Source organism: Arachis stenosperma, chromosome 6 (assembly GCF_014773155.1).
Source record: "Arachis stenosperma cultivar V10309 chromosome 6, arast.V10309.gnm1.PFL2, whole genome shotgun sequence".
NCBI classification, from domain to species: Eukaryota; Viridiplantae; Streptophyta; class Magnoliopsida; order Fabales; family Fabaceae; genus Arachis; species Arachis stenosperma.
This window is the reverse complement of record NC_080382.1, coordinates 19,319,477-19,426,711: the sequence shown is the minus strand read 5'-3', so window position 1 is coordinate 19,426,711 and position 107,235 is coordinate 19,319,477. Positions and strand designations below refer to the sequence as shown.

Genomic DNA, 107,235 nt, shown 5'->3' with positions numbered 1-107,235 from the left:
TAATAATGAGGGTTAGAATGAGGGTTAGAAAGAAAGTATGATTGCTCAAATGCCCATATTGATTCCCTTGCGGTTCACATGGTTTGTATAAGAAACAACAAAATTGGAATAGGCTTTGCATGGAGCCATTGCAATCCAAAATGATCATTGTGTTGTGCTTTTAGACAATCTTGTTATAAAACAAAAAGAAACCCGAGTTTTAATGAATGATCATATCTTTCAAATTTCAATCAAGGATTGATTCTCAAATTAGGAATTTTTCCCTTTAACCTACAAAAGTTGCTACCATGAAACGATATCATTGTTGTCAGCATTCATTATTATCAAAGTTTCAAACACAAAAAGGGTCCTTTAATAGCTCTTAGAAAACTTGATCCTTAAAGTGTGGTCAACAAAGAATAATATTTACCATTTTCAAAGACAATTCAATCATTCATTTCTATCCAAAAAAAAAAGCATTCATTAAAAAATAAAAAACGCTTACATGTTCATAACATGCTCAAGAAAGTCGATAGTTCTTAAGAATTGACAATGCCAATTTTACAGACGACTTTAAATTTCATCATTGACCCTCATTCTCATTCTAACTAAACGGCTAATTAACCAACTATCCCAAAGTTGGAGAAAGAAAAAAAGAAGAAAAATCCCTGCTTATCCCCACTTAAGATATGTACATTACAGCAGAATCTAAAATCAATAATAGGTTTTGATAAATTGAATTATAGAGTTCATGCGTTTGCAGATTGTGTTGATAATTTAGGGTGGTTGTGCTCCCCTTCATAGGTAACTATTAGCATTGAAGGCTCTTCCAAGCACCTCTCAACATGCTTCCTAGCAGGGCACCCTCTCATGCTGCTGCACTTATAATACCCCCTGAAATAAACATAAATTACAATCAATTTCCTGTAACATAACAACTTTCATTTCACAGGAAGGAGTTTGTGTTGCACTTTCGAAAAAGTTCACGAGGGTAATCTATGTATTGTGAGTAACCAGATACAAGAATGGTTCAAAAAAGTTGACAGTAAAGAACACCAGGACTATTTCAATTGTGAGTAACCAGATACAAGAATGGTTCAAAAAAGTTGACAGTAAAGAACACCAGGACTATTTGAATCACTCAAGTCTGTAATATTCTGATTTACCTGTCCTGAGTAGTTCTAAGAACAAATTACAAAAGGTAGAGGTAAGCAGGGCCCAATCGAATTGAAGTATAACTAACACTTAATATTCAAAAACACTATAGGCCGGTATGTCACACTAATTGGTACTTAACTAGTAGCATAGAATGCAAATCAAATTTCACAAGAATAATTAAGACTACTTAAAGATTGCAGAAAGTTTCAATATTTGAATCAATCAAATGAATAAAATATTTGAAGAAACCTGGGGTGTGGAGATCCCTTGATGGGCTTCTGCCCGTACTTCCTCCACGAATAATCATCAGGAGGGATATCTGCAAGTTTGTTGCTGATGGCAGGCACCTTGATTGATCTCTTCACTCTATGTTTCCTGTGGAGAATGATGCAAATGGTAATGTCAAAATGAAACTTAAATCTTTGGAGGGACATATTCAAAAATGCTGAATAAGGGAATCTAAACCTCTTCTTTGAGCAATGGCATTTGCCACCGCTTGCCTCGTCGCCTCTAGCAGAACATTTTCTCTTGTGCTGTTGGGAATTCTGATCAGAAGAGCGCGCAGCTCCGATTAGATGGAAGGCGCTTCCTTCCATGTTCGCCACGCTCCCATCTATGCTAAGGGAAGAAATAAAAGACCTAGTAGACGACATTGTTGGTGTGCAGCTAGAGCTATTATCAAAATTCAGATTTATGACACTGTTGTTGTTGCTGCTGCAGTTATTGCTATTGTTAATGTTGTTCCTTCTGTACATAATTTCGGCTTGATGTTTCATTTGTTGCTGCTGCTGCTGATGATGCAGCAGCAATGCCCTTTGTTGTTGCTGCTGCTGCTGAAGAATATGATAGTGTGTTGATGAGAGTTGTTGAGCAAGTTGAAGAGGACTCTTCCCATTCCCATTGCCATTGGAGCTCAATTCCAAGGCCGGTTTCGCAGCCAGGCTTAGCGATTTCCCTACTGTTAAACCCAGTTCCTGAGCTGAATTATCATGAAAATCAGCCTGAGGAAATTTCAAGTACTTAGATTGATGCTTTTTTCTTATGCAAATTGGGCTATCCAAGAGGATGCTTTGAGAAAATGGTACTTGAAGCTTCTTATGCTTCCTAACTCTTGCATGACCCAAACTACTAGTAAGCAAGGAAACAACTTTCTTGAACTTCACCACAGCTTCACCAGTTTCTACCATTAAATTCCTATAATGAACTTGATCCTGAGGCTGAGACAACACTGTTAAAACTCTATGGCAGCTCTCAACAGCAGCTCTGTTAGCTTCTTCAACTTCCTCCATATTTAGCCTCTATCTAAAAGGTGAACAACAACACCAACAGAAGAAGAAGACCTAACCTAACCCCTCAAAGTTCCTCTGAGGGGCAGAAAAACTAAGGCAAGACACAGCAGAATACTAAAACAGCCTCATTTATCTACACACTTGGTCACATGTGGCAGATTAAGATTGAGGTAACTCATTCGAGAAGAGGCTACTCATGATTAAAGTTTCAAAATTTCAGAATCAAAAGGGACCTTGAGTCAGAGTGAGAGCCAATATGGATAAAAGGAAAAAAAGACTTTACTGGGAAGAGAAAATGAGCAGCCCAATTTTCCAGAGACTGAAGAGGAGAAAAAGGGCCACAAAGCACGGACCTTGATGGACTTGGTGCTGTCAAACCCTAGATTCCTCTACCATGAAGTGAAGGGGTTTCTGTTCTGAGATTGAAAGGTGTGAAAGAAAGAAAGGACTTTGGCTCATTTCTGAGAATTCACCGTAAGAGAACAAAGCTTCCAACTTCAAAAACTATTATTAAACTACTTAGCAACAAGGAACATAAAATATTATTTATTATCGAGTTCTAGAAAAAAAAATGTAAAAAAACAGTATTTTGAGAAAGAGGGGAAAGAGGAATTTAAATAAGCAAAGAAAGATAGAAGAGGAGGGGAAGGAGGAGAGGGAGAAGGAGCAGTGCAATGGTTGAGAAATGAAAGTGCAGTCTCTATCACAGATTTCAAGTGTGGGACCCACAGGAAGACCTTTGTTAGCAGTATTCTTTTTTTTTTTTTCTTTTGCTTCTCCCAATTAATTTCAGCTTTAATAATGTTTTTTTCTTTCTTTTTCTTATGAGTCGCCGTTAATACTAGCATGCCAAATAGTATTATTTGGAGCTTCAGTTTTACTCTTGTTCCACTTAGACTAAAGAGTGTCCCCACATGACATCTCAAATCTCAATTTGCTTATAATGCCTTTTTGTTGTTTTTGTAATTATAGTTTTCAGTTTTGGACTTATCTTCTATGCCAACTTGCTCAGTTGCTCCTCACTGCCATTTACCCTCATATTCACTCCTCACTCCAAACCCAAAAATAGTATTAATTATTTAGAATTGTGTAGACTAAGGTTAGATATGTATCTAATTATATAATATTATACTAATAAAAATAAATAATTTTTATATTAATTACGAAAATAATTATTTAAAAAAATAGATATAATTATATAATTAAACTCAGTTATTTAATTATTTAGCTTAGCTAATTATTTAGTCTTGTACAACCCTTTTTTATACAATCATTATACAATGAGTTAATGACCCAAATGTATATCTATTATATAAATAAGATCTCTCAAAACTTTCACTATTGTACAATGATGATATAAAATGTATTATTATTATCATCATCATTGTAATTTTACTAATTAATTTATAAACATGTATTTTTTAAGTTTGGAGAAAAAAATGACATACACATAGACATTTTAATTTCTTTTTTAATAGAGAAGTAAGATACAACTAGAGTAAAAATTGAATATTAAAACAATCTTTTTGCCTCTATTAACTTATAATAAAAGAGAATGGTGTTTGCAAAATCTCAATATCTAAGATTATTATTAAGGTTGGTGATTTAATGGGCTCTTTTTTAAGAGAAAAAAGTTCAAGAGTTAATAATTTTAATTTACATTAGTATTTTCAGTTATTAGTCTAATACTATATTTTTAGTCAATATTTTAAATATTGTAACTTAATTGCAAGTCAAGAGAATAATTGTGTTGATTTTGTAGTATCGCTATTTTTAAAATATCTTATACTAATTCATCATTTTCATATTATGTGAGATATTTTAATTGCATAATTAATTAGGAATAAATATTTTTAGTAGGATTACGGTATAGGCTTAATTCCTGGCTAAGAGGATAAAATACATGTCATTAATATACAATGATCAAGTTAATGAAACTCCCGTCCTTTTATTTTTTTTCTTTAATTTGAGGTTGAAATTCTTATGAGGTTTGAGTCTTAATTTTCTGCATGTACTAGACAGACATTTTATTTTGTCATTGTCATTAATTGTAGTGTATGGGTCACCCTTTTGGTTTGGCTTATTACTTATAATGTCTCGCTAATTGATAGAGTTTGATAGTTGATGATAATTTCCTTACCAAATTAAGTCTCGCACCACTCCTATATATCATTAAGGCTTTTGCTTACTTTCTTGGGAACTAGCTACTTACATTACTCATCATCATACACATGTACTTAGACCTATCATTTTCTTTCTTAAGTAAAACTTTGGACATTATCTTGTGTTTAAGAATAATGGAACAGTCAAATCGCAATTAGAATCCATCTTATTAGTTTCATACCCATTCTCACGAGAAGAATATATACAAGACAAGTAATTTTTCAAAAAAAAAAAAACATTATTCAACCGTACGTTGATGAAGTGAGTCACATAATGTTAATTTCTTTTCCATTATATTAACACCTTTGTTATTAGCAATAATGTATTATGATTATGTAAGTCTATAATATATTAACGGATGCAATTGATGGTATATACAATTAGGTGAATTCTATGGTGTAGAAAGGAAATTGTTTCTACATGTGTAGAATGATAGGTGTCAATGCATTAGTAGTTTATGTTGATGGTTTTTGGATGGGAAAGAATTAATTAGAGTACACAATTATTGATTCATTGGACCCAAAAAAAAAAGAGAGTGTGTGACATTATATCTATGTCATAGAGACAACTTATTAGGTTTTTTTATTTTAATAAATTAAATAAAAATTTTATTTATTAAAATAAATAATTTAAAAAATTATTACCATGTAGACGAGATATATGTATTTATAAATATAAAAATATATTTTATAAAAATAATAAAAATATTAATAATTTAAATTAGACAAAACTTTTAAAAATATAACATTTCAATTAATATGGAAGGTGGACGATCTTAACCATACTACTTCCATTCACCGGCGTTTTTTATTAGAATTTACACTAAATCAATTCAAATATTAACAAGGCGGGATTCGAATCCCCAACACTTGCTTAAACAAACTAGTGAGCTAACCACTAGACAAAGTTTATTAATTAGTTAGTTAAAACCGCCTATTTCTTCTATTATTTTGAAACTGCTCATCTTTTCTATTATTTGAAACTGCTTATCTTTCTTATTATTTGAAATATTCTATTTTTAAGAGTTTGATTTAATTTAAATTATTAATATTTTTTATTATTTTCAAAAATTATATTTTTATATTTACAAATACATATATCTCGTTTACAGTAAGGAGATATATGAAAATTGAAAAAATACACATATCTCGATACGGATAAAATTATCTCGTTTACAGTATAAAAAATATAAGAGATGCTGATGTATTTTCCTAATAATTTTTAAAATTATTTATTTCAGAAAATAAAATATTTATTTAATTTATTAAAATAAAAATTTCCACATATTATTTGATTTATTGTTAATAAATATGTATATCACTAATCAAATTAGAATTAAGTCCATTAGATGAAAAAAATTTTGAAAAAAAAATAATATTTTTTAATATTAACCAAATATTTTTCATAGAATTTAAAAAAGAAAAAGATTTGGAGACTAACTTACTTTCACTCTTAAAATTATTATTATTAAAAACGAAAGAATGTATAATTTAAGTAATAGGTAATTACTATTCATTTACTGTGGTTAACAAATTTAATTTGTTTTTATAATTATATGTCCTAATATATTACTAATTATTTTATATTTTTAATATTTTACATGTTTTAATTTATAAATTGAATTGATAATTTACTATTATTAAAGGTATCCCATTTTTTTAGAAGAAAATATTTAACTTTGAACAAAAGATTAAATTAGAACGATATAAAATGTTTTAGACAAAAATAAAATATTTTAAACATTAAGGATAAAATTAGAATTTAGTTCAAATATTATGGACCAAACAATATTTTTTCAATTGTAAATTGTTATTTATTTTCAAATATTTAATAATAGGGTAAAATATACTTTTGTCCTTAATGTTTTCAATTCATTCAATTACAATTGAAAAAATATTTTACTTTTGTCTAAAATATTTTATATCGTTCTAATTTAGTCTTTTGTTCAAAGTTAAATATTTTCTTCTAAAAAAATGGGATACCTTTAATTATAGTAAATTATCAATTCAATTTATAAATTAAAACATGTAAAATATTAAAAATAAAAAAATAATTAGTAATATATTTAGGACATATAATTATAAAAACAAATTAAATTTGTTAACCACGGTAAATGAATAGTAATTACCTATTACTTAAATTATACATTCTTTCGTTTTTAATAGTAATAATTGTAAGAGTGAAAGTAAGTTAGTTTCCAGATCTTTTTCTTTTTTAAATTCTATAAAAAATATTTTGGTTAATATTAAAAAATATTTTTTTTTCAAAATTTTTTTCATCTAATGGACTTAATTCTAATTTGATTAGTGATACACATATTTATTAACAATAAATCAAATAATATGTGGGAATTTTTTTATTTTAATAAATTAAATAAATGTTTTATTTTTTGAAATAAATAATTTTAAAATTATTAGGAAAATACATCAGCATCTCTTATCTTATTTATACTGTAAACGAGATAATTTTATCCGTATCGAGATATGTATATTTTTAATTTTCATATATCTCTTTATCGTAAATATATCCTTATTGTAAACGAGATATGTATATTTGTAAATATAAAAATATTTTTTGAAAATAATAAAAAATATTAATAATTTAAATTAAATCAAACTCTTAAAAATAGAATATTTCAAATAATAAGAAAGATAAGCAGTTTCAAATAATAGAAAAGATGAGCAGTTTCAAAATAATAGAAGAAATAGGCGGTTTTAACTAACTAATTAATAAACTTTGTCTAGTGGTTAGCTCACTAGTTTGTTTAAGCAAGTGTTGGGGATTCGAATCCCGCCTTGTTAATATTTGAATTGATTTAGTGTAAATTCTAATAAAAAACGCCGGTGAATGGAAGTAGTATGGTTAAGATCGTCCACCTTCCATATTAATTGAAATGTTATATTTTTAAAAGTTTTGTCTAATTTAAATTATTAATATTTTTATTATTTTTATAAAATATATTTTTATATTTATAAATACATATATCTCGTCTACATGGTAATAATTTTTTAAATTATTTATTTTAATAAATAAAATATTTATTTAATTTATTAAAATAAAAAAATCTAATAAATTGTCTCTATGACACATATATAATGTCACACACTCTCTTTTTTTTGTGGGTCCAATGAATCAACAATTGTGTGCTCTAATTAATTCTTTCCCATCCAAGAGCCATCAACATAAACTACTAATGCATTGACACCTATCATTCTACACATGTAGAAACAATTTCCTTTCTACACCATAGAATCCACCATACAATTATGATTATGAAGCATCTTTTAGGGTTGTGAATCGTCCCTGCATGTTCACTCCAATCCAATAGCATAGCTTTGTAGCTGCCATCTATCCTTTCACTCTGCCAACACAAGGGACTACTCTAAAATTTGGTTCATTGGAAATGAAGTTAACGTAATTGACATCGACATTGATGTGAATGTACTATCATTGCGCGCATATACATGGCAATGGCAATGGCAATGGCAAATGTATTATTAGCACTGATATTATATTTATAATTTAGTTAAAATGTAATAATGATAAAGATTTTCAAAAAATTTCATATGTCTAATTTATTAAATGATTTGAGTATATTGCAGTAAATAATAGGTGGATTGGGATGGAAATAGTGCAAGAAGACGTTGGATCCTATATAAGAAGTGGTAGTAAGTAGTGTTGTGTAATAAGTGAGACCAAAAGGTAGCCGTTGAATGAAGGATCATGAAATGCGTTGGCGCCACGTGTAATAACCAAATCTGATGGATGGATGGATCAATTAATGCGCTATCTTGCGCCACAGGGACCACTCGCGGGCCCCACATCGTTGACTTCATTCTGCAATGGAATCCACTCTTCATTAAAAAATCTCCATGTAATTCACAAGTGTCAAGTCTATAAAATTCAGGTAACTAAATGGATCCGATAACTCATCACTTATAACAAGTTTAAATTCTACTTGGATATGAAAAATATTTAAAAACTGTAACAAAGGATTAATCACTATATTGATGACTGAGATACGGAATAGATCCGGTAGTTCATCAAACTCGTAAAATCTCCATGCAATTCTCAAGTGCCAAGTCTTCAAAATTGAAATAACTAAATGGATCTGGTGACTTGTCACTTAAAAGTTTGAATTTTACTTGGATATGAAAAATATTTAAACCAAAGGTTAATTTTTAAGTGAATGATCCGTGACAAAGAAATTAATCACTATATTATTATCACTTTCAAGCCAGGATAATTACACTGGAATAATAGCATAGTCCAAGATTCAATAAGATTGACTTTAGTATAAGGGAAAATTTATTGAAAAATAGTAGTATAATCAAAATTTTATTTAGAGTAAATTACACTTAATTATATTATTTTTATTTTAAATAAATTATTTTTTTATAATTTTATTTTTAAAAATTTTTAGTTATCATTAAATATTTGTAGAATGACTAGTATATAAATTTGTGAAAAAGAAAAATATATATATACAATAAAATATAAATTATACTTTTTGTCTCTAATGTATCAAAATTCTTTAAAATTATAAAAAAATAAATTTATTTAAAATGAAAGTAATGTAATTAAGTATAATTTATTTAAATGTAATTAAAAAATAATTGAATACTATGTACAATAAAAAATTGATATTATTGAAAGATAAACTTAAATTAAAATTTATTTTTATGTATTAATTTTGTCTCCAACGTTTTTGTTCTATTTAAGTTCCTAACGTTTCAAAATCATCTCAATCTTGTCCTGTCGTCAATTCTATTAACGGATCTCTAACGGCAGGACAACATTGAGTCAATTTTGAAACGTTAGGGACAACTTTAAAACTTACCCCAAACGTTGGGAACAAAAATGATACGTTACTCTAAAAATTAATGCAGTAAATGTCCTAGTTAAATTTAAAAATTATTATTATGATAAGAATCATATTATTGAAAAATATTTTTTTATAATTTAATAAAATTATTCTTAATCACAAAATTATTAAAAATAACATTAATAATTCAGATAAAGCGATATATATGATCATTTTTATTGGATAAAAATTAATAGGTTTTATTTATTAAATAAAATATAGAAAATATAATTACTGAACTAACTAATAATAAAAACACTTAATAATTATAATTGTTATGTATTTGTCAAACTAGTTTTTTCACAAGAAATATAATATTAGAATTTCGTACTAATGCTCAATACATGCATTGTTTCTGTTTTGTTGGTCTAGCTAGCACGTAAGTAGAATCCAAATATTATTGATTTATTTCTCAAATTGTAATATATATAGAAAAGTAATATTCTGACTCACAATTCATTTGATGCTTTACTCACTTTCAAGTTTCAAACACTTGTTTGTAACAATAACTAATAAATGGGGTCAAATAATTGCATAAATAAATAAAATAAATTTTAAAATTATCTAATTTATAATATATTTTGATCCTAGTTTTATTCTATATAAATCTAACAAAAATACATAGTTAAAGTCAACTAATTACCTATATGGTTGTTTATAATTTTGTGTATGGTTGTAATAAGAAAGGAGGTTGATTAGGAGGAAGATGGGGTTATTATTAGGATTACTATGTAGTGTTATGGTGTTCGAAATAAGTATGATCTATGTCTCTAGGTTAGTTTCCAACGCTTTATAGAATGAAAATATGAAATAATGAATGTGAATAAATTCATTAAATGTGACACCTTTCAACGTTTTTTGTTTTTGTTTTCTTTTTTTCATGTAAATCTTTTCAGCTTTTATTGGTTTATTCACAATTCAATTTAAGTATAAATCGCGATATTCTGTAACCATTTATGTATAAAGTTTAAAATCTCTACATCCTATTTAATTTTATAACAGTTTATATAGATTACGTTCAGTACTAAAATGTAACTATTATCTAAATGTTGTAATTGGATCATTTTAAACTTTATTTATTTGTATAATTTGCCCTAATAAATAACAAGTTCCTTAGTCACGTGTAAGTGGATGAGACTGTTGGTTAAAAAATTTAGATATAATAGTGATATGAATAATATACTTTAATATAATAATTTTTAGATAACACTCACATGTATAAAGATGTTTAAAACATTTTTTTTAAAGACATTTTTTTAATAATTAAAATTTAACCTATATAATCAATCAAACTGTGTTATTTTTGTCAAAATTAGACCAAACAAACTGATTTGACCGAAAAATTGATAAATCAAATCTTAAATCGATTTATTTTAATTTTTTTTATAGAAAATGACTATAATATCCCTATTATGAAAAATGACTTAAAATATTTCTATTATATATTTTTAAAACTCTAAATCCTAATCTTTTTCTTCTCTCTATGCCATTATTGAATTAGAATTTAAGATTTTTAAAATTAATATATATAATAAAAATATTTTAGTCATTTTTTTATAATAAGAGTATTATAGTCATTTTCTATAAAAAAGAATATTAATTTAGATCGATTCAAGATTTGATTTATCGATTTTTTAGTCAAATCAGTTTATTTAGTCTAATTTTGACAAAAATAACACAGTTTGATCGATTATATAGGTTAAATTTTAATTATTGAAAAACGTCTTTAAAAAAGACGTTTTAAGCACTCCTATAATTTTTAGTATTTTTTAAAATTGTGAGAGATATACAAATCAAAGGATTTCTACTTTTTTAATTAAATTATTTACATTTGAAAATAATATTTCAAACAGCCTAAAAAATAGTACTCATATTCCAATATCAAAAACAAAAAAGTAGAAATTGTTTACTCAGAGTGAAATTCAGTTAAAAAAACAAATCAAACCCTTTGGAATTAGAAAGAAGCAAAATAGTACAGCCTAGTGTTCGTTGGAGAAGAGTCAGATACAAACAAACCAAATTAGATTAAAGCCAAACAACACAGTGCACATTGTCATGCACGACCACATTACCAGCTAAAAAGAACATTGTGGGAGAGGGGAAAAGGGTGCAACACAAGTTCACAAATCACAAATTTTTTTGTTCATGTTAATGCCACATGCCACGTGGATGGATAGCGCCTTTTAACTTTTGAAATGGGCCAATCAACAAGACAAAAGTAAATAGGTAGGTCACCTCTCACCTGGGGATTATTAAACTTTTTTAAAATTAAAAAATATATAAAAATATAATTACTTTTAAATCAAAATAATAAAATTTATATGGAGTTAATTTTAATATACTTTCAATCTAAAACGTTTTTATACGTGTATCTAATTATGTAATATTATATTAACAAAAATAATTATTTTTAATATTAATCAATATCTTATTTTTATTTTATTTTATCAATTTCCTTATTTTAGATGTTTTTTATATATAAAATAATGTCATCATTAAATATTGAAATTGTGGCTAAAAAATTTTGATATGGTAGTAAAATGGGTGTTATACTTTAACATGGTGATTTTTTGTGTTTTTCAAAACTATGAGAGTACACAAATCGAACCCACCGATTTGTGTTGAAAAAATTTTAAAAAATTGGAGTACACAAATCGGACCCACCAATTTGTGTACTCCAAATTTTTTTAATTTTTTCAACACAAATCGGACGACCCGAGTACAGAAATCGGACGGTCCGATTTCTGTACCTCTTAAAAATCGGACGATCTGATTTGTACTCCGTACATTAAATTATCCCACATTTTAGAAAAATACCACATTAGATTACATTTTAGAAAAACACCATTGTTAATCCAATATTAAAAATAAAAAAATGTGAAATTGTAGCAACAGATATAAATATTTGTAATGTTCTAACTGTTCCGGCGACCGTGGACTAATCCCATGAGTTCAGTTACATGGGATGGTCCCTCTTTCTCTGATTCGCGCCCTTCTGAAGAGTTTACCTTCGGGTTTTTTACTCCGGAGGTACCTTCCCTGTGTTGATTATCAATTTCCTGGTGGAGGGTGAAGTCTGCATCGTTATTGCCTGTGTCCAGATTCTCTTGCTCAGAATCTGTCTCCACATGACCTTCTTCGTGGGATCTGTCCGCCATCAGTGGTTGATCTCTCGGGTCCCCAGCAATGGCGCCAATGTTACGATGGGTAACCGGAGATTGATGGGCTGGATGGAGTTGGTTGGCCCAAATGTGTGAAGGAGGAGGATTCCGAATGGATCTGCAACTCGGGAGGCTCCGTCCGACTTGTTTGTGCGAGGAGATGGGGGTGGTACCTGCAAAGACACTCCGATGCCTAAGTTAGCAAGAGTGTGAGCAGGTCTAGAGAGTATTGGACTTAGAGATACCTGAGGGGTGTCAGTGTATTTATAGTGGTGAACCAATAACCACCGTTGGAGTAGTGCCATATTTTTAGGGTGTTAACCGTCCCATTATCTTAGGGAGGTTAAGATATGGCTCGTGGAAGTGGTTAGAGAGATTCTAGGGGCAGTTACTCATTTGAATGAGTGTTTATCCGCCAGCTAATCTCGTGCCCGACTTCTTTAGAACAGGTCATGGTGAGTATCGACTTCATAGGATGAAGATTGGTACTGGTGAGGCCCAACCCTTTGGATTAGGTCTTTTGCTTGATCCTGGGCCTTCATTATTGGGCCAGGGTATGAACAGTGCCCCTACTCGAGCCTAATTTTTTCAAAATTTGGGTTCGAGTATTCTGCTCGGGGTCGTAGCCGACTTGTTGGAGAACCGATGTGATTTTCTAAAACCGACGTGACTTTCCGTGTCCTTTTGGTTCTGACAGTTACGTCTAATCAAGCGTCGTGTCCGTTAGTGATGTGCGTAGGTCTTGGTAACGGTGCATTCTCATTAATGACTGCCCCGCTTTTACCCTTATGTCCCTTAGCATGTTTATAAATACTTTCCCTCTCTTTCATTTTTTCGTTTCTGCAATTTTTCAAATTTCTTCTTTCTTCGTTCGTGCTGCGTTCTTGTGTTTGGAGACTTCTGCTTCTTCCAACCTTCACTCTTGGATAAAGGTTAGCTTTTCTTCTTTCGTGACATGCTTTGTGTTTGCATGCTTTTATTTTGTAGGTAGATAGGTTGGTTTGTAGATTTTGGCTCCGTATCTCCTCCCTTTAGAGACCGTGTTTTTGATTTTCCTTTTCTTTTTCTTTTGTAGGTTTTTGTCACCCTTTATAAGAAAAAGAAATGGTTTCCGTAGATGTTCTTTCTCAATGGGTTGATGTCACGGTCCTAGGGGAGGAACCCTTGGTCGATGCTGAGTTTATTACCCATCTTCGTACTCACTACAGGATTTGTACTTCTGAGGAGGACGAGCCAAAGTATGAGTTGGTAGTCCCGGGTCCAGAAGACCGGGTTTGTTTTGGGAGGGCCAATGAGGCGGGCCCTCATTTTTTCTTTATGTATGAATGTATGATCACCCGTTTGGGTGTTTTTCTTCCATTTTCGAATTTTGAGATGTCTGTTTTGCACCACTGTCGAGTTGCCCCTACCCAACTTCACCCCAATTTTTGGGGTTTTCTGAAAATTTACCAATTTATTAGTCACGCTTTGGACTTTCCGACCTCTTTGAGGATTTTCTTCTATCTTTTCCACAGGACTAAGCCCTTTAGTGGGCTAAATAACAAGCAGCAATGGGTGTCTTTCCGGGCCATACAAGGTCGGAGAATTTTCACCCTTTTTGACGAATCCTTCCACGACTTCAAAAATTATTTTTTCAAAGTGCAAGCTGTAGAAGGTCACCACCCCTTTTTCTTGGATGAGAATTCTTCCCCTCGCTTTCCCCTTTATTGGTTGGAGGCCTCCCCCTGTGAGAAGTACGGTCTGGACGACCTGGATGAGGTGGAGGCGGCCATTGTGGGGTTTTTCCGAGAAGTGTGGGGGAGGGCCCCATACTTGGATACTAGGAAATTCCTCCAGGGATCGCCGACCTTTGTTCGGTCGCAACTAGGTAGTTTTTATATATGTATATACATTTCTTATTTTCAACTTGTATCTGCCGACTTGAGGTTTGCCGACTTGTAATTTTTGCTAATTGTTTCTTTTGCAGATATGGCAAGGAAGAATGCTCAAGAATCTTACCAGAGAGTTCAGGAGGCTAAAGCAAAGTCCCGGGCCAGGGCTGGTGGCACCAGGGCAATCATCTCTCCTCCTCCTCCTCCTCCTCCTCCTCCTCAGAAAGTGGGGACTCCCTCTCAGCCCATTGTGATTTCTTCTTCAGCTTTATCTCGGCCGCTCCCCTCCGCCCGACTTCTTTCTGAGCCAGAGAAGAAAAAGCGCAAGACTTTAGAGTCTGGCTCTTCTTTTGATGGTGGGGTTAAGGCGGATGCTCTTACATTCGTCCGAAAGAACATCTATCCTCATATAAGTATGAATGATGTTTTTGTTCGAAACCACCTCACCACTCTGGCTGAGGAGAGTTTTAGGGCGGCAGGTGTTTGTGGCAAGCTTTTGGATATTTTTTAGAAGACTCCTCTCAACTCTTTGGGGTTAACCTCGAAGGTTGAGGAGCTGGAGGGGAGGCTTCTTTCTTATCAGGAGCATGAGAGGGAGTTGAAGGAGGATGTCGCCAAGCTGAGGGCGGAGAGAGATAGCCTTCGGGAGAAGGAGAGTAAGTTGCGAGCCCAATGCAACATGGAGGCGAGTTTGAGGAAGACAGTACAGGAGAGTTATCAGAGTTTATTTCAAGATCTTGTGTCTGTGAAGAAGGATTTGCTGAACTCTCGAAATGCGTATGCCGAGTTGGAGGACTCTGTCGCTGATGGTGCCGAGGAGGCTTGGAGGATTTTCAAGGAGCAGGTCGGAGTTATTGCTCCTGACTTGGATCTTTCTCCTTTAGATCCAGACAAGGTCGTCATTGATGGTGCTATTGTAGATCCTCCTGCCCCTGTAATCATTTCCGAGTCAGAATTGAAGACTCGGGGGCAGAGGATTATTGAGTCCCCTCCTCGTTCCAAGGACGCTTCGAGTTCTTCTGTTGTTCCTCTGACTTCCTCTTCATCTCCCGTGGTTGCCTCTCTTCCTGATCCTGGTGGCGCTCTTCCTGACTCTGGTGGTGGTGATTCGTCTACTCCTCTGCAGAAATAACTTTTTTATGGCTATATGGGGGCTCGGCCTGTGAGCCCCCCCTTTTTAAACTCTTTGTTTGTTGGTGGTGTTTGGACAATTTCTTTTGGCCTTTTGAGGCCGTAAACAAAATATTTTAAAAGTACCCTTTTTAATAAGGGTTTTAACTTAACAAAATAAATACCCTTTTTTGGATAAGGGTTTAAGTTACCTTATGCGTGTATGCTTTTCTGATTTTGATTTTTCGAAGTCCCCTTGATCTTTTTCTGAAAACCTTTCTCTTTGGCTTGTCTGTTTTTCTGAGCCCTTTTGTTTAAGGACTTTTTGACAGCCTTTAATCTCTTTTTTGTTATCCCTTATACTCAACTTTGTTTTATTGAGTTCTTATGACTTAGGTTATTTTTGCGATTCGTTTCCTTTTGTACTCGGTATTTTCCTTTCGACTTATGAGTCGGGATGTTTCCGAGTTTTTATTTTACGATCAACTTTTATAACCTCATTACACCGACTTGTACCTCGTCATTTTATCCTGACGACCATCTAGGTCGGTTCATGGGATTTTCACGTTTTGTCGAGCTTAAGTCGGCGCGTTTCGTAGAAAGACTTAGAAAATAGAAAGGAGTTTATAAGAGATATTGTAAATGAAAAAGATCTTTATTGATTGGGGAGGTACCTTCTTGCTGCTAAGGGTTTTTAATAGCCTTTTTTCCCTTAGCCTCTACTATGATGCCTCGTTAAAAACCCTTCTCCAGAAAAAACCCTTTGATTTTGGGAAAAAATCATGAAGTTGGGAAAAGAGTACATCAGGGAGTAGAGTTCGCTTTTAACTGTAGTACCTTTTCATATTACAAGCATGCCACGACCTTGGGAACTCAGTGCCGTTCAGGTCGGTTACTTTATAATAACCTTTTCCTAAAACTTCATTGACTTTGTATGGTCCCTTCCAATTAGCAGCGAGTTTTCCTTCCCCTGATTTGTTGACTCCAATGTCGTTTCTGATTAAGACCAAGTCATTCGGGGCAAAGTTCTTCAAATGACTTTTTGTTGTACCTTGTAGTCATCCTTTGCTTCAATGCTGCTTCTCTTATCTGGGCATCTTCTCGGACTTCGGGGAGCAAGTCGAGCTCCTCTTTGTGCCCCTGTATGTTTCCGATCTCGTCATGGAGAATTACCCTTGGGCTTTGTTCATTGATTTCTATTGGTATCATTGCTTCTACGCCATAGACTAGTCGGAAGGGCGTTTCTCCAGTGGCGGATTGGGGCGTTGTCCTGTAAGCCCATAGCACTTGGGGGAGCTCTTCAGCCCAAGCTCCTTTTGCTTCTTGTAATCTTTTCTTTAGCCTTGCCAGTATGACTTTGTTGGCTGCTTCGCCTTGCCCATTGGCTTGCGGGTGCTCCACCGAGGTGAACTGGTGTTTGATTTTCATACTGGCTACTAAGCTTCTGAAGGTAGAATTGGTGAATTGGGTTCCATTATCTGTAGTAATGGAATAAGGTATCCCATATCTTGTGATGATATTTTTTGTAGAGGAACCTCCGACTTCTTTGAGCGGTGATGGTGGCCAATGGTTCTGCTTCTATCCACTTTGTGAAGTAATCTATTCCCACGATCAGGTATTTGACTTGTCCTGGCGCTTGGGGAAAAGGACCTAACAAATCCATTCCCCATTTTGCAAAGGGCCATGGAGAAGTGATACTGATGAGCTCTTCTGGTGGAGCCACGTGGAAATTTGCATGCATCTGCATGGTTGACACTTCTTCACAAATTCTGTGGCATCTTTCTGCAAGGTCGGCCAGTAGAATCCAGCTCGGATTACTTTCCTGGCTAGTGACCTTGCTCTGAGATGGTTTCCGCAGATCCCACTATGTACTTCCTCCAATACCTCGGCAGTGCTTGAGGTCGTTACACACTTTAATAATGGTATTGATATCCCCCTTCTGTAGAGAATATTTCTCACCAAGGTGTAGTGTTGTGCTTCCCTTCGGATCTTTTTAGCCCCTTTCTCCTCTTTAGGGAGGATGTCGAATTTCATGTATTCAACCAAGGGGTTCATCCATCCGAGGTTTAAACCGACTACCTCAAGTACTTCTTGTTTGTCTTCTATTTTTACTACTGAGGGTTCCTGGAGGGTTTCTTGGATCAGGCTTCTGTTGTTCCCTCCCGGCTTGGTACTTGCTAACTTGGATAGGGCGTCCGCTCTGCTGTTCAGATCCCAAGTTATATGTTTAACCTCGGTTTCTGCAAAGCGCCCAGGGTGCTCCAGAGTTTTCTCCAAGTACCGCCGCTTCCTGTTTTGTTGGAGGATCCGTCTACATAGAGTTTCCATGTAGTTGGTTTTTCCTCCTGATCCCCTGCGTATTCTGCAACGAAGTCGGCAAGGCATTGGGCTTTGATCGCCGTCCGAGTTTCATATCTTAAGTCGAACTCGGAGAGCTCTATTGCCCACTGAACCATTCTCCCTGCAACATCCGTCTTTTGGAGGATTTGCTTCATGGGTTGGTTCGTATGGACTCTTATTGTGTGAGCCTGAAAGTAAGGTTGTAGCCTTCGTGAGGCTATTACTAAGGAGTAGGCAAACTTCTCTAGTTTATGGTATCTTAGCTCAGGGCCTTGTAGAACTTTACTGATGAAATAAACTGGATGTTGTCCGACCTCATCTTCTCTTATCAGGGCTGATGAGACAGCCTTGTTCGCTACGGATAAGTACAGGACGAGGTCTTTTCCAGATACTGGTCGGGTCAGAATAGGAGGTTGGCTCAAAAACTTTTTGAACTCCTGGAACGCCTCCTCGCATTCAGGAGTCCATTCAAACTGACATCCCTTTCTCAATAGGGAGAACAGTGGAAGGGATTTTAGTGCCGATCCTGCCAAAAATCTGGAGAGGGCTGCAAGTCGGCCATTTAGCTGCTGGACTTCTCTCAAACAAGTCGGGCTTTTCATCTCTAGGATGGCTATACACTTATCAGGATTGGCTTCGATCCCTCTTTGTGTTAGCATAAATCCTAGAAATTTCCCTGCCTCCACCGCGAAGGCGCACTTTGCGGGATTTAGTCTCATCCCGTGCAGCCTGATGGTGTCAAAAACTTGTGAGAGGTCTGACAGGAGGTCGACTTCTTTCTTGGTCTTTACCAGCATGTCGTCGACGTATACTTTCATTAGACTCCCAAGGTGAGAGGAAAACACTTTATTCATTAACCTTTGATATGTGGTTCCTGCATTCTTCAATCCGAATGGCATGACCACGTAGCAGAAATTAGCTCTGGGTGTGATGAATGATGTTTTCTCCTGGTCTGGCTCATACATTGGGATTTGATTATATCCCGAGTAGGCGTCCATAAATGATAAGTATTGATACCCCGAGCTGGAGTCCACTAGGGTATCAATACTTGGCAGTGGATAAGGGTCCTTGGGACATGCCTTATTTAAGTCGGTATAGTCGACACACATTCTCCATTTGCCATTTTGTTTTTTGACTAGCACTACATTGGCTAGCCATGTTGGGTACTTGACTTCTCTGATGAAGCCAGCTTCCAGGAGCGCCTGCACTTGTTCTTCTACTATTAGGGCTCGTTCTGGGCCGAGCTTGCGTCTTCTTTGTTTACAGGTCGGGATCCCGGATAAACCGAGAGCTTGTGGGACATGAGCTCGGGTCTATCCCAGGCATGTCAGAGGCCTTCCAGGCGAAGAGGTCGGAGTTATCTCTTAGGAGCTTAGTCAATCCTTGTTTTAGAGTTTCCCTAGGTTGGCTCCATATGAGTATTTTCCCTTCCTCTTTACCGACCTGTATCTCCTCGGTTTTTCCTCCCGGTTGTGGTTGCAGCTCTTCTCTGGCCCTTGCACCGCCGAGCTCTATTGTGTGAACTTCTCTGCCCTTTCCTCTCAGATTTAGGCTTTCTTGTAGCATTTCCTTGCAACTTTTGGTCTCCCCTTACCGTTGCTATCCCGCTGAAGTCGGGAATTTCATGCAAAGGTGGGGAGTGGATACCCTGCTCCGAGTCGATTAAGGTAGCTCTAGAGTCTTGATTTTTCCCCTTTTCCAAAGGTGGTGTGGAGGGGCAAAAATCCCAGTGGTTTTATTGGCGTGTCACCTAATCCATACAAGGTGTCGGAGTAGGCTCTTAATTCTTTCTCATCCAACCCTAGTTTGTCAAAAGCGGGCTTAAAAAGGATGTCTGCCGAGCTTCCTTGGTCTACTAGGGTTCTGTGGAGATGGGCATTCGCCAGGATCATAGTTATTACTACTGGATCATCGTGTCCAGGGATTATTCCTTGCCCATCTTCTTTTGTGAATGAAATGGTAGGGAGGTCGGATGACTCATCTCCGACCTGGTAGACTCTTTTGAGATGTCTTTTGCGAGAGGATTTGTGAGTCCCCCTCCCGCGAACCCTCCTGAGATCATATGGATATGTCTCTTGGAGTCTGTGGCGGTGGGTCTCTTCTATCCATATCGTCTCGCTTTCCTGGTAGACTCTTTTGAGATGTCTTTTGCGAGAGGATTTGGTGAGTCCCCCTCCCGCGAACCCTCCTGAGATCATATGGATATGTCTCTCTGGAGTCTGTGGCGGTGGGTCTCTTCTATCCATATCGTCTCGCTTTCTCTTTCCATGACCGTCCGACCTTTCTATGAGATATCTATCAAGCCGACCTTCTCTAGCCAGCTTTTCTATCACATTTTTAAGGTCGTAACAGTCGTTTGTGGAGTGACCATATCTTTTATGGTACTCACAGTAATCGCTGCGGCTCCCTCCTTTTTTATTTTTAATGGGTCTAGGGGTGGCAGTCTTTCAGTGTTACAAATCTCTCTGTATACATCCACTATAGAAACTTTCAGAGGAGTATAAGAGTGATATTTTCTTGGTCTCTCGAGACCGAGTTCTTCCTTTTTCTTGGTTTCCCTTTCCCTCTCTTTCGTTGAGGGAGGGGGCCCAGGTCGCCAACTCAGGTCTCTCAACTTAGCGTTTTCCTCCATATTGATGTACTTTTCAGCTCTTTCCTGTACATCACTTAGAGAAACGGGGTGTCTTTTAGATATGGATTGTGAGAAGGGACCTTCTCTGAGTCCATTGACTAACCCCATTATGACTGCCTCTGTGGGCAGGTCTTGAATCTCTAAACATGCTTTATTGAACCTTTCCATATAGGCTCGTAAGGATTCTCCGACCTCCTGTTTTATTCCCAGAAGGCTCGGTGCATGTTTCACTTTGTCTTTCTGGATAGAAAACCTCATCAAAAACTTCCTTGAGAGGTCTTCAAAGCTAGTAACCGACCTCGGGGGGAGGCTATCGAACCACTTCATCGCTGCTTTCGATAGAGTGGTCGGGAAAGCTTTGCATCGCATAGCGTCGGAAGCATTTGAAGTTCCTCGAAACTTTGCCCTCATTATGTCCTCGCTGAAAGGATCCTCCCCACCTAAGGGCGGCTCTTCTTGTTCGTCACGGGAGTTGCGACCTTTGAGGGAGGATTCTAACTTTAAGAGTTTTCTTTCTAACTCTTTTCCTCATTCCATCTCCTCTTTTAGGTTCTTTTCAGTTTCCTTTTGTCGCTCCCGTTCTTGTTCTAACTGTTCCAGGCGACTGTGGACTAATCCCATGAGTTCAGTTACATGGGATGGTCCCTCTTTCTTTGATTCGCGCCCTTCTGAAGAGTTTACCTTCGGGTTTTTTACTCCGGAGGTACCTTCCCTGTGTTGATTATCAATTTCCTGGTGGAGGTTGAAGTTCGCATCGTTATTGCCTGTGTCCAGATTCTCTTGCTCAGAATCTGTCTCCACATGACCTTCTTCGTGGGATCTGTCCGCCATCAGTGGTTGATCTCTCGGGTCCCCGGCAACGGCGCCAATGTTACGGTGGGTAACCGAAGATTGATGGGCTGGATGGAGTTGGTTGGCCCAAATGTGTGAAGGAGGAGGATTCCAAATGGATCTGCAACTCGGGAGGCTCCGTCCGACTTGTTTGTGCGAGGAGATGGGGGTGGTACCTGTAAAGACACTCCGATGCCTAAGTTAGCAAGAGTGTGTGAGCAAGTCTAGAGAGTATTGGACTTAGAGATACCTGAGGGGTGTCAGTGTATTTATAGTGGTGAACCAATAACCACCGTTGGAGTAGTGCCATATTTTTAGGGTGTGTTAACCGTCCCATTATCTTAGGGAGGTTAAGATATGGCTCGTGAAAGTGGTTAGAGAGATTCTAGGGGCAGTTACTCATTTGAATGAGTGTTTATCCGCTAGCTAATCTCGTGCCCGACTTCTTTAGAACAGGTCATGGTGAGTACCGACTTCATAGATGAAGATTGGTACTGGTGAGGCCCAACCCTTTGGATTAGGTCTTTTGCTTGATCCTGGGCCTTCATTATTGGGTCAGGGTATGAACAATATATATAAATAACATTACAAAAAATAGAAGTGACAATATTATCATCCAATATATAATCGGGATTCACTGGTAAGTGAATTAAGACCTTATTAGGAGAGAAAAATATCTCATCAGAATATTATTTAGAATCAATTATTCATCGCTAATTTTGTTACTTTTTCTTTTAAAACCTCAACTATACATCAGTATATCAAACAATAATGGTATAAACTAAAAAATAGATAATAAAAAAAAGAAAAGAAAAGCAGATGAAGCAAGCTGGGAAAAATAACAATAAAATTATTAAAAATAAATAAATTTCTACACAGATCGACCGGTTCGACCGGAAAATTGGTGAACCGATTCCTAATCAATCCGGTTGAGTGATATAACTGGATAAGGAAGAGAACCGTTGAGAATCGAGTTGAACCGGCCAGTTTTGATAAAAACTAGAAAATTGGCAGTTTCTGGTTAACCGACCAGTTCGGAAGCGCTTTTTTTTTAATTCATTTTCCAAATCGACATCGTTTTGGTTTAAAAAAAAAAAAAGAAATCGTATAGGCACGGTACCTCCAAACCCCACTCCCAGCTTTCACTTTCCACTTTTCCCCTAACCCTAATCCCCTAACGGCTAACCCTCTCCACCACCACCTCACCTTACTCTGTCACACTGTCACTCACCCAGCCACCGCCGCCAGCTGTCAGCCGCCCGCCGTTGTCTTCTTCGTCTCACCGCTAGTCTGAACTTCGAAGTCTGAAGGTGAAGGAACTAAGGAAGTAGGAACAACCGAACAGGACAGACCCGCGGCTGTCTCTCATCGCCGGCGCCGTTGCCCTCGCCGTTGCCGCGCTCTTCTGCTCTGTCAAATAGGTTAGCTCCAGTTCTCCTCTGTAGTCTGTTTTGCACTTCTTGCTGTTACAGTGTTATGACTTATGAATAATGTTGTTCACTTGTTCTGCACTTCTCTTCTGTTCTCCAGCAACCTTAAACTGCACTTCTCCTATGTTATTCTATTATGTGTTAAAAACTTAAAATTTCTGGGATGAATATGCTTGTTGAAAGCTTGAATCTATGAAATATGAATTATGTTGTTTTGTTGATTTGTTCTGTGTTGAATATGCTTGTTGAAAACGTGAAAACTTATTGTTTTGTTGATTTGTTCTGGGATGAATATGCTTGTTGACTAATGCTTAAAACCGAGGTGTTGAATATGCTTGTTGAATATGAATAATGTTAATCTAATGTTGTTCTGTTATGAATATGCTTGTGCTGTGAATATTTAAGATTGCTGTGTGATGAGCGGATATTTTGTACGCTTTTTGGGGGTAATTTCATGTAGATTTTAGCATGTTTTAATTAGTTTTTAGTTAAATAATATTAGTTTTTAGGCAAAAATCATATTTCTGGACTTTACTATGAGTGTGTGTATTTTTCTGTGATTTCAGGTATTTTCTGGCTGAAATTGAGGGAGTTGAGCAAAAATCTGACTTAGGCTGAAAAAGGACTGCTGATGCTGTTGGATCCTGACCTCCCTGCACTCGAAATGGATTTTCTGGAGCTACAGGAGTCCAATTGACGCGCTCTCAACGGCGTTGGAAAGTAGACATCCAGGCTTTCCAGCAATATATAATAGTCCATACTTTGCGCAAGGATAGACGACGTAACTTGGCGTTGAACGCCAAGTACATGCTGCTGTCTGGAGTTAACGCCAGAAAAACGTCATGATCCGGAGTTGAACGCCCAAAACACGTCAAAACCTGGAGTTTGACGCCAAGAAAGGCCTTTACACGTGGAAAGCTTTAGTCTCAGCCCAGCACACACCAAGTGGGCCCCAGAAGTAGATTTCTGCACCAATTATCTTAGTTTACTCATTTTTCTGTAAACCTAGGTTACTAGTTTACTATTTAAACAACTTTTACAGACTTATCTTGTACCTCATGACATTTTCAGATCTGAATTACATACTTTTGACGGCATGAGTCTCTAAACTCCATTGTTGGGGTGAGGAGCTCTGCAGCGTCTCGATGATTTAATACAATTCCTTTGTTTTCCATTCAAACACGCTTGTTCTTATCTAAGATGTTTATTCGCGCCTAACTGTGGAGAAGGTGATGATCCGTGACACTCATCACCTTCCTCAACCCATGAACGTGTGCCTGACAACCACCTCCGTTCTACCTCAGATTGAATGAATATCTCTTAGATTCCCCAACAGAATCTTCGTGGTATAAGCCGGATTGATGGCGGCATTCATGAGAATCCGGAAAGTCTAAACCTTGTCTGTGGTATTCCGAGTAGGATTCCAGGATTGAATGACTGTGACGTGCTTCAAACTTAACCTGCTGGGCGTTAGTGACAGACGCAAAAGAGGGATTCTATTCCAGTAGGAGCGGGAACCAACCGGTGATTAGCCATACTGTGACAGTGCGTGAGCATAGTTTTCACTGCGAGGATGGGAAGTAGCCATTGACAACGGTGACACCCCTACATCGAGCTTGCCATAGAAGGAACCAGGCGTGTGAGAAGAGGACTTCAAGGAAAAGTAGAAATTCAAGGACAAAGCATCTCCAAAACTCCAACATATTCCCCGGTGCTGCAAAAAAGTAACATTGTTCCCTCTTTATTTTTATAATCAAATCTAGTAATTTCACTTTTAATCCAAATAATCTAATTGACATCCTGACTAAGATTAATAAAATAAATATTGATTGCTTCAAACCAATAATCTCTGTGGATTCGACCCTTACTCACGTAAGGTATTACTTGGACGACCCAGTACACTTGCTGGTTAGTTGAACGGAGTTGTGAATTCAACCAGTGCCATAATAAGGATTTTGAATGAACAAGAGACACAATAGTTTTTGTGTACATGCCAAAGAGCCAATATTGTTGATCACAATTTCGTCCACCAAGTTTTTGGCGCCGTTGCCGGGGATTATTGAGTTTGGACAATTGAAGGCTTATTTTATTTCTTAGATTAGGAATAATTTATTTTTATTTGTGTTCTTATTTTTTTATAGAGTCATTAAATCAATATTGATAGGATAGTTTCTTTTCAAAAAAAAAATTTCTTTTCAAAATTTATTATTTTTCTTTTAATTAATTGCTAATTTTCGTGAGTTTAGTGTCTTGTTCTAAGTTTGGTGTTTTCTTGTTAATCTTTCTTTAATTTTCGAAAACTTGTCTTGATTTTCTAAAGATTTTAAGTTTGGTGTTCTTTCTTGGTGTTCTTGTGAATCTTCAAAGTGTTCTTGAGTTTGTCTTGTGTCTTGATCTTAAAATTTTTAAGTTTGGTGTTCCTTGGTGTTTTCCCTCCAAAAATTTTCGACAATTAAGGAGCATTAGATCTAAAAATTTTAAGTCTTGTGTCTTTTGTGTGTTTTTCTCTTTCGTCATAAAATTTCAAAATTCAAAAAATTTTTTGTTTTTCTAACTAATTTTGAACTATTTTTTTTTCGAAAATCATTTATAAAAATTCAATTTTCAATTTTAAAATATTTCCACTTTCTGTTATTTATTTCGTTTTTATTTTAATTTAAAAATATATATATATATATATTTTTTAACTCCTTTTTATATATTGTTATTACTTATTCCATTTTTTTTAAAATTAACATATAAATTCTCAACTTGTATTCCATTATGGAAGTAAGTTTGAATGGACAGTCTAAGAGGACTCTGGGGTCATATGCCAACCCCACTACTGCTTCATATGGGAGTAGTATCTGTATACCCTCCATTGGAGTTAGTAGCTTTGAGCTGAATCCTCAGCTCATTATCATGGTGCAGCAAAACTGCCAGTATTCTGGTCTTCCACATGAAGAACCTACAGAGTTTCTGGCACAATTTCTGCAAATTGCTGATACAGTACATGATAAAGAAGTGGATCAGGATGTCTACAGATTACTACTGTTTCCATTTGCTGTAAAAGATCAAGCTAAGAGGTGGTTAAATAACCAGCCTAAGAACAGCATAAAAACATAGAAACAGCTGTCAGAAAAATTCCTGAATCACTATTTCCCTCCCAAACGGATGACACAGCTAAGGCTAAACATCCAAGGCTTCAAACAAGGAGATAATGAATCCCTTTATGATGCTTGGGAGAGATACAGAGATGCTAAGAAAATGCCCCTCTGAAATGTTTTCAGAATGGTGCATTAGACATCTTCTACTATGGGCTTACAGAAAAAGCTCAGATTTCTCTAGACCACTCAGCTGGTGGATCTATACATATGAGAAAAACAATTGAAGAGGCTCAAGAGCTTATTGATACAGTTGCCAGAAATCAACATCTGTACTTAAGCAATGAATCTTTCATGAAAGAAGAAGCTAAAACAGTAACTGCAGAACTCAGTCCAGTGGATCAGGCTAATGAATTCAATCAGCAATTGGACTTTCTAACTCAGCAGCTAGCTGAATTCAAGGAGATATTACAGGAAACAAGAATGGCAAACAGGAACATGGAAGTGCAATTAAAGCAAACAGAAAAACAACTGTCAAAACAAATAGCAGAAGAATGCCAAGCAGTTCAATTAAGAAGTGGGAAAACATTAAATACCTCACTTCAAAGCAGCAAGAAGCAAGGAAATGAACGAATAGCTAATCAAAATCCCTCTGAGGACAAGCAGAGCCCAGAAAGGAATAAAGCTGGCGCTGAACGCCCAGACCATGCTGATTCCTGGCGTTCAATGCCAGAAACAAGCTTGAATCTGGCGTTGAACGCCCAAAAGGAGCATGGTTTTGGCGTTCAAACGCCAGTAACAAGCAAGGAAGTGGCGTCTAATACCACTCCAGCTCCTACCTCTAGCATTCAAATGCCAGTAGGGAATCAGTCACATACAAGTGCTGATAACAAGGCTTCCCAACCCACTTCTGTAGGTAATAAACCTGCAGCAACTAAGGTTGAGGAATACAAAGCCAAAATACCTTATCCTCAAAAACTCCGCCAAGCGGAACAGGATAAGCAATTTGCCCGCTTTGCAGACTATCTCAGGACTCTTGAAATAAAGATTCTGTTTGCAGAAGCACTTGAGCAAATACCCTCTTATGCTAAGTTCATGAAAGAGATCTTAAGTCATAAGAAGGATTGGAGGGAGACTGAAAAGGTTTACCTCACTGAAGAATGCAGTGCAGTCATTCTGAAAAGCTTACCTGAGAAGCTTAAAGATCCTGGGAGCTTTATGATACCATGCACATTAGAAGGTAATTGCACCAAGCAAGCTTTATGTGACCTTGGGGCAAGTATCAACCTAATACCTGCATCTACTATCAGAAAGCTTGGTTTAACTGAAGAAATCAAACCAACCAGGATATGTCTTCAACTTGCTGATGGCTCCATTAAATACCCATCAGGCGTGATTGAAGACATGATTGTCAAGGTTGGGCCATTGCCTTTCCTACTGACTTTGTGGTGCTGGAAATGGAGGAGCACAAGAGTGCAACTCTCATTCTAGGAAGACCTTTCCTAGCAACTGGCCGAACCCTCATTGATGTCCAAAAAGGGGAAGTAACCTTGAGAGTCAATGAGGAGGAATTTAAGTTGAATGTGGTCAAAGCCAGCAACATCCAGACACCCCAAATGACTGCATGAGTGTTGACATGATTGATTCTCTGGTAAGAGAGGTCAATATGGCTGAGAGTCTCGAATCAGAGCTAGAGGACATCTTTAAAGATGTTCAGCCTGATTTGGAAGAGTCAGAGAAGATAATAGAACCTCTGAAAATCCCTCAGGAAGAGGAGAAACCTCCAAAACCGAGCTCAAACCATTACCACCATCCCTGAAATATGCATTTCTGGGAGAAGGTGAAACCTTTCCTGTAATTATAAGCTCTACCTTAGAGCCACAGGAAGAGGAAGCACTAATTCAAGTGCTAAGGACGCACAAGACAGCTCTTGGGTGGTCCATTAGTGATCTTAAGGGCATTAGCCCAGCCAGGTGCATGCACAAAATCTTGTTGGAAGATGACGCCAAGCCAGTGGTTCAACCACAAAGGCGGCTGAATCCAGCTATGAAAGAAGTGGTGCAGAAAGAGGTCACTAAATTACTAGAGGCTGGGATTATTTATCCTATTTCTGACAGCCCCTGGGTGAGCCCTGTCCAAGTTGTCCCTAAGAAAGGAGGTATGACAGTGGTTCACAATGAAAAAAATGAACTGGTTCCTACAAGGACAGTTACAGGGTGGCGTATGTGTATTGATTATAGAAGGCTCAATACAGCCACCAGAAAGGATCATTTTCCTTTACCATTCATAGACCAGATGCTAGAAAGACTAGCAGGTCATGAATACTACTGCTTTCTGGATGGATATTCAGGTTATAATCAAATTGCAGTAGATCCCCAAGATCAAGAGAAAACGGCATTCACATGCCCTTCTGGAGTATTTGCATACAGAAGGATGCCATTTGGCTTATGCAATGCACCTGCAACCTTTCAGAGGTGCATGCTCTCAATTTTCTCTGATATGGTGGAAAAATTCCTAGAAGTCTTCATGGATGACTTTTCAGTATTTGGAGACTCATTCAGCTCCTGCCTTAACCATTTAGCACTTGTTCTGAAAAGATGTCAAGAGACTAACCTAGTTTTAAACTGGGAAAAATGTCACTTTATGGTGACTGAAGGAATTGTCCTTGGGCACAAAATTTCGAACAAGGGGATAGAGGTGGACCAAACTAAGGTAGAAGTAATTGAAAAATTACCACCACCTGCTAATGTTAAGGCAATCAGAAGCTTTCTGGGACATGCAGGGTTCTACAGGAGGTTTATAAAGGATTTTTCAAAAATTGCCAAACCTCTGAGCAACCTGCTAGCTGCAGACACGCCATTTATCTTTGACAAAGAGTGTCTGCAAGCATTTGAAACTCTGAAAGCTAAATTGGTTACAGCACCAATCATCTCTGCACCAGACTGGACATTACCATTTGAGTTAATGTGTGATGCCAGTGACCATGCCATTGGTGCAGTGCTGGGACAAAGGCATGACAAGCTTCTGCATATCATTTACTATGCCAGCCGCGTGTTAAATGATGCATAGAAGAATTACACAACCACAGAAAAAGAGCTACTTGCAGTGGTTTACGCCATTGACAAATTCAGATCCTACTTAGTAGGATCAAAAGTGATTGTATACACTGATCATGCTGCTCTTAAATATCTACTCACAAAGCAGGATTCAAAACCCAGACTTATTAGGTGGGTGCTGCTTCTGCAAGAGTTTGATATAGAAATAAGAGACAGAAAAGGGACAGAAAATCAAGTAGCAGATCACCTGTCCCGAATAGAACCAGTGGAAGGGGCGTCCCTCCCTCTCACTGAAATTTCTGAAACCTTTCCGGATGAGCAATTACTAGCCGTCCAGGAAGTGCCATGGTTTGCAGACATTGCAAACTACAAGGCAGTGAGATTCATACCCAAAGAGTACAGTAAGGTGCAATCAAAGAAATTAATCACAGATGCAAAATACTATCTTTGGGATGAACCATATCTCTTTAAGAGATGTGCAGACGGAGTAATCCGTAGATGTGTGCCTAAAGAAGAAGCACAGAAGATCCTCTGGCATTGCCATGGATCACAGTATGGAGGACATTTGGAAGTGAACGAACAGCCACAAGAGTCCTCCAGAGTGGCTTCTACTGGCCTACTCTCTATAAAGATTCCCGAGCATTTGTGCTTAACTGTGATAGTTGCCAGAGATCAGGCAACCTGCCCCACAGTTATACTATGCCTCAACAAGGAATCTTGGAAATTGAGTTATTTGATGTATGGGGCATTGACTTCATGGGACCTTTCCCACCATCATACTCAAACACCTATATTCTGGTGGCAGTGGATTATGTATCCAAATGGGTGGAGGCTATTGCAACACCCACTAATGACACTAAAACAGTGTTAAAATTCCTCCAGAAACATATCTTCAGCAGATTTGGTATCTCCAGAGTGTTAATCAGTGATGGGGGTACTCATTTCTGTAATAAGCAGCTCTACTCTGCTCTAGTACGTTATGGAGTCAACCACAGGGTGGCTACTCCATATCACCCACAGACTAATGGGCAGGCGGAAGTCTCAAATAGAGAACTTAAAAGAATCCTGGAACGGACTGTAATTAACCGTAGAAAGGATTGGGCAAGAAGCTTGGATGATGCTCTGTGGGCATACAGAACAGCATTTAAGACCCCTATAGGGACCTCTCCATACCAGCTTGTGTATGGAAAGGCATGTCACTTGCCAGTGGAACTGGAACATAAGGCCTACTGGGCAACCAGATTCCTGAATCTTGATGCCAAATTAGCTGGAGAAAAACGATTGCTCCAGTTAAATGAGCTAGAAGAGTTTAGACTCAATGCTTTTGAAAATGCAAAAATTTACAAGGAAAAAGCAAAAAAATGGCATGATAAGAAATTGTCATCCAGAGTCTTTAAACCAGGGCAGAAAGTTCTGCTATTTAATTCTAGGCTCAAATTATTCCCCGGGAAATTAAAATCCCGGTGGAGAGGTCCATATGTAATTACAAGTGTATCACCATATGGCTACATAGAGCTTCAAGATAATGACTCTAACAAAAAGTTCATTGTCAATGGACAAAGAGTTAAACACTATCTTGAAGATAATTTTGAGCAAGAATGCTCAAGACTGAGATTACATTGAAGATCAGTGACAGTCCAGCTAAGGACATTAAAGAAGCGCTTGCTGGGAGGCAACCCAGCCATTTACAAAGTTTATTTACTAATTAGATAAATTTTCTTTTCTTTACAGATATAGGTTCAAGTATCTTCAAAGGTGAAATAGCAATTGGTTGAAGTCACAGAGTTATAGGGAAAATTAGAAGCTCACTGGCATGAAAAAGCCAGTAAGAAATACTTTGGGCGTTAAACGCCCAAAAGAAGCTCTCACTGGGCGTTTAACGCCAGTGAAGGTAGCCATGTGGGCGTTAAACGCCAGAAAGGAGCATCTTCTGGGCGTTAAACGCCAGAAAGATGCACCTTCTGGGCGTTTAACGCCAGTCTGTTAGCATCCTGGGCGTTCAGAAAAACGCCCAGTGAAGAAGGACTTCCTGGCGTTCAACGCCAGAAAGAAGCACCAAATGGGCGTTGAACGCCCAGGAGAAGCAATATGTGGGCGTTAAACGCCCAAACCATGCAGCAGTTGGGCGTTTAACGCCAGGATGGTGGGGAGGAGGTACAATTTCGTTTTTAATCCAAATTTTTTATGTTTCAAACCATGATTTCTTGCATAAACATGTTTTAAATCATCACCCCTCAATCCAAATTAGTGTTCTAAAAATCCAAATTTTTAAAATCTCTTTTTCAAAAATATCAAATGTATCTTAATTTATAAAACCAATTGGTTTTCCAATCCAATCCAACTCTTTTAAAAAAAATATTTTTTTTTTTCAAAACTCAAATTTTCTTTTTAAAATCTTTTTCAAAATTAAAAATTTCAATTCTATCTTTTCAAATTATTATTCATATCTTTCTCTTTTAAAATTATATCTTTTTCTTATCATATCTTTTAAAATCATATCTTCTATCTATCTCCTTCTTATTTTTCGAAAATTACCCACCCCCTCCCTATATATTGTATTCGGCGCCCTCCTCATCATCACCATTCCACATTGCTCTCCTCCTATCCCTCTTCTTTCTTCTCTTTTGCTTGAGGACAAGCAAAGCTCTAAGTTTGGTGTGTTTTACCCGTGATCACAAAAACTATTGTGTCTCTTGATCATGGCCCCTAGAGGAAAGCAAACCACCCAAAAGGGCAAGGAAAAGAGCAATCCAAAGCCCCTCTGGAATCAAGGGAAGTTCTTAACTAAAGAACATTCAGACCATTACTACAAAATAATGAGTCACAGATCAGTGATCCCGGAAGTCAGATTTGATCTGAAAGAAGATGAATATCCGGAGATCCAAGAGCAGATTCGAAACAGGAATTGGGAAATTCTGGCCAATCCTGAAACAAAAGTGGGGAGGAACATGGTTCAGGAATTCTATGCTAATCTATGGCTGACAGAAAGGCAAAGAATCATTGGAGCGGCTATCTTTGACCATAAAACCGTAGTCAGAGGAAAGATCATTCATACCAATGCTGACAAGATCAGGGAGATATTCAAGATTCCACAACTGAAGGATGACCCAGACTCCTTTAATAGGAGAATGATGAGGATCAATAAAGGATTGGACAAGATCTTGGAAGATATATGCGTTCCTGGAGCCAAGTGGACTACCAGTACAACTGGCAACCCAGTTCAACTCAAAAGAGAAGATCTAAAACCAGTAGCCAGAGGCTGGCTGGATTTTATTAGTCGTTCCATATTACCCACCAGCAACCGTTCTGAAGTTACCATCAAAAGAGCTGTCATGATTCACTGCATCATGCTAGGAAAAGAAGTGGAAGTCCATCAGCTGATCTCATGTGAGCTATACAAAATTGCAAACAAGAATTCTACGGACGCTAAATTGGCTTATCCAAGCCTAATTTCTATGCTTTGCAAAGATGCTGGAGTGAAGATGGGAATAACTGAATATATCCTAATTGAAAAGCCCATTACTGGAATATCAATGGTCAGACAACAGCAACAAGATGATTCAACTAAGAGGAGAGCACAAGAAGCCCTCCCAGAACTGCCCCAATTCGAATATTGGGAACATCTTGAGGCTTCTATCTCCAGATTACAAGAAGCTATGGATCAAATAAAGGAAGAACAGAATAATCAAAGTAGCATGATTTGCAAACTGCTCAAGGAACAGGAGGAGCAAGGGCGTGATCTAAGGGAGCTGAAGCACCAAAAATTAATCCCTGAAAAGTGCTCCATGGATTAAAAGAACATCTACTACTCAAAACAACAGGTTGCTGAGTTCCAATTTTCCTGCTTTAATTTAGTGATAGCGTTTTTATTTTATTGAATTTCACCTTAGGAGATATTTAGTAGTAATTAGTTTATCTATTTTGATTTTATTTTCAATTAAGCTATAATTTATTTTTCTCATCATCATCAGGCATGAATAAAGTAGTAGATTTTTTAGAATAAAGAAGTAATCTATATTTATGAGTTCTTAGTAATAAAGACTATAATTAATTATATGTGGTGGCAATACTTTCTGTTCTCTGAATGAATGGTTGAACAGTGCATAAATTGTACTTTGAATTTGATGAATATTGGCTCCTGAAAGGATGAGGAACACGAAAAATATTATTGATGATCTGAAAAATCATGAAATTGATTCTTGAAGCAAGAAAAAGCAGTCAAAAAAAAAAAAAAAAACAAGCCATGAGCACTAGCTAAGAATAAAAAAGGGATCCAAGGCTTTGAGCATCAATGGATAGGAGGGCCCAAGGAAATAAAATCCAGGCCTAAGCGGCTAAACCAAGCTGTCCCTAACCATATGCTTGTGGCATGCAGGTCCAAGTTACAAGCTTGAGACTGAGTGGTTAAAGTCGTGATCCAAAGCAAAAGAGTGTGCTTAAGAGCTCTGGACACCACTAACTGGGGACTTTAGCAAAGCTAAGTCACAATCTGAAAAGGTTCACCCAGTTATGTGTCTGTGGCATTTATGTATCCGGTGGTAATACTGGAAGACAAAGTGCTTAGGGCCACAGCCAAGACTCATAAATAACTGTGTTCAAGAATCAACATACTACACTAGGAGAGTCAATAATACTATCTGAATTCTGAGTTTCTAAGGATGCCAATCATTCTGAAATTCAAAAGATACAGGGAGATGCCAAAACTGTTCAGAGACAAAAAGCTACAAGCCCCGCTCATCTAATACGAATCTGAGCTTCATTTAAAACTCTAAAATATATATTACTTCTTAATTTCTGTTAGAACCTATTTTATTCATCTAGTTGCTTGAGGACAAGCAACAGTTTAAGTTTGGTGTTGTGATGAGCGGATATTTTGTACGCTTTTTGGGGGTAATTTCATGTAGATTTTAGCATGTTTTAATTAGTTTTTAGTTAAATAATATTAGTTTTTAGGCAAAAATCATATTTCTGGACTTTACTATGAGTGTGTGTATTTTTCTGTGATTTCAGGTATTTTCTGGCTGAAATTGAGGGAGTTGAGCAAAAATCTGACTTAGGCTGAAAAAGGACTGCTGATGCTGTTGGATCCTGACCTCCCTGCACTCGAAATGGATTTTCTGGAGCTACAGGAGTCCAATTGACGCGCTCTCAACGGCGTTGGAAAGTAGACATCCAGGGCTTTCCAGCAATATATAATAGTCCATACTTTGCGCAAGGATAGACGACGTAACTTGGCGTTGAACGCCAAGTACATGCTGCTGTCTGGAGTTAAACGCCAGAAAAACGTCATGATCCGGAGTTGAACGCCCAAAACACGTCAAAACCTGGAGTTTGACGCCAAGAAAGGCCTTTACACGTGGAAAGCTTTAGTCTCAGCCCCAGCACACACCAAGTGGGCCCCAGAAGTAGATTTCTGCACCAATTATCTTAGTTTACTCATTTTTCTGTAAACCTAGGTTACTAGTTTACTATTTAAACAACTTTTACAGACTTATCTTGTACCTCATGACATTTTCAGATCTGAATTACATACTTTTGACGGCATGAGTCTCTAAACTCCATTGTTGGGGGTGAGGAGCTCTGCAGCGTCTCGATGATTTAATACAATTCCTTTGTTTTCCATTCAAACACGCTTGTTCTTATCTAAGATGTTTATTCGCGCCTAACTGTGGAGAAGGTGATGATCCGTGACACTCATCACCTTCCTCAACCCATGAACGTGTGCCTGACAACCACCTCCGTTCTACATCAGATTGAATGAATATCTCTTAGATTCCCCAACAGAATCTTCGTGGTATAAGCCGGATTGATGGCGGCATTCATGACAATCCGGAAAGTCTAAACCTTGTCTGTGGTATTCCGAGTAGGATTCCAGGATTGAATGACTGTGACGTGCTTCAAACTTTAACCTGCTGGGCGTTAGTGACAGACGCAAAAGAGGGATTCTATTCCAGTAGGAGCGGGAACCAACCGGTGATTAGCCGTACTGTGACAGAGTGCGTGAGCATAGTTTTCACTGCGAGGATGGGAAGTAGCCATTGACAACGGTGACACCCTACATCGAGCTTGCCATAGAAGGAACCAGGCGTGTGAGAAGAGGACTTCAAGGAAAAGTAGAAATTCAAAGGACAAAGCATCTCCAAAACTCCAACATATTCCCCGGTGCTGCAAATCAAAGTAACATTGTTCCCTCTTTTATTTTTATAATCAAATCTAGTAATTTCACTTTTAATCCAAATAATCTAATTGACATCCTGACTAAGATTAATAAAATAAATATTGATTGCTTCAAACCAATAATCTCTGTGGATTCGACCCTTACTCACGTAAGGTATTACTTGGACGACCCAGTACACTTGCTGGTTAGTTGAACAGAGTTGTGAATTCAACCAGTGCCATAATAAGGATTTTGAATGAACAAGAGACACAATAGTTTTTGTGTACATGCCAAAGAGCCAATATTGTTGATCACAATTTCGTCCACCACTGTGAATAATGTAACTATTTAAAATTACTGTGAATTTAACTATTTAAGCCTTTAAGGTTGCTGTCTTGTTGAATAGGGAATAGGAATTAAGAAATTTAACTATTTTTAGTATTTTATATTTTTTATTTACGTAAAATCGATTTTACTGGTTCAACTAGCGGTTTATCGATTGAACCAATAAACCAATAAACCAATAACCTAATCGGTTCAATTACCAATTCGGTTCTTACAACTATGGTTTTTTTTTTTTTTTTTGGTCAAGTGGATTGGACAGCCCCCAATCCTAGGCATTACACCCATGTTTCACACACACACACAACACACTCACACACACTACCATGGGTATCATGGGTTCTTAAACCAACAACCAGCCTCAGCTGGGATTTGAACCCGGATGCAGCGTGTTCTTACAACTATGGTTACATGCTTTTGTTTTTGGTGGAATGGTTAAACTCTCACATGCTCTGAAATTGGGCCATTGTTCATCTTCCTAGCCCAGATATGAAGATTGGGTCAAACAATCGAATTTCTTTTTCCTATTGTCGGCTTCTTGCTCCCAATTATAATTATTTTTTTCTTGTATAAAAGGCAACAACAAACCCCCAAACCAAAAACTTAGTTTTGAATCATGCAAAGAGGAAAAAAGAAGTTGGGAAGTTGGAAATGGTTTAGTTGAAATATTAAATGCCCTAAGAAAATAAGCTTTATTTAGCATGCAGATGGTAAACAAATTATAATTCAAATAATATAATTTTTTTATATTTATTTAGAGATTGTGAATTTGAGTTTCACTTCTAGTTTTAGAAGAAAAAAAATTAGCATGCAGATGCAGTGTTCATCCTCAGCACTTGATATCCTCGTGGTTTATCTAACACAATATAATATTGGTGCACAAAATCTGAGATAAGTATCAAATTTATATCAAGACCGAAAATGCACTCCGTTATTTTCCCCTAAAAGAATCTTCTACTAATAATCATATATTTTATTATCCTCATGTCGGTAAGGAAAATGTGAACCCAAACCCAACTAACTTTGCCACCCTGGTCAACCACTTGGAACTTGGAAGTCTTCAACACAAGATATCCTCTCGTAAAATATTGATGACGAATTCATATAATTAATTCTAACAAGAAAAAAGAAAAAATTATAGACCCAAACGAGGTGGACACTTGTGACTTGTGAGGTTTGCTTGAAAGTGGGACCCAACAAAACCTTGGGTGGTGTACAGGATTCCCATGCACTCGCTGGCACCCCTTAATCATACAGAGAAGACTTTTCACACCAAAACACATAAAACGACACCGTTTCACCATTTCAGTTTTCACTCTTGTTCAACTACACCTCCAAAATTGCCGCTTTAGGGTTCAACAATCGGATCCGCAACTCACCAATTTCGTTCTAATTCCCCTTGAAAGTTTCCGAGTCTCTGATGTGATGTCTTCCGCAGCACCCAATTACACCTCACTTCCATCGCCATCTTCATCCAACTCCGCCGCTCCTTATTTCGTCTCACGCGCCGCGACCTCACCGCGACGTACCTTCCCCACGCGCCGCCCATGGGAGGAGGTGTTCGCGCTCTACTCCTTCACGCGCCCCATTTCCGTGGGCGAGGCCACACTGCGCGTGAAGCGCAACGTCGACCACTTCCGCCTCAACTACGCCATGATCATTCTCTTCATCCTCTTCCTCAGCCTCCTATGGCACCCTTTCTCCATAATCGTGTTCCTCGTGGCCCTCGCCGCGTGGTTCTTCCTCTACTTCTTCAGGGACAGGCCGGTGGAGCTTTTCGGCCGCGTGATCGACGATAGGGCGTTGGCGGCGGTGCTCGCGGTGGTTACCGTGGTGGCGGTGTCACTCACAGGGGTGTGGCTGAACGTGCTTGTGTCCGTACTGGTTGGGGTTGCGGTGGTTGTGTTGCACGCGGCGTTCAGGAGCACCGAGGATTTGTATGTTGATGAAACCGACGGCTACGATGGTGGAGGCTTGCTTTCGTTTGTTGGAAGCCCAACTAAGAGAACAACCACAACCACCACAGGCTACCATGTAATTTAGCTGAATCATCCTTGCTTGGAATATGATTTTGATTTTCTTCTTGTTTTGTTTTGTTTTTTTCTTACAATGCACATTTTTTTATTGGAGCAAAATTGGTTCGTAGTAGTTCATGCATTCTTCATAGTTAGTAGAAAAAAAAAACAAAACAAAACAAAAAAAGAACGGTGTATAGTGGTTTGTTTTATGAACGGTGTAAATTTTCTTGGGTAAAAATTGAAGGGTTCTTCTACTTGTGTGTTTCGAGTCCAAATTTCAGTGTTTAATTATTTTATTTTATTTATACTTTTATATGGCTGGCTAATTGCCAGAATATGGCTGTGATTTTCTTCCTGGATTGATGTAACCAATTCCACAGCTGATGTGATTAAGACTTGATTTTGCATTGTAATGGGTAGAAAATTGGTCATGCTATGTATGTTTCTCAAATGTAGCTAGGTTTTAGTTTAGTGTTGTGTTTTAGTTAATTGAATTCGTTCTAATTGTAATGGTTCAATTCTTTTTGGTTTGCCATGCAGCACACTCAAAATATTGTTTTGGAGTAAATACTCTTTTGTGAACGAGACATGAAATTTGTACTTCATGTTCAAACATTCGAATTGTCAATGCCAATGAATCTTTGAACATGAGATATTCTGTCAATATTTTAAATTTTAGTTTAATTTCAATTATAATTAAAAAATGTCATATTTGTTATAAAATAAATAAATAACTAATGAAGATATAATATATAAAGTAAATAAGTATAAATAGAAGACTCTAATTTTGATATTTACTAATATAATTATCATAATATAATAATAGAAGAAACTTATATATTTATTGCTATTATATATTAGTAACGCATGAAAGAGGGAGGAGAAATATAAGGAGATAGAAAATATTAGTAATATAAAGAAAGAAAGAGAAGTGATTTGTTTATTGCTGTTGTATATATTGCATGAGGAAAAGCCTCTTATTTATAGGCATACAAAAGGTAACATTTTCAACCTTCATTAAATTCAATCTCTCTTGAAAATGGACATCCACCTATTCAATCTTATCACAACACTCCCCTTGGATGTCCATTTAGGATTATGCCTCGTTAAAACCTTACTAAAGAAAACCCAATGGGAAAAAACTTTAGTGAAGGAAAAAGAGTACAATATCCTTTGTGACGGGGACTGCCTCATTAAAAACCTTGTCAAGAAAAACTCAATGGGAAAAAAACCTGACCAAGGAAAAAAGAGTACAGTCTCCCCCTCTTGCCGACATTACTTTATATCTCGAAATCGGCGCATCCCAATCTGATGTACCAATCTTTCAAAAGAAGATTTTGGGAGTGACTTTGTGAATAAATCTGCCAGATTATCACTTGAACGGATCTGTTGGACATCAATTGTCCCTTGATTTTGAAGGTCATGAGTGAAGAAGAATTTGGGAGAAATATGCTTTGTTCTATCACCTTTGATGTATCTACCCTTAAGTTGAGCAATGCACGCTGTATTATCTTCAAACAGGACAGTTGGAGCTATCTTATGATCAATCAGTCCACATGATGACAGAATATATTGAATCAGACTCCTCAGCCAAAAACACTCGCGACTAGCTTCATGAATTGCCAGTATTTCGGCATGATTAGAGGATGTTGCAGCAATCGTCTGTTTCGTGGACTTCCATGATATAGCTGTTCCACCATATGTAAATAGGTATCCTGTTTGAGATCTCCCTTTATGTGGATCAGATAAGTATCCAGCATCTGCATAGCCAACTAGTTGTGACTTGGATCCATAGGGATAAAACAATCCCATATCAACCGTCCCATGAAGATATCGAAAGATTTGTTTGATTCCACTCCAATGTCTTCTGGTTGGAGAGGAACTATATCTTGCTAGTAAATTCACAGCAAATGATATGTCAGATTGCGTATTATTAGCAAGATACATTAGCGCTCCAATGGCACTAAGATATGGTACTTCAGGACCAAGGATATCTTCATTTTCTTCTTTAGGACGGAATTGATCCTTTTTTACATCTAAAGATCTTACAATCATTGGGGTACTTAATGGATGTGACTTATCCATATAAAATCTCTTCAAGATCTTTTCTGTGTATGTTGTTTGATGAATAAAGATCCCACTTTTTATATGCTCGATCTGCAGGCCGAGACAAAATTTAGTTCTTCTAAGATCTTTCATCTCAAACTCTTCTTTTAGAGTTTTTATAATTGTTGGAATCTCTTCAGGAGTCCCAATGATATTTAAATCATCAACGTACACAGCAATTATAATGAATCCAGAAGCTGTTTTCTTTATGAAAACACACGGGCATATATCATCATTCTTGAAACCGTTTTTGGCCAGATACTCAGTAAGACGATTATACCACATTCGTCCAGATTGCTTTAGACCATATAAAGATCTTTGCAATTTGACTGAGTATAACCCTTGCGAATATTCATTAGATGGTTTAGATATCTTTAGTCCTTCAGGGACTTTCATATAGATATCCCGATCTAATGAACCGTATAAATAGGCTGTTACCACATCCATTAAATGCATATGCAGTTTATGATATGCAGATAAACTGACCAAATAACGCAATGTTATCGCATCCACTACAGGGGAATACGTTTCTTCATAATCTATACCGGGCCTTTGTGAAAAATCTTGTGCCACAAGTCGGGCTTTATAGCGCACAACTTCATTTTTCTCATTTCGTTTTCTCACAAATACCCATTTGTATCCAACAGGTTTTACATCTGCAGGTGTACGGACTACAGGTCCAAAGACTTCACGTTTTGCGAGTGAGTCTAATTCAGCCTTCATGGCTGCTTCCCATTTTGGCCAATCATTTCTTTGTCGACATTCTTCGACTGATCTTGGCTCAAGATCCTTACTTTCATGCATGATATCTAATGCCACATTATATGCAAATATTTCATTGACAATTGTCTTATTTCGGTCCTATTTCTCTCCTGTAAAGACATAATTTATTGAGATCTCATCATTTTCACAATTTTCAGGTACCTGAACGTCTTCTGGCGTTATATCAGAATTTTGGACAACTGCTGGTGTCTTTACTATGTCTTTTTCAACAGGAATCGAATTTACCTCTTTTCTCTTTCGAGGATTTTTATCTTTGGAACCGACAGGCCTGCCACGCTTCTGGCGTGTATTTGCTTCCGTGGCTATTTGTCCTACTGGGACATCAATTCGAATTGGGGCATTTTCCGCCCTGCCACGCTTCTGGCGTGAATTTGCTTCAGTGGCTACTTGTCCTACTGGGACGTCAATTCGAATTGAGGCATTTTCCGCTGGTATGTAAGATTTGGTTATCCTCTTTGTATCGGAAAATGCATCAGGCAATTCATTTGCTATTCTTTGCAAATGTATAATCTTTTGAACTTCTAGTTCACATTGCCCTGATCGAGGATCTAAATGCATCAACGATGATGCATTCCAATTAAGTTCCTTTTCAGGAAGCTTATTCTCTCCCCCTAATGTTGGAAATTTTGATTCATCAAAATGACAATCCGCAAACCGGGCTTTAAACACATCACCAGTTTGTATCTCAAGATACCTCACTATAGAGGGAGAATCATATCCAACATATATCCCCAATTTTCTTTGGGGTCCCATTTTGGTGCGATTAGGTGGTGCAATGGGAACATATATTGCACACCCAAATATTCTTAAATGGGAAACATTTGGATGCTGGCCAAAAGCTAATTGCATAGGAGAGAATTGATGATAACTTGTTGGCCTCAAACGAATAAGTGCTGCGGCATGTAAAATAGCATGCCCCCAAACCGAGGTTGGGAGATTTGTTCTCATAAGCAAGGGTCTAGCGATTAATTGGAGGCGCTTAATAAGTGATTCTGCTAACCCATTTTGTGTGTGAACATAAGCTACTGGATGTTCAACACTTATTCCATTAGCCATACAATAAGCATCAAAAGCTTGGGAAGTAAATTCACCAGCATTATCAAGACGAATTGCTTTAATTGGATTTTCTGGAAATTGTGCTTTTAATCGAATAATTTGAGCCAGTAATCTCGCAAACGCCAGGTTGCGAGAAGATAATAAGCACACATGTGACCATCTCGAAGATGCGTCTATGAGGACCATAAAATATCTAAAAGATCCACATGGTGGATGAATAGGTCCACATATATCACCTTGAATCCTTTCTAGGAATTCAGGGGACTCAAATCCAATCTTTACTGGTGATGGCTTTAAAATTAGCTTTCCCTGAGAACATGCAGCACAACAAAATTCACTAGTTTTAAGAATCTTCTGGTTCTTTAGTAAATGTCCATGAGAATTTTCAATAATTCTCCTCATCATGGTTGTTCCCGGATGACCCAAACGGTCGTACCAAGTTATGAATTCATTTGGGCTAGTAAACTTCTGGTTTACAGTGGCATGTGATTCAATTGCACTAATCTTGGTATAATACAACCCAGATGAAAGAGAGGGTAATTTTTCTAATATAACTTTCTTATTTGAATCATGAGTTGTGATACATAAATACTCATGATTTCCCTCATTCATCGTCTCAACATGATATCCATTTCGGCGAATATCTTTGAAACTCAACAAGTTCCTCAGAGACTTGGTAGATAATAGTGCATTATTTATTATAAATTTTGTTCCTCCAGGAAACAAAATTACAGCTCTTCCGGAGCCTTCTATCACATTGCCTGAGCCAATAATAGTATTAACATATTCCTCTTTTGGCACAAGATGGGTAAAATATATATCACTTTTGAGAATAGTGTGCGAACTTGCACTATCCGCAAGGCATACATCTTCATTACATATCCTTGCCATTCTTCAAAAACAAATAATAAAATGAGTAATATGCACAGTTAAATTGAATACTTGATTAGAATTATTTTTCTAAAAAATACTGTACATAAGATAATGTCATATACTGAAATTTTATTTTAAAATTTGACACATTTAATAATTTCAAAATTCATATTAATATTTCATTATTTATGTACATCACATAAAACTTAACAATATATACTTCACAATCCCACATATTAAACTATTCCATCATTGATCAAATGACCAATATTTTCTTTAGGGTCCTCAAAGAAATCAAATACATCATAATAAGTGGTAGAGTTCTCAGCATCATTTGAAACAAAATTTGTTTCCTTTCCTTTGTTGTTCTTTTTCAAAGATGCCTGGTAAAGATCGACTAGGTGCCTTGGTACGACAGGTACGTGACCAATGGCCCTTTCCACCACAGCGGAAACACTTCTCCTCGGTTGATTTATTCTGCCCGATATTCCTTTCTTTATCCCACTTCTGGTGAGATCTTTTCTTGTGAACATAATTCATTTTCCTTCCATAATTTTTCTTGTCATCAAAATCTTGCCATTTACCTCTTCTGAGGTTATAATTTGCCGCATTTACTTCAGGAAATGGGGCGGCGCCAACTAAACGCGCTTCATGATTTATCAAAAGTAACTCATTGTTGCATTCAGCAACAAGAAAGCAAGAAATTAATTCAGAATACTTTTTAATTTCTTTTTCTCAATACTGCTACTGCAGGAGCACATTTGAGACATGGAAGGTCGAGAAAATTTTCTCTAACATATCGGGCTTGAGGAAGTATCACATGATTGTACCTTTTTTCAAGGTCTTTCCACAGATCTGCAAGATCTTTTAATGTGGGATATTCATTTTTTAATCATACTTCAAGATGACGACAAAAGAAAAATATGGCTTTATCTTTATCCTTCTGGGATATATTATTTTCAGCCTCAATGGTATCTTCAAGATCCATTAAATCAAGATGGATTTCAGCATCTAATATCCATGGTAAATAATTATTTCTAAATATATCAAAAACATTATATTCAAGATGAAAGAGATTCGACATAATAAAAATTTGTTACCTGGAGTCTTCCTAAAATCTCGTTAGAGCTTCGTGCTGATAACGTGTTATAAAATAAATAAATAACTAATGAAGATATAATATATAAAGTAAATAAGTATAAATAGAAGACTCTAATTTTGATATTTACTAATATAATTATCATAATATAATAATAGAAGAAACTTATATATTTATTGCTATTATATATTAGTAACGCATGAAAGAGGGAGGAGAAATATAAGGAGATAGAAAATATTAGTAATATAAAGAAAGAAAGAGAAGTGATTTGTTTATTGCTGTTGTATATATTGCATGAGGAAAAGCCTCTTATTTATAGGCATACAAAAGGTAACATTTTCAACCTTCATTAAATTCAATCTCTCTTGAAAATGGACATCCACCTATTCAATCTTATCACAACAATATTATATATTTTAGTTATCAACTTAATAATAGAAAAGTCTAGAGGACCATCAACTTTTATGTTTTCTTGTCAGCATTTAACCATCAAAAGAAAAGTGAGTGATTTTTCACCATTGGATATAATCTCACACTATTAAAAGCACTATTGATGGCCAATTGATAATTACAAAATACCAAAATTGATGGCCTCCTAACATTGCTCATTAATAATTAGTCAATAATAACATATAAGAAAAATAGAGTAAGTAAAAGAGAAAAATAAATAGAGAATAGAAGAAGAAGAGAATATTTTAATTTAAAAAAATTCAGTTTAATTATAATAAAAAATAATATGTCACCTATTTTAATTATAAAATTAGTGATATACAATAGATAATAGAATATACACAAGTTATCTACACAAATAACATTTTAATTGTACCCTGTAAGACTGGTGCAAGCTGTAGAGATATGCAATGCAAGGAAGCTTTGTAATGTTTAATGGAATAGTTTTGTGGGAACACAAAAGTGCATGCCCCACACCCCACAGTATTTGGAGTTTGCAGTGGTCAGTGGAGGTAAATCCTTGGCTTTTTATGGTGGCCCGGCTTCCTTTGTTTTGAATTAGACTTGCATATTTTGTTCTCTCATGGCACATAGCCCTTTTTAATCTTGGATGGTCACAATTTGGATATAAAATATAAAGCACGTGGTAAGTGGTAAGTAACTATTTTGAGGAAGAATTCAACCTTAACCTTTGCTTTAAGTATGAATGCAAATACAAATGTCCAGTGCCTTAAGATTTTAATATATTTTGTTAATTGATGAAGTGGCGAGTTCATTCGTTATTATCACATTTTTTTTTCTTTTTATACGTTTTTAACCCTAACATTAAATCAGTCACGATTTATTATTGTTTACGTCGTTATCATCACCATTTTTTTCTCATTTTCCACTTATCTTTAACCCTAACACTAAATCAATCACGATCCTACCTAATTCCAATAGCCACCACCCCTCATTGATGTGGTTAGGACTGGTAATGGGTAGGATATGGTATGGTTTGGACTCTACTCTAATCCTATTACGGGTTGAAATTTTTTTTAAAATTCTACCCTATCTTATTCGCGGGTTGAGAATCTCTCAATCCTAATTCTACCCGCATCCTAAAGTTCTAAACCCTACCCTACCCGTAGAAAAATAAAAAACTAAGTTCAAACTAAAATTAAAAACAATAAAATTTTAAAAAAATCCCACATAAAATTACAAATAATATGATTATCAACTAATTTAGTGGTTATTTTAAGTTTTTATAAAAAGAAAATTGTGAGTTCAACCCTCGCTTTTTTCACTACATGCATATATTTTATATATATATTATATAATATATTAGGAGTGCAAGTAGGATAGGATAGGATATACACTAAACCCGTATCCTACCCTACCCGCAGGCAAATTCGTATCCTACCCTACCCTATCTGCAGCGGGTAGGGTAGACAACTCTATCCGAATGGATTAGTCCAAGTTAAATACCCGCGAATAAAGTATATATTGTCGGTCCTAGTTGTGGTTGTCCAACCTCAATGCTACCACTTTTTAGTACGTTATCTATAGTCTATCAATTCAAAATCCGTTACCATCATCTACTCCAACATTAACCCTTTTAACTTGGGGTTGAGATTGGGACTAGAGAATAGAGATCGATAGTGAAAAAAAAGGTGTTACGATTAAGAATAAATAGAGAGAAACTTAGGAATAAAATTGTTAAAAAAAATTTAGCTGATTGTTGATTAAAAAACAAAACAATAGTAGAAATAAAATTAGCATTTATTTCAAATATTATCCTTTTAAAAATTTAGAGGAAAAAAAAATATTTTACTTGTTAGCTTCACTTATGAGAACTCTCTTGCAGTTATTTAATATATTTGCTTCAACTATATTAACTTGACTTCCTTCCTTAGAAGAAAAGTAAGTGTCATTTTTTCAGTAACACGAGTGTTTAAATATGAAAATATGCAGTATTATATATACTAAATTTTGAAGAAGGTTAAGGCCTAAGGTCATCGATTAATTGCATCATATGTAATATGGTTAATTTGAAAAGAAGTCAATGTAATTTAGCTAAATCTGGTGACATTTTTCTTAGAATAATACAAACAACAACAAAGCCTTGTCCCACTAAGTGGGGTCGGCATTTTCCTTAGAATAATACCATGATATATTTTTTTTCTTTCTAAATTTTGATATATGTTCTGTTTGGTTATACTGTAACTGGACAACAACTTTTCTTTCCTGAATTAGAATCCAATGAGTCAATAAGTCTTCGCCAAAAAAATTTTCTTACCTTTTTCTTGGATACTTCATGGAAATCAATCCAGCTTCCAGCACAAAAAATAAATTAAATTAAAATAGCAAAGTGGAGTGAGTGATATTGAAAGTAACCAATCTTCCCCACACTTTCCTCAAAGACTAAACAAGACAGGCTCAAGAAATAAGGAACAAAAAAGCAAACTTGCGTTATAGCAGCAATAAGTTTCAGAATCAGAAGCAGTACTATCACACCATTGCAAGGATCACAGGATGGCAATCAGCACAAGATGGACCAACCATGTTTTCTTGAGTTTCAGAGGTGATGACACCAGAAAAGGCTTCACAGACCACCTTTTTGCTTCCCTTGAAAGAAGGGGTATCAAGACTTTTAAGGATGATCATGACCTTGATAAGGGAGGATCCATATCTGTGGAGCTCTTCAAGGCCATTGAAGAGTCCATGTTTGCACTCATCATCCTCTCACCAAACTATGCTTCCTCAACTTGGTGCTTAGACGAGCTCCAAAAGATTCTTCACTGCAGGAGCAATCTTGGCCAAGCTGTTTTTCCCATCTTCTATGGTGTTGATCCCTCTGATGTGAGGTATCAAAGAGAAACCTTTGGTGAAGCCTTCAGAAAACATGAAGAGAGATTCAGAGAAGACAAGGGCAAAGTGAAGAGATGGCGTGATGCCTTGAGAGAAGTTGCAAGTTTCTCTGGTTGGGACTCTAAGGATCAGTAAGTAGACCCATCATTCTGATTAAATTGTTATATATTTTGATGAGTTTAATTTCTATGCATTGATTGAGTAAACGAATTTCCCAGTGTCATTACATCAAATGGTTATGTTTGTTAGACTTTTTAGATAGTAAGTAGTAGAGTCAAACATTTACTATAACCAACTTGTGATCAATTTCATACCTGTTTAGTATACTGAAAGTGAACCTTTAAGAAGTGAGAAGTCTGTTTTACATTACATGATGATAAGTTAATGGTAGGTGGCTTTTGTAACTATTGTTATCACTAAGGGAAGTATAAATTACTCTGTGATGTTTGTCATACTGATGTTGTTATGTAAACTGGCTGTGTTGAGATAAAAGATCAGACTTATTCATGGTTTTAAACTGCGGTTATGGTCGCGCTGCAGTATAGAAAATTTTGGAAAAATGTATATGAAACAGCACAGCAACAATAATATTGTGGTTGTAAACTGCAATTTAAAGTCATCTCATTGATTCACCAATTACCATCTCAATGCTTACTTTTTTGTTCCATTCCCTCTCTGTACAGACATGAAGCAGGACTAGTTGAAACAATTGTTGATCACATACAGAAAATGCTGATTCCAAAGCTGCCAACTTGCACAGATAAGCTTGTTGGGGTTGATTCTAGGATAAAGAGGGTGATTTCACTCATAGGCATGAGGTTGGATGATGTTCGCTTTGTTGGCATATGGGGCATGGGTGGCATAGGTAAGACTACAACTGCTAGATTAGTCTATGAATCAATCAAAGAGGAATTCCAAGTTAGTTGCTTTCTTCAGAACATTAGAGAGATGCATGAGAAAAATGGCTTAGTTCAAATCCAAAAGGAACTTCTTTCTCATCTTAATGTAAGAAGCAGCAATTTTCATAATTTTTTTGATGGGAAAAAAATAATAGCAAACTCTTTGCGCAATAAAAAGGTTCTTCTTGTTCTTGATGATGTAAGTGAATTAAGTCAATTGGAGAATTTAGCAGAGAAGCAAGAGTGGTTTGGTCCAGGTAGTAAAGTGATAATCACAACCAGAGACAAACACATTCTGGCAACACATGGAGTGCTAAAAACTTGTGAGATTGGTGGCTTATTCTCAAATGAAGCTCTTCATCTCCTCTCTTTGAAAGCCTTCAAACAAGATGAACCGAAAGAAGGGTATTTGGATTTGTGCAAAGAAGTGGTTGAATACACTAAAGGCCTTCCACTAGCAATTGAAGTGCTAGGTTCCCATCTTCATGGAAGAGCTATAGAAGTTTGGCATAGTGCTTTGAAGCAAATAAGAAGTTTTCCGCTTCCTGAGATCCAAAATACACTGAAAGTAAGTTATGATGGTTTAAATAGCCCTGAGCAAGATATGTTTCTAGATATTGCCTGTTTCTTCAAGGGCATGGATAAAGAAGAAGTTACAGATATGTTAGAAACTTGTGGTGGTTGTCCTAAAATTGGAATTGAAATTTTGATTGAAAGAAATTTGATAACTATTAGTGCAACCAATAAGTTGCAGATGCATGATTTGATTCAAGAAATGGGAAGAAATATTGTATTCCTAGAATCTCCAAATGATCCAGGCAAACGTAGCAGGTTATGGTCTCAAGATGACATCGATCATGTATTGACAAATAATAAGGTAAGTACCTCTTTTTCTAATACTGGATGTTTGATTTAAGATGCATCATGCATGTAACATTTACATTCTGTTTACAATTCTGGTTTTCTAGGGGACTGAAGCCATTCAAGCTATAGTTCTAGACATAGTTCAACCATATGAAGCATGCTGGAGCACTGAAGCCTTCTCCAACACCAATCAAGTAAGATTACTCAAGTTATGTGAGATGCAACTTCCTCTTGGCCTCAATTGCCTTCCTTGTTCACTCAAAGTTCTTCATTGGGAAGGATCTCCTTTGAAAACTCTACCATTTAGTAATCAACTGAATGAACTTGTTGACCTCAATTTGTCTCATAGCAAAATTGAACAACTTTGGCATGGAAAAAAGGTCAATATCAACTAGAACTTGTGTCCAACATATGCTTCTTTATATTTTTTTTCCTTCTCATCATCACAATATCTTCAAAAACTGATAATTTTTTTTCTGTCATATTTATAACTTTGACAGATTCTTAAAAAGCTAAGGTTTATCAATTTGAGTTTCTCCAAGAACCTAAAGAAAACCCTTGACTTTGATGGGGTTCCAAATCTTGAATCATTGGTTCTTGAAGGTTGTACAAGTTTAACGGAAATTCATACGTCCCTTGTACATCACAAGAAACTTGTTCTATTGAATTTGAAAGACTGCAAAAGGCTCAAAGCTTTTCCAAGTAAATTGGAGATGTGTTCATTGAAAGATTTAAATCTCTCTGGTTGCTCAGAACTGAAAATACTTCCCGAGTTTGGCGAAAACATGGAACTTCTCTCAATGCTTTCTTTAGAGGGAACTGCTATAACAAAGCTACCATCATCAGTGGGAAGTCTAGTTGGCCTTACTCAATTGAAGTTAAACAATTGCAAGAATCTTGTTTGCCTTCCAGACACCATTCATAAACTGAAGTCTCTCAAGATTTTGAATGTTTCCGGTTGCTCAAAAATTCGCAGCTTGCCGGAGTGCCTTAAGGAAATAAAGTGTTTGGAGGAACTATGTGCAAGTGAAACAGCAATAGAAGAACTCCCTTCATGTGTCTTTTATCTAGAAAGCCTCAGGGTAATCTCATTTGCTGGTTGCAAGGGGCAAGTATCTAATTCAATGGAGATGTTTCTCCCTTTTAAGTGGTTGTTTGGAAGTCAACAAGCTCCAACTGGATTTCGCTTGCCACCTTCAGTCTCCCGCTTATGCCTTTTGAGCAGTGTAGATTTAAGTTACTGCAATTTATCTGATGAATCAATACCAGATGACTTTTGCCATTTATCTTCATTGAGGATTCTAGATCTCTCTGGGAATGACTTTGTTAGCATGCCTAGCAGCATATCGAAACTTCCAAAGCTTGAGTATCTTGATATAAATTGGTGCAAAAAGCTTGAATCTTTGCCAGAGCTTCCATCAAGCATAAAAGAATTGGATGCAAGCAATTGTGCCTCACTTGAAGCTTCCAAATTGAATCTATCCAAGCCATGCAACCTCTTTGCATCACCTATACAATGCCACCTTCCTATACAAGAAATTATCAATCGCCTTTTTGAGGTTTGGTACCCTACTTCTAAAAGTCTTTATATTATTGTGTTTGGTAGTTGGGACATGATAGAAATACAGACACTGCAAACTTAACAAACATTTTGTGCATTACAGGGACTTAGCATTCCAAAAGCAAGATTTGACATGCTTATAACTGGGAGTGAAATTCCATCATGGTTTGTCCCTCAAAGATGTATTTCCTTTGCAAAGATAGCAATCCCTCAAAATTGTCCTGTAAATGATTGGGTGGGATTTGCTCTGTGTTTCATGTTGGTAAGTTATGCAGATCCACCTCAAGTGTGCAATCATGAAGTTGAATGTTATTTGTTTGGGCCTAAGGGTAAGATGTTCATCAACTCCAGGAATTTACCTCTTATGGAGCCATATTGCCCTCACCTTTATATTCTTTATCTGTCCATTGATAAATTTCGTCACACAATTTATGAAGGTGGTCACTTCAAAGAAATTGAATTTGTATTGAAAAGTTATTGCTGCCATTCATTACAAATAGTGAGGTGTGGGTCTCGATTGGTGTGCAAGCAAGATGTTGAAGATATTTTTGGAAATCATTCCTAGCTTCACTTTCTTGCTTGGTTCTTGTTTTTGTTGATAGACATATTTCCACTTTTTTATTTCTATTTTTGTAAAACAAGACAACATCCAATATGCTCTCAGTTTCAACAGTTAAATGATTGTATAACAACTTGCACCAAAATAAAACTTGTACACTCCAGAGCTCATGTATAAATTACTGAATATGGTTAAGCTCAAGCCACAAGTCACATTGGACTCGTTCTAGCCTGTTAAAGAAATTCAATTTGTAAATCAAAAGAAAAAACAAAACAACAACAAAAACAACAAATTTTATCCTGATGAAATTGTCTACATGATCAAACAAGCTGCGGATCTCACATCCATTTAAAGATCTGCTGCAATTTAATGTTCTTAAACTGACAAATAAACTAATCACTCAACAATCGATTCCAAATTGGTTGACAACACTGTAATATCTTGTCATAAAGCATATATGTTAATATGTATTTAGGCAATTTATTTATGCTTAAATACCTTTTGATGGTATTTTTCAGTAATTCTTTTTCACTCTCTCTAATGCATTTATTTCTAGTTGTGGAGTATAGTAGGATCATTCATCCATTAAAACATCTATCAAAATTAAAAAGAAACCAAAAAATATCCTCTCGATTTAAATGTCAAAATCACAATAAATAATCTCTCTCCTAACTACACATGGTGGCCTATACCTACTTTATATCTCTATGTGACATGTGCATTTCAAATTATTGGACCAAAGGAATGGGGGAGAACACTGAAAAATCATGTTGTAATGATCATTACAATGACCAACCTCATCATGCTACAGTAATGGAAGAAGGATTATGCTTCGTATGGAGGAGAGTTCCTTATAATTAATTTATTTGGCCCTTCTTATCCTCCAAGATATAACTGCTTTTGGCAACAATGGTGCCAGAAGAAGAAGCCATGTTCAGTATCCATGCAGGTGGGGAAATTATGCTGTGGTCAACATTTTCAAGGTGCATTAAAAATTGTGAATTTTGGGGGGAACCATGATCAAGGATGTGGGACCTTCCGAGCATAGGCCAGGACCATCACAAAATCCTTTGCTGATGACCCAATGGTTGCTGGAATCCGCTGTGACGTGGCGGCTGAATCCAGCCACAACTCAACCAAATTTTGTAGCCGCAGTGTAGGGAGCACTGGTTGCCCCATACATTTAATCTCGATCTGTAAAAAAGAATCAACTCAAGAATGAGTAACGTGTAAACTATTACCATTGCTCTATTTTGAATTGTAAGAAGGAATGACCAGAACATATAAGCCTTATTCTAATAGGGCAACCAGTACGTTGGAGGCCACATGTATCAGATGATGTTCTAAGAATACTCTAAGAACATGTATCAGAACATTAAGAGTGGTGATTCAAGATTGTCTTTGACTGATCAAACATGTCAGGAGCTTAAAAAAGACATGTAGAATACTCTAAGAACAATCAAATTGTGAATAATTCATTGAATGAGATAAGTTACTCCTTCACAAAACCCCAATACATCAATCAACACTATTCCTTTTTCCCCTCCTTTTAATCAATCATTTTTCTTCATCAAAATCATCAAAATCGGTGGCCCACCTCAACTTATGCGTTATGTGAATTGCACAATTTTGTGCAAATTTGATGTCTTGTAGATACACTAGAAAAGGAGAGAGAGTTACCTCTGCTTCACTGGTCAGCTCTAGTTTCTTCACTAAGTATTTTTGGATAAATGAGACAGGTATGCTTCCATCCCTGTTATAAACAAAAGAAACATTCTGGTTCAGTTACACCCTACAGTTTTGGATCACTAAGCTAGTTAGAGTGAAAATGATTTCTCGAGCGAATTTAGTACCATGTATAGGTGTAGTGTGTGATCAATAATTCACTTAAAGATCATTACCAAAGGCTTACCTTGGTAAATTATTATTACAACAGTTTAAATGCTATTGTATACACAATCAATCAATATAGTTGATGTATAATGCAAGAAATCTCATATTTCTTCCTAAGGCAATTTTAGATATGTAATTGACTCCATGAATACTTTCTTTCTAAAAATGGAAAAGAGGAGTTTTTCTTCCTTCATTTCTTTTTTTTCTTTTTTTGGCAGAGAAAAATTGCAACATTTATATTTGGCAGAGTTTATATGAAATCTGTTTAGATAATATGCACACACAAAAAAATTCACTTGACCACCTAGGAAAAATTGAAAATAAGATCATCAAAATGCATCTGTGTATTTCTGCAGATTTCTAGAGAGCATATTGAGTTTAAAATCCACAATTATGGCCCATTTCCTTTGAGGTAATTGAAATTCAGTTTTATTTTTTATTTTTCATGTATTATACTTATTTTCTTTGATATGCTCATCTTCTGACAAATATACAACTGGTTGGAACAATTATGTTATTCATGTACCAACCACAAGGATAAAGGACAAATGAAGGAACAAGGCGAAAAGGAAAGGCTAAAGAGGAAGTTAGCCTGTCCTAAGACCCAATTATGGTCCCCAATCTGAAGAATGACAAATAATTGAGGATAACATGGAATGGGATAAAATAAAGAAAAGAAAATAAAATCTGAGTGATAGTAAATGCTGCAATCTTAATAGCTAACAACAAAGGTGAAAATTCTCTTACTGTGAAAGACTTTCTTACAACTACATCGAGATAGTTGTCTTTTGAGTTACAACTATTTTACCTTAAAATAGACAAAATGAGAGGCCCAACTAGAGTCCATGAAATACATCTTGCTTATTCAGCTTGCATTGATATTCTCCATGATATAATTAATGGACTGCTAAATCATTGACATTATACTGAAGCACAACTTCTGATGGTCAAAGCCATTGACTTTTTCTATCACTCAAGATGCTATGTAAAATTTTCTATAAGGAGAGGGTTAATTTAGAGAAAAATTAGATGTCCAACACTGCTCCAAGCACAATACTCCTATTTCAAAATCATGCAATAAATCAAAACTAAAGTAATAAAAGGCAGCAATACAGGTAAGAATGCCAGAAGGAACTTACTTTATTCTCACATAACTTGAAGGAATTTGAGGCAAGGGTGCGTCTCCTTCCCTGATACATCAATATGAAATAAGTAAATATAGAAATGTTCCCTAAAATATGTATATGATTTAAAGATATAAGTTGTTAATTTAAATTTCAAGGATATATAATCTCACTGGTTCTCAGAAGCTACTAAGGAGAACCAAATTGGACAACTCCTTAAATGTTTACTGCTGTTAGAATCCAGCACAGCTTGGGGTGATATGCCTGATTCCCCAAAAGGGGGTTCCTTTCTACGCCTAACTCTACGCGATTTATTGGGTTTCACTGTATCAGAAGAGACAGGACAACTGCTAGTCCTTTCATCCTCAGTCTTCCCCTTGCGTTTATTTTCCTTATTTTTGGTTTTTAGCACTTGAGAATCAGTCTCATTTACTTGAATGGTTTCTGGTTTAGCATCAGACCCTTGTGCATTAGACTTGAAAGATTTGCTCCTACTTGCAACTTCTACTAAACAATTCAAGGGTTTCCAAAGATCCAATTTTGCATCCCATGATTCGGCACCATTCTCTGTTCCTTTATTTGGTAAGGGTTGACTGCCTTCACGAGGGGATGAACTCTGCAACAAGAAAAATTAAAAATAAAAGTTAAGTATACTATTATAAGAACTAATGCCGATACAATGTGGAAAATCAAATGAAGTAATGAACTGAAATGATAAATAAATAAGCACTAGATAGTGAGTTGAAGGATAAAAGCCGGCTCATCTCTCCTACAACCTGTCGAGTATCTTCAGCAAACTTATTTGAAGTGTCCGGTGAACTTGAACTCCCAGGATGATCTTCTAGTACTTCTTCCTCCTTTTTAATGGACTTTTCGATGGAAAAACTAGAGGATCGCAGACTACCAGCCTTTCTTGTAGGTTTTGTTCTTCTTCCTGTCATGGTTGCTTGTGCAGATACCCTTGGAGTGCTGACCACCAAAGATGAAAGAGATCTCTCCTTTCTTCTAGCTGGTAACGGTACCGAGGGGGCAGCAGGTTCAGGTGTCTTTGTCACCTTTCTTCCCTTTAAGGGGAAAACTTTGGCCCTTACATCTTGCAAACTGTGGTCTGGCCTGGTAATCAGAAGACAAGTTCTACAACTCAGCATGCAACAATCGAAAAGAGAACACCACAATCATTAGTTGTGTGTGTCTTTTTTGTTTTTCTTCTTTAAATACTGCTCTCTCTGCTTCATTACCAACGGCTGTTATTCATAACAGTACAATTTCGTTCAAAGAAAATTCAGAACAATATCTTTTCCTTTTTCCATCTTGAAGATTCATCAATTCCATGAGGATTTCCCTACTCTTTGATCCAACTTAATCAATATTCACTCTTAAGTCACATTTTTGCTGTCATTTTTTAAGATAATTGAGAAATACAAAAATTGAACATTCTCAAATAATAACATATCTACCAGTTGTGGTCAACAATGTCATTAATTTGATCTGTAGATTGAATAACCACCCTTTTACACTGTTCATCTTACTCTGTCGCTGTTTCCAACTAATAATTCAAATGAAACTTTATTAAATGCAATCATGTTACCTTATCCATAGTTCTCACTATTTATATTTTTTAATAGACAGATGAAATCTATGTCGCGAAAACTTCTCGATAAAAATTAAAACATATCAGCATCAATGTATATAAATTATCGAAAGATGTCAAACTAAATGCATATAATTTCCAGTTAATGACAAATTGCTGTGAAGAGAGCCGATCAATCAAGTTAGTTTTCACAAAGTAACAAAATGAATATAATTTTATCTTATCCTGATAGGATATCTTAGCAACAGAAATTCTCATTCTCTTGCAGGTCATTGCCGTAAGATCTTGACACCCTCTTTTACCCGTATTCCTTCCCTTGATGGTGTTTCAATATAAATGTTGAAGGATCAACATTATTCAACAGTTTTACAGACAAATCAAACATATAATTTGTTTTCAAAGGAAGCTTTTAAGCATGCATAGTTGTATCTCAATTTTTAGCAGACTTATAACAATGATATTGTGGTGGCAAGACCGAAAAATCATATAGCAGCTTGTATTTTTCTTTCTTTCCAAAGGAAAATAGTAGTAGAAGGGGTAATTTGGGAAAGTGGCAGAAAGAAGAGGATGTGACCTTAGTTTTTCGAGTGGAACACAACCCAAGTCAATGTTGCATATTGGACAGCACTCTAATTCCTCATCTGTGATTTTATCATAAATGCACTTCCTGCAAACTAGTAAACGAAATCCACAAAGAAACAAAAAGAAGAAAAAAAAATATCTATTAGTGGCGTGGCTCACATATATTGATATATCCTTTCCTTAAAGCTCTAGCCAATGAGTGATGGAACGTTCAGAAATAAAATTTCACACAGAAGATAGCTAACCAACTAGAACACCAATTAATTAACCTTAAACCGAGAATAATAATAACAACAAAATAATTACATAGAGAAATATTTCCAAGCTCCAAAATGTAATAAAGTTAGTTGCATTGCATTGCATATATTAATAGTAATGTGGGTGGTGGTGCCACGAGACCAGTGTTGCATGAACTAAAAAAACTAGTCTAAGTGATTTTACAATTTTACCATAAATGAAAATAATTAAGGTTAGTTGTAGTCAAAAGTTCAAACTTCAAACACCCCTTTTAATTGTATATATATGATGGAAGTATATAATTACAAAAGTAACCCCTCCATGAGGGATGAGGGGGTGAAGGACGAAAGAAGAAGAGTCAAACTGAAAGCAATTGAATGAAGGCAGAAGATGAAGAAGAGGCATGAGAAAGAAAAGATTGAAAATTTGAAGAAATTAAGATTGGATTGAGGGAAATGGGAGAGGGGATTTGGAAAGGGGGTTAAGTAAAATGAAAAGTGAAAACTCACACGTGTGAAGGCATTCGGATATGGTGGTGGCTTCTCTGAAGAGCTTGTTGCAGAGGGGGCAAGTCATGCATGCCGCAATCGTCTCCCTCTTCACCTTCACCACCCGATTCGCCATTCTTCGCCGCTTGTTCTGGTTTCACTCACGTGCATCCACCCTCACTCGGTGCATGCTTGTTCCCACCACCCACAAATATTTACGTCCGTTTTGATAACAATCACATCCTGCATTATTATTACACAAACATGGCTAGCGTAAGAAAATGGAACAAGAATATTAATCGCGATAATAATATATGCAAGATATATGTATATTTCAAATATGGACCTATATATGCATATCTAGAGAGAGAGGAATAATAATAGCGATCGGTGAATTAAGAATGTGAAGATGGATGAAAATTTGGGATTCAGAGAGATGAATATGAAAAGGGAGATTGGACGTGGATTTGGGAGAAGGAGTTGTTGTGGATGATCTGAATCCAGCTGAGAAGGGAGTCTTCGTCGAAAAGAGTATGAACCAAAGCCAAAACAACCGAGTCTGTTTTTTTCCTTCTCTCTCTTTCTTATGTCTTCTTCCTTTTTTATTTTTATTTTTTATTTTATTAAAGACATGTTTCACACTTGAACCAACGACAGCTAGAGGAGTAGGAGGGTGTGATACCATGCGCCGCGGGGTTAACGTGCGCGCTAGGTGATGGACGGCGTGTCATGCGGGGGAAAAGAGCGTGCATTAACATGCGCCAAGGTCTACCATACCCTCCTCTGTGCTATCCCAATTAATTACTAATAATTACTTTACTACTATTAATTTATTCATATTTCACATTCAAACATTATAGGGGCCTACTCCTACTACTACCAGCTGCTTCTCATCAACATATATTAGTATACATTCACAATTATGATAAACTTCTTCAATTATCCGTTAGCTGAACTTTAAAATTTTCAGATTATTTTGTTTATTACAAAGGAGAACTTGTCTATTAATTTGAAGGTGTTGAATCCATTCAACTTTGTTTCGAGAAGCTTCCTTTACTGGGTCTAAAATGTGTTGCTACGACTAACTAATGCTACGTTACTAAACACATCGTTATTAATTTATTATAACCAATTCAACACTGTTGCCATATTACTAAATATAACAAACTAATAAAGTTGTTCAACAGAAATATGGAACTTGGTCAAAATAGTTGAGAGATGAAATTTAAGTGAAATAATCCTAAGTTTATGATCAAAATTGTCACTCTGCCATGATTTTGGGCGTAAAATAATCTAACACCATTTCTAAAAGAAAATCAAAAATAAAAAAATATATACGTTAAATGATTTGACAGTAAAAAACAATTTTGAGCTTTCTAAATAAATTATTTATTTATGCATGTCTCTTGTAACTTAATACACTATATGTGTGTGTGTTTTTTTTTTTTTTTTTTAGTTCATATGCTTATATATATGTGTGTACTGTTGCAATTTAATATGCATGTATCCCTATTTGCACTTTCTATGTTTTTTCGACTCACTTAATCAATACAATTTATGATTATTTGGAAACATCATTGACATGAATTTCTCTTGGAAGGGTTATGTTTCTTTCCTTTTACAATTACTGGTTGCACGGTTAGATATTTTCTACGGGAGGTTGCAGCAACAGATTTTTAATTATTTATACATTCGGTATGACATTATGTATCAATATTTTTTCTTTTGGCATATAGAAATAATAAAATAATAAATATACAAAATATTTCTTGTCTACTTCAAACTGGCAGTGGGAATGTTTTAATTTGCTTGTGGTTCAAGTTTGGTGACGGTAGATTTATCTTCTTCGTCCTCCTAATTAATAGAGCGAACAAATAGAAATGAAAGAATAATAGCAAAAGAATATGTATTAGACACTATTGGTAGTTGGGTTTGGATGTTGAGGGAAAAGTCAAAAAGCTAATTCGATTGGCTTTGTTGAAAAATGGGAGAATCAGGGTAACATGTGATCTTCGTGATTTGTTTATTAACTGAAAAAGGGTCCCTCCTCCCTCTTTACAAATCTCTATCTCTCTGACACTGTCGACTTTCACACTTACTAGTTTCTAGTATAACTTCATCCTTTTAACTTGCTATTCAAATTTTAAATTTGAAGTATTATGAATAGAGAATTGGGAGCTTGAAACAATAGAATTGTATATATTAACAATGAAAAACAATACTCATATTATTCAATTTTCATTTTTGGGAACACATATATATATCATATGGTTATCAAACTGGTAATTCTTCGTCTCTTTTTTGTTTAGCTTGATGCCAATTTGGTGCATATTTGGCTAGTCATGAATCTGATGCTTGGAATTTAAATAAGGTCCTTATGCTCATTGCACCTCTTTCGAGTGATATTATCTCTTTGGGTCTGTTCCAATTTGAGGAGGAATCTATTATGTTTTTGGACCCTTATTAGGAGTAGTCGCGTCTGCTAGCTCGGTGTTTTTATATTCTAAAGGAAAAAAAAAAGGTTCTTCTCAAGAGTCAAGATGTAAGTAATGGCGACTCTATCGCTGCACCAACACTTTCCATAGTGGTGTAATTTTTAATTGTATTTTCCATTCTGCCAAGCGTTCATGTTTCAAGGTTTGCTAAATGGCCTAGCAGTTGGAATAAATTCTATGTCTAATTGCACCTGTCACAATTCATATTTGTTTTATTATTTTTGAAATATAATTATGATTATGATGATGATATACAGAAGCAGCAGAATATATAATGATTAGACCAAAAGGAGTGGGAGTCAGCGAGAAAGTCAGAACATGTGATGGACATTGTAATAATATGATTATTGTAGTACTAATTGGCATAACCGCATGCGCATCCAAGGGAAACGGAATAGGCCCATAATCTATCTCACTCGATTTGACCAAATACAGACTTAAACATGAAAACGGTCATAAGAGGATAATGCTGCACTAAAATGTAGGTAAAATATATACTCTTATTAGATTGGACTGCACTTTATCTAATTTAATTGCTAATTCATCAACAATCATATACAACTTGTCAATTGCTCCAATAAAAAAAATAAAATAAAATAAGTCCCCACTTGCTAGATAGCTAGCAGCTTTTGAGAGAGAGAGAGAAGATTGAACAATTACTTGGATGACATGATACAAAAAATTGTTTGGGTGCACGCATGGATTTCAGCTTCCAACATGAACGAATCTCTATGCGTTTCAAGACCCCACAAGGCCTTTGCGTCGGGCATAAGTTACTATGCTTAAAAACAACGATGCACTAACCATTCCCCCAAGCATCACCACCTAAAGTTACCAAATTTTCAACTCAGAAAACTTATAAAAGAGAAAAAGAAAAATTATATATGGCAGTATTAGAAAAAAATAACGTAGTGTTTTTGCCAGAAATCATAGTGATAGTTGAATAATAATAAGCGGTGAGAACAAATTTTGTATCCAAAGGCTATAAAAGTATAAACAATGCTGAGTAAATTCCAGTGGTCTGGCATAGGATTTTGTAGAAATTTTTATAAGGGATATGGTATGTACCTACCCATTTAAACATGTATCCGTGACCATCTTTCCATGTATATGGAATGTTCATACCAAATATTGCTCCTACCAATGAATATATGGACAGACACACAGTCCCCGAGCTAAGGAACAACTCTAGCTGTCAAGAAATTAATAAGCATAAACAATACCCTTGGTATTTAGACACATTAAGAAGATAATCATGGCCTTCATATAGCAACAAGTTTTTCACTGTGTGTATAAAGAAGTTAGTGTAAGGCTCCCAGATATAACAGAAAGTGGAACAGAATCAAGATAGAAGCTAAGCAGTACAGAAATGCAGTAGAAATTAGAAGAAGAAGAATGGAAATAGTTTGAAATTTTATTTTACCTGAATCAGTTGATTTCTGTGACTGTCAAGCTGCATGAACAGATTACATATATTATGAATAGTGTCAATTATCTAGGCAGCAAAAGTTATCTTTCATATACATGACCAAATGAATATCATATATACCTGTATGTTGATATAATCTTCTGTGTCATCAATATATTCACGCAACTGCATTTGCAGAAGTATCGAACATCAAAGTTGATCATGACTCTAGTAGTGTTAATAGAAATCATATTGGAACTTAGTATGAATATGAAAGAAAGAAAATGCAGTACTAGCTAGTTCATACTGTGTTCAGTTTATTCAATGTGCCTTCGATTTGCGTGAAATATGCCTGCAGGTTCCACCATAGAACAATTCACTAATCACTGGAACAAACATTATCATGATCAAAATTAATATTGAATACTTGTATATATAACCTCAAGTAACATTTCAAGATCCTCAACATCATTCTCCACTTGAACTGAAGTTGCTGTACTCGCTTTGCTTGATCTGTGAATCTTTGAATCTGGATTTGGAGAGCTAAGAAGCCAGTTTGGAGCACCAAAACTACTTGCAGGAGAAGATAAATTAGCCAACTTTTTTGATAAGTAAAGATCAGCCATGTCATCATCATCATCAAGTAGGTTTTCTAGTTCATCTCTTATCTACATGCAATAAGCTCGCAAAGTTCAGTGCAAAAAACAGGATAATTCTGGATTCTATATGAGATACCTAAAAACAAGTTTGTTTTAACCTCTAGATGTTCTTTTAACATATATATATACCTTCTGAACTCGATTAGTCAACCTTGTCATTGCACTCTTCAGTTTCCGCACTCTATCCAAATTACGACTGCTAATCTGGATATAAATTTCATTCAACCAAAACCATGAATTATTAGTCAGACGACATATCAGAAATGCATAGCACTTTTCACTTTTACTTTCTTAATCGAGCTCTGATAACATTCATTAGCATATTACAAGTTTTTTTACAACAAATATAACTCTGAATGCATCATCACTTAATAATAGTATATGAAAAATAAAGAAAAAAAAATCTAATCCAACTAGGAAAAAGACAAAATTTTCCGACAAAACAATGTTGTCGTGTCTGGAAATTTCAAAGTAAGTCTCGTGTTTAATTGGGCATATAACAGGGGAAAGCAAGGCATGCATGTGCTAGAAAACAGAGATGATAGTATCCAAGTTCTTCTCTCCTACGTAGCCATTTGGATAAGGAGGCATGTTATGTGAAAAATCTATGAACCCCTAAAAAAATGGATCTCTATTCTTTAGGCAGTGGTTTTTTCGTTACCTGAGATGTGAGTTCATCCAAAGCTGGATAAGCAGCAGTCTCTAACTCGATTGTTCTTGCATCAAGGAAACTGCATATTGCTTCCAATGCAACTTCCAATGCTCGGAACTCAAACGGAAATTCTATAAAGAAAATAAATAAAATGATTTAAACATATTTTTCCGGAAACTATTATTATCGTTTATTTATTTGGATAAAGCTGACCGTTATCTTCCCCTTCTCCACCTGCTTCACGGTCTTGAGCAGACGGTTCTTCATCCCCAGTGGATTTGGGTAACCGTCTTCGAAGTTCTTCAACAATCGGCACAATATCATCGTCCATTGGATCCCTAAGAAGCACCTAAATTAAAAAAGATAGATGCCGAAATTAAAACGAAATTGGAATGCTGCGCTTATTCGAAGAGCAAGCTAAGGAACATACCTCTTGTGCAGTGATAATAGCCTTTATGTGCTGCAACAACAACTCCAATAAGTCACTAATTGAAGAGAAAGAGAAAGAGAGAGAATTAAGTTGAAAATTGAAGGGGAATGAATTGCCTCTAAATTGAGAACAATGACTTTCTCTCTGCCGAGAATGGCCGAAGGATATGAGAGGAGAGGGTCGAGAATTCGAAGGTCCCTAGCGTGAATCTCAACCATGCGCATGATAGCATACTTGTCCACATCCAGGATGGTGCCTGTGCCATCCTTGTGGAGCAAAATCCAGCTTCTTGAAAGGGCGGTTTTCTTCAATTGCAGCTCCATTGGAAGAGAAAGAAGATAAGTGATGGCATTCGGAGGAGTTATAGAGAAGAGAGTGTTGCATGAATTGATATTTCTGACACATAGTGGGGTTCTCACTTCTCACTCGCACTATAAATAATGCATAATTAACACGCTTACATACATGCCTGCAAACTTTTCTCTCTCTTCATTTTTATTTTACTTGTAGAAAGCATGTGTGGACTTTAACATTTGGACCCCATCCAATTTACCATAGGTGTAGATAACATGTGTAATTACTATGATGCATGCACCACATACACCAATAACCAATTACTAATGTTTTTCTGACCTACCCTACCCTACCCTTGTGTCGTTCTTTGCTTCCTGTTACTTCAATCGTTGCTTATGAGACCGTCGTGTCCAGTGGTTGCAGTTGCACCGGGCCACTATGTGTTGGAAGTCATTGTAATCATCATAGAATAGCCTGACCCTGACAGCATAGAATTGCCAATTTTGTTAATAGGCCAAGAGTCGTGCATGGCTAGCTAGCCACACCCCCAGGCCCCAGCCATACCTCGCATCACTATCCACACGCGCCTACGCTCACACACGTATATATACATTCCCTTTTCTACTTGTTTACAAATTTTTATTTTAATCACACCTTACTAAATAATAATTTACCTAATAATTTTATTAATAAAGTATAATTCAAATGGCATAATATTTTTATACTTACTTAAAAGTCTCAAGTTGAAACCTCATTTTTAACTTTGATAAAAAAAAAAATACCTAATAATTTTGCATTTTGAACACATGGCATAAGTGAAACAGTGACTTTATATTATAAGTTAGCGGACGGGAGAGTTACATTCCTAACACTCAAGTGAAGTGTTTAAACTTTAAGAAGTATAATAATTTTATAAAATATATAAATGTTAGAGATAAAACGATAAAATTTATTAAACTTTTTTATGGGACATTTTTCTTGTTAAAATAGATAGAATATTTTTATAGATATAAAATTGATCAATAATATTGAAATTATGGTTATTAAGTTATTAATAATAATAGTTATTAAATTTGGAGACCATTCTAATAAAGACATTAAAAATATCTTTTTTTAAGATATTTATATGTGTCATGTTATTATTAGATATTTTTATTAAACCGATTAATAATTTATCTTTTAATAAATCAAAATAAAATCGGTTTATTATAGCAACAATAATAAACCTAATTATCTGTATTATAATTATTAGATCCGGTTTAATCCAATCGAATTACACAATCTAAACTGAATATTTTTAAATTTTTTATAAAAAGACAAATATATCTCTGACATTTTGTTTTGCAGACATTTAAATCCCTAAAAATTTAAAAATACAATTAGACCCCTAAAAAATTAGGTTTATTGTTATTGTTATAAAAAAATCAGTTTTATTCTAATTTGTTAAGAAATTTAAAAATAACCGGTTCATTAATACGTTCAATAATAATGCGACACGTAAACGTTTTTACAAAAAGACATTTTGCGAGTCTTTATAGGAGCATCCCCCACTAAATTTATCAGTTGCAAATTCAAAATTAATAACAACTTAGATTGAGTTATTATTCGTTACCTAAAATAAATAAAGTTAAAAAAATTAGAATTTAGTATTTAATGTTGTTCCGTTTTATGTGAAACTGTCGAGTTATAGCAATTCCTTCCGAGCAATGTGCCACTTGATCTAGAGAGCTACATGTTGGCCTGGTTTGAACACTACGGTGGGAATACTTGCAAAAGATACTCAGACGCTCAAGTTAGTAGAAGACTCAGAAAATGTTAATTAAATATTTAGAATAAGTTAAATTAGAACGTGTCCTTTATCGAGGTTAAGTAATCGGTTATATAGATGAATATTTTACTGATCCGTGGGAGTATTCTGAGATTCTTGGTGAGATGGTGAGCGTCGTTCCTTAAGGGAGTGGTTTTGCTGATAATCTTTGACTGTTTTGAATTTAATAACCGACCTTTCCGTTGCATTCCGAGTTATGATGCTGGTTTATTATTTGGTTGTTAGGCCGAGGTATAGGGTACATAACTACGTATCATATCCCACAAGCTTGCCTTGCTTGGAGGGAACGAAGGCGAGCTTAAATTTCGCGTATGCCTCGGCCATAGATTTTGTGTTGCGTTAGTATGCTTCATCCCCCCACCTCGGCTTAGTTTCATACGGAATTTGAAACGGCGTGCATTTAATGTGTGTCTTGCTTCTCGCGCCTATTAGACTGATTGATGTAAAACGTGGTACGCTTTTTTAGGCATCCCTGACCGTTAGATTATGACGTGAGCTACAACTATTTTTTGAAGGGATAAGATTTAAAAAATATTTTGTTGGTAACCATTTATCCATTGCTGTATTAACTATGTTGTAACCTTGCCTTAATTTCTACACATTGTAGATTTTCCGTGTAATCTCTTTGGCTTGTCACAGAATGAGTAAAAAAAGTGAGTGTCAATCTTCTTTTTGTGCCTTTTCTTTTTAATTCTTTTGTGCTTCTGACCATGGAAAAAGGAAAAGTAGTGGTTGATGAGAATGACCCTTGTAACTAGGTTGACCCCAAAGTTAGGAGTTATGTTTCTTAGTTTGATGAAGAAAAATCTGTGAAAATGCTAGGTTCGAATATATGGGTCAGGGAGGGGAGCCAAATCAAGATAGAAATCTTACCTTGTAGGAGGGATGATCGTGTTTGTGAGCATTTATGTGGCTGGTTTTACTTTTACATGTATAGTTGTTTATTTACAGAGTTAGACATTAGACTTTCTTTTACGGATTTTGAGTGTGGTGTATTATACTGGCTAAACTGTACTCCAACCCAACTGCATTCAAATTTCTAGGGATTTGTCAGGGCTTTCGAGGTGCTGATGGACGTGCTAGAACATCCTCCTTCCCTTAGACTATTTTTTTTCTTTATTTCAAGCTAAAGGAGTTGGGCGTGGATTGTGGGTTAACCTGAGTAGCCATCCTGGTCGCTCGGTTTTTACTTTGTACAAATCATCTTTTAAGGACTTCAAAACTATATTTGTTAAAGTTAGGAGTGCGGAGGAAGAGTTCCCTTTTCATGTAAATGAGTACCTGGAAGAGAGGTTCCCTTTGTCGTGGTGTCCAGAGCCGGCTCTGGTTTTTGGATGTTGACGTCTGGTTTCTTGATGACGACATTATTATGGAGTTTCTTTTTGAAATGTTGGATTCGAGAGATTTGTTATCTATTGCCGAATTATTGAAGTGGGATGCTGATAGGCAGGCTATTTTGGATTATATAGGTAATTCAGAATGTCAAATTTTGTTAAACTTTGCTTATGTGAGTCTGATTGTGTTTCTTTTTTGTGTTATATATGCAGCTGATAAGGCTCCGACCATCACGACCGCCGGACTGAAGTCCTTCTTCAGTCAAAGGAGGAAAAATGAGAAAGAAGGCTCGACCACCAATGCTAAAAAAAGATACTGGTGTTGCTACAGTGCAATCTGAGATGAATCCAAAAGGTAAACGGAAGATGGGTCGTCGAGGGTCAAACTTTCTGAGGTCATTGAGGTTAAGGGTGAGTCCCCAGCTACTTTGCAGATGGTTGAGTCTACTTACGAATCTCAAAAAAGGTTGCATAGGTATGTTGAAGATGAGCATGCAAAGTCATTGTGGGCTAAGCTTTTCCCCTATATGACCTTGGCTGACAAACTTTGCTGCTTCCACGATGATGTGAAAATGATAAATGAGGTCGGTCGTGCTGGGACGAGCCGATTCCTGTAGGTACAAATAGTGATTTGTATTTCTTTTTTTTTTTCTCTATGGTGGTTATGGTGTGATATTTGTTTTTTTTCATAGGTGATTGGTGCCCACATAGTGGCGATTGGTAGAACTTAAGAGCTTGCTCTTGAAAAAGAGAAAAGAAGGTTGCCAGTATTGTCGAACTGTCAAGCACTGTGGCAGAGAAGGAGAAAGTTATTGTTGAGTTATCTTCTTCACTAAAACAAAAAGAGACCAAGCTTATTGAGGAAAGGTGCCTTCAGCTTTCTTCTGCTGAAGAGACAAAGACTGTTAAAGATGAGAATGAGCAACTGATAGCAAGGGTGTAAGAACTTGAGACCGAAGTTTATGAGGCATTCGCTCAAGGTTTTGACCGAGTTGTTTCTCAGGTCAAAGTCTTGTTTCCAGAGGCGGATGTTTTGAAACTTGATGCTACTAAGATTGTTGTGAATGGCGAGCTAGTTGATGATGATGCCATGATTGAGAAAGAAAGTGAGAGCTCTAGCATGGGTGACAAATTAGAATAACTGTAGTTTATTTGTGTTTTGACTTTTGGATGTTTGGTATTTTTGCCTATGATATCGGTTTTGTTTGCTGGACATTTTGAGTATGAAGCTCCGCTCTTTTGTTTGGAAGTACTTAGTATTATTTGTAGTTTGACTGTCTTATATTTGATAAGTGTTATGAGAATATTGGTTGATAGAAATAGAAATATTCACAGAACATATTGCAATATATTGTGCTTTACAAATGGGTTTGTAGCGTCCGGCCTCGTTAAAAACCTCTGAGTAAAACTCAAATATTGGGAAAAACCTCAAAGTGGAAAAAAGTGTATCCTCATCCGCTCTTGTTGTAATATCTCACGATTGATACATCTTTAAAGAAGAAAAATTCCAAGTCCCCAAAACTGGTTCCCCTCTAAGTGTTTGCATTTGATAAGCCCCCAATTCGAGGACTTTTGGGACTCAAAATGGGCCCTCCCAGTTTGCTACAAGATTTCCATGTGCAGGAGGTCTTTGTGCTTCTTCTGTTCGTCGAAGGATGAGGTCTCCTTCGTAGGATACTTCGGAAATGACTTTCCTGTTGTGTCTTTTTTCTATAAGTTGCTTCATTGCTCGCTGCTTTATAGCCGATGTTTCTCTTTCTTTTTCTACAAGGTCTAGGTCAGTTGCTCTTGCATATTATGATTGTGATCATATAGTTCAGCTCTTAGAGTTGGGATGCCAATTTCAACAAGTATTAATGCTTCGGCTCCGTAAACCAGTTTGAATGGGGTTTCGCCCGTGGCTGATTGTATAGTTGTATTACAGCTCCAAAGGATTTATGGGATAAGGTCGGCCCATTCCCCTTTTGTGTCATTTAGCTTCTTTTTTATTGCCTTTTCAGCTGTTATGTGTGCTAACGGTTGTGCTTCTATCCATTTTGAAAAGTAGTCTATTGAAACCAAAAGAAATTTTACCTGGCCTGACACTTTCGGGAATGGACCAAGGATATCTAGTCCCCATCTGTGGAATGAACAGCTTACCTCTATACTGTGCAATAATTCGGTTAGGCAGCTTAGCTATGCAATCCCTTTTCATTGTCAGCCAATAGTATCCTGTTCGGAGAGTTTTAGCTGCTAACGCTCGTCCTCCGATATGGTTTCCGCAAACACCCTGATGTGTTTCTGCCATAACTTCCTCGGCTTCATCTTTGCCGAGACATTTGAGATGTGGTTGTGAGAAGCCACATCGGTATAAATTGTTTGCAATACTTGTATAAAAACTTGCTTTTTGTCGGAAGAGCTGGGGTTTGGCTCGCCCCTCGGAACAGTTCCTTTATTGATATATTTGAGAAATGGTTTTCTCCAGTCTTTTACATGCGTAATGCTCAAGATGCAAGTTTGTTCAAAGCTTGGCTTTTCAAGTGTCAGTTGTGATAGTGTTGTTGTGTGTGTAGTTGACCTAGTGGTTGCTAGTTTAGATAGTATATCTGCTCTAGTGTTTTGCTCCCTATGTACATGGATAATTTCAAACTTATCGAATTTGAAAATGAAATCCTTTGCTATGAGCCAATATTGCTCTAGCAAAGGATCTCTTACCTGGAAGGCTCTCTTAACCTGTTGTACGACATGTAGAAAATCACAATAGACTGTGAGTCGAGGTATTTGCAGACTTTGGGTGAGCTTCAATCCTGCCAGCAGAGCTTTGTATTCTGCCTAGTTGTTACTTGTTATGAAAGAAAACTATAGTGATTGTTCTACTATCACTTTCGCTCATTCTTTTAGTAGTATTCCTGCTCCGCTTCCTTCACGGTTTGATGCTCCATCTACATGTAGCTTCCATGTTGGCTTTTCAGGTTGTATCTCAGTAGTAAATTTAGAAACGAAATCCGCTAGTATTTGTGATTTCAAGGTCGGCCTTGACTGGTATTGAATATCAAACTCGGAGAGTTCGATGGACCATTTGATCAACCGTCCAGCTAATTCCGGTTTGGTCAAGATTTGTTCCAAGGGTTGATCCGTTCTAACTATTATTGTGTGGCTTTAGAAGTAGTGTCTTAATCTCCTTGCTGTGGTGACCAAAACCAAGGCCAGCTGTTCTATCATATCTTTTTTCAACCGGTTGTAAGACTCTGCTCATGAAGTATATAGGTCTTTGGACCTTTCCTGTTTCAACCACAAGCACCGAACTTATAGCATGGTTAGAAATTGATAAATATAAATATAATGGTTTATCGATTTCAGGTTTTTGAAGTATTGGTGGTGATGACAGGATGCTTTTCAGCTCAGCAAGAGATTTTTCGCAATCTTCATTTCATTCGAACTGTTTGCTCTTAGTCATGGTTTGAAGGAAATGATAAGATCGGTTTGTTACTGTGGGTAGAAAGTATGATAACGGTGTCACTCTTCTTACTAGTTGTTGAACTTCTTTTATCATTTTTGGACTTGTCAAATTTATTATAGCGTCACACTTTTCGGTATTTACTTCAATTACTCGCGAGGTCAGCATAAATTCTAAGAACTTTTCTCATTGAATTTCGAAGGCGCATTTCTCCAGATTTAGCGTCATGTTATAAGCTCATAATCAGCCTCATATTTTATTGAGTTATATTTATTTTCAGTGACAAATCAATGTGAATAGTATCGGTTTGTTACTAATATTTTATACCAATAAATTTAGTTTAAAGAAGATTAAAATATCATAATTGGTCATAAAAGAATAAAATACTGATATATTTGACCATAAAATATTACAACTAACCTGTAATTATAAAAAATAAATTTTAATAGATAAAATTATCTAAATCTTAAAAGATTATAAAATTTTTTGAATTTATCCCTCTAATCTAATGTAACTAATCTCAAGCGAATCTTGAACTTCATCGCAAAATTCCCATATGCATTCAAAATCTTGGCAAATAATTAAGATCCATTGCAGCTGCTGTCAATGAAAATCAACACAACTCAATATTATCCGAATATGACTTATCCAAGAGAAGAATTTCCATTGAAGATTTGAAGCCCTATATATATAAAAACAGAAACCATCATGGCCCAGCTACAACGATAGTTAAGAGTTGCGATGCAATCATCGAAAAATAGGAACATTTTTCAACGTCGTACTTTGATTCGGGGAAGAACGTGGAAGAGGCAAAACTGCAAACTCATAATCTACTATAATTTTTATTTATTCTTTACAAATAATAAAGTACGCATGTATACTATTTAACTAGCTTACCATCTACTAAGTTGAATATAGTAAAATTCAAACTCGATTTATTCAAAAAACCAGCTCGTTTATCATCTTATTGATGTATAATGTATTAACTAACCAAGTTCAAGTTGATTTACAAATGGGGGATAGATGGATTAGGCTGACATGCATTCACATCCAGTCCTATATATTATACGTATAGACAGATTTTTTTTTATTTAATTATTTACATTCGTCAAAACCTTGGAACTTCGAAGTATAACTATAACCAACCCTCCTGTACGAGTCAAACTGTGAAAGAATCATAGGCGTATTTGCTGGTACGGTAGACTCGGAGGTAATATTTCCACATTCCACACTCCACGGACTCCGATCCACAGCTTCAGTCACATCAGTTTTTTCTGGTGTTATGTTCTCTACTATAGTTTTGACGAGTATACAACACTAATTACTAAATAAAGAGTTTAAGATATTAATTAATGTTGTTATGTGGCCAATCGAACTCTATAAATCATTAAATTCAGTCAATGCAAGTTTCGAAAAACTAGGTGTAACTACTTCATTGGCTAAGATAAAAATAAATGTGTAACCGACCAACTCGCTTCTGAAAATGAGGAAATAAAAACAAAATGGTTTGGTGCGGTAGAGTTCACGGTTGTTCTCGTAGTCCCTAGAAACCTGTCTACGTTTCTGGTGCGTACTGCGCACGGTATGCCATTCATGAAATTGCGATAATGCCATCAGGTCATAGTTTCATTAGTTTGTTTCAACTCAAGACAACTCACCGTTCCATTAAAGGCCCCAACAAAGGATGGCCCAACATATAAGCTTAGTACACACTAGCTATTGTGAATACTCAACTCATTCTTGTCGTTATTTGTAAATTGCAACAAATCCTTATTATAATAGATATGATTAATGATTACTTGATTTCACTTGTATTTAAATAATTGTAAGAAATAGTCACAAAAAAAATAATTGTAAGAAATAAGTAGCGGCGTTTATTGGTCCGACCCGACCCGAAAATTTGGCTCGACTTTGAATTTTTTAGGGGCTAATTTGGTATGATTTAATCGGGTCTAGTGTTGGGTAAGAGTCTAAAAAATAGACTCTATTATAATTTTGGGTTGGGTTTGAACCATAGCTCAGGTCATCCGAACTCAACCCAGTGGTCCAGTCATCATACACAATTAATATTTTGTGTTCTTAGTGATGGATGATAGCTATTCTTACGTGGAATTTAAGTATTATAAACTTTAATATTTTGTGTTATTAGTCATTATAATACTATAAGTTAATGTTTTATGTTTAAAATATATAAGATTTTAGACTCGTGCATAATATTGTGTTATTTGTATTGATTTAAATATTTGATGTTATTAGACAATATTAATATTGATTATACTTATACTTTAATTTTAGAGAATGGTTGGTTCTTGTTATATTTTTCTAAGTGAATTTTACCATGTCAAATAATGGTTAAAATTTATGCTAGCTTACAAGAAGGTAATATTACCGGCCCGATTTTTACTCGATTTTTATCCGATATAATCGTAGTCCAAAAATGTGTAAATTTCATCGAATTTAAGACCGAATTTAGATCTAACAAATAGATCTGATATATATTTTGAAGGCGAATCCATGCCATATCAAACCTAGTTCCACCTGAATCATAAACACCCCTAAAAATAAGTTATTTTAGTTATCCGCGAAATCTAACTGCAAAATACAAACGGAAATTTACCATGTTTGGAATCGTAAGATTCACTGAAACAAAAAAAAAGGGGAAAAAAAGAAAAGAAAAGATAAAAGATATATGAAATTAAAAACAAAAATTCGAAGTTAGGTTTGATTTTAATTACCGCAAGCAAGGCAAGGGATTCTCATGACATTGTGACCTTTTTCTTGGTTGGTTGACCATTCAGGCTTGATTGGTGGCATCATAGCTGCAAAAGCGATATTGTACAGCTAGGCAACAGGCACAAAATTTATGACCTGTATTCTACACATTCAATGAGAACACGGTACTATTTGGTATTATAATTTATAAATACGTTTTATCAACTTATCACCTTACACTAATACATCAAATCATTATCTTAGTCGGACAAAAAATCAAACTTTTTCTAATAAATTTCTTAACTTATTTTTTAACTTTAATAAATATAATTTTTGATAGAAAATATAAAACTTTAGATATTTCAATCTTTTTATGTGTAGTGAAAGTTTAATATTTATGCATAAAATCATAATTTAAAGTCATAATATAAGAAATAAAAAATTTATCCCTTAAAAAAAACCAGTAACAAATTCCCTCCATTCTAACATAAATATCTAAAAACTGAATCATACATATTAAAAGACTAGTAAATAAATGTTGATAATGATTACAATTGTATACATAGAAAAAATATTCTTAAGTAAGTAAATATATATAATCCATATTTATTTATTATTATGATTACTTAATAATTTTATTATTATAGTATTAATTTTAAAGAAAGAATGAATATTTTTATTCCCAATTTAAAAAATATTACTTTCAATACAAATAATTTATAACAAGATTTTAGCAATATTCAGTGTCTAAAAATAAACATTTATTTAAAATATTATTGCAAGTATTTCAAAACTAGAAGAAAAAACAATTTGAATAGATGCTTAATCAAAAAAATAAAAATAAGATTCATAGTTACTTAACAAAAAATATACTGAAATAAAAAGTCTAAACTTTTATATAAAATTAATAATAAAAAATATTTATTAAATTAAATTATTATTTAATAATTTTTAATTATCAACCTAATAAAAAGACAACGAATAAAAAGTGAAGAGCAAGGGTAGTAGTAGTATCACATCAAGAAGTACCAATCGTCCGCATCATCCACCATACATGCTCAAAGCACTGGTTATAATATTCGTCCCGTGTCAAACTGGCGGCACAAATCTCAAGGCATTCCCCAAAACTATATAATGCCAGCACACAAAAAACAAAATAAACATAAGGAAAAAAGAAAAAAGGAAAGAGTTAAAAAATAGTGTGAGCGAAATTAAACAAAGGCAATTCTCAGAGTGGGGAGAGAAGAGAACATGGATGGCGCTTGCTACCTCTCCCTCTCTCTCTTTCTCTCTCTATCTCTAAAAAGAGCAAAGGCCAATAGCTGAAACCCTAGGGTCTCTGTGGATTCCTTTCTTTTTTTCTTGAACCACCGAATCGAATTGAATTTGCATTGGATTTCTCTGTAAATGTGCTTGTTGACAACGATTAGGCTTGTCCACCACCGGTAACCAATGCCACCGCCGCCGACGATGAAGAAGATTCGCCGGTGGCAGAGGACTTTGATCCTCGCTCTTCTCTCCCTCTCCGTTGTCGCTCCTCTAATCTTTGTCTCGCACAGGCTCAATTTTCTTACACCCGATGGTACGAGAAAAAAAACTCGCAATTCCGTCTCCCGCAAGCATCTTTGCGTTTCCGACTGCTCATTTCCATTTCCACGTTTTAAGTGACTTGTTGCGTTTCTGTGAATTTCGTTTTCAGGAAGAAGAGATTTTCTCGATGATTTGTCAAGCTTCGTAAGAATCCTTCTCCCCAAGCTGATCAGTGTTATTTCATATTTTAAAATTCTTTTTTATTTTGATGATTGCGTCTCTACTTCATCCTGTTTGGTTGTCTGTAAATAAATCGAGGAAAAGGAGAAATAGTCAAAGAATTTGTTTATTGAATTTAGATTGAAACTGTTCTTGTTTTTCTTTTTTCTTTGTTTTCTGTTTTTTTTTTCCGGTGTGATTTAGACTATTCAGCGCCGGTAAGTTGAAAATTTTGCAGACCGACAGCTCAACGGAATTTCTTGGATGTTAATCTGATATATGCGATTAAGTATTTTGACTTTAAGTGTTTGTTGCAGGCATACAAGCCAGATCCTTTGAAGTTGAATGCTATAGAACAGGTAGTGAAAGATTTGCTTAAAAATTTCCCCGTGCTAAGTCTTTCATCTTTTTCCCCCGTGGATTATAGAATGTACATATAACATTTATGCTTGCGATTTTGACCTTTTTTGACCAATTCAGGAAAGTGCTGAAGAGTTAGAAGAACCGAAGCAAGTTGTTTATAAAGAAAATGACTTTGGCGTAGCAATCAGTAACAATTCAGAAAGAACCAATGATTCTGAGGATTCTTTAACTGATGGGAGCAGAAGTAACCTTTTGGAAGTTAATGGTTAGTGTTTTTTGGTGCTCTCTATAATTCTTAAGTCTTTTAGGGCTTCCATGTTATGCCACTCAAGCATTCACCAGTGATGTCACTATTTTCACTGTTTTCAAGTTTCAGAAGTAGATCACCATGAAAGACAAGTAGAGGAAGCTCAGCAGAGAGGATTATCCCTCACTGATGGAGATAAGGTATAATGTTTTATATTAAATATAATTTTAAAAAGAGCTAATAACTAACTAGAGAAGTAGTTTTTGATAGTCAATTTCAATCAATTTCACTTTTTACTAATTCTTTTGGATTGCTTACTTGAAAAATTGAAGGCCACATGCTTTTAATTTTTTTTTCTTGGACATGTGAGGAAAAGTAACAACAGAAAATATAGATTAAGTGTCGATATAAAATGTTATATAAGCTCATCCATTCTTATTCCCTGCTTCTATGAATTTTGAGGTAATTATTATAACGGCCAAATACTTTCAATGATATTGCAACACGTGATTGGATGCCTATGTGAAAAACTTATGCATGCCTGCCATGCATCAAAATCAAATTATCGAAAATAGCTTATCTATATGCATGCTTGGGATTTTTATTTACATCATTCGATTTCCACTGAGTGTAAACGCTGATTATGATAATTAATCAGATGTGCTACTTTTTTATCAATTGGAAATGGTTACTTAGTTCTATGCTTTCTGTGCTCACTAATCTAATATGAGAATACAGATTTACTCGACTCATTGACTGGTCAATTGTGTAATCACTAGATGTAGAGTGCTTAATTAATTGCTGATCTAGAAATTTGGGTGTAGAAGTTATCAAAAAGCATAGCCTTAGTTTATTTTCAGTCTGAAATTGTAGTTAGATGTTTAGGTTTTCCTTCAACCCTATCAGTTCATCCATAAATGGTTAACTTTATCCACTATTTCGGAGGGGAAGTCTTCATGATTTTGAAAATTTAGTTACTCATGAGTTTACTATGTACCTAGTTAACATATATTATTTATACAAAGAAATGGGAAAAATTTAAAGTTTTCTGTAGGAGCTGGCTTTTATAAATGTAGCTAATTGCAATCATGTTTTTAGTAATAGCAAGACCACTTTGATTTTTTTTTTTTTTTTTTTGCTTCAATATCCATGGCCTGATAGGAGCTAATTTTCCAGTGGATAAAAAAAACCGCAAGAAACTAGTTATAAAGACGATATGTATTGTTGTCTGCTTACTGGGAAAGAAAATAACAGTTTAGTTTTTTTTATTTTGTATGAAGTATAAGCAAACTGAAAGCCTTCTATTGCTTTGGAAAAACTAGGACCTAACTTTGTCAACTTTACAATCAACAGGTAAACACATTATGCTTCTATTTCTAAATGTGAGACGATCTCACGATCCTAGTATATTTTAGAAAAGAGACTTGAGACTTGCCTGTCAGATGTCTGAATATAATTATGTCATTTTTGGCTACTCCGTACTTTTAACTAGATGTCAAATCTTCGCTGGAGAGGCAAATGATTTATAAGACAAAGAAATAGCATTCGTTCTTGGTGACAATTATGTGTCTACATGTATTTGCTGAATACATAAATGCAATTGGATATTTATCTTAACAATCTTATATTAATTTGTTGATTTATTATTTTATTTACAGAGGAATTTAAACGAGACAGTTATGCACAATCTGGATATATCCACCAACTCCCAAAGTACAAGAAGTGAGAATATTGAAGTGGGAGATAAGCAATCTGATCGTAAAGCAACTCGCCGCCATCAGAATTCGCGATCTCAATACCGTAAAGTGACAAATCACAAGGTTGAGGAAATAAAGGATCAAATAGTTAGAGCTCGAGCATACTTGAGCTTTGCTCCCCCAGGCAGCAACTCTCACTTGGTCAAGGAGTTGAAACTGCGAATTAAAGATATGGAACGCGTAGCTGGAGAAGCTACCTATGATTCAGATCTGCCAAGGAGGTAAAGACTTCTCTACAACTGCATTTATTTGATGTTCAGTTTATGGTGTGTGAAAACTTGGTGATTTCATGTTCTCTAGTACAAAATTAATGAAGCAGAATGTATTCAGTAAATTTATGTGATATGAACTGTGAAAAGAAAATTGAGTTGTTTTTCAATCTGAAAACAAGTGAAGTTCACAGTGCTTTGCAGAAAATGAGGCACATGGAGGCTTCACTATCTAAAGCCAACCGAGCTTTCCCAGATTGCTCTTCTATGGCTTCTAAGCTCCGTGCGATGAATCATAATGTTGAAGAGCAACTTCGTTCTCAGCAACGTCAAGCAACATATCTTGTTCATCTTGCTGCAAGGACCACCCCAAAAGGTCTTCACTGTCTTTCTATGCGGCTAACTGCCGACTACTTTGCACTCGGACCCGAGCAGAGGAAGTTCCCAAATGAAAACAAGTTTAATGATCCAAAACTTTATCACTATGCTGTGTTCTCTGACAATGTTTTGGCATCTGCAGTGGTTGTTAACTCTACTGTCTCTGCTGCTAAGGTAAACCCCTTTTCTTTTTATATAGAATATTGACTGACTATTATCATTTTGTTTTTAATTTGGATTCTCTTTGATTTAACTTTGGCTATTATTGATCCTCATACAATTTATGGAAAGGGGAAAATAACCAAAATATAACTAGCAAATTCAAAGTAGGGAAAACTATGCTTCTCTCGTATCTCTTCCATGTCAGGCTAAAGTGCTTCTCTCTATTGTAATTAATGTATAAGATATAAAACCTTTTATGTTTGACCATTATCTAACTGTGAAGTTGGTGATTGTGTCATGGCATGGGGGTTCGGCTATATTTTTATGTTGGTTGCCGAAGACCTAACACAACCCTCCTCCTTTATCCGGGCTTGGGACCGGCTATGTACCGCAAGTGTAACATAGGCGGAGTTAAGTTGGTGATTGTAAGATCAAGAAATAAGAATCCACATTTGTGCATGGCACCACTTGTTCTTATTGTCATCCTTCTTGAACCGATGATACATTTTAATTGGCATTTAATTCTCAACTATTTTTATCCAATTTGAAGTTTGACTTTTTGGTGTGATTACCTCAAAGCATTACTTAGTTGTGGGTGCCACAGAATTTTTGAACTTATTGCAGATTCAAGAATCCAAACCAGTGAAAGAACCAAATAGTAGTAGATACATATGCTATTTCACAATGGAATGCAACTACTATATCAAATTTCTTTTAAAATACCTACCTAATATTTTGATAGTCAACACCTATATCTGTTCTTCTTCTGCTCTTAAAAGTTGATTGATCTATTTTAGAAAGTTTATTGCTAGTAACATCAAGAGACCATTACCCTTAAAAGTGAAGTCTTTTTTCCCCTAGAAAATTAATTTCCAGCTTCTGTCCCTGGTTGAAACCCGTCTCTTAACTTGAGAGCATTCTTTCTATTTCCTATTCAGCATAATAATAATGTCATCTATCAATTTATGTAATTGATTCCCGGATATGGGTATTGTTATTGTTAACCTATATATAATGGCGACAGTGATTGACAATAATAACTTTTAAATGCAGGAGGAGGAGAAAATTGTTTTCCATGTAGTGACCAATTCACTCTACTTTCCTGCAATCTCAATGTGGTTCTTGTTAAACCCTCCTGGCAGTGCCACAGTCCACATACAGAACATGGACAACTTTAAATGGTTATCGAAGTACAGCACCTCCAAGAAATATGATTCTAACGATCCAAGATATACTTCTGAATTGAACTACCTACGTTTCTATCTGCCAGAAATCTTCCCTGCTCTACATAAGATTGTGCTTTTTGATCATGATGTGGTGGTGCAACAAGATCTGAGTGGATTATGGAATGCCAATATGGAAGGAAAAGTAATTGGAGCAGTTCAGACTTGTGAGGAAAGCGAATCTTCATTTCGTAGAATGAATATGCTCATAAACTTTTCAGATCCATTCATTGCAAAGAGGTTTGATGTCAATGCTTGCACATGGGCATTTGGGATGAATTTGTTTGATTTACAGCAGTGGAGGAGACATAATTTAACTGCTGTCTATCACAAATATCTGCAAATGGTATGATTTAGAAAATGTCTTTGTTTTGAAGTTGGCTTTTAGTTTATTCTATTATTATATTTTATTCTCACAGTAACTATTTATATGACCCCCCAACAAATTAAATTTCCTTTCATCAAATTTTCAGGCCTCTAGCATTCCTGCATTTAAAGTTTTGCACGTATAAAGTAATTGGGTGTTAAAATGTCATCATTAGCGTCTATTCCTTTGAAATTTGATTGTATCAGTCTCCTTAAAATGTCATCGTTAGAATGCTCATTAAGATTGTTTACCTGAAAGTTAGACTAATATTAGGGGGTCAAGAATTTGATATTCGCATGACATTAAAACAATGATTTTTTGGTGGTTTGAGGTAGACTAGATGAAGAACCAAATTAAATTTCTATCGGTTATGACGCAATGATAGTCTGACGTAATGTGTTTGTCTTGGTGATTGGTTTGCAGGGTTCTAAGAGGCCATTGTTTAACACTGGAAGTCTGCCTTTAGGCTGGCTCACCTTCTATAACAAGACAATGGTTTTGGACAGACGGTGGCAAGTTCTTGGCCTTGGTTCTGATTCTGCTGTTGACGGAAATGAGATTGAGCAGTCTGCTGTTATACATTATGATGGAGTTAGAAAGCCATGGCTGGATATTGCGATGAGAAGATACAAGAACTATTGGACCAAATTTGTGAATTTTGACTGCCCTCTTCTGCAAAGATGCAATCTCCAGGCGTAACCCGAAATCCACAACCGTTGCTTTTTAGTTAACAAGTTAATACTTAGTAGGCACATTCTTTGCCTGCTTCAGTTAATTCTTTGTTCTTGGCAATTCTTCTTGTAAAGCCCCTCACTGCTGATTCAAATTTTCCTCACATATCTCTAGGAGTTTAGCTTTTTTGATAGTGACAATGAAGATAAAATAAGCATTACATAGGTATTTCAGTTGCTTGCAGATGCTGTTGGTTTGTGTACATAATTTATCTCGACCCTCTATTGGGTTTTGCCTATGTTCTTTGATTTCCATTAATTCAAGCGCATACTGTGGGCCTAAGTTATATTTTATTTTGAGGATCAAATTTACATAATTATTGAAAATGAACAACGGTCATTTGGATTGATCCAACATTGTGTCCAAGTGTTATTTATGTTCGCCAGGTGTTTATGGCTTTAAATATTATCTTATGTTATTTATTCGGGTTAGACTTGCATGGGCGTCAGGAACATTTCTTTTTTCTTATTTTCTTTAGTAATTTTGAAATATAGGACTCATGAATCAGATTACGTGACACGTGGGAAAAAGTTATTGGGTTTTTGCAGATAAGGATATCGAACGAGGGGCTTTCAGTCTATCCAATATCCATGGTGTGTGGTGCAGGGACCGAGTATTACCCGATACTAAATAAATTTTGACAGATTTGGCAATTCATATGAAATAAACTTCCAACGCAAAGTGGAACATCACAGAAGTTAATAGGCATACTCGGTCGGTAATCATAATCATAATTGAAGAAAAATGGCATCCATCTTTGCTAGCACCACAACTCCATCGATCACCCGCGTAGGTCTCTTGCCCAAGCGGGCTCTCGGGGTTTCATCCTCAACCGTTCTTGGGTTGCCAGCAATGGGGAAGGTGGGAAGAGTGATGTGCTCCATGGAGGAGGGAAAGGCTTGTTCACATGAAAGCAAGTCGAAGATGGGGATGGGGATGGGGGCATCCTTGATGGCAGCTGCTATGGCTGCAAGCATGTCGAGCCCAGCCATGGCTCTTGTGGATGAGAGGCTGAGCACCGAAGGAACAGGGCTTCCATTTGGTCTGAGCAACAACCTCCTTGGTTGGATCCTGTTTGGTGTGTTCGGTCTCATATGGGCTCTCTACTTTGTCTACACCTCTGATCTTGAAGAGGACGAAGAGTCCGGATTGTCTCTCTAAAATAAAATGTTTAAATTCATTATATGCTGCTATTGTTGTGTATTGCTAAACAACCACTTCTGTATCGCTTCCAACTTCTAATATCTTCATTTACTCTTCCTCTCAAACTTTCACATCCCTTCATTTTTATTTGCCTGATTTGTTACGGCTACTATATTCACGATTGCACTTTCTCACCTTCCTTAATTACAACTCTAAAATTGTAATAGTAAGCTGTAAGGCAGATGCAAATTAGGACTCAACAACCTGATTAATATATGACTCTCTTACCCATTAGCAGCATTCACGATCATTCACCTTATAACATTATAATAATGACGATGATGACGACATACATTACATAGGTATACAAAATGCACACTAAATATTTTTGGACTAAGTAATAAAAGTTGTACACTGATCATTCAATCAAGATATCAGACAAGAAGAAAATTATTATCTCTCTATTTTAAATTTTACTTAATAAAAAATTCAAATTAATAATAATTATTATTTCAATTTAGACTAACTTGAAAATAGATAATTAATTAAAGACTTTACTTTTGCAAAAGATAAATTACCCATTTAGTCGTAAAATTTGCAAACTTGACCTTTTGGAGTTGGGAGAGTTGATAACCAAGTAACTTACTTCCAGATTTTAAAAAGGAATAAAAGAAAGAATACGAGTCCAAATTAGATTTTGTAGAACGCAAACCTCTAAAAAGGAAGAAGAAGGCGAACGGGGAATCAGTAACGAAAAAAATGGCAGTGGCTACGTCTCTGACAGTCACAACTCCAAAGAAGCTCTCTTCTCTCTCTTCCCCAACCCTTCACTCCCTCTTCTTCTCTAAAGCACTTTCCTTCTCTCCCTCATCCTCCTCTTTCCTCTCTCTCCGCAAAACCCTACTCCTCTCTCCCTCTCACCACACCCGCACCCGCCGTCGCTCCTTCACCCTCTCCGCCTCCGCCAACCCCCATAACTACGACTTCGACCTCTTCACCATTGGCGCCGGAAGCGGCGGCGTCCGCGCCTCCCGCTTCGCTGCCAATTACGGCGCCTCCGTCGCCATCTGCGAGCTCCCCTTCTCCACCATCTCCTCCGACGTCACCGGCGGCGTCGGCGGAACGTGAGTTCTCATTACACTGTAGCCTCGTCAATGATTGAATTTCAGACTTCTCATGCATTAGTAATCGTTGCTTACTTGGTTATGCGACTTCGTGCTGGTTTTTTCTTTTTTTGTTCAATGCAGATGTGTGTTGAGGGGATGCGTGCCGAAGAAGCTGCTTGTGTACTCTTCAAAGTACTCTCACGAGTTTGAGGAAAGTAATGGTTTTGGATGGAAGTATGAGAGTGAGCCAAAGCATGATTGGAGTACTCTGATAGCTAATAAGAATGCTGAGTTGCAGCGACTCACTGGTATCTACAAGAACATTCTGAAAAATTCCAATGTCCAATTGATTGAAGGCCGTGGAAAGGTAAAGGCTTTTTTTTGTTTCGAAGAAAAAAAAAAGCTTAGCTTTTGATTGAAAGAGAATGCGAATTATGATATCTTAATGCATACACAACACTAAAATATGGTTATATTTCGGTTTGGAATGGATGAAACACTAGTTTGTTGTAATGTATGGTGTTAATGGTTTTGTAAATCACTCCCAGATTGTAGATCCTCATACAGTTGATGTTGATGGGAAGCTATATACGGCCAGACACATTCTAGTTTCGGTAGGGGGACGCCCATTTATTCCTGATATCCCTGGAAGTGAACACGCCATAGATTCTGATGCTGCTCTTGACTTGCCTTCTAAACCTGAGAAAATAGCTATTGTTGGTGGTGGTTACATTGCATTGGAGTTTGCTGGCATATTCAATGGTTTGAAGAGTGACGTTCACGTCTTTATTCGACAAAAGAAAGTTTTGCGGGGATTTGATGAAGAGGTAAACAGCATTCCTGGTACTATGCAATTGAGTGAATACTAGGTGGTACTATTTTAATCTTCTCATTCAAATTATGATCCGTGTCTCCAGATTAGAGATTTTGTTGGGGAACAGATGGCTTTAAGAGGTATCGAGTTCCATACCGAGGAGTCGCCCCAAGCTATTGTGAAGTCAGCCGATGGTTCATTGTCTTTGAAGACCAACAAGGGTACTGTGGAAGGTTTCTCACACATTATGTTTGCAACTGGTCGCAAACCTAATACTAAGGTATAAATTATATGTTCCTGTTTTTGCTGTGCAGTATGTTTGATCACACAATTCATTGCGGAAAATGAAAATTTCTTGTGTTTAATGGATGGCTCTATTCCCTTTAATAATCATTCAGGATTTAAAACATAATTCTTTTTCAAAACATTACAAATTGATCAGAATTTTTTTTTCCTCCAATAAATTTCAAGTGAGAATGAATATAAAAGGTTTGAAACTTGCGTTCCAATACATTATGCACACTTTCTAGGTGGCCTTTTTTTCTTAAGTGTTGCATGCCCTTGAGGTTTATATTTTCGATTCATCTGTGAAACTGTTTTCTCTTTTTCATGCATAGAACAATACGAGAGTTGTGCTTATGACATACAATTTCATTGCAGAATATAGGACTGGAGTCTGTTGGTGTGAAAATAGATAAAAAGGGTGCAATAGAGGTAGATTACAGTTTTCATCAGTTTTCTGTAGAATACTTATTCATGAGATCAGTCATTTTCATCATATTATTTCTCTGTATTCACATTCATCCAGGTTAATGAATATTCTCAATCATCAGTTCCTTCAATATGGGCAGTTGGCGATGTTACAGATAGGATAAATCTGACTCCAGTTGCTTTGATGGAGGGAGTGGCATTAGCAAAAACGCTGTTTCTGAATGAGCCAACAAAACCTGATTATAGGTATCTGTTGCATAAGGCATCATGCCATAATTATATTTTACCTGTTGAGTAATTAGTGTGTGCATTGTAAATTAAGTACACAGCATTAAGCTGAAATAGATAAACTATTGGTATAGGATTCTTATGCAGAAATTCATTAATATTTTTTGGTAGAACGTTCGAGATGGGAAAGGGGAATTATTGGATATGTGTAGCTCTTGTCTTGCTGGATTTTTTTTCCTGCTTAAATTAACTGGAACATTTAGAAATATGCGTTCCCCCCCCCCCCCCCCCCCCCCCCCCCCCCCCCCCCCCCCCCCCCCAACCCTCCCCCCCCCCCTCTTTCTCTCTGAACTGTTGAACTTTTGCACTTTCACTTAGAATTTAGGAAGCATGCAATTTGAACTCTACAAAGATGATGGATTTCACTTGCCACTCTATCGAGCTAACCAGAGCACTACTCAAATTAACTAGACTTTAGAAAAATGCATCTTGCCCCCCTTGAACTATATGGTTTAGGGACTAAAATAAGTAGAAGTCCAAGGGAGTAAAATGTACTTGCTTTCTATTAAAAGAATATCAAACTTATGATAAGGAAATAAAGTTTTTGGGGTTTAAAGTTGTACTCTTTCTGAATTCTGGGGTTAGATTGCATTTTTCCCACTGCTGGTTAATTCTGTTTATTTAATTTTCTGTTAAAAGAAAAAAGGGGGAAAAAATCCACAATACTATAACAAGCTATATTGCTTCTATAATGTGAGCTTTGGACCAAGAATTAGGTTGCTGCTTTTTTCCCTGATATGTTCAAAGCTTAGAAACAGTCACTTTGTTTGTGGGGATAAGGCTACATGCATCTACCAAGTGGGAGCCTCATGCATTGGCTGCCCAAGTATAAGTGTGAGTGTGTGACATTACACACTTATATCATCAAATGACATTTTAATTCTTATAATGGGTGTCATGTTGAGAATGAATCCCCTTTTTGTGACTGGTGGATCCCAAATTTTAAAATCTATAAATTATAAATATTTATCTTTTTAATTTCTTAAAATAAATTTATGATAATCATGAAATGAGTGTAATTCAAAATTTTATGAGGATGCCACACATGATAACCAATGGTAGATTAATTTTGAGAGATTCAATTTTATAAAATTGACTTTGATTCACAAGGATATTGATGGCTCTCACTCGTTATTATATTTGAGATCATGAAACCATTTTCTCGTATCCTAGGACTATATTTTTAATCTAGAATTCCTAATCATATTTGAAGAAGATTTTGAACAGCGTTTGATATTCCCTTCATTAGTGCATATTTAATGAATTTTCTCTGTTTTCACTGTTTCTATTAATGCTAATTTGATTTCTAAGTTCCTGATTGCTGCTAAGATTTGTTTATTTCTTTTTTGTGCTCATGGCTTCCTAACTGTTAGTTTATGTTCTTCCTTTTTCAAGTTATGTTCCTTCTGCTGTGTTTTCCCAACCACCAATTGGACAAGTTGGTCTTACTGAGGAACAGGTGACAGAAGTCTTAACCAGTTGAAATTAATTATTTTCTATAGTTTTGTTGACTTTTGCAGATCCACAGATGCATAACAGTGTTGATAATTTGTGCAGGCTGTTGAACAATATGGTGATGTTGACATCTTCACGTCAAATTTCAGGCCACTAAAGGCTACGCTGTCTGGTCTACCAGACCGGACTTTCATGAAATTGATAGTGTGTGCAAAAACCAATAAAGTTCTGGGTTTACACATGTGTGGAGAAGATTCTCCTGAAATTACACAGGTCCTTGCGATTGTTGCTACAACTGCTTCTAAATTTCTTTTGGTAATGATCTGTGGGTCTTCAATTAACTTAGTCTTACAATTGCTTAAACCAGGGGTTTGCAGTCGCCATTAAAGCTGGCTTGACTAAGGGAGACTTTGATGCTACTGTGGGGATTCACCCAACTGCAGCTGAAGAATTTGTTACCATGAGGACTCCTACTAGGAAGATTCGAAAGACTAATCCTTCTGAGGTCAGTGAAGGACTCTAATCTGCTAGACTATTTTATTCGCATCTTGGGACACATGATGCCGTGTATTTTGGACAACAAAATGAACACTTTGCAGTAAGATATAATAAATTAAATCCTTTGTTTTGAAGTTGTGAATTCAAAGCCTCTAGATATTCTGCCATCCTCCTCCCTCAACTTACAAAGAGTCCTATGCACCTAATTAGATGCTTGTCCCTATCATATCAACAGTTTTTGCTAATCTTTTCTTTTAATGTATGTCATGAATTATTCATGATGCCAGTAAGTTCTTATTTGCTGGTGAAGAAAATCTGTTAATAAACTTCTAGGCGAGTAATGATTACGATATTTAATTTATTCCAGGGAAGGAGTGAGTCTGAAGTCAAAGCTGTAGCTGGAACTTAACATCAATACCCTGCTTCTATTGTCATTCTTAAAGGAAACCTGCTGGTGCTTTAAAGGTCAAGATGAATATACTTTTTGAAAAGTACTTCTGCCATATGCCCAAAACGCTGTGCTTGTTCTTATGCTGCAAGCATAATAGGGCAGAAGAACCAAGTTTTGTAGTTCTGTGGAGCTGTTAGAAATCTTCAATTTGTATGTTTGCAACGTTTTAATAAATATTACCACATGAAATTATAAGGTGATATGTAATTTCAATAAGTTGTCTTGTGTATAATGTTGAACCAAGCAGATTGTCATTATGTGAAATTAATTTTCATAGTAATCAAAATATAAAAAAGGAAAGGAATTTCAGATTGATATGTGGCAGCTGAGCATTTCACGAGAACACGATGTATCCTGTTGTGGTTCGTTTGGATGGATTCTTTGATTTTATGATGTAATTATGCCATGCTGTTGAGGCCAGAAAGGAGGCAAATGCGCCTCTTGTAATTTTTTTTTTGTTTTTTTTTTTTTTGTTAGTAGATTGGACAACTTCCAATCATAAGTACCCCAATGAATTGGATAATTTCCAATTTTAAGTACACAACACACCCACACACTCCTCACACTTCTACCATATTTTTTTCTCAAATGCAATCTCTAAGGTTTGAATCTTACATCTTTGAGGTGGGGAAGAAGAGATATGCCATGTGAACTAAAAGCTCATTGGCCGACTCTTGTAATTTAACTTGTTTCTCCTTCATTCCCAGGCCCCTTTCCGTGGAATGAGTTAGTGGTATTTATTTATTTATTTATTTATTTGGTTTATCCAAACGGTATCCCCCAATCTGACAGGTTAAGGACTAATTTGTCGTGGATCTGAACTCCATTTAAGGGTCTGCCGCTGACCATTGGGTTGCTGCATGCACAAGGCGGGATTCAAACTCCCGACACTTGCTTAAGCGGACGAGTGAGCTGACCACTCAACCAACCCAAGTTGGTTCAGATGACTGATCTCTACTGTGGATCTATTTTTATTTTTGGGCTTGCTATGGATCCATTTCAATTACAATGGTTGAACTTGTTTTGGGCCTGGGGGCTTTCGGAAAAAGGAAAAAGGAAAAAGAGAAAAGGAAACAAAAACGAACAAACAAATGTCCTTTCCCTTTTGTTGGATTGCTCTGAATTTGCGCTCCAAACCAAGCTGCCTTTGTCCATTGGCAAAGTAATAGGACATGCTCCGATGTCTCCAAGTCCTCCCTACAAATATGACATGTAGGATTCTTAGTAATTTCTTTTTGAAAGGATTGTTGTAAACCGGCAGTATATCTTGTGATGTTTTCCAAAGAACCATTTTTATTTTCTGGGGTGTCTTTAGTTCCCAGCTTCCCATATATCCTTCCATCATTGCTTCATGATATCCTGTCTTAATATTATAAATTCCTGTCTTAATTAAACTGATCTGAGTTCTTAGAATCTTTTCCTTGATTTGTTCTGGAAAAATCTCCGAGAGAACATGTTTATTCCAACCAACTCCTTCTATATTTACACTACTATTGATTGACTAGATATGTTCTAATATGAATTCCACAAGATGATTCAGTTGAGAGAATTACTTATGATATGGTTGTTTTAACAAGTGCTATACTTTTATATCGCAGCATCATTTTTTGCAACGTTCTCATGTTTAGTCTTGAGAACAAAAAAAGATTTAGCACCAATACTCAAGTGAGCTCGAACTTTGGATTTGTATAAATATCACATCATGTAACAATTGTTTTCTCAAATGTTACAACTAAACAGCTGTCTGTAACATTATGGAGGAGTACTACTTGTAATTTTGTGTTTATTAGTTTGTATAACTTATTCATTCATAAAATGAAGTCCATGCGCTAATTAAGCGAAGAGCTTGACTCAAGATTGGGATTGAAGGAGGCCTAGTTGGTTGAGATGGTGATCAATATCTTCTGGGTGGTCGACATGCCTTGGGCGCTCTGGCTGCCTCCAGAGACCATCTGAACCCCTGACCAGGCCCTTGTTCATGTCCTGCCACCACACCGGTGGCACTGAGTGTTCGTCTTTCACAAAATCACAGCTCTTGTTCACCAATGCAACGTCCCTTTCAGTCGCTGACTTAAATCCAAGATTGCTCCCCTGGTATCTGCACTTACATTCACCTTAATGAAAGCTAATAAGATTTCGATTTAAGAGCCGTTAATTAACAATGTTGCTATCTACCGAAATTTATATATGCCTTTCGTTTAAAATACATATAAATATATGACACAGACTTTATCCCTTGTAAAAACCCTGAGAAACTAGTTTTATTAAGGTAAATCGAGAATGACTAATATAAGGCCATCAAAATAAAAAGCATCGAACTTAAAACCAGAGGTATATGTTGCTAGTGTTAGGTATCTTTTGCGGTGATGAAATATCCAAATATATAAAACACACTGAAATGTCTTATTATATAAGGGATCCATGGTCCTCCTGGTCCCCCCTCAACGCGTGACAAATGAGATCATATCATATTTTAAATGCAGGGTCCATGATATTGATTCATGTAATTATATTTCTATCTATATAGAAAAGATGAGACTCATGAGTTGCATCACACATACATTAACAAAAGTAATTAAAGCAATTAAGAATGAAGTAAATTACTAACCCATCAATGAGATGCAAATAAGCCTCCAAGTTATGAGCACAAGAAGCATCACCATTAGGGTTCAACTCAGGTGAGTCCCGGTGGTTCAACTCCAGCTGCACCCCAACGTGAGCGTAGCTCCAAGGCAACCACTTGAACAGTCTGTACACCCACTCCGGCGAGCTCTCGTTGATGATGAATCCCGGCGACTTCGGAACAATGTCGTGAGTGTTCACAACCCGAAGCACCTTCACGCCGTGATCCAACTCCAGCCTCTCCTTGAACCTCCAGTTTCCCACCCTCGGCCCGGCGAACGTGATCACGGAGATGTGGATGCCGCTGCCGTCTTTCTTCACGTTTAAGCCAGTTTCTGCCAAGTCAAAGGCGCTCAGTACGGCCAACGCGCTGCCCAAGCTGTGGCCGGTGATGGTGATCGACACTTCCTCGTCTTTGTACTTCTCAACCAACTTCCTCACCTCCGAAAGGACCTGATTCATATCACCATATATTCATTTCTTACTTTTTCTTTTTAATTTACTTCTTCAAACTTAAACACACATAAAAAATCAATAATTAAATCATTTATTTTTATGAAATATATATTAAAAAATAAAATATAGATTAAAAATAAATTAAAAAATATATTTATAGATAAATATAAAAATGGAAAAGTCTAGGAGCCAGTAGTTTTATTGAATTTTGGCCAGCATGTAACCAGTAGAGGGAGGTGAGCCATCGGATGAAATCTCACACCAATCTCACACCATCAAATCATCATTGATGGTTAGTTGATGACTAACAATCACAAAAATTACTGGCCCTCTAGCATTGTTCTATAAAAATTATTGATTTGATCGTTAATCTTTTCATATGTACATATATTCGTTTATTTCAAAACTTGTTAAAAAATAAATAAAAGTTAGAGAGGCCGGCAAATTGAAATACTAAAATATATATCACAAGTTAAAAATTAATTTAGGAGAAGTCTAAGGGCCAGGAGATTTATTAAATTTGGCCAGCATTTAGCTAACAAAACAAAAATGGGTGATTCTCCACCATTAGATGAAATCTCACACTATTAAATATATTATTGATGATTAATTAATGGTTACAACTCACAAAATCTGCTGTCCCCTAACACTCCTCGTTAATTTATTTGACAGTGACCACTACTCCTTGGAGATAAGGAGGAGCCGCCCTTAATTTGTAATGCCCAAAAATTTCAAGCTACAAAAGCTTATTATATTGCTTTTGTTATTTCCCATCTCCTAATTAACGAAATATTAAAATTTTTTAATCACATTACCTGAGTGTGCCTATCCTAGCAATTGCTTTTATGTATATGTTTTCCATTCTTATTATATTTTTCATAATATCAAGACTCATCAAGAAAAATAACATGCCCTAACTATATATTAGTTAAGGCTAAACAGGAATTAACCTGGTGTCTGGCAGAGTATTTGCAGAAACGGCACTGCGGGGACTTATCAGTGTAAAGATCCATGAAGCCCGCCTCCACCTTCACCCCTTGATCGCCGCAAGGAATCTCCGGAGATAAAGGCCTGAGGTAGTTCGTGAGATCCGCCAGCCACTCGGTGTGCGTCACCGTCCCCCTCCACGCAATGGCTATGTCCCTCCTCCCCAAGCTCTTGCTGGTTTGGTCGTCGGAAACGGCGATGTAGCCGGCCCAGTTGGCCCTGTCGCTCCACATCTTGTGAGGGAACCTGGACCTCTTGAAGAAGCTGGGCAGGCTGACGTTGGCCGTCGCGTAGATGTAGCGTGAAACGGTGTAGCCCATGTGCGTCATGTCAAGGTACTCGAACAGCTTCTCATGTGGGTACCTGCAGCTTCCACAATACTTGGAGTATGGGTCGTAGTCGAAGGAATCATACGTGGCCTGTGCCATTTCGCCGTACCGGATTATCTCAAGCCGCAAGCCAGGGTCCAACGGGTCAAGAAGCCCGGCCCACTTGTCCTCCCCGTGGAGCTTTCGCCATACGGATGATATGTCCAGTTGTTCTTGTTTCGGGGGCATTGGTCGCTCTGGTTTGAGTTGGGTGCTTATGGCGGCTTTGCATGTCATGATGCTGGGTTTTCCTGTGGTGGTGACCAGGGTGTGAGATGATGAAGATGCTGCTGGTGCTGCTTGTAGTTTAGGGGGATTCATGGCTTCCAAGGTAACCACCATGTTTGAGATTGAAGTGGTGGCCATTGCTATTATTTTGATCTTTTGGAATTAATTTCGAACTTGCAAGTTGGAATTAATGTAAGCTTCTTTAATTTGGAATAATTACTAGATACAGGATGTATATATAGTATGATACTTATTTCTACTGGCTATGGTTGAGCTTGTGTTGATGCATGTGTATTGCGTCTGCGACTATATTTATAGTTAGATTTTGATTCATGATTTAATTTCTTTCTTTTATTCCTATCCTTTAATTTTGTCCTTCCTCAATGTTTTCCTTTTCCAAATTATAAACGTGTCAATTTGAAACCATTTAATTGGGATGATGGTGCATGCATGATTGATGACGATGATGACTAGACCAACCAAAAGGAAAATTTTATAATAATATTGAGTTGAAAACTCAAGTGCAGTGACGTGAACTTGATAACTGAGAATCGATAAATAATTTAAATGATTCGAATAAACTTTTATCTAATGGCTCTCAGTTATCAACTTTATGTCAAATTGACTGTACCTAAAATTTCACCTAATATCGATATTACAATTATGATATTACAATTATGATAGTAGAAAACCTCATCGTTCAATTCTTATAAAAAAAGGATAACCACCTCATTTTATAGTTGAATTTGGAATAGAAAAATTGTACAAAGGTTAGTAATAATTATAAAATCAACTTGCAAAATTTTCACCGCTTTACTAAAGGATATTAAAAATTTAAAGAAAATTCAATTAAGTAATCATAGATGTTGGTTTTTTGTTAAGAAACATTTCTAGTTGGTTAATTTAAAAAGTCAAAGTTATGAAAATATGAAGATAATGTCATCAACAAGTGGTAATATCAAGTTGTAATTTCATATGTTTCTGCCGCCAATGTTTAATGTTGATTTAATAAGTTCTGAAAAATGTGAATTGCATTGTAAGAACTGCCAATGATAAACATAATTATCTTATTTAAATAGATTACAGTAAATTCTTTTTTCAGTTGTTAATATAATACTTTAAGGTCCTCATCATCAACTGAATGATTAAACTTGTTGAGCTTGAAATTTAAGTATATTATTATCGAATTATGAGAAGTAATAAATTAGAAAAGAACTACATTAAAAATATTTTATTCAAAAAAGAAAATAGTTAATAAAAATAAGTAATTTTATGCAAAAATAGTTTGACAAAAACCAAATATCAATGTATTGATTTTTACAAAAGGCTAGATGTACACTAAAAATCAGTAATTATATATTATTTAATTTATTCTTAATATATATTTAATACAAATAATTAATTTAATGGCCGGTTTTTAAGTATATATTTAACGTAATTATTATTTATTTTTTGAAATATTTTTTAACCCTAGGAGTGAATATCGGAGAGGAAGAGAATCTGGGAAGGGAAAAAGAGAAAATGGAGGAAGAGTAGGAAGTGACTGGTCACGATCAGAGGATGGAACTCTGATGGGTTGGGGAGACAAGAGTGAGGCTCTATGAAGAGTTAAGACATTAGGAATTGAAGGACGTTTTTTGGTTGTGCTCCAGTGTTGATTGCATGGTAATGTTTTCGTTGTTGGATTTGTTGTGTCTTTGAAGATAAATTTACCTACACTTTAAAAGTGTGACCTACACAAAAAGATAACAATTTAAAAAGAAACAATGTCTTTAAATAAAAATAATATTTTTATAATACATTAAAGTTAAATTCTATAATTCAGTCTCTAATAAAAAATATATTTTTTATAAAGATAATTATTGTAGAATCTAGCTAGAATATCCATCATCTTTTTTATAAATTTTGTCTGACTACCTTAGTTAAGTCTTTCTTCTAATTTTAGAATTCATAGTATATCTATAAAAGTTTATTATTTAAATAAGACTTTAGTTAAAAGCACATGTTATTTATGATTATAAATTAAAAATGTTTAAAAAGGATAAATTTTAAATTTTAAATATATTTATTAAAAAATAAAAAAAATTTCTTAATAATAATCTTAACCAAATAACTAAACACTTTAAAGTTTACCCATAGAAAGAAATAAATTAAAAAAAATATGCAATTGAATATATACCCTACCCGCAGATATACCAATCCGTTCGGATAGGGTTATCTATCTTATCTACTGCAAGTAGAGTAAGATAGGATGCAAATTTATGTAGGGTACAAGTTTAAAGTATACCTCATCCTATCCTACCCAACCTCTAATATATTATATATATATATATATATATATATATATATAAATAAGTTATGTATGTAACAAAGAAAATGAGTTTTATATTCACAATTTTTTTTTATAAAAATTTAAAATAATTATTAAATTAGTTGATGATTATATTATTTATAATTTTATATTAGATTTTTTAAAATTTTATTATTTTTAATTTTAATTTAAACTTAATTTTTTATTTTTTATTTTATTAATATATATAAAATTTAAAATAATTAAATTTTATATTTATTTAATTTTTTTTATTCTTGCAAATAAAATCAAATAAGATAAAATTTAAAATTTTAAAATATAAATAAAATTAAAATTAATAGATTTTCAACTCACTCACGAATAAGACACGTCATGTTACATGTACAAAAATGGAGCTGAATACGAATTGGGTGAGGGCTGTCATCAAGGAGATTATTCAAAGCATACCTATTTTGGAATTGGTTTATCATTCGCGCTTCCAGTTAAAACCTATTAAAAACTAGTCTCGTATCGTATGTCTAATCTAGAAGCAAGTAGACCTTAATTGCATTTGTTTTTCAGCAATAATTTCACCCACGTGTTTTTCACGGTTCCAAACACCAGCGTTGACTGTCCATTGATTTGTGAGAGTCATTTAGGCTTTGTTTGGTTGAAAGGAAAGAAATAGAAAAGAAGAAAATAGAAAAGAAAGAAGAGAAAGGAAAGAAATTGAGTGGAATTTTATTTTCCTTGGATATGTTTGGATGAAAGGAAAATGAGAAGGAAGGAAATATTATATAATTTTATGAAAAGACAATTTTATCCTTAAATATTTTAAAATATATTAAAAATTAAAGGGTAATATTGGAATATTGATACAAAATATATTTTCCTTTCATTTTCCATCCATTATTGGAGGGAAAAAATTTTCAATGGGTCCCACCCATTTTTTTACACTATTCATTTTTTCCCTTTAACTTTTCCATTCAACCAAACAAAAGAAAATAGTTATTTTCCTTCCAATTTCTTTCCTTCCTATTTCCTTCCTCCAATTTTCCTCTCAAACAAACACACCCTTAGTAAATATATTTAAAACATTTTTTTTAAATATTTTTTAATAATTAAAATTTAATATATATAATCAATTAAATTATATTAATTTTATTAAAATTATATTAAATAAATTAATTTAACTAAAAAAATAATGACTTAAATCTTAAATTGATTTAAATTAATATTATCTTTTATAAAAAATAACTACAATATATTTATTATAAAAAATAATTAAAACACTCTAATTATACATATTAATTTTGAGGATCTTAAATTCTAACTCTTTAATTATTTATCGTAATAGGATTAGAATTTAGAATTTTATATATATACAAGAATAGATACAGAAATATTATTATGAAGCGACTAATAACATATAATATTAAAAAGTTATACAATAAATTATATAATATAAGATGTATTACAAAAATATATCGAAAGAATATATATTTTAACGTACAAAAAATATGTGTATACTCTTTACTAACGAAGTGGTCGATTCATGTCATAAAATTTATCAATAATAGAAACTGTGTCAAATTTTTTAACAATTTTTTTAATATAATTAAAAGACAATTAGAAAGAAATTTATCTTTTATTTTGTTTTTGAGTTATTCTTCACAACATTCATAATTGAAAAAGATCTTTCAGTTGTAATAGTTGAACTAGAAAGAATTAATACCAAATTAATCAAGAAGGACAATTACAAAAAAAAAACTACTTTATAAAATTAAAAAAAAAATAATTAAAAAATATTAGTAATAATATATTTTTTATATTTTTTAATATTAGTACTTATTTTTTAGATATTAAAATTTTTTTAATATTTAAGTTGAACTGAACTTTTATTTATACTAAATTAAATATTAAATAATTTTTTTAAAATTAAATTATACTTAATAACTTATTACTATTAATTATTTTTAAAAAAAATTAGAGAGGACCAAAGCTTTTATTCACTCCCCTTATGTCCGTTCTTATATATATACCAATATTTTAATTATTTTTTATATTAAAAATATTATAGTTATTTTTTATAAAAAATAATATTAATTTAAATAAATTTAAGATTTAATCTATTTTTTTTGTTACATTATTTAATCTAATTTTAATAAACATAATATAATATAATTAATGATATATATTAAATTTTAATTATTAAAAATATTAAAAAAAACATTTTAGACATAGTAATTCTCTATCTTAGTGACTATCTTGATTTATATGTGGATATCTAAGGCATGTCTTTTATATTTAATTGTATTTGAATAAATAATAAAAAGTATTTTTACGAGACACGTATAAATACTGTTTCATAAGTAGGTATCTAGAGGAGGCCTAGCTGGTTGAGATGAAGATCAGTGTCTTGAGGATGATCATGAACAAGTGTAGGGCGGTCAGGCTGCATCCATCGTCCATGTGGACCCCGAACAAGGCCTCTATTCAAGTCTTGCCTCCAAGCTGGTGGCACGCTCTCTTCATCTCTCAGGAAATCACAGTCCTTGTTCACCAACGCTACGTCCCTCCCACTGCTTGACTCAAATTCACGCTTCCTCCCATGGTACCCGTCAAGCAAATGCAAATGGGCCTCCAAGTTATGGGCACAAGCACTATCGCCATTGGGGTTCAAGTATGGTGAGTTCTTGTGGTCCAACTCCAGGTCCACCCCAACGTGTGTGTAACTCCAAGGCAGGCCCTGTGCCAGCTTGAAAAGCCACTCTGGCGAGGTCTCATTGATGAGAAATCCCGGAGACTTTGGAACCATGTCGTGAGTGTTGTGAACCCTAAGCACTTTGATTCCGTGTTTGGATTCCAATCTCTCCTTAAACCTCAGGTTTCCCACTCTTGGCCCCGAGAACGTTATAACCGACACGTGTACGCTCTTGTTCTCCTTCTTCACGTTCAACCCCGTTTCCGCAATGTCAAAGGCGCTTAATATAGCCATGGCACTACCCAAGCTGTGACCTGTTATAGTAACACTCACTTCTTCATCTTCGTACTTCTCTATCAGCCGTTTCACCTCCGCCAGCACCTGATAAGTGTGGTAGTAGTAGTGTGTTAAACAAACATGCAAGATCAAAGAAAAAGTCTAAAAAGATAATCATTGTTCCTAACATTTCCCTTAATTAAAATTTGACAATATTTTAACAAACAAAAAAAATAAATAATTTTATATTATTAAATATAATTTTACATCATTAAAAATACTAATGATAACTAATTAAAAGTTATAATTACAAGGAAGACACTCCAATAAAAATGCTTAAAACGTCTTTTCTAAAAATAATTATTATTAACTAAAATTTAATACATATAATTCATTAAACTATATTATTTTTGTTAAAATTATATTTGATTTAGTAAAAAAATTGATAAATAAACTGATTTAAATTAATATTTTTTTATAAAAAATAACTACAATAACCTTATTATAAAAAATTAATACAATATTTTTATTATATATTTTTTTAATTTTAAAAATTTTAAATTCTAATCCTATAATGACATAAAAAAAATTAAAAGTTAGGGTTCATATTAATATATATATATATATATATATATAAAAAGAATATTTTAATTATTTTTTATAATAAAAATATTATAATTATTTTTTATAAAAAATATTAATTTAAATCGGTTCAAGATATAATTTATCAAATTTTTTACGAAATCAATTTATTTAATATAATTTTAATAAAAATAACATAATTTAATTAATTATATATATTAAATTTTAATTATTTAAAAATATTTAAAAAAGAAAAAAACGTTTTACGCCGTTTTATCTAAGTGACTCCCAAATTACAAAATGTACTAGTTCGTAAAACTCTTCAAGTTAAAAAATGGCGTTATTTCTGTTAATTATGAATGGTACCTGCTGTCGGGCAGAGTACTTGCAGTATCCACAGCTGGGTTCTCTGTCAGTGTAGAGATCTAAGAACCCCGCCTCCACCTTCACCTCAGGGTCGTCGCACGCCACCTCCGGCGATATCGGCCTCAGGTAGTTCATCAGATCCGCCACCCATTCCACGTGCGTCACCGTCCCCCTCCACGCAATGGTTATATCCCTCCTCCCCAGCTTCTTGGTCGTCTCGTCGTCGGAAACCGCCACATAGCCTGCCCAGTTTGCGTGCTGGCTCCACAATTTGTGTGGCCACCGCGATCTCCTGAAGAATTTGGGCAGGTTGATGTTGGCCGTCGCGTAAATATAACGACTCACCGAGTAACCCAAGTGCCTCATATCCAGCAACTCGAAAAATTCTTCTCGAGGGTACCTGCACTCAAATAATCTTTCTGTTAGATACGGAATTTAACAATAATAATTTCGATCAATGAAAACTTATAATTTGCACCTGCAGCTTCCACAATACTTAGAGTATGGGTCATAGTCGAAGGAGTCGTAGCAAGCCTGTGCCATCTCGCCGTAGCGGATGAGCTCCGTCCGAAGGCGAGGATCCATTGGGTCCAGAAGCCCGACCCAGTTGTCCTCGCCGTGGAGCTTGCGCCATACGGAGGATATGTCTGGTTGTGGTTGTTTTGGAGGAGATGGTGTTTCTTGGAGTTCTGTGATGGTGGAAGATAGAGATGAATCATTGGTACTAATAGTGGAGGTGGTGGCCTTACATAATGTGGTAGAATTAATGGATTTTCTTGGGGTGGTTAAAGATGATGATATGGATGGCGGTGGTTGAAGTTTGCGGAGATTAGCATTATTGTTGGGTTGGAATGCAATGAGCATGTTTGCGGTTGAAGCCATGACCGCCATTGTGATTGTGATTTTGAAATTATTGGAATTCAGAAGAAGGGGAAAGGATGTTATTCTATTCTAGCTATATGCCTGGTTGATTGTTTTGGGTTATTATTAGTTGTTAATGCGTATCATTTTTATAGAGAAAAAATTTAGATTTTTTCTCTTTATAATAAAAACTTGAACCTGTTAGTTTTTATTTATTCTCTATGATTGTTAGTTAAAAATATAATTCCTTAGTAAAATTGATGCCATAAAATAATTTTTTTTTAAGATAAATGTTATTTTATTAATATAAAATAAAAGTGTTTTCATAAGGAAGTACAAAAGAATTGGGTATTCTCATTTATCACCAACTGTGACTGAAAAACTAAGAGCTTAAAAAAGAGTAAAGTAAGAGTAAAGAAAATTAGCAGCATCTATCAGGTATGGCTCACGAGTTCACGCACTAAATTGCTGGCTTCTTTCACTATCTCTGGTACCGGGCTTATTACCTTCTCAAAAACACACCGATTCCTCGCTTTTCAAGTGCTCCAACACAGCGCTGCTATGAGGAGGGTCTTTTATCTACCGTCTAATTGAGCCGCTGCCCAGGATAAGACTCGTTGCCACCAATTGAAAAATGTCTCTTCTTCTCTCATCCATAGGTCAGGGATTATTAAGCTTAGTCTCCATATTATTGAAGATAGGGGACATTGGAACAAAGCATGAGAAATTGATTCAGCCTTCAACATGCATCTTGTACAAGTGGCAGGAGTGGATGCGAACCGGCTGTGGACTTGTTGCAACACTGGAAGTTTTTCATGAAGACTTTTCCATAGAAAAATCTTAATTTTATGTGGTAATTTCAACTCCCAAATGCTATTCCAGACTCTGTTGTGTATGTTCTGGGGCCTCAATGAAGTAGGAGAATGAAAGAATCCATAAGCAATTTTGTATCCTGACCCAACTTCATATATACTAGATTTTGTCCAGCACCAATTAACTTCATCCTCCTCCTCTGTTGGTTTGATTGAAAAAATTTTATTGCATATATCAACTGAAAAAATCAACTCAATCAGATTTCTATTCCAGCTTCTATCAGGATTTAGTAACGCATTAACGTAATACACTTGCAGATCTGGCAGGATTGTGAGTGCATTTTGAGGAACATTAAAGGGCACTAGTGTGGGAGCCAAGGGTCATGGAAGATGCGAACATTAGTGCCAGAGCCTATTTTCCTTAACAAGCCTTTCTCGATCACCTTGCGCCCTTCAAGAACACTTCTCCAGCCCCACGACGGTACGCTTCCTATCTCTGCATGTAGGAAATCTGTATATCTGAAATATTTAGCTTTGAGCATTCTTGATAGAGTAGAATTAGGGTATTTCATTAGACGCCAACATTGTTTTCCCAATAAAGCCAAATTTTGCGCCCTTAGGTCCTTGATCCCCAGCCCGCCAACTTTCTTCGGTCTCGTCATTGTGTCCCATTTAATCCAAACCATTCTTCGTTCTGCGCCTTTTTGACCCCACCAAAATTGCGAGAGCATGCTATGAATCTCAGTCAACAGCGTGTCCTGGAGCTTGAAACAAGAGAGTGTATAAATAGGAATCGCCTCCCCCACTGCTCTCAATAGCGTGTGCCTACCACCTGATGACAATAGACTTCTTTTCCAACCCATAATCCTCTTCTGAACTTTATCCTTGATAGCTCCAAAGGTTGCTTTCTTGGATTTTTGAACTATAGAGGGCAGTCCCAGGTATTTGTCTTGTGCTCGATATGTTCAATATTTAGTGTCTGAGCAATTGCTAGTCTTGTGTTCTGAGGTGTGTTGTGACTGAAAAAGATAGCTGACTTATTCAGATTGACTTTTTGCCCACTGAAACCCTCATAGATCTCTAGCAATTCTAGAATACTTTGGCTTGTATTAGGTGCGCTCTTGCAAAAAAGGATTGAATCATCAGCAAACAAAAGGTGATTAACTGTTTGGCATCTCCGATTAACTTGAACTCCTTGAATTAATCTATTTTGCTCTGCCTTGTGTAGCAAGAAGGAAAGCCCTTCTGCACAAAAAAGAAAGAGATATGGAGATAGGGGGTCACCCTGTCGGATGCTCTTATTTGGCCTAAAATAGCCAAAAGGTTGACCTTCCACAACGACAGAGTAAGAAACAGTCGTTACCGATTCCGTAGTCCAGTTAATCCATTTAGCATCAAAGCCCAGCTTATCCATAATATACCATAAAAAAATGTCATTCGACCCTATCATAAACCTTGCTCATGTCTAGTTTAATAGCCATCTCATGCTCTGCCCCACTTCTTTTATTTTTCAAATAGTGCATACATTCATGGGCAATTAGGATATTATCTGAAATGTGTCTACCTTTGAGAAACGCACTCTGATTTGGGCTTATAATTTTATTCATAATACCTTGTAATTGATGCACCATAACTTTAGAAATAATTTTATACATAAATGAAGACAAGCTGATCGGTCGTACCTGAGTCATGTTATTGGCATCTGGCACCTTTGGAATCAAACAAATTTAAGTATGATTGAAGCTTTTTAGAATTCTGCCACTGTGAAAGAAACTTCTTACTGCCTTAAAAACGTCACCTCCAACTATATTCCAGAAAAAGTGAAAAAACTTAGCTGTAAACTCGTCATCACCAGGAGCACTCTGAGCGTGAACACTAAATGTAGCTCTTTTGACCTCGTCCATAGTTACTGGCCTTTGGAGCCTACGGTTCATGGAAGCTGTAACCTTTGGCTCCAAATCCTCTAAGTATGGATTCGGATCAGCCGAACAAGAGAAGTAAAAATATCGCAAAGTAGTCTTCAGCTATCTTTGCAATATCCTCCGGTTTCGATGCAATCTCATTGTCCCTCCCCACTAATCTCCAAATTCTGTTCCTTCGCATCCTTGATTGAAATTTCTGGTGAAAAGAATCTAGTGTTCTGATCTCCTCTTTTAGCCACTTGACTCTAGATTTTTTCTCGCCAATAGCTCTCTTCTTTCAAATATGCCAGCTCCAACTTCTCTCCAAACTGGTAACCTCCTCTCCCCCATTGATTCCAGCCACCCGCAATCCTCTAGTTTAGCTTGAAGGTCCTCAATTTCTTTTCGAGAGTTTGCTTTGTGAGTTTTCTGCCATTGAACTAGTCTAGTCTACAAACTTTCAACTTTTGGGCCAAGGAGAACATAGCTGAGCCTACAAACTTCCATTCTCCACACTTCACTGACAATTCTCTTGACATCCTCTTCTCCACCAACGTTCCTGGTATTTAAACCGCCTTTTACTATGCCAAGATTGAGGTTCGGTTTCCATCAAAAGTGGAGCATGATCCGAGCCTGACTCTGTGAGCCTGTGCACCACTGCATTCGGAAACTTCAACTTCCATTCCATCCCAACTAAATAGCGGTCAAGCCTCTCCTTCACCAAATCCTCTCCTTATCTTCGATTTGTCCACGTGAAAGGGTGCCCCACCATTCCAATATCCACTAATTCGTTACTGTCAATAAAATTAGTGAATGTTGCAATGGTGGTTGCTGATTTTTGGCCTCCACCCTCTTTTTTCGCTTGGCTTGTTATAGCATTAAAATCGCCTGCTATTACCACTTTTCCTTCCAGGTGTTGGCTCATTGTTGTAAGCTCCTCAAACTGTAAGGATCGAATTTGTTCCGAACAACTGAAATGGACACCAATGAACGTCCATACCTCACTGCTTCTGACTTCCTTAATTTCGGCTGCTGATAAACCCCAATTTGACGGTTTATCTTGTATTGATTTTAAGGAATTTTATGACCTTTTACCCACATTTATCCATTGAAATAGCATGGTTTTATAACTTCTCCTTTAATTGTGCTTAAGAGTGAAAACATGCTTTTTAAGACTTAAAATAGCTAAATCTAATTCTCCTTGAGTCCATTAGATGCCTTGATATGTTTGTTAAGTGATTTAAGGTTTAGGAGGCAAAGATTGGATCAAGGGAATGAAGAAAGAAAGCATGAAAAGTTGGAGAACTCATGAAGAAATGAAAGAACCGGAAAGCTGTCGAGCCGACCTCTTCGCACTTAAACGACCATAACTTGAGTTACAGAGGTCCAAATGATGCGGTTCCAGTTGAGTTGGAAAGCTAACATCCGGGGCTTCAAAACGATATAAGATTTGCCATATTTGCTACACGTATGATGACGCGTACGCGCATAGTATGCGCACACGCCGTTGGTGCACGTGATTCACTTCGTGCAAGCTCATGGCTAGCGAATTTACAAGCCTTGTGGGCCCAATCCAACTCATTTCTGATGCTATTTAACCCAAGGAGTGAAGAGGGAAACACATGTTAGTTACCATTAGTTTTAGTTTAGTAGTTAGAGTTAGTTTCTAGAGAGAGAAGCTCTCACTTCTCTCTAGGATTAGGATTAGGATTAGTTCTTAGATCTAGGTTTTAATCTTTGCTTTCTTCCACTTCTATCTCTCAATTCTTTGTTGCTACATTCATCTTCTTCTATTCCTTTGTTGTAATTTCCTTTATGTTGTTCTTATATTTTGTTGTAGATCTAGTATTGTTCCTTCTACATTCTTCCAATTCAATAAGAGGTAATTCATAATAAATGTGTCTTCTTTGCTTTTCTATTGTTGATCTCTTGTTTTTGTAGTTGTAGTTTCCTTTAATTCTTGCATTTAATAATGTTTACTTCTATTGCACTTTATGTGTTTGTTGAAATGTCTCTTTTAGTTTTAGTGTAGATTTTGTTCCTCTTGGCCTAGGTAGAGTAATTAGTGACACTTGAGTTATCTAACTCCTTTGTTGATTGATAATTAGAAGTTGCTAATTGATTTGAATGCCTCTAAAGCTAGTCTTTCCTTTAGGAGTTGATTAGGACTTGAGGAATCAAATTGACTCATCCACTTGACTTTCCTCCATGGCTAGAGGTTAACTAAGTGGGAGCAATGAACAATTCTCATCACAAGTGAAGAGGATAACTAGGATAGGACTTCTAGTTCTTATATCTTGCCAAGAGCTTTGTTAGTTGTTAGTTTATTTCTTTGCCATTTATATTTCTTGTCTAAAATCTTAAAAACCCCAATTATAACTCAACCAATAACAAGACACTTCATTACAATTCCTAGGGAGAACGACCCGAGGTTTGAATACTTCGGTTTATAAATTTTAGGGGTTTGTTTTAGTGACAAACAACTTTTTGTATGAAAGGATTAGTGATTGGTTTAGAAACTATACTTGCAACGAGAATTCATTTGTGAATTCTAAACCGTAAAAAATCCAATCATCAGCTGCCACAAAGAATTCTCCACTGCTAATAATTTGAACACTGATGCTGTCCTTCCAAGCTAGCACAAGTCCTCCTGCCACTCCTGTCGGGTTAACAATATGCCAGTTTTCGTAGCCGCATACCCGAAGTTTTGCTTCCACCTGTCGAGATTGGTTCTTTGTTTCACTTATAAACACAATCTCGGGGGAGTGGGATTTACAGATCCCTTTTAAGGTGTGAATTGTTAGAGGTCTCCCCAAACCCCGACAATTTCAAACTATAGTTCTCATGGCGCCTTGGGTGTCATTTGTAGGCTGGCACCCTCCACCATCTCTTCAACTGCATTTTCATCCTCTATTCTTGCTTTCTTTGTAGATCCTTCAGCTATACCACTCATCAACCTTTTTTTGGGTTCACTTTTAGTATCTGACTCTGCAGAACCTTGTCTTGCTAACCTTTTTCACTTCCTACCTTTCTCTGTGGTGAGACACTGCCCAATAGCGAATTGCATAAGCTGCCCTTCATCCTCCTTGGTATTGGACTGACCAGCTATGATAACCTCCATGCATTCTGTTCTAGAATTGGCTGATTGAGGTGACTCAGGTGCTGCCCTATTACCAGTGTCTTATGGTTTCAAACTTTGTTTCCCTTCTTGCATTGACATCCCTGCAAATTCTTCCAATAAGCAGTTTAAGACCGGTTTTTTCTTACATTGAGTGGCCTTATTCTGGTTTTGGGTTAAGTTGTTGAATGCTCTTTCTCCTTCAGAGTAGATTCGCTTTCCCACTTGGCTGGCTTTAACCCATTCGCCAATGTCATCCTCTTTTACCATATCACTCTCTGTGTCCTTCAGCAGATCATGGCAGTTTTTCACCTCGTGTCCCAATTTTGCTCAATAGGTACAGAACTTTCCAAGTCTCTCATAGCGCAGTGCCACTTCTACCTCCTTTTTATTAGGTCCTGCCACTATTAACTGATCTCTCAGTTGCCTGGCAGCATCAATATTGATTTTGGTCTTCACAATCCTAGTTTCTCTGCCTCGCATCTGAAATTTACCTACCTCCAACACTGTGCCCAATTTTTCTCCCAATTTACGTCCAACTTTGAGGGTTTTAAACGATTCTGGCAAACCCCAAAATTGAACCCAAACTGGAAAATTGGAAATAATCTCTTCATCACAATTCTGATCTTCCTTCCTGATGGTTTCAGTGGCTAAGAGAAGGGGGGGTTGAATCTTAGCCCCCTTTTTTTGCTTGATAACAATTGCTGACTTGTTAGATCAATTCTGGGAACTTTTACTCTTTTTATCTCTTCACTGCACACGAGACTTTTTCTTTTGTCTCGTCCCTAGCCACGAGACTTTTCTTTTTGTCTCGTCACTTGGCACGAGATAATTTTGGTTTTTGCTCCTGTGTAGCAGAAACAAAAATGGAGTAAAAAGGGAAGAAAGATTACACCCAGATATATCCTGGTTCAGCTGCTAAGTGCAGTGCAGCCTACATCCAGTCTCCATCACAAATATGATGGAATTTCATTATAATCAATCTGATTACAACTTGTAAAGTGCTAACCCAACTTACAAGGGGATTCCCACAGAATCATGAAACACAACATAGATGAACAAAGGAACTCTAAGACATCTATGGTTTTTTCTTTTAATTTTGCACTCTCTGCCTTTTTCCGCTCTATGACTTTTTCTTACAAACCTCACTGTTTGCCTTTTTCCATGAGACTTAAGACATGACAAAATTAAACAGAAAAATTACAAAACAGAATATATTGAAGGAGAAGAGAAATCTATTAGCTCAGGTAGCTCTGAGAACTCTGTGCCTTGCACTCTCAAATTTTCTCCTTGCTCTAAACAGTGGCTGTTCTCCCCTTTTAAAGAAGAGGGAAGCCTCCACACTTGAAGCCAACACCCAAACCAACTTCTTCCTCCTTCAAGAAACAGAACCGGTTCGGCCCCATAGAGAGAGAAGAGATAACCATGCAAAACCCAACATGCAATTACCTCTTGTCCTTTCTTGATCATCACTCTTCATCAATCCGAGCTCTCCATCCTTGGCTTGCTCTCCAAGATGGATTTCTGGCCCTTGATGCTTCATGATGATGATGACTTCATCTGCTTCAATCTCTGCCTCAACCATCACTTCGCCACTCTAGCTACTTCCTGTGGTGGTTGAGCAGAATCAAAGACAAGCCATGGTTCAAGAATCTCCCTTGCTGGCCGAATCTTCATCCTCCATTTTTGGTATGGAGAGGCTAAGATATCATCACCATATCTTACCATATGTGATAAGAATCTCAGCCATTATATTTTTGTGTTTTTCTTGCCATCATTAGCTTGATGGTGTTGATGCATGCAACTTCTTCTTTTTCTTTGTAGATGAACATAGCGTCCATAGCTTTCCTGGACAAGGACCGAAGAAGAAACAAGAGAGAGATGAGAGAGAAAAAAAAGAATCTGAAGAAAAGCAATTCAAAGTGGTTAAACTAATTAATTGAAAGTAGCTTGCTTTTTCTTCCCTTAGAGTGGCGTGTAGCAATGATGCCTTTAGTCAAATCAATCTTCTCTCACTTGCTTATGTTCCCAATGCTTAAGTTAATTTTGAAATCCTTGTAGTGGGATCCGTTGGAAGCAAATAAGGCTTTGTTTTTCTTTTCCTCATGGATTCGGACAAAGCATGAGGAATTTTCATCTCAAATGGAATTGGGCTTAGTTGCAACAATAATTAAATCAGGCTCATTTAGTAACATTTGCTTTCCTGATGAATTTGATTTCGGATCAAGCATAGGAAACTTTCATCAAAATTAACCATGGGCTTGGTTGTAACATCATTGAGCTTGGCCCATCAATATAAAAATTCAACCACTTAATATATAACATGCAGCAAGGCTGATTATTGGGCTTAAACCAGAAACTCATTTTTTGGCCCAACATAGAATCTGCACAACAAAATTATTAATTAAGCAAATATGAATTAAGATCAAATTAATAATTTTGTAATTAAATATTTTAATAATGTTTGTTCATCATCAAAATTAAATAAGAGTTTTCCAAACTCATCACTTCCATCTCTTGACATGGAGCACATAATCTTTGAATAGCCATGGAGAGCCACGTTCAACACGCAAGACATCCACTTCTTTATTAAAAAAGAATTGGAAGGAATTATCCCCTTTATCACTCACGCTAAATCCTTACGGGTTTCCCCATATAGCCTTTAAAGCATTCCCCATGGTTTCAATTGAGAAGGTTTTGGAAGCAAAGAGTCTGCCATAGAAACTATTGGAGCAAGCGTTAATACCTTCTGATATGTCTGCCTCTTCCAGTAGAATCACATTCCTACCTCCTTTTCGGTTGTCTTCCTCGGTCCGATCTTCATCCCTCGTTGTCTCAGCCATGCAGATTACGGAGACTTGTATTGAGATTTAATTGACGTTGACAATGAAGTCTTGACGGCAATAGAAACTCCGTTAAGAAATCCTAACAGAACACTAAAAAACTCTAACAGAGCACAATTTTTGTGTTTATTAAAATCAATGCCGAGTTGAATTTTTTTTTTTTTTGCTTGTTTACTTATCTCTTTTGCCATAAAATAATCTCTTATACTTAAGCATAAGTGCATAACTATAAAGCACAAATTAAACCTGCCAATGAGTAATAGCTCAAATAACATAGTCTCTCCATACTCAATTAAGAAATTGCGAATTCAAATCTCCTATCTTTAATAAAAAAAAATGCACAAATTAAACCCGGGTGGTTCCTACATCATTCTATTAAAATGATTTTCAATTATATATATACTTAATTTCAACTATCAATCTATCATGTTAATTAAGTCCAAGCTGCTAAACTTACAGAACATTGAACTTAAAGTAAAAAAAAAAAAAAAAAAAAGTATTTTGTGTATACTAAGATCTCTTATATTGTTGTATTATGAAATCAATAATTTTACTTGACACTTGTAAATTTTAGCTTGGCTGTTACACAAATATCTTAACAACTTTTGTCTTAATTTTAAGTTTTTCATTTCCCCAATGATTAACATCCACAAGCATCTAAATTATTGGTGCTGAAACAAAAAAGTAGGTACGTATATATAAATGGTCCCCTAGATACCGATGGATATTGTTTATCTTAGAAGTAGGATATAATAATTTATTCAGCACGTGATTCACGGGTAATTTTAGAGAAAAAATCTATAAAAATTATTTCGAAAAATAATAAAATTTTTAATAAAAAAATATTTTTTTAGTTTTTAATATTTATTTTTATGATACTAATTAATTTTTCGGTCAATATTTTTTTCTATATTAATAGAATAAATTTATTTAACATGTTAAACTGTTAATTTATTTGTTAAGAGTCAACTATAATTAATAATTTTTTTTTAAATTGGGAGTCTAATTGTCTTTTAGATAATTATAAAAGCCGTTTAATTTTTTATTTTTGTTACTTTTACAAATATATTGGTTAAAGAAAAAATTATTGTAAAAGATCATTAATAAAATATAATTAATAAAAGGACGATTAATATTAAAATTATTAAAAAGGATTAATTTATATGTTATTAAAAACAAAAACAAAAAAATAAATATTGAAAAGATAATATTATTATCCCAATGATATTTCTCTTCTCTTTCTCCTTATTTTCTTTCTCCATCTTCTTCAACTCGCTCCACTTCTATACCCTATAATTAACTAACAGTATCAATGAAATTTATGAGTTGAGATTGGTTAAAGTGTAGGTAACGCGTTTATTTTGCATATTTTCCTAGGTTTGAAGCTATATCTTATGCATTAAATTTGAATGCGTACATCC

At 35.7% G+C, this 107,235-nt stretch overlaps 10 protein-coding genes across 18 annotated transcripts; 5 read left to right on the top strand and 5 right to left on the bottom strand.

Annotated features, from left to right (window-relative positions):
- Window positions 1-458: 458 nt before the first annotated feature.
- On the bottom strand, window positions 459-3,058 carry LOC130936865 (probable WRKY transcription factor 21). The gene is made up of 3 exons (XM_057867036.1): window positions 1,603-3,058; window positions 1,387-1,512; window positions 459-873 (listed from the first exon to the last, which is right to left on the bottom strand). The coding sequence occupies exons 1-3, from the start codon at window positions 2,424-2,426 to the stop codon at window positions 729-731; spliced, it is 1,095 nt and encodes a 364-aa protein (XP_057723019.1). The 5' UTR covers window positions 2,427-3,058; the 3' UTR covers window positions 459-728.
- Window positions 3,059-36,628: 33,570 nt separating this feature from the next.
- On the top strand, window positions 36,629-38,132 carry LOC130933027 (PRA1 family protein F3-like). Its single transcript, XM_057862522.1, has one exon. It carries the CDS (start codon window positions 36,892-36,894, stop codon window positions 37,507-37,509), a length of 618 nt encoding a protein of 205 aa, XP_057718505.1. The 5' UTR covers window positions 36,629-36,891; the 3' UTR covers window positions 37,510-38,132.
- A 7,961-nt stretch (window positions 38,133-46,093) lies between these two features.
- Window positions 46,094-51,028, top strand: LOC130932440 (TMV resistance protein N-like). The gene is made up of 5 exons (XM_057861764.1): window positions 46,094-46,832; window positions 47,385-48,477; window positions 48,569-48,844; window positions 48,965-50,023; window positions 50,129-51,028. The coding sequence occupies exons 1-5, from the start codon at window positions 46,366-46,368 to the stop codon at window positions 50,588-50,590; spliced, it is 3,357 nt and encodes a 1,118-aa protein (XP_057717747.1). The 5' UTR covers window positions 46,094-46,365; the 3' UTR covers window positions 50,591-51,028.
- LOC130932441 (E3 ubiquitin protein ligase DRIP2) lies at window positions 51,026-57,094 on the bottom strand. Of its 3 annotated transcripts, XR_009067458.1 has the most exons (9): window positions 56,846-57,079; window positions 56,521-56,742; window positions 55,767-55,866; window positions 54,378-54,714; window positions 53,775-54,217; window positions 53,617-53,667; window positions 53,286-53,536; window positions 52,265-52,337; window positions 51,734-51,778 (listed from the first exon to the last, which is right to left on the bottom strand). XR_009067458.1 is itself a non-coding variant. In XM_057861766.1 (8 exons), exons 2-8 carry the CDS (start codon window positions 56,633-56,635, stop codon window positions 51,605-51,607), a joined length of 1,293 nt encoding a protein of 430 aa, XP_057717749.1. In that variant the 5' UTR covers window positions 56,636-56,742; window positions 56,961-57,094; the 3' UTR covers window positions 51,026-51,604. The 3 variants fall into 3 exon arrangements, 2 of the variants coding, with proteins under 2 accessions (XP_057717749.1, XP_057717748.1); XM_057861766.1 differs by lacking the exon at window positions 53,286-53,536 and having other exon boundaries at window positions 51,026-51,778; window positions 56,961-57,094; XM_057861765.1 differs by lacking the exon at window positions 53,286-53,536 and having other exon boundaries at window positions 51,026-51,778; window positions 56,846-57,088.
- A 2,382-nt stretch (window positions 57,095-59,476) lies between these two features.
- Window positions 59,477-62,621, bottom strand: LOC130935905 (magnesium transporter MRS2-I-like). 5 transcript variants are annotated; one of them, XR_009067991.1, is made up of 11 exons: window positions 62,260-62,621; window positions 62,144-62,173; window positions 61,927-62,062; window positions 61,723-61,844; window positions 61,191-61,265; window positions 60,843-61,070; window positions 60,710-60,754; window positions 60,544-60,588; window positions 60,418-60,447; window positions 60,067-60,278; window positions 59,477-59,819 (listed from the first exon to the last, which is right to left on the bottom strand). XR_009067991.1 is itself a non-coding variant. In XM_057865821.1 (11 exons), exons 1-11 carry the CDS (start codon window positions 62,464-62,466, stop codon window positions 59,733-59,735), a joined length of 1,104 nt encoding a protein of 367 aa, XP_057721804.1. In that variant the 5' UTR covers window positions 62,467-62,621; the 3' UTR covers window positions 59,477-59,732. The 5 variants fall into 5 exon arrangements, 4 of the variants coding, with proteins under 4 accessions (XP_057721804.1, XP_057721803.1, XP_057721806.1 ...); XM_057865821.1 differs by having other exon boundaries at window positions 60,067-60,186; window positions 61,948-62,062; XM_057865820.1 differs by having other exon boundaries at window positions 60,067-60,186; window positions 62,260-62,616.
- Window positions 62,622-72,900: 10,279 nt separating this feature from the next.
- LOC130932535 (probable galacturonosyltransferase 6) lies at window positions 72,901-79,288 on the top strand. Of its 2 annotated transcripts, none has more exons than XM_057861874.1 (9): window positions 72,901-73,329; window positions 73,447-73,481; window positions 73,814-73,855; window positions 73,977-74,124; window positions 74,236-74,306; window positions 75,765-76,084; window positions 76,267-76,624; window positions 77,666-78,181; window positions 78,626-79,288. In XM_057861874.1, the coding sequence occupies exons 1-9, from the start codon at window positions 73,200-73,202 to the stop codon at window positions 78,899-78,901; spliced, it is 1,896 nt and encodes a 631-aa protein (XP_057717857.1). In that variant the 5' UTR covers window positions 72,901-73,199; the 3' UTR covers window positions 78,902-79,288. The 2 variants fall into 2 exon arrangements, with proteins under 2 accessions (XP_057717857.1, XP_057717856.1); XM_057861873.1 differs by having other exon boundaries at window positions 74,230-74,306.
- Window positions 79,289-79,549: 261 nt separating this feature from the next.
- On the top strand, window positions 79,550-80,202 carry LOC130932536 (photosystem II reaction center W protein, chloroplastic). Its single transcript, XM_057861875.1, has one exon. It carries the CDS (start codon window positions 79,679-79,681, stop codon window positions 80,093-80,095), a length of 417 nt encoding a protein of 138 aa, XP_057717858.1. The 5' UTR covers window positions 79,550-79,678; the 3' UTR covers window positions 80,096-80,202.
- A 555-nt stretch (window positions 80,203-80,757) lies between these two features.
- On the top strand, window positions 80,758-85,715 carry LOC130932533 (glutathione reductase, chloroplastic). Its single transcript, XM_057861870.1, has 10 exons — window positions 80,758-81,201; window positions 81,325-81,550; window positions 81,732-82,010; window positions 82,101-82,277; window positions 82,658-82,711; window positions 82,806-82,954; window positions 84,392-84,455; window positions 84,554-84,724; window positions 84,819-84,956; window positions 85,317-85,715. Exons 1-10 carry the CDS (start codon window positions 80,837-80,839, stop codon window positions 85,356-85,358), a joined length of 1,665 nt encoding a protein of 554 aa, XP_057717853.1. The 5' UTR covers window positions 80,758-80,836; the 3' UTR covers window positions 85,359-85,715.
- A 1,351-nt stretch (window positions 85,716-87,066) lies between these two features.
- LOC130932534 (phospholipase A1-Igamma2, chloroplastic-like) lies at window positions 87,067-90,355 on the bottom strand. 2 transcript variants are annotated; one of them, XM_057861871.1, is made up of 3 exons: window positions 89,429-90,354; window positions 88,009-88,475; window positions 87,067-87,498 (listed from the first exon to the last, which is right to left on the bottom strand). In XM_057861871.1, exons 1-3 carry the CDS (start codon window positions 90,197-90,199, stop codon window positions 87,252-87,254), a joined length of 1,485 nt encoding a protein of 494 aa, XP_057717854.1. In that variant the 5' UTR covers window positions 90,200-90,354; the 3' UTR covers window positions 87,067-87,251. The 2 variants fall into 2 exon arrangements, with proteins under 2 accessions (XP_057717854.1, XP_057717855.1); XM_057861872.1 differs by having other exon boundaries at window positions 87,312-87,514; window positions 89,429-90,355.
- A 4,172-nt stretch (window positions 90,356-94,527) lies between these two features.
- On the bottom strand, window positions 94,528-97,275 carry LOC130935258 (phospholipase A1-Igamma2, chloroplastic-like). The gene is made up of 3 exons (XM_057864936.1): window positions 96,758-97,275; window positions 96,280-96,679; window positions 94,528-95,436 (listed from the first exon to the last, which is right to left on the bottom strand). The coding sequence occupies exons 1-3, from the start codon at window positions 97,168-97,170 to the stop codon at window positions 94,732-94,734; spliced, it is 1,518 nt and encodes a 505-aa protein (XP_057720919.1). The 5' UTR covers window positions 97,171-97,275; the 3' UTR covers window positions 94,528-94,731.
- Window positions 97,276-107,235: the final 9,960 nt, after the last annotated feature.

Coding starts and splice junctions, on each gene's coding strand:
- LOC130932534 (XM_057861871.1), bottom strand. CDS start 90,199: ATGGCCACCACTTCAATCTCAAACATGGTGGTTACCTTGGAAGCCATG. Junction 88,476..89,428: donor AATACTCTGCCAGACACCAG/GTTAATTCCTGT, acceptor GATATGAATCAG/GTCCTTTCGGAGGTGAGGAA. Junction 87,499..88,008: donor TATTTGCATCTCATTGATGG/GTTAGTAATTTA, acceptor ATGTAAGTGCAG/ATACCAGGGGAGCAATCTTG.
- LOC130932536 (XM_057861875.1), top strand. CDS start 79,679: ATGGCATCCATCTTTGCTAGCACCACAACTCCATCGATCACCCGCGTA.
- LOC130932440 (XM_057861764.1), top strand. CDS start 46,366: ATGGCAATCAGCACAAGATGGACCAACCATGTTTTCTTGAGTTTCAGA. Junction 46,833..47,384: donor GGTTGGGACTCTAAGGATCA/GTAAGTAGACCC, acceptor CTCTCTGTACAG/ACATGAAGCAGGACTAGTTG. Junction 48,478..48,568: donor ATGTATTGACAAATAATAAG/GTAAGTACCTCT, acceptor CTGGTTTTCTAG/GGGACTGAAGCCATTCAAGC.
- LOC130932535 (XM_057861873.1), top strand. CDS start 73,200: ATGCCACCGCCGCCGACGATGAAGAAGATTCGCCGGTGGCAGAGGACT. Junction 73,482..73,813: donor TCGATGATTTGTCAAGCTTC/GTAAGAATCCTT, acceptor TGTTTGTTGCAG/GCATACAAGCCAGATCCTTT. Junction 73,856..73,976: donor AGTTGAATGCTATAGAACAG/GTAGTGAAAGAT, acceptor TGACCAATTCAG/GAAAGTGCTGAAGAGTTAGA.
- LOC130933027 (XM_057862522.1), top strand. CDS start 36,892: ATGTCTTCCGCAGCACCCAATTACACCTCACTTCCATCGCCATCTTCA.
- LOC130936865 (XM_057867036.1), bottom strand. CDS start 2,426: ATGGAGGAAGTTGAAGAAGCTAACAGAGCTGCTGTTGAGAGCTGCCAT. Junction 1,513..1,602: donor TGCCATTGCTCAAAGAAGAG/GTTTAGATTCCC, acceptor CATTCTCCACAG/GAAACATAGAGTGAAGAGAT. Junction 874..1,386: donor AAGGGATCTCCACACCCCAG/GTTTCTTCAAAT, acceptor TGTTTATTTCAG/GGGGTATTATAAGTGCAGCA.
- LOC130932441 (XM_057861766.1), bottom strand. CDS start 56,635: ATGGCGAATCGGGTGGTGAAGGTGAAGAGGGAGACGATTGCGGCATGC. Junction 55,867..56,520: donor ATCCGAATGCCTTCACACGT/GTGAGTTTTCAC, acceptor TTCGTTTACTAG/TTTGCAGGAAGTGCATTTAT. Junction 53,668..53,774: donor TTAGTAGCTTCTGAGAACCA/GTGAGATTATAT, acceptor TTGATGTATCAG/GGAAGGAGACGCACCCTTGC.
- LOC130935258 (XM_057864936.1), bottom strand. CDS start 97,170: ATGGCGGTCATGGCTTCAACCGCAAACATGCTCATTGCATTCCAACCC. Junction 96,680..96,757: donor AAGTATTGTGGAAGCTGCAG/GTGCAAATTATA, acceptor ATTTGAGTGCAG/GTACCCTCGAGAAGAATTTT. Junction 95,437..96,279: donor AGTACTCTGCCCGACAGCAG/GTACCATTCATA, acceptor CACACTTATCAG/GTGCTGGCGGAGGTGAAACG.
- LOC130935905 (XM_057865820.1), bottom strand. CDS start 62,466: ATGGAGCTGCAATTGAAGAAAACCGCCCTTTCAAGAAGCTGGATTTTG. Junction 62,063..62,143: donor CTATTATCACTGCACAAGAG/GTATGTTCCTTA, acceptor TTTTTAATTTAG/GTGCTTCTTAGGGATCCAAT. Junction 60,187..60,417: donor ACAGAAATCAACTGATTCAG/GTAAAATAAAAT, acceptor ATTTCTTGACAG/CTAGAGTTGTTCCTTAGCTC.
- LOC130932533 (XM_057861870.1), top strand. CDS start 80,837: ATGGCAGTGGCTACGTCTCTGACAGTCACAACTCCAAAGAAGCTCTCT. Junction 82,955..84,391: donor CCAACAAAACCTGATTATAG/GTATCTGTTGCA, acceptor TCCTTTTTCAAG/TTATGTTCCTTCTGCTGTGT. Junction 84,725..84,818: donor ATTCTCCTGAAATTACACAG/GTCCTTGCGATT, acceptor TGCTTAAACCAG/GGGTTTGCAGTCGCCATTAA.